At 31.5% G+C, this 144,179-nt stretch overlaps 4 protein-coding genes across 4 annotated transcripts; all 4 read right to left on the bottom strand.

Moving 5' to 3' along the window:
- Window positions 1-48,504: 48,504 nt before the first annotated feature.
- Window positions 48,505-55,650, bottom strand: LOC149584031 (uncharacterized). The gene is made up of 5 exons (XM_089863297.1): window positions 55,485-55,650; window positions 50,084-50,395; window positions 48,885-49,739; window positions 48,752-48,815; window positions 48,505-48,683 (listed from the first exon to the last, which is right to left on the bottom strand). The coding sequence occupies exons 2-5, from the start codon at window positions 50,393-50,395 to the stop codon at window positions 48,505-48,507; spliced, it is 1,410 nt and encodes a 469-aa protein (XP_089719423.1). The 5' UTR covers window positions 55,485-55,650.
- Window positions 51,303-53,108, bottom strand: LOC149584032 (uncharacterized). Its single transcript, XM_089863296.1, has one exon. The coding sequence runs from the start codon at window positions 53,106-53,108 to the stop codon at window positions 51,303-51,305; it is 1,806 nt and encodes a 601-aa protein (XP_089719422.1).
- Window positions 55,651-67,804: 12,154 nt separating the features above from the next.
- Window positions 67,805-75,065, bottom strand: LOC149584029 (uncharacterized; the record flags this gene model as incomplete). Its single annotated transcript, XM_089863295.1, has 6 exons — window positions 74,900-75,065; window positions 69,501-69,812; window positions 68,302-69,156; window positions 68,169-68,232; window positions 67,926-68,100; window positions 67,805-67,856 (listed from the first exon to the last, which is right to left on the bottom strand). Coding segments are annotated over exons 2-6 (1,458 nt in total), but the record flags the coding sequence as incomplete, so codon positions are not given.
- Window positions 70,720-72,525, bottom strand: LOC149584030 (uncharacterized). Its single transcript, XM_089863294.1, has one exon. The coding sequence runs from the start codon at window positions 72,523-72,525 to the stop codon at window positions 70,720-70,722; it is 1,806 nt and encodes a 601-aa protein (XP_089719420.1).
- Window positions 75,066-144,179: the final 69,114 nt, after the last annotated feature.

Below are 144,179 nucleotides of genomic sequence, written 5' to 3'. Positions count from 1 at the left end.
TTTAGTTAAAATATGTTAATAGCCGTATAAAACACTGTCAGAAACCATCTAGCGTATACCAGGAACGTCCTTTATAAATTTGTCATAAATGAAAGGAAACCTGAGTAGATTCTCGAAAATGATTTAAATTATTACATTGTTCATTTTAGCCTTGAAAGTTGAATATCTTAGATCTGGCACATACGATCTTCATTTACATTAAAAATGTTATTAGCCGTATAAAACATTATCAGAAACCATTAAGCGTATACCAGGAACGTCCTTTATAAATAGTCATAAATGAAACGAAACCTGAGAAACATCTCGAAAATGATTTCAATTATTACATTGTTCATTTTAACTTTCAAAGTTGAATTTCTTAAATCTGGCACATACCATCTTCTTTTACATTAAATATGTTATTAGCCGTATAAAACACTGTCAGAAACCATCTAGCGTATACCGGGAACGTCCATATAAATTTGTCATAAATGAAAGGAAACCTGAGTAGATTCTCGAAAATGATTTAAATTATTACATTGTTCATTTTAGCCTTGAAAGTTGAATATCTTAGATCTGGCACATACGATCTTCATTTACATTAAAAATGTTATTAGCCGTATAAAACATTATCAGAAACCATTTAGCGTATACCAGGAACGTCCTTATAAAATAGTCATAAATGAAAGGAAACCTGAGAAGAATCTCGAAAATGATTTCAATTATTACACTGTTCATTTTAGCCTTGAAAGTTGAATATCTTAATTCTGGCACAAACGATCTTCATTTAGTTAAAATATGTTAATAGCCGTATAAAACACTGTCAGAAACCATCTAGCGTATACCAGGAACGTCCTTTATAAATAGTCATAAATGAAACGAAACCTGAGAAACATCTCGAAAATGATTTCAATTATTACATTGTTCATTTTAGCTTTGAAAGTTGAATATCTTAATTCTGGCACATACGATCTTCATTTAGTTTATATATGTTATTATCCGTATAAAACACTGTCAGAAACCATCTAGCGTATACCAGGAACGTCCTTTATAAATAGTCATAAATGAAACGAAACCTGAGACAGATCTCGAAAATGATTTCAATTATTACACTGTTCATTTTAGCCTTGAAAGTTGAATATCTTAATTCTGGCACATACGATCTTCATTTAGTTTAAATATGTTATTATCCGTATAAAACACTGTCAGAAACCATCTAGCGTATACCAGGAACGTCCTTCATAAATTTGTCATAAATGAAAGGAAACCTGAGTAGATTCTCGAAAATGATTTAAATTATTACATTGTTCATTTTAGCATTGAAAGTTGAATATCTTAGATCTGGCACATACGATCTTCATTTACATTAAAAATGTTATTAGCCGTATAAAACATTATCAAAAACCATTTAGCATATACCAGGAACGTCCTTTATAAATAGTCATAAATGAAACGAAACCTGAGAAACATCTCGAAAATGATATCAATTATTACATTGTTCATTTTAGCTTTCAAAGTTGAATTTCTTAAATCTGGCACATACCATCTTCTTTTACATTAAATATGTTATTAGCCGTATAAAACACTGTCAGAAACCATCTAGCGTATACCGGGAACGTCCATATAAATTTGTCATAAATGAAAGGAAACCTGAGTAGATTCTCCAAAATGATTTAAATTATTACATTGTTCATTTTAGCCTTGAAAGTTGAATATCTTAGATCTGGCACATACGATCTTCATTTACATTAAAAATGTTATTAGCCGTATAAAACATTATCAGAAACCATTAAGCGTATACCAGGAACGTCCTTTATAAATAGTCATAAATGAAACGAAACCTGAGAAACATCTCGAAAATGATTTCAATTATTACATTGTTCATTTTAGCTTTCAAAGTTGAATTTCTTAAATCTGGCACATACCATCTTCTTTTACATTAAATATGTTATTAGCCGTATAAAACACTGTCAGAAACCATCTAGCGTATACCGGGAACGTCCATATAAATTTGTCATAAATGAAAGGAAACCTGAGTAGATTCTCGAAAATGATTTAAATTATTACATTGTTCATTTTAGCCTTGAAAGTTGAATATCTTAGATCTGGCACATACGATCTTCATTTACATTAAAAATGTTATTAGCCGTATAAAACATTATCAGAAACCATTTAGCGTATACCAGGAACGTCCTTATAAATTAGTCATAAATGAAAGGAAACCTGAGAAGAATCTCGAAAATGATTTCAATTATTACACTGTTCATTTTAGCCTTGAAAGTTGAATATCTTAATTCTGGCACATACGATCTTCATTTAGTTTAAATATGTTATTAGCCGTATAAAACACTATCAGAAACCATCTAGAGTATACTGGGAACGCCCTTTAGTTAGTCATAAATGAAATGAAACCTGAGACAGATCTTGAAAAGGATTTCAATTATTACACTGTTCATTTTAGCCTTGAAAGTTGAATATCTTAATTCTGGCACCAACGATCTTCATTTAGTTTAAATATGTTATTAGCCGTATAAAACACTGTCAGAAACCATCTAGCGTATACCAGGAACGTCCTTTATAAATAGTCATAAATGAAACGAAACCTGAGACAGATCTCGAAAATGATTTCAATTATTACACTGTTCATTTTAGCCTTGAAAGTTGAATATCTTAATTCTGGCACATACGATCTTCATTTAGTTTAAATATGTTATTATCCGTATAAAACACTGTCAGACACCATCTAGCGTATACCAGGAACGTCCTTTATAAATAGTCATAAATGAAACGAAACCTGAGACAGATCTCGAAAATGATTTCAATTATTACACTGTTCATTTTAGCCTTGAAAGTTGAATATCTTAATTCTGGCACAAACGATCTTCATTTAGTTAAAATATGTTAATAGCCGTATAAAACACTGTCAGAAACCATCTAGCGTATACCAGGAACGTCCTTTATAAATTTGTCATAAATGAAAGGAAACCTGAGTAGATTCTCGAAAATGATTTAAATTATTACATTGTTCATTTTAGCCTTGAAAGTTGAATATCTTAGATCTGGCACATACGATCTTCATTTACATTAAAAATGTTATTAGCCGTATAAAACATTATCAGAAACCATTAAGCGTATACCAGGAACGTCCTTTATAAATAGTCATAAATGAAACGAAACCTGAGAAACATCTCGAAAATGATTTCAATTATTACATTGTTCATTTTAGCTTTCAAAGTTGAATTTCTTAAATCTGGCACATACCATCTTCTTTTACATTAAATATGTTATTAGCCGTATAAAACACTGTCAGAAACCATCTAGCGTATACCGGGAACGTCCATATAAATTTGTCATAAATGAAAGGAAACCTGAGTAGATTCTCGAAAATGATTTAAATTATTACATTGTTCATTTTAGCCTTGAAAGTTGAATATCTTAGATCTGGCACATACGATCTTCATTTACATTAAAAATGTTATTAGCCGTATAAAACATTATCAGAAACCATTTAGCGTATACCAGGAACGTCCTTATAAAATAGTCATAAATGAAAGGAAACCTGAGAAGAATCTCGAAAATGATTTCAATTATTACACTGTTCATTTTAGCCTTGAAAGTTGAATATCTTAATTCTGGCACAAACGATCTTCATTTAGTTAAAATATGTTAATAGCCGTATAAAACACTGTCAGAAACCATCTAGCGTATACCAGGAACGTCCTTTATAAATAGTCATAAATGAAACGAAACCTGAGAAACATCTCGAAAATGATTTCAATTATTACATTGTTCATTTTAGCTTTGAAAGTTGAATATCTTAATTCTGGCACATACGATCTTCATTTAGTTTATATATGTTATTATCCGTATAAAACACTGTCAGAAACCATCTAGCGTATACCAGGAACGTCCTTTATAAATAGTCATAAATGAAACGAAACCTGAGACAGATCTCGAAAATGATTTCAATTATTACACTGTTCATTTTAGCCTTGAAAGTTGAATATCTTAATTCTGGCACATACGATCTTCATTTAGTTTAAATATGTTATTATCCGTATAAAACACTGTCAGAAACCATCTAGCGTATACCAGGAACGTCCTTCATAAATTAGTCATAAATGAAAGGAAACCTGAGTAGATTCTCGAAAATGATTTAAATTATTACATTGTTCATTTTAGCCTTGAAAGTTGAATATCTTAGATCTGGCACATACGATCTTCATTTACATTAAAAATGTTATTAGCCGTATAAAACATTATCAAAAACCATTTAGCATATACCAGGAACGTCCTTTATAAATAGTCATAAATGAAACGAAACCTGAGAAACATCTCGAAAATGATATCAATTATTACATTGTTCATTTTAGCTTTCAAAGTTGAATTTCTTAAATCTGGCACATACCATCTTCTTTTACATTAAATATGTTATTAGCCGTATAAAACACTGTCAGAAACCATCTAGCGTATACCGGGAACGTCCATATAAATTTGTCATAAATGAAAGGAAACCTGAGTAGATTCTCCAAAATGATTTAAATTATTACATTGTTCATTTTAGCCTTGAAAGTTGAATATCTTAGATCTGGCACATACGATCTTCATTTACATTAAAAATGTTATTAGCCGTATAAAACATTATCAGAAACCATTAAGCGTATACCAGGAACGTCCTTTATAAATAGTCATAAATGAAACGAAACCTGAGAAACATCTCGAAAATGATTTCAATTATTACATTGTTCATTTTAGCTTTCAAAGTTGAATTTCTTAAATCTGGCACATACCATCTTCTTTTACATTAAATATGTTATTAGCCGTATAAAACACTGTCAGAAACCATCTAGCGTATACCGGGAACGTCCATATAAATTTGTCATAAATGAAAGGAAACCTGAGTAGATTCTCGAAAATGATTTAAATTATTACATTGTTCATTTTAGCCTTGAAAGTTGAATATCTTAGATCTGGCACATACGATCTTCATTTACATTAAAAATGTTATTAGCCGTATAAAACATTATCAGAAACCATTTAGCGTATACCAGGAACGTCCTTATAAATTAGTCATAAATGAAAGGAAACCTGAGAAGAATCTCGAAAATGATTTCAATTATTACACTGTTCATTTTAGCCTTGAAAGTTGAATATCTTAATTCTGGCACATACGATCTTCATTTAGTTTAAATATGTTATTAGCCGTATAAAACACTATCAGAAACCATCTAGAGTATACTGGGAACGCCCTTTAGTTAGTCATAAATGAAATGAAACCTGAGACAGATCTTGAAAAGGATTTCAATTATTACACTGTTCATTTTAGCCTTGAAAGTTGAATATCTTAATTCTGGCACCAACGATCTTCATTTAGTTTAAATATGTTATTAGCCGTATAAAACACTGTCAGAAACCATCTAGCGTATACCAGGAACGTCCTTTATAAATAGTCATAAATGAAACGAAACCTGAGACAGATCTCGAAAATGATTTCAATTATTACACTGTTCATTTTAGCCTTGAAAGTTGAATATCTTAATTCTGGCACATACGATCTTCATTTAGTTTAAATATGTTATTATCCGTATAAAACACTGTCAGACACCATCTAGCGTATACCAGGAACGTCCTTTATAAATAGTCATAAATGAAACGAAACCTGAGACAGATCTCGAAAATGATTTCAATTATTACACTGTTCATTTTAGCCTTGAAAGTTGAATATCTTAATTCTGGCACAAACGATCTTCATTTAGTTAAAATATGTTAATAGCCGTATAAAACACTGTCAGAAACCATCTAGCGTATACCAGGAACGTCCTTTATAAATTTGTCATAAATGAAAGGAAACCTGAGTAGATTCTCGAAAATGATTTAAATTATTACATTGTTCATTTTAGCCTTGAAAGTTGAATATCTTAGATCTGGCACATACGATCTTCATTTACATTAAAAATGTTATTAGCCGTATAAAACATTATCAGAAACCATTAAACGTATACCAGGAACGTCCTTTATAAATAGTCATAAATGAAACGAAACCTGAGAAACATCTCGAAAATGATTTCAATTATTACATTGTTCATTTTAGCTTTCAAAGTTGAATTTCTTAAATCTGGCACATACCATCTTCTTTTACATTAAATATGTTATTAGCCGTATAAAACACTGTCAGAAACCATCTAGCGTATACCGGGAACGTCCATATAAATTTGTCATAAATGAAAGGAAACCTGAGTAGATTCTCGAAAATGATTTAAATTATTACATTGTTCATTTTAGCCTTGAAAGTTGAATATCTTAGATCTGGCACATACGATCTTCATTTACATTAAAAATGTTATTAGCCGTATAAAACATTATCAGAAACCATTTAGCGTATACCAGGAACGTCCTTATAAAATAGTCATAAATGAAAGGAAACCTGAGAAGAATCTCGAAAATGATTTCAATTATTACACTGTTCATTTTAGCCTTGAAAGTTGAATATCTTAATTCTGGCACAAACGATCTTCATTTAGTTAAAATATGTTAATAGCCGTATAAAACACTGTCAGAAACCATCTAGCGTATACCAGGAACGTCCTTTATAAATAGTCATAAATGAAACGAAACCTGAGAAACATCTCGAAAATGATTTCAATTATTACATTGTTCATTTTAGCTTTGATAGTTGAATATCTTAAATCTGGCACATACGATTTTCATTTACATTAAATATGTCATTAGCCGAATAAAACACTATCTGAAACCATCTAGCGTATACCAGGAACGTCCTTTATAAATTTGTCATAAATGAAAGGAAACCTGAGTAGATTCTCGAAAATGATTTAAATTATTACATTGTTCATTTTAGCCTTGAAAGTTGAATATCTTAGATCTGGCACATACGATCTTCATTTACATTAAAAATGTTATTAGCCGTATAAAACATTATCAGAAACCATTTAGCGTATACCAGGAACGTCCTTATAAAATAGTCATAAATGAAAGGAAACCTGAGAAGAATCTCGAAAATGATTTCAATTATTACACTGTTCATTTTAGCCTTGAAAGTTGAATATCTTAATTCTGGCACAAACGATCTTCATTTAGTTAAAATATGTTAATAGCCGTATAAAACACTGTCAGAAACCATCTAGCGTATACCAGGAACGTCCTTTATAAATAGTCATAAATGAAACGAAACCTGAGAAACATCTCGAAAATGATTTCAATTATTACATTGTTCATTTTAGCTTTGATAGTTGAATATCTTAAATCTGGCACATACGATTTTCATTTACATTAAATATGTCATTAGCTGAATAACACACTATCTGAAACCATCTTGCGTATACCTGGAACGTCCTTTATAAATTTGTCATAAATGAAAGGAAACCTGAGTAGATTCTCGAAAATGATTTAAATTATTACATTGTTCATTTTAGCCTTGAAAGTTGAATATCTTAGATCTGGCACATACGATCTTCATTTACATTAAAAATGTTATTAGCGGTATAAAACATTATCAGAAACCATTAAGCGTATACCAGGAACGTCCTTTATAAATAGTCATAAATGAAACGAAACCTGAGAAACATCTCGAAAATGATTTCAATTATTACATTGTTCATTTTAGCTTTCAAAGTTGAATTACTTAAATCTGGCACATACCATCTTCATTTAGTTAAAATATGTTAATAGCCGTATAAAACACTGTCAGAAACCATCTAGCGTATACCAGGAACGTCCTTTATAAATAGTCATAAATGAAACGAAACCTGAGACAGATCTCGAAAATGATTTCAATTATTACACTGTTCATTTTAGCCTTGAAAGTTGAATATCTTAATTCTGGCACATACGATCTTCATTTACATTAAAAATGTTATTAGCCGTATAAAAAATTATCAGAAACCATTTAGCGTATACCAGGAACGTCCTTATAAATTAGTCATAAATGAAAGGAAACCTGAGAAGAATCTCGAAAATGATTTCAATTATTACATTGTTCATTTTAGCCTTGAAAGTTGAATATCTTAATTCTGGCACATACGATCTTCATTTAGTTTAAATATGTTATTAGCCGTATAAAACACTGTCAGAAACCATCTAGCGTATACCAGGAACGTCCTTTATAAGTTTGTCATTAATGAAAGGAAACCTGAGTAGATTCTCGAAAATGATTTAAATTATTACATTGTTCATTTTAGCCTTGAAAGTTGAATATCTTAGATCTGGCACATACGATCTTCATTTACATTAAAAATGTTATTAGCCGTATAAAACATTATCAGAAACCATTTAGCGTATACCAGGAACGTCCTTATAAAATAGTCATAAATGAAAGGAAACCTGAGAAGAATCTCGAAAATGATTTCAATTATTACACTGTTCATTTTAGCCTTGAAAGTTGAATATCTTAATTCTGGCACAAACGATCTTCATTTAGTTAAAATATGTTAATAGCCGTATAAAACACTGTCAGAAACCATCTAGCGTATACCAGGAACGTCCTTTATAAATAGTCATAAATGAAACGAAACCTGAGAAACATCTCGAAAATGATTTCAATTATTACATTGTTCATTTTAGCTTTGATAGTTGAATATCTTAAATCTGGCACATACGATTTTCATTTACATTAAATATGTCATTAGCCGAATAAAACACTATCTGAAACCATCTAGCGTATACCAGGAACGTCCTTTATAAATTTGTCATAAATGAAAGGAAACCTGAGTAGATTCTCGAAAATGATTTAAATTATTACATTGTTCATTTTAGCCTTGAAAGTTGAATATCTTAGATCTGGCACATACGATCTTCATTTACATTAAAAATGTTATTAGCCGTATAAAACATTATCAGAAACCATTTAGCGTATACCAGGAACGTCCTTATAAAATAGTCATAAATGAAAGGAAACCTGAGAAGAATCTCGAAAATGATTTCAATTATTACACTGTTCATTTTAGCCTTGAAAGTTGAATATCTTAATTCTGGCACAAACGATCTTCATTTAGTTAAAATATGTTAATAGCCGTATAAAACACTGTCAGAAACCATCTAGCGTATACCAGGAACGTCCTTTATAAATAGTCATAAATGAAACGAAACCTGAGAAACATCTCGAAAATGATTTCAATTATTACATTGTTCATTTTAGCTTTGATAGTTGAATATCTTAAATCTGGCACATACGATTTTCATTTACATTAAATATGTCATTAGCTGAATAACACACTATCTGAAACCATCTTGCGTATACCTGGAACGTCCTTTATAAATTTGTCATAAATGAAAGGAAACCTGAGTAGATTCTCGAAAATGATTTAAATTATTACATTGTTCATTTTAGCCTTGAAAGTTGAATATCTTAGATCTGGCACATACGATCTTCATTTACATTAAAAATGTTATTAGCGGTATAAAACATTATCAGAAACCATTAAGCGTATACCAGGAACGTCCTTTATAAATAGTCATAAATGAAACGAAACCTGAGAAACATCTCGAAAATGATTTCAATTATTACATTGTTCATTTTAGCTTTCAAAGTTGAATTACTTAAATCTGGCACATACCATCTTCATTTAGTTAAAATATGTTAATAGCCGTATAAAACACTGTCAGAAACCATCTAGCGTATACCAGGAACGTCCTTTATAAATAGTCATAAATGAAACGAAACCTGAGACAGATCTCGAAAATGATTTCAATTATTACACTGTTCATTTTAGCCTTGAAAGTTGAATATCTTAATTCTGGCACATACGATCTTCATTTACATTAAAAATGTTATTAGCCGTATAAAAAATTATCAGAAACCATTTAGCGTATACCAGGAACGTCCTTATAAATTAGTCATAAATGAAAGGAAACCTGAGAAGAATCTCGAAAATGATTTCAATTATTACATTGTTCATTTTAGCCTTGAAAGTTGAATATCTTAATTCTGGCACATACGATCTTCATTTAGTTTAAATATGTTATTAGCCGTATAAAACACTGTCAGAAACCATCTAGCGTATACCAGGAACGTCCTTTATAAGTTTGTCATTAATGAAAGGAAACCTGAGTAGATTCTCGAAAATGATTTAAATTATTACATTGTTCATTTTAGCCTTGAAAGTTGAATATCTTAGATCTGGCACATACGATCTTCATTTACATTAAAAATGTTATTAGCCGTATAAAACATTATCAGAAACCATTAAGCGTATACCAGGAACGTCCTTTATAAATAGTCATAAATGAAACGAAACCTGATAAACATCTCGAAAATGATTTCAATTATTACATTGTTCATTTTAGCTTTCAAAGTTGAATTTCTTAAATCTGGCACATACCATCTTCTTTTACATTAAATATGTTATTAGCCGTATAAAACACTGTCAGAAACCATCTAGCGTATACCGGGAACGTCCATATAAATTTGTCATAAATGAAAGGAAACCTGAGTAGATTCTCGAAAATGATTTAAATTATTACATTGTTCATTTTAGCCTTGAAAGTTGAATATCTTAGATCTGGCACATACGATCTTCATTTACATTAAAAATGTTATTAGCCGTATAAAACATTATCAGAAACCATTTAGCGTATACCAGGAACGTCCTTATAAAATAGTCATAAATGAAAGGAAACCTGAGAAGAATCTCGAAAATGATTTCAATTATTACACTGTTCATTTTAGCTTTCAAAGTTGAATTTCTTAAATCTGGCACATACCATCTTCATTTAGTTAAAATATGTTAATAGCCGTATAAAACACTGTCAGAAACCATCTAGCGTATACCAGGAACGTCCTTTATAAATAGTCATAAATGAAACGAAACCTGAGAAACATCTCGAAAATGATTTCAATTATTACATTGTTCATTTTAGCTTTGATAGTTGAATATCTTAAATCTGGCACATACGATTTTCATTTACATTAAATATGTCATTAGCCGAATAACACACTATCTGAAACCATCTAGCGTATACCAGGAACGTCCTTTATAAATAGTCATAAATGAAACGAAACCTGAGACAGATCTCGAAAATGATTTCAATTATTACACTGTTCATTTTAGCCTTGAAAGTTGAATATCTTAATTCTGGCACATACGATCTTCATTTAGTTTAAATATGTTATTAGCCGTATAAAACACTGTCAGAAACTATCTAGCGTATACCGGGAACGTCCATATAAATTTGTTATAAATGAAAGGAAACCTGAGTAGATTCTCCAAAATGATTTAAATTATTACATTGTTCATTTTAGCCTTGAAAGTTGAATATCTTAGATCTGGCACATACGATCTTCATTTACATTAAAAATGTTATTAGCCGTATAAAACATTATCAGAAACCATTTAGCGTATACCAGGAACGTAATTATAAATCAGTCATAAATGAAAGGAAACCTGAGAAGAATCTCGAAAATGATTTCAATTATTACACTGTTCATTTTAGCCTTGAAAGTTGAATATCTTAATTCTGGCACATACGATCTTCATTTACATTAAAAATGTTATTAGCCGTATAAAAAATTATCAGAAACCATTTAGCGTATACCAGGAACGTCCTTATAAATTAGTCATAAATGAAAGGAAACCTGAGAAGAATCTCGAAAATGATTTCAATTATTACACTGTTCATTTTAGCCTTGAAAGTTGAATTTCTTAATTCTGGCACATACGATCTTCATTTACATTAAATATGTTATTAGCCGTATAAAACACTATCAGAAACCATCTAGCGTATACCAGGAACGTCCTTTATAAATAGTCATAAATGAAACGAAACCTGAGACAGATCTAGAAAATGATTTCAATTATTACACTGGTCATTTTAGCCTTGAAAGTTGAATATCTTAATTCTGGCACATACGATCTTCATTTAGTTTAAATATGTTATTATCCGTATAAAACACTGTCAGAAACCATCTAGCGTATACCAGGAACGTCCTTTATAAATAGTCATAAATGAAACGAAACCTGAGACAGATCTCGAAAATGATTTCAATTATTACACTGTTCATTTTAGCCTTGAAAGTTGAATATCTTAATTCTGGCACATACAATCTTCATTTAGTTTAAATATGTTATTATCCGTATAAAACACTGTCAGAAACCATCTAGCGTATACCAGGAACGTCCTTTATAAATAGTCATAAATGAAACGAAACCTGAGACAGAGATCGAAAATGATTTCAATTATTACACTGTTCATTTTAGCCTTGAAAGTTGAATATCTTAATTCTGGCACATACGATCTTCATTTAGTTTAAATATGTTATTATCCGTATAAAACACTGTCAGAAACCATCTAGCGTATACCAGGAACGTCCTTTATAAATTTGTCATAAATGAAAGGAAACCTGAGTAGATTCTCGAAAATGATTTAAATTATTACATTGTTCATTTTAGCCTTGAAAGTTGAATATCTTAGATCTGGCACAAACGATCTTCATTTACATTAAAAATGTTATTAGCCGTATAAAACATTATCAGAAACCATTAAGCGTATACCAGGAACGTCCTTTATAAATAGTCATAAATGAAACGAAACCTGAGAAACATCTCGAAAATGATTTCAATTATTACATTGTTCATTTTAGCTTTCAAAGTTGAATTTCTTAAATCTGGCACATACCATCTTCTTTTACATTAAATATGTTATTAGCCGTATAAAACACTGTCAGAAACCATCTAGCGTATACCGGGAACGTCCATATAAATTTGTCATAAATGAAAGGAAACCTGAGTAGATTCTCGAAAATGATTTAAATTATTACATTGTTCATTTTAGCCTTGAAAGTTGAATATCTTAGATCTGGCACATACGATCTTCATTTAGTTAAAATATGTTAATAGCCGTATAAAACACTGTCAGAAACCATCTAGCGTATACCAGGAACGTCCTTTATAAATAGTCATAAATGAAACGAAACCTGAGAAACATCTCGAAAATGATTTCAATTATTACATTGTTCATTTTAGCTTTGATAGTTGAATATCTTAAATCTGGCACATACGATTTTCATTTACATTAAATATGTCATTAGCCGAATAACACACTATCTGAAACCATCTAGCGTATACCAGGAACGTCCTTTATAAATAGTCATAAATGAAACGAAACCTGAGACAGATCTCGAAAATGATTTCAATTATTACACTGTTCATTTTAGCCATGAAAGTTGAATATCTTAATTCTGGCACATACGATCTTCATTTAGTTTAAATATGTTATTAGCCGTATAAAACACTGTCAGAAACCATCTAGCGTATACCAGGAACTTCCTTTATAAATTATTCATAAATGAAAGGAAACCTGAGAAGAATCTCGAAAATGATTTCAATTATTACACTGTTCATTTTAGCCTTGAAAGTTGAATATCTTAATTCTGGCACATACGATCTTCATTTAGTTTAAATATGTTATAAGCCGTATAAAACACTGTCAGAAACCATCTAGCGTATACCAGGAACGTCCTTTATAAATAGTCATAAATGAAACGAAACCTGAGACAGATCTCGAAAATGATTTCAATTATTACACTGTTCATTTTAGCCTTGAAAGTTGAATATCTTAATTCTGGCACATACGATCTTCATTTACATTAAAAATGTTATTAGCCGTATAAAACATTATCAGAAACCATTTAGCGTATACCAGGAACGTCCTTATAAATTAGTCATAAATGAAACGAAACCTGAGAAACATCTCGAAAATGATTTCAATTATTACATTGTTCATTTTAGCTTTCAAAGTTGAATTTCTTAAATCTGGCACATACCATCTTCTTTTACATTAAATATGTTATTAGCCGTATAAAACACTGTCAGAAACCATCTAGCGTATACCGGGAACGTCCATATAAATTTGTCATAAATGAAAGGAAACCTGAGTAGATTCTCGAAAATGATTTAAATTATTACATTGTTCATTTTAGCCTTGAAAGTTGAATATCTTAGATCTGGCACATACGATCTTCATTTAGTTAAAATATGTTAATAGCCGTATAAAACACTGTCAGAAACCATCTAGCGTATACCAGGAACGTCCTTTATAAATAGTCATAAATGAAACGAAACCTGAGAAACATCTCGAAAATGATTTCAATTATTACATTGTTCATTTTAGCTTTGATAGTTGAATATCTTAAATCTGGCACATACGATTTTCATTTACATTAAATATGTCATTAGCCGAATAACACACTATCTGAAACCATCTAGCGTATACCAGCAACTTCCTTTATAAATTATTCATAAATGAAAGGAAACCTGAGAAGAATCTCGAAAATGATTTCAATTATTACACTGTTCATTTTAGCTTTCAAAGTTGAATTTCTTAAATCTGGCACATACGATCTTCATTTACATTAAATATGTTATTAGCCGTATAAAACACTATCAGAAACCATCTAGCGTATACCAGGAACGTCCTTTATAAATAGTCATAAATGAAACGAAACCTGAGACAGATCTAGAAAATGATTTCAATTATTACGCTGGTCATTTTAGCCTTGAAAGTTGAATATCTTAATTCTGGCACATACGATCTTCATTTAGTTTAAATATGTTATTATCCGTATAAAACACTGTCAGAAACCATCTAGCGTATACCAGGAACGTCCTTTATAAATAGTCATAAATGAAACGAAACCTGAGACAGATCTCGAAAATGATTTCAATTATTACACTGTTCATTTTAGCCTTGAAAGTTGAATATCTTAATTCTGGCACATACAATCTTCATTTAGTTTAAATATGTTATTATCCGTATAAAACACTGTCAGAAACCATCTAGCGTATACCAGGAACGTCCTTTATAAATAGTCATAAATGAAACGAAACCTGAGACAGAGATCGAAAATGATTTCAATTATTACACTGTTCATTTTAGCCTTGAAAGTTGAATATCTTAATTCTGGCACATACGATCTTCATTTAGTTTAAATATGTTATTATCCGTATAAAACACTGTCAGAAACCATCTAGCGTATACCAGGAACGTCCTTTATAAATTTGTCATAAATGAAAGGAAACCTGAGTAGATTCTCGAAAATGATTTAAATTATTACATTGTTCATTTTAGCCTTGAAAGTTGAATATCTTAGATCTGGCACAAACGATCTTCATTTACATTAAAAATGTTATTAGCCGTATAAAACATTATCAGAAACCATTAAGCGTATACCAGGAACGTCCTTTATAAATAGTCATAAATGAAACGAAACCTGAGAAACATCTCGAAAATGATTTCAATTATTACATTGTTCATTTTAGCTTTCAAAGTTGAATTTCTTAAATCTGGCACATACCATCTTCTTTTACATTAAATATGTTATTAGCCGTATAAAACACTGTCAGAAACCATCTAGCGTATACCGGGAACGTCCATATAAATTTGTCATAAATGAAAGGAAACCTGAGTAGATTCTCGAAAATGATTTAAATTATTACATTGTTCATTTTAGCCTTGAAAGTTGAATATCTTAGATCTGGCACATACGATCTTCATTTACATTAAAAATGTTATTAGCCGTATAAAACATTATCAGAAACCATTTAGCGTATACCAGGAACGTCCTTATAAAATAGTCATAAATGAAAGGAAACCTGAGAAGAATCTCGAAAATGATTTCAATTATTACACTGTTCATTTTAGCCTTGAAAGTTGAATATCTTAATTCTGGCACAAACGATCTTCATTTAGTTAAAATATGTTAATAGCCGTATAAAACACTGTCAGAAACCATCTAGCGTATACCAGGAACGTCCTTTATAAATAGTCATAAATGAAACGAAACCTGAGAAACATCTCGAAAATGATTTCAATTATTACATTGTTCATTTTAGCTTTGATAGTTGAATATCTTAAATCTGGCACATACGATTTTCATTTACATTAAATATGTCATTAGCCGAATAACACACTATCTGAAACCATCTAGCGTATACCAGGAACGTCCTTTATAAATAGTCATAAATGAAACGAAACCTGAGACAGATCTCGAAAATGATTTCAATTATTACACTGTTCATTTTAGCCTTGAAAGTTGAATATCTTAATTCTGGCACATACGATCTTCATTTAGTTTAAATATGTTATTAGCCGTATAAAACACTGTCAGAAACCATCTAGCGTATACCAGGAACTTCCTTTATAAATTATTCATAAATGAAAGGAAACCTGAGAAGAATCTCGAAAATGATTTCAATTATTACACTGTTCATTTTAGCCTTGAAAGTTGAATATCTTAATTCTGGCACATACGATCTTCATTTAGTTTAAATATGTTATAAGCCGTATAAAACACTGTCAGAAACCATCAAGCGTATACCAGGAACGTCCTTTATAAATAGTCATAAATGAAACGAAACCTGAGAAACATCTCGAAAATGATTTCAATTATTACATTGTTCATTTTAGCTTTGAAAGTTGAATATCTTAATTCTGGCACATACGATCTTCATTTAGTTTAAATATGTTATTATCCGTATAAAACACTGCCAGAAACCATCTAGCGTATACCAGGAACGTCCTTTATAAATAGTCATAAATGAAACGAAACCTGAGACAGATCTCGAAAATGATTTCAATTATTACACTGTTCATTTTAGCCTTGAAAGTTGAATATCTTAATTCTGGCACATACGATCTTCATTTACATTAAAAATGTTATTAGCCGTATAAAACACTGTCAGAAACCATCTAGCGTATACCGGGAACGTCCATATAAATTTGTCATAAATGAAAGGAAACCTGAGTAGATTCTCCAAAATGATTTAAATTATTACATTGTTCATTTTAGCCTTGAAAGTTGAATTTCTTCAATCTGGCACATACGATCTTCATTTACATTAAATATGTTATTAGCCGTATAAAACACTATCAGAAACCATCTAGCGTAAACCAGGAACGTCCTTTATAAATAGTCATAAATGAAACGAAACCTGAGACAGATCTCGAAAATGATTTCAATTATTACACTGTTCATTTTAGCCTTGAAAGTTGAATATCTTAATTCTGGCACATACGATCTTCATTTAGTTTATATATGTTATTATCCGTATAAAACACTGTCAGAAACCATCTAGCGTATACCAGGAACGTCCTTTATAAATAGTCATAAATGAAACGAAACCTGAGACAGATCTCGAAAATGACTTCAATTATTACACTGTTCATTTTAGCCTTGAAAGTTGAATATCTTAATTCTGGCACATACGATCTTCATTTAGTTTAAATATGTTATTATCGTATAAAACATTGTCAGAAACCATCTAGCGTATACCAGGAACGTCCTTTATAAATTTGTCATAAATGAAAGGAAACCTGAGTAGATTCTCGAAAATGATTTAAATTATTACATTGTTCATTTTAGCCTTGAAAGTTGAATATCTTAGATCTGGCACAAACGATCTTCATTTACATTAAAAATGTTATTAGCCGTATAAAACATTATCAGAAACCATTAAGCGTATACCAGGAACGTCCTTTATAAATAGTCATAAATGAAACGAAACCTGAGAAACATCTCGAAAATGATTTCAATTATTACATTGTTCATTTTAGCTTTCAAAGTTGAATTTCTTAAATCTGGCACATACCATCTTCTTTTACATTAAATATGTTATTAGCCGTATAAAACACTGTCAGAAACCATCTAGCGTATACCGGGAACGTCCATATAAATTTGTCATAAATGAAAGGAAACCTGAGTAGATTCTCGAAAATGATTTAAATTATTACATTGTTCATTTTAGCCTTGAAAGTTGAATATCTTAGATCTGGCACAAACGATCTTCATTTACATTAAAAATGTTATTAGCCGTATAAAACATTATCAGAAACCATTTAGCGTATACCAGGAACGTCCTTATAAATTAGTCATAAATGAAAGGAAACCTGAGAAGAATCTCGAAAATGATTTCAATTATTACATTGTTCATTTTAGCTTTCAAAGTTGAATTTCTTAAATCTGGCACATACCATCTTCTTTTACATTAAATATGTTATTATCCGTATAAAACACTGTCAGAAACCATCTAGCGTATACCAGGAACGTCCTTTATAAATTTGTCATAAATGAAAGGAAACCTGAGTAGATTCTCGAAAATGATTTAAATTATTACATTGTTCATTTTAGCCTTGAAAGTTGAATATCTTAGATCTGGCACAAACGATCTTCATTTACATTAAAAATGTTATTAGCCGTATAAAACATTATCAGAAACCATTAAGCGTATACCAGGAACGTCCTTTATAAATAGTCATAAATGAAACGAAACCTGAGAAACATCTCGAAAATGATTTCAATTATTACATTGTTCATTTTAGCTTTCAAAGTTGAATTTCTTAAATCTGGCACATACCATCTTCTTTTACATTAAATATGTTATTAGCCGTATAAAACACTGTCAGAAACCATCTAGCGTATACCGGGAACGTCCATATAAATTTGTCATAAATGAAAGGAAACCTGAGTAGATTCTCGAAAATGATTTAAATTATTACATTGTTCATTTTAGCCTTGAAAGTTGAATATCTTAGATCTGGCACATACGATCTTCATTTACATTAAAAATGTTATTAGCCGTATAAAACATTATCAGAAACCATTTAGCGTATACCAGGAACGTCCTTATAAAATAGTCATAAATGAAAGGAAACCTGAGAAGAATCTCGAAAATGATTTCAATAATTACACTGTTCATTTTAGCCTTGAAAGTTGAATATCTTAATTCTGGCTCAAACGATCTTCATTTAGTTAAAATATGTTAATAGCCGTTTAAAACACTGTCAGAAACCATCTAGCGTATACCAGGAACGTCCTTTATAAATAGTCATAAATGAAACGAAACCTGAGAAACATCTCGAAAATGATTTCAATTATTACATTGTTCATTTTAGCTTTGATAGTTGAATATCTTAAATCTGGCACATACGATTTTCATTTACATTAAATATGTCATTAGCCGAATAACACACTATCTGAAACCATCTAGCGTATACCAGGAACGTCCTTTATAAATAGTCATAAATGAAACGAAACCTGAGACAGATCTCGAAAATGATTTCAATTATTACACTGTTCATTTTAGCCTTGAAAGTTGAATATCTTAATTCTGGCACATACGATCTTCATTTAGTTTAAATATGTTATTAGCCGTATAAAACACTGTCAGAAACCATCTAGCGTATACCAGGAACTTCCTTTATAAATTATTCATAAATGAAAGGAAACCTGAGAAGAATCTCGAAAATGATTTCAATTATTACACTGTTCATTTTAGCCTTGAAAGTTGAATATCTTAATTCTGGCACATACGATCTTCATTTAGTTTAAATATGTTATAAGCCGTATAAAACACTGTCAGAAACCATCAAGCGTATACCAGGAACGTCCTTTATAAATAGTCATAAATGAAACGAAACCTGAGAAACATCTCGAAAATGATTTCAATTATTACATTGTTCATTTTAGCTTTGAAAGTTGAATATCTTAATTCTGGCACATACGATCTTCATTTAGTTTAAATATGTTATTATCCGTATAAAACACTGCCAGAAACCATCTAGCGTATACCAGGAACGTCCTTTATAAATAGTCATAAATGAAACGAAACCTGAGACAGATCTCGAAAATGATTTCAATTATTACACTGTTCATTTTAGCCTTGAAAGTTGAATATCTTAATTCTGGCACATACGATCTTCATTTACATTAAAAATGTTATTAGCCGTATAAAACACTGTCAGAAACCATCTAGCGTATACCGGGAACGTCCATATAAATTTGTCATAAATGAAAGGAAACCTGAGTAGATTCTCCAAAATGATTTAAATTATTACATTGTTCATTTTAGCCTTGAAAGTTGAATTTCTTCAATCTGGCACATACGATCTTCATTTACATTAAATATGTTATTAGCCGTATAAAACACTATCAGAAACCATCTAGCGTAAACCAGGAACGTCCTTTATAAATAGTCATAAATGAAACGAAACCTGAGACAGATCTCGAAAATGATTTCAATTATTACACTGTTCATTTTAGCCTTGAAAGTTGAATATCTTAATTCTGGCACATACGATCTTCATTTAGTTTATATATGTTATTATCCGTATAAAACACTGTCAGAAACCATCTAGCGTATACCAGGAACGTCCTTTATAAATAGTCATAAATGAAACGAAACCTGAGACAGATCTCGAAAATGACTTCAATTATTACACTGTTCATTTTAGCCTTGAAAGTTGAATATCTTAATTCTGGCACATACGATCTTCATTTAGTTTAAATATGTTATTATCGTATAAAACATTGTCAGAAACCATCTAGCGTATACCAGGAACGTCCTTTATAAATTTGTCATAAATGAAAGGAAACCTGAGTAGATTCTCGAAAATGATTTAAATTATTACATTGTTCATTTTAGCCTTGAAAGTTGAATATCTTAGATCTGGCACAAACGATCTTCATTTACATTAAAAATGTTATTAGCCGTATAAAACATTATCAGAAACCATTAAGCGTATACCAGGAACGTCCTTTATAAATAGTCATAAATGAAACGAAACCTGAGAAACATCTCGAAAATGATTTCAATTATTACATTGTTCATTTTAGCTTTGAAAGTTGAATTTCTTAAATCTGGCACATACCATCTTCTTTTACATTAAATATGTTATTAGCCGTATAAAACACTGTCAGAAACCATCTAGCGTATACCGGGAACGTCCATATAAATTTGTCATAAATGAAAGGAAACCTGAGTAGATTCTCGAAAATGATTTAAATTATTACATTGTTCATTTTAGCCTTGAAAGTTGAATATCTTAGATCTGGCACAAACGATCTTCATTTACATTAAAAATGTTATTAGCCGTATAAAACATTATCAGAAACCATTTAGCGTATACCAGGAACGTCCTTATAAATTAGTCATAAATGAAAGGAAACCTGAGAAGAATCTCGAAAATGATTTCAATTATTACATTGTTCATTTTAGCTTTCAAAGTTGAATTTCTTAAATCTGGCACATACCATCTTCTTTTACATTAAATATGTTATTATCCGTATAAAACACTGTCAGAAACCATCTAGCGTATACCAGGAACGTCCTTTATAAATTTGTCATAAATGAAAGGAAACCTGAGTAGATTCTCGAAAATGATTTAAATTATTACATTGTTCATTTTAGCCTTGAAAGTTGAATATCTTAGATCTGGCACAAACGATCTTCATTTACATTAAAAATGTTATTAGCCGTATAAAACATTATCAGAAACCATTAAGCGTATACCAGGAACGTCCTTTATAAATAGTCATAAATGAAACGAAACCTGAGAAACATCTCGAAAATGATTTCAATTATTACATTGTTCATTTTAGCTTTCAAAGTTGAATTTCTTAAATCTGGCACATACCATCTTCTTTTACATTAAATATGTTATTAGCCGTATAAAACACTGTCAGAAACCATCTAGCGTATACCGGGAACGTCCATATAAATTTGTCATAAATGAAAGGAAACCTGAGTAGATTCTCGAAAATGATTTAAATTATTACATTGTTCATTTTAGCCTTGAAAGTTGAATATCTTAGATCTGGCACATACGATCTTCATTTACATTAAAAATGTTATTAGCCGTATAAAACATTATCAGAAACCATTTAGCGTATACCAGGAACGTCCTTATAAAATAGTCATAAATGAAAGGAAACCTGAGAAGAATCTCGAAAATGATTTCAATAATTACACTGTTCATTTTAGCCTTGAAAGTTGAATATCTTAATTCTGGCTCAAACGATCTTCATTTAGTTAAAATATGTTAATAGCCGTTTAAAACACTGTCAGAAACCATCTAGCGTATACCAGGAACGTCCTTTATAAATAGTCATAAATGAAACGAAACCTGAGAAACATCTCGAAAATGATTTCAATTATTACATTGTTCATTTTAGCTTTGATAGTTGAATATCTTAAATCTGGCACATACGATCTTCATTTAGTTTAAATATGTTATTAGCCGTATAAAACACTGTCAGAAACCATCTAGCGTATACCAGGAACTTCCTTTATAAATTATTCATAAATGAAAGGAAACCTGAGAAGAATCTCGAAAATGATTTCAATTATTACACTGTTCATTTTAGCCTTGAAAGTTGAATATCTTAATTCTGGCACATACGATCTTCATTTAGTTTAAATATGTTATAAGCCGTATAAAACACTGTCAGAAACCATCAAGCGTATACCAGGAACGTCCTTTATAAATAGTCATAAATGAAACGAAACCTGAGAAACATCTCGAAAATGACTTCAATTATTACACTGTTCATTTTAGCCTTGAAAGTTGAATATCTTAATTCTGGCACATACGATCTTCATTTAGTTTAAATATGTTATTATCGTATAAAACATTGTCAGAAACCATCTAGCGTATACCAGGAACGTCCTTTATAAATTTGTCATAAATGAAAGGAAACCTGAGTAGATTCTCGAAAATGATTTAAATTATTACATTGTTCATTTTAGCCTTGAAAGTTGAATATCTTAGATCTGGCACATACGATCTTCATTTACATTAAAAATGTTATTAGCCGTATAAAACATTATCAGAAACCATTAAGCGTATACCAGGAACGTCCATTATAAATAGTCATAAATGAAACGAAACCTGAGAAACATCTCGAAAATGATTTCAATTATTACATTGTTCATTTTAGCTTTGAAAGTTGAATATCTTAATTCTGGCACATACGATCTTCATTTAGTTTAAATATGTTATTATCCGTATAAAACACTGCCAGAAACCATCTAGCGTATACCAGGAACGTCCTTTATAAATAGTCATAAATGAAACGAAACCTGAGACAGATCTCGAAAATGATTTCAATTATTACACTGTTCATTTTAGCCTTGAAAGTTGAATATCTTAATTCTGGCACATACGATCTTCATTTACATTAAAAATGTTATTAGCCGTATAAAACACTGTCAGAAACCATCTAGCGTATACCGGGAACGTCCATATAAATTTGTCATAAATGAAAGGAAACCTGAGTAGATTCTCCAAAATGATTTAAATTATTACATTGTTCATTTTAGCCTTGAAAGTTGAATTTCTTCAATCTGGCACATACGATCTTCATTTACATTAAATATGTTATTAGCCGTATAAAACACTATCAGAAACCATCTAGCGTAAACCAGGAACGTCCTTTATAAATAGTCATAAATGAAACGAAACCTGAGACAGATCTCGAAAATGATTTCAATTATTACACTGTTCATTTTAGCCTTGAAAGTTGAATATCTTAATTCTGGCACATACGATCTTCATTTAGTTTATATATGTTATTATCCGTATAAAACACTGTCAGAAACCATCTAGCGTATACCAGGAACGTCCTTTATAAATAGTCATAAATGAAACGAAACCTGAGACAGATCTCGAAAATGACTTCAATTATTACACTGTTCATTTTAGCCTTGAAAGTTGAATATCTTAATTCTGGCACATACGATCTTCATTTAGTTTAAATATGTTATTATCGTATAAAACATTGTCAGAAACCATCTAGCGTATACCAGGAACGTCCTTTATAAATTTGTCATAAATGAAAGGAAACCTGAGTAGATTCTCGAAAATGATTTAAATTATTACATTGTTCATTTTAGCCTTGAAAGTTGAATATCTTAGATCTGGCACAAACGATCTTCATTTACATTAAAAATGTTATTAGCCGTATAAAACATTATCAGAAACCATTAAGCGTATACCAGGAACGTCCTTTATAAATAGTCATAAATGAAACGAAACCTGAGAAACATCTCGAAAATGATTTCAATTATTACATTGTTCATTTTAGCTTTCAAAGTTGAATTTCTTAAATCTGGCACATACCATCTTCTTTTACATTAAATATGTTATTAGCCGTATAAAACACTGTCAGAAACCATCTAGCGTATACCGGGAACGTCCATATAAATTTGTCATAAATGAAAGGAAACCTGAGTAGATTCTCGAAAATGATTTAAATTATTACATTGTTCATTTTAGCCTTGAAAGTTGAATATCTTAGATCTGGCACAAACGATCTTCATTTACATTAAAAATGTTATTAGCCGTATAAAACATTATCAGAAACCATTTAGCGTATACCAGGAACGTCCTTATAAATTAGTCATAAATGAAAGGAAACCTGAGAAGAATCTCGAAAATGATTTCAATTATTACATTGTTCATTTTAGCTTTCAAAGTTGAATTTCTTAAATCTGGCACATACCATCTTCTTTTACATTAAATATGTTATTATCCGTATAAAACACTGTCAGAAACCATCTAGCGTATACCAGGAACGTCCTTTATAAATTTGTCATAAATGAAAGGAAACCTGAGTAGATTCTCGAAAATGATTTAAATTATTACATTGTTCATTTTAGCCTTGAAAGTTGAATATCTTAGATCTGGCACAAACGATCTTCATTTACATTAAAAATGTTATTAGCCGTATAAAACATTATCAGAAACCATTAAGCGTATACCAGGAACGTCCTTTATAAATAGTCATAAATGAAACGAAACCTGAGAAACATCTCGAAAATGATTTCAATTATTACATTGTTCATTTTAGCTTTCAAAGTTGAATTTCTTAAATCTGGCACATACCATCTTCTTTTACATTAAATATGTTATTAGCCGTATAAAACACTGTCAGAAACCATCTAGCGTATACCGGGAACGTCCATATAAATTTGTCATAAATGAAAGGAAACCTGAGTAGATTCTCGAAAATGATTTAAATTATTACATTGTTCATTTTAGCCTTGAAAGTTGAATATCTTAGATCTGGCACATACGATCTTCATTTACATTAAAAATGTTATTAGCCGTATAAAACATTATCAGAAACCATTTAGCGTATACCAGGAACGTCCTTATAAAATAGTCATAAATGAAAGGAAACCTGAGAAGAATCTCGAAAATGATTTCAATAATTACACTGTTCATTTTAGCCTTGAAAGTTGAATATCTTAATTCTGGCTCAAACGATCTTCATTTAGTTAAAATATGTTAATAGCCGTTTAAAACACTGTCAGAAACCATCTAGCGTATACCAGGAACGTCCTTTATAAATAGTCATAAATGAAACGAAACCTGAGAAACATCTCGAAAATGATTTCAATTATTACATTGTTCATTTTAGCTTTGATAGTTGAATATCTTAAATCTGGCACATACGATCTTCATTTAGTTTAAATATGTTATTAGCCGTATAAAACACTGTCAGAAACCATCTAGCGTATACCAGGAACTTCCTTTATAAATTATTCATAAATGAAAGGAAACCTGAGAAGAATCTCGAAAATGATTTCAATTATTACACTGTTCATTTTAGCCTTGAAAGTTGAATATCTTAATTCTGGCACATACGATCTTCATTTAGTTTAAATATGTTATAAGCCGTATAAAACACTGTCAGAAACCATCAAGCGTATACCAGGAACGTCCTTTATAAATAGTCATAAATGAAACGAAACCTGAGAAACATCTCGAAAATGACTTCAATTATTACACTGTTCATTTTAGCCTTGAAAGTTGAATATCTTAATTCTGGCACATACGATCTTCATTTAGTTTAAATATGTTATTATCGTATAAAACATTGTCAGAAACCATCTAGCGTATACCAGGAACGTCCTTTATAAATTTGTCATAAATGAAAGGAAACCTGAGTAGATTCTCGAAAATGATTTAAATTATTACATTGTTCATTTTAGCCTTGAAAGTTGAATATCTTAGATCTGGCACATACGATCTTCATTTACATTAAAAATGTTATTAGCCGTATAAAACATTATCAGAAACCATTAAGCGTATACCAGGAACGTCCATTATAAATAGTCATAAATGAAACGAAACCTGAGAAACATCTCGAAAATGATTTCAATTATTACATTGTTCATTTTAGCTTTCAAAGTTGAATTTCTTAAATCTGGCACATACCATCTTCTTTTACATTAAATATGTTATTAGCCGTATAAATCACTGTCAGAAACCATCTAGCGTATACCGGGAACGTCCATATAAATTTGTCATAAATGAAAGGAAACCTGAGTAGATTCTCGAAAATGATTTAAATTACTACATTGTTCATTTTAGCCTTGAAAGTTGAATATCTTAGATCTGGCACATACGATCTTCATTTACATTAAAAATGTTATTAGCCGTATAAAACATTATCAGAAACCATTTAGCGTATACCAGGAACGTCCTTATAAAATAGTCATAAATGAAAGGAAACCTGAGAAGAATCTCGAAAATGATTTCAATTATTACACTGTTCATTTTAGCCTTCAAAGTTGAATATCTTAATTCTGGCACATACGATCTTCATTTAGTTTAAATATGTTATTATCGTATAAAACATTGTCAGAAACCATCTAGCGTATACCAGGAACGTCCTTTATAAATTTGTCATAAATGAAAGGAAACCTGAGTAGATTCTCGAAAATGATTTAAATTATTACATTGTTCATTTTAGCCTTGAAAGTTGAATATCTTAGATCTGGCACATACGATCTTCATTTACATTAAAAATGTTATTAGCCGTATAAAACATTATCAGAAACCATTTAGCGTATACCAGGAACGTCCTTTATAAATAGTCATAAATGAAACGAAACCTGAGACAGATCTCGAAAATGATTTCAATTATTACACTGTTCATTTTAGCCTTGAAAGTTGAATATCTTAATTCTGGCACATACGATCTTCATTTACATTAAATATGTTATTAGCCGTATAAAACACTATCAGAAACCATCTAGCGTATACCAGGAACGTCCTTTATAAATAGTCATAAATGAAACGAAACCTGAGACAGATCTCGAAAATGATTTCAATTATTACACTGTTCATTTTAGCCTTGAAAGTTGAATATCTTAATTCTGGCACATACGATCTTCATTTACATTAAAAATGTTATTAGCCGTATAAAACATTATCAGAAACCATTTAGCGTATACCAGGAACGTCCTTATAAATTAGTCATAAATGAAAGGAAACCTGAGAAGAATCTCGAAAATGATTTCAATTATTACATTGTTCATTTTAGCTTTCAAAGTTGAATTTCTTAAATCTGGCACATACCATCTTCTTTTACATTAAATATGTTATTAGCCGTATAAAACACTGTCAGAAACCATCTAGCGTATACCGGGAACGTCCATATAAATTTGTCATAAATGAAAGGAAACCTGAGTAGATTCTCGAAAATGATTTAAATTACTACATTGTTCATTTTAGCCTTGAAAGTTGAATATCTTAGATCTGGCACATACGATCTTCATTTACATTAAAAATGTTATTAGCCGTATAAAACATTATCAGAAACCATTTAGCGTATACCAGGAACGTCCTTATAAAATAGTCATAAATGAAAGGAAACCTGAGAAGAATCTCGAAAATGATTTCAATTATTACACTGTTCATTTTAGCCTTGAAAGTTGAATATCTTAATTCTGGCACATACGATCTTCATTTAGTTTAAATATGTTATTAGCCGTATAAAACACTGTCAGAAACCATCTAGCGTATACCAGGAACGTCCTTTATAAATAGTCATAAATGAAACGAAACCTGAGAAACATCTCGAAAATGATTTCAATTATTACATTGTTCATTTTAGCTTTGAAAGTTTAATATCTTAATTCTGGCACATACGATCTTCATTTAGTTTAAATATGTTACTATCCGTATAAAACACTGTCAGAAACCATCTAGCGTATACCAGGAACGTCCTTTATAAATAGTCATAAATGAAACGAAACCTGAGACAGATCTCGAAAATGATTTCAATTATTACACTGTTCATTTTAGCCTTGAAAGTTGAATATCTTAATTCTGGCACATACGATCTTCATTTACATTAAAAATGTTATTAGCCGTATAAAACACTGTCAGAAACCATCTAGCGTATACCGGGAACGTCCATATTAATTTGTCATAAATGAAAGGAAACCTGAGTAGATTCTCCAAAATGATTTAAATTATTACATTGTTCATTTTAGCCTTGAAAGTTGAATTTCTTCAATCTGGCACATACGATCTTCATTTACATTAAATATGTTATTAGCCGTATAAAACACTATCAGAAACCATCTAGCGTATACCAGGAACGTCCTTTATAAATAGTCATAAATGAAACGAAACCTGAGACAGATCTCGAAAATGATTTCAATTATTACACTGTTCATTTTAGCCTTGAAAGTTGAATATCTTAATTCTGGCACATACGATCTTCATTTACATTAAAAATGTTATTAGCCGTATAAAACATTATCAGAAACCATTTAGCGTATACCAGGAACGTCCTTATAAATTAGTCATAAATGAAAGGAAACCTGAGAAGAATCTCGAAAATGATTTCAATTATTACATTGTTCATTTTAGCTTTCAAAGTTGAATTTCTTAAATCTGGCACATACCATCTTCTTTTACATTAAATATGTTATTAGCCGTATAAAACACTGTCAGAAACCATCTAGCGTAAACCAGGAACGTCCTTTATAAATAGTCATAAATGAAACGAAACCTGAGACAGATCTCGAAAATGATTTCAATTATTACACTGTTCATTTTAGCCTTGAAAGTTGAATATCTTAATTCTGGCACATACGATCTTCATTTAGTTTATATATGTTATTATCCGTATAAAACACTGTCAGAAACCATCTAGCGTATACCAGGAACGTCCTTTATAAATAGTCATAAATGAAACGAAACCTGAGACAGATCTCGAAAATGATTTCAATTATTACACTGTTCATTTTAGCCTTGAAAGTTGAATATCTTAATTCTGGCACATACGATCTTCATTTAGTTTAAATATGTTATTATCGTATAAAACATTGTCAGAAACCATCTAGCGTATACCAGGAACGTCCTTTATAAATTTGTCATAAATGAAAGGAAACCTGAGTAGATTCTCGAAAATGATTTAAATTATTACATTGTTCATTTTAGCCTTGAAAGTTGAATATCTTAGATCTGGCACATACGATCTTCATTTACATTAAAAATGTTATTAGCCGTATAAAACATTATCAGAAACCATTTAGCGTATACCAGGAACGTCCTTTATAAATAGTCATAAATGAAACGAAACCTGAGACAGATCTCGAAAATGATTTCAATTATTACACTGTTCATTTTAGCCTTGAAAGTTGAATATCTTAATTCTGGCACATACGATCTTCATTTAGTTTAAATATGTTATTATCGTATAAAACATTGTCAGAAACCATCTAGCGTATACCAGGAACGTCCTTTTTAAATTTGTCATAAATGAAAGGAAACCTGAGTAGATTCTCGAAAATGATTTAAATTATTACATTGTTCATTTTAGCCTTGAAAGTTGAATATCTTAGATCTGGCACATACGATCTTCATTTACATTAAAAATGTTATTAGCCGTATAAAACATTATCAGAAACCATTAAGCGTATACCAGGAACGTCCATTATAAATAGTCATAAATGAAACGAAACCTGAGAAACATCTCGAAAATGATTTCAATTATTACATTGTTCATTTTAGCTTTCAAAGTTGAATTTCTTAAATCTGGCACATACCATCTTCTTTTACATTAAATATGTTATTAGCCGTATAAAACACTGTCAGAAACCATCTAGCGTATACCGGGAACGTCCATATAAATTTGTCATAAATGAAAGGAAACCTGAGTAGATTCTCGAAAATGATTTAAATTACTACATTGTTCATTTTAGCCTTGAAAGTTGAATATCTTAGATCTGGCACATACGATCTTCATTTACATTAAAAATGTTATTAGCCGTATAAAACATTATCAGAAACCATTTAGCGTATACCAGGAACGTCCTTATAAAATAGTCATAAATGAAAGGAAACCTGAGAAGAATCTCGAAAATGATTTCAATTATTACACTGTTCATTTTAGCCTTGAAAGTTGAATATCTTAATTCTGGCACATACGATCTTCATTTAGTTTAAATATGTTATTAGCCGTATAAAACACTGTCAGAAACCATCTAGCGTATACCAGGAACGTCCTTTATAAATAGTCATAAATGAAACGAAACCTGAGAAACATCTCGAAAATGATTTCAATTATTACATTGTTCATTTTAGCTTTGAAAGTTTAATATCTTAATTCTGGCACATACGATCTTCATTTAGTTTAAATATGTTACTATCCGTATAAAACACTGTCAGAAACCATTAAGCGTATACCAGGAACGTCCATTATAAATAGTCATAAATGAAACGAAACCTGAGAAACATCTCGAAAATGATTTCAATTATTACATTGTTCATTTTAGCTTTCAAAGTTGAATTTCTTAAATCTGGCACATACCATCTTCTTTTACATTAAATATGTTATTAGCCGTATAAAACACTGTCAGAAACCATCTAGCGTATACCGGGAACGTCCATATTAATTTGTCATAAATGAAAGGAAACCTGAGTAGATTCTCCAAAATGATTTAAATTATTACATTGTTCATTTTAGCCTTGAAAGTTGAATTTCTTCAATCTGGCACATACGATCTTCATTTACATTAAATATGTTATTAGCCGTATAAAACACTATCAGAAACCATCTAGCGTATACCAGGAACGTCCTTTATAAATAGTCATAAATGAAACGAAACCTGAGACAGATCTCGAAAATGATTTCAATTATTACACTGTTCATTTTAGCCTTGAAAGTTGAATATCTTAATTCTGGCACATACGATCTTCATTTACATTAAAAATGTTATTAGCCGTATAAAACATTATCAGAAACCATTTAGCGTATACCAGGAACGTCCTTATAAATTAGTCATAAATGAAAGGAAACCTGAGAAGAATCTCGAAAATGATTTCAATTATTACATTGTTCATTTTAGCTTTCAAAGTTGAATTTCTTAAATCTGGCACATACCATCTTCTTTTACATTAAATATGTTATTAGCCGTATAAAACACTGTCAGAAACCATCTAGCGTAAACCAGGAACGTCCTTTATAAATAGTCATAAATGAAACGAAACCTGAGACAGATCTCGAAAATGATTTCAATTATTACACTGTTCATTTTAGCCTTGAAAGTTGAATATCTTAATTCTGGCACATACGATCTTCATTTAGTTTATATATGTTATTATCCGTATAAAACACTGTCAGAAACCATCTAGCGTATACCAGGAACGTCCTTTATAAATAGTCATAAATGAAACGAAACCTGAGACAGATCTCGAAAATGATTTCAATTATTACACTGTTCATTTTAGCCTTGAAAGTTGAATATCTTAATTCTGGCACATACGATCTTCATTTAGTTTAAATATGTTATTATCGTATAAAACATTGTCAGAAACCATCTAGCGTATACCAGGAACGTCCTTTATAAATTTGTCATAAATGAAAGGAAACCTGAGTAGATTCTCGAAAATGATTTAAATTATTACATTGTTCATTTTAGCCTTGAAAGTTGAATATCTTAGATCTGGCACATACGATCTTCATTTACATTAAAAATGTTATTAGCCGTATAAAACATTATCAGAAACCATTAAGCGTATACCAGGAACGTCCATTATAAATAGTCATAAATGAAACGAAACCTGAGAAACATCTCGAAAATGATTTCAATTATTACATTGTTCATTTTAGCTTTCAAAGTTGAATTTCTTAAATCTGGCACATACCATCTTCTTTTACATTAAATGTGTTATTAGCCGTATAAAACACTGTCAGAAACCATCTAGCGTATACCGGGAACGTCCATATAAATTTGTCATAAATGAAAGGAAACCTGAGTAGATTCTCGAAAATGATTTAAATTACTACATTGTTCATTTTAGCCTTGAAAGTTGAATATCTTAGATCTGGCACATACGATCTTCATTTACATTAAAAATGTTATTAGCCGTATACAACATTATCAGAAACCATTTAGCGTATACCAGGAACGTCCTTATAAAATAGTCATAAATGAAAGGAAACCTGAGAAGAATCTCGAAAATGATTTCAATTATTACACTGTTCATTTTAGCCTTGAAAGTTGAATATCTTAATTCTGGCACAAACGATCTTCATTTAGTTAAAATATGTTAATAGCCGTATAAAACACTGTCAGAAACCATCTAGCGTATACCAGGAACGTCCTTTATAAATAGTCATAAATGAAACGAAACCTGAGAAACATCTCGAAAATGATTTCAATTATTACATTGTTCATTTTAGCTTTGATAGTTGAATATCTTAAATCTGGCACATACGAATTTCATTTACATTAAATATGTCATTAGCCGAATAACACACTATCTGAAACCATCTAGCGTATACCAGGAACGTCCTTTATAAATAGTCATAAATGAAACGAAACCTGAGACAGATCTCGAAAATGATTTCAATTATTACACTGTTCATTTTAGCCTTGAAAGTTGAATATCTTAATTCTGGCACATACGATCTTCATTTAGTTTAAATATGTTATTAGCCGTATAAAACACTGTCAGAAACCATCTAGCGTATACCAGGAACTTCCTTTATAAATTATTCATAAATGAAAGGAAACCTGAGAAGAATCTCGAAAATGATTTCAATTATTACACTGTTCATTTTAGCCTTGAAAGTTGAATATCTTAATTCTGGCACATACGATCTTCATTTAGTTTAAATATGTTATAAGCCGTATAAAACACTGTCAGAAACCATCTAGCGTATACCAGGAACGTCCTTTATAAATAGTCATAAATGAAACGAAACCTGAGACAGATCTCGAAAATAATTTCAATTATTACACTGTTCATTTTAGCCTTGAAAGTTGAATATCTTAATTCTGGCACATACGATCTTCATTTACATTAAAAATGTTATTAGCCGTATAAAACACTGTCAGAAACCATCTAGCGTATACCGGGAACGTCCATATAAATTTGTCATAAATGAAAGGAAACCTGAGTAGATTCTCCAAAATGATTTAAATTATTACATTGTTCATTTTAGCCTTGAAAGTTGAATTTCTTCAATCTGGCACATACGATCTTCATTTACATTAAATATGTTATTAGCCGTATAAAACACTATCAGAAACCATCTAGCGTATACCAGGAACGTCCTTTATAAATAGTCATAAATGAAACGAAACCTGAGACAGATCTCGAAAATGATTTCAATTATTACACTGTTCATTTTAGCCTTGAAAGTTGAATATCTTAATTCTGGCACATACGATCTTCATTTACATTAAAAATGTTATTAGCCGTATAAAACATTATCAGAAACCATTTAGCGTATACCAGGAACGTCCTTATAAATTAGTCATAAATGAAAGGAAACCTGAGAAGAATCTCGAAAATGATTTCAATTATTACATTGTTCATTTTAGCTTTCAAAGTTGAATTTCTTAAATCTGGCACATACCATCTTCTTTTACATTAAATATGTTATTAGCCGTATAAAACACTGTCAGAAACCATCTAGCGTATACCGGGAACGTCCATATAAATTTGTCATAAATGAAAGGAAACCTGAGTAGATTCTCCAAAATGATTTAAATTATTACATTGTTCATTTTAGCCTTGAAAGTTGAATTTCTTAAATCTGGCACATACGATCTTCATTTACATTAAATATGTTATTAGCCGTATAAAACACTATCAGAAACCATCTAGCGTATACCAGGAACGTCCTTTATAAATAGTCATAAATGAAACGAAACCTGAGACAGATCTAGAAAATGATTTCAATTATTACACTGTTCATTTTAGCCTTGAAAGTTGAATATCTTAATTCTGGCACATACGATCTTCATTTAGTTTAAATATGTTATTATCCGTATAAAACACTGTCAGAAACCATCTAGCGTATACCAGGAACGTCCTTTATAAATAGTCATAAATGAAACGAAACCTGAGACAGATCTCGAAAATGATTTCAATTATTACACTGTTCATTTTAGCCTTGAAAGTTGAATATCTTAATTCTGGCACATACGATCTTCATTTAGTTTAAATATGTTATTATCCGTATAAAACACTGTCAGAAACCATCTAGCGTATACCAGGAACGTCCTTTATAAATTTGTCATAAATGAAAGGAAACCTGAGTAGATTCTCGAAAATGATTTAAATTATTACATTGTTCATTTTAGCCTTGAAAGTTGAATATCTTAGATCTGGCACAAACGATCTTCATTTACATTAAAAATGTTATTAGCCGTATAAAACACTGTCAGAAACCATCTAGCGTATACCAGGAACGTCCTTTATAAATAGTCATAAATGAAACGAAACCTGAGAAACATCTCGAAAATGATTTCAATTATTACATTGTTCATTTTAGCTTTCAAAGTTGAATTTCTTAAATCTGGCACATACCATCTTCTTTTACATTAAATATGTTATTAGCCGTATAAAACACTGTCAGAAACCATCTAGCGTATACCGGGAACGTCCATATAAATTTGTCATAAATGAAAGGAAACCTGAGTAGATTCTCGAAAATGATTTAAATTATTACATTGTTCATTTTAGCCTTGAAAGTTGAATTTCTTAGATCTGGCACATACGATCTTCGTTTACATTAAAAATGTTATTAGCCGTATAAAACATTATCAGAAACCATTTAGCGTATACCAGGAACGTCCTTATAAAATAGTCATAAATGAAAGGAAACCTGAGAAGAATCTCGAAAATGATTTCAATTATTACACTGTTCATTTTAGCCTTGAAAGTTGAATATCTTAATTCTGGCACATACGATCTTCATTTACATTAAAAATGTTATTAGCCGTATAAAACATTATCAGAAACCATTTAGCGTATACCAGGAACGTCCTTATAAATTAGTCATAAATGAAAGGAAACCTGAGAAGAATCTCGAAAATGATTTCAATTATTACATTGTTCATTTTAGCTTTCAAAGTTGAATTTCTTAAATCTGGCACATACCATCTTCTTTTACATTAAATATGTTATTAGCCGTATAAAACACTGTCAGAAACCATCTAGCGTATACCGGGAACGTCCATATAAATTTGTCATAAATGAAAGGAAACCTGAGTAGATTCTCCAAAATGATTTAAATTATTACATTGTTCATTTTAGCCTTGAAAGTTGAATTTCTTAAATCTGGCACATACGATCTTCATTTACATTAAATATGTTATTATCCGTATAAAACACTATCAGAAACCATCTAGCGTATACCAGGAACGTCCTTTATAAATAGTCATAAATGAAACGAAACCTGAGACAGATCTAGAAAATGATTTCAATTATTACACTGTTCATTTTAGCCTTGAAAGTTGAATATCTTAATTCTGGCACATACGATCTTCATTTAGTTTAAATATGTTATTATCCGTATAAAACACTGTCAGAAACCATCTAGCGTATACCAGGAACGTCCTTTATAAATAGTCATAAATGAAACGAAACCTGAGACAGATCTCGAAAATGATTTCAATTATTACACTGTTCATTTTAGCCTTGAAAGTTGAATATCTTAATTCTGGCACATACGATCTTCATTTAGTTTAAATATGTTATAATCCGTATAAAACACTGTCAGAAACCATCTAGCGTATACCAGGAACGTCCTTTATAAATTTGTCATAAATGAAAGGAAACCTGAGTAGATTCTCGAAAATGATTTAAATTATTACATTGTTCATTTTAGCCTTGAAAGTTGAATATCTTAGATCTGGCACAAACGATCTTCATTTAGTTTAAATATGTTATTAGCCGTATAAAACACTGTCAGAAACCATCTAGCGTATACCAGGAACTTCCTTTATAAATTATTCATAAATGAAAGGAAACCTGAGAAGAATCTCGAAAATGATTTCAATTATTACACTGTTCATTTTAGCCTTGAAAGTTGAATATCTTAATTCTGGCACATACGATCTTCATTTAGTTTAAATATGTTATAAGCCGTACAAAACACTGTCAGAAACCATCAAGCGTATACCAGGAACGTCCTTTATAAATAGTCATAAATGAAACGAAACCTGAGAAACATCTCGAAAATGATTTCAATTATTACATTGTTCATTTTAGCTTTGAAAGTTGAATATCTTAATTCTGGCACATACGATCTTCATTTAGTTTAAATATGTTATTATCCGTATAAAACACTGTCAGAAACCATCTAGCGTATACCAGGAACGTCCTTTATAAATAGTCATAAATGAAACGAAACCTGAGACAGATCTCGAAAATGATTTCAATTATTACACTGTTCATTTTAGCCTTGAAAGTTGAATATCTTAATTCTGGCACATACGATCTTCATTTAGTTTAAATATGTTATAATCCGTATAAAACACTGTCAGAAACCATCTAGCGTATACCAGGAACGTCCTTTATAAATTTGTCATAAATGAAAGGAAACCTGAGTAGATTCTCGAAAATGATTTAAATTATTACATTGTTCATTTTAGCCTTGAAAGTTGAATATCTTAGATCTGGCACAAACGATCTTCATTTAGTTTAAATATGTTATTAGCCGTATAAAACACTGTCAGAAACCATCTAGCGTATACCAGGAACTTCCTTTATAAATTATTCATAAATGAAAGGAAACCTGAGAAGAATCTCGAAAATGATTTCAATTATTACACTGTTCATTTTAGCCTTGAAAGTTGAATATCTTAATTCTGGCACATACGATCTTCATTTAGTTTAAATATGTTATAAGCCGTACAAAACACTGTCAGAAACCATCAAGCGTATACCAGGAACGTCCTTTATAAATAGTCATAAATGAAACGAAACCTGAGAAACATCTCGAAAATGATTTCAATTATTACATTGTTCATTTTAGCTTTGAAAGTTGAATATCTTAATTCTGGCACATACGATCTTCATTTAGTTTAAATATGTTATTATCCGTATAAAACACTGTCAGAAACCATCTAGCGTATACCAGGAACGTCCTTTATAAATAGTCATAAATGAAACGAAACCTGAGACAGATCTCGAAAATGATTTCAATTATTACACTGTTCATTTTAGCCTTGAAAGTTGAATATCTTAATTCTGGCACATACGATCTTCATTTACATTAAAAATGTTATTAGCCGTATAAAACACTGTCAGAAACCATCTAGCGTATACCGGGAACGTCCATATAAATTTGTCATAAATGAAAGGAAACCTGAGTAGATTCTCCAAAATGATTTAAATTATTACATTGTTCATTTTAGCCTTGAAAGTTGAATTTCTTCAATCTGGCACATACGATCTTCATTTACATTAAATATGTTATTAGCCGTATAAAACACTATCAGAAACCATCTAGCGTATACCAGGAACGTCCTTTATAAATAGTCATAAATGAAACGAAACCTGAGACAGATCTCGAAAATGATTTCAATTATTACACTGTTCATTTTAGCCTTGAAAGTTGAATATCTTAATTCTGGCACATACGATCTTCATTTACATTAAAAATGTTATTAGACGTATAAAACATTATCAGAAACCATTTAGCGTATACCAGGAACGTCCTTATAAAATAGTCATAAATGAAAGGAAACCTGAGAAGAATCTCGAAAATGATTTCAATTATTACACTGTTCATTTTAGCCTTGAAAGTTGAATATCTTAATTCTGGCACATACGATCTTCATTTAGTTTAAATATGTTATTAGCCGTATAAAACACTGTCAGAAACCATCTAGCGTATACCAGGAACTTCCTTTATAAATTATTCATAAATGAAAGGAAACCTGAGAAGAATCTCGAAAATGATTTCAATTATTACACTGTTCATTTTAGCCTTGAAAGTTGAATATCTTAATTCTGGCACATACGATCTTCATTTAGTTTAAATATGTTATAAGCCGTATAAAACACTGTCAGAAACCATCAAGCGTATACCAGGAACGTCCTTTATAAATAGTCATAAATGAAACGAAACCTGAGAAACATCTCGAAAATGATTTCAATTATTACATTGTTCATTTTAGCTTTGAAAGTTGAATATCTTAATTCTGGCACATACGATCTTCATTTAGTTTAAATATGTTATTATCCGTATAAAACACTGTCAGAAACCATCTAGCGTATACCGGGAACGTCCATATAAATTTGTCATAAATGAAAGGAAACCTGAGTAGATTCTCCAAAATGATTTAAATTATTACATTGTTCATTTTAGCCTTGAAAGTTGAATTTCTTAAATCTGGCACATACGATCTTCATTTACATTAAATATGTTATTAGCCGTATAACACACTATCAGAAACCATCTAGCGTATACCAGGAACGTCCTTTATAAATAGTCATAAATGAAACGAAACCTGAGACAGATCTCGAAAATGATTTCAATTATTACACTGTTCATTTTAGCCTTGAAAGTTGAATATCTTAATTCTGGCACATACGATCTTCATTTAGTTTAAATATGTTATTAGCCGTATAAAACACTGTCAGAAACCATCTAGCGTATACCAGGAACTTCCTTTATAAATTATTCATAAATGAAAGGAAACCTGAGAAGAATCTCGAAAATGATTTCAATTATTACACTGTTCATTTTAGCCTTGAAAGTTGAATATCTTAATTCTGGCACATACGATCTTCATTTAGTTTAAATATGTTATAAGCCGTATAAAACACTGTCAGAAACCATCTAGCGTATACCAGGAACGTCCTTTATAAATAGTCATAAATGAAACGAAACCTGAGACAGATCTCGAAAATGATTTCAATTATTACACTGTTCATTTTAGCCTTGAAAGTTGAATATCTTAATTCTGGCACATACGATCTTCATTTACATTAAAAATGTTATTAGCCGTATAAAACACTGTCAGAAACCATCTAGCGTATACCGGGAACGTCCATATAAATTTGTCATAAATGAAAGGAAACCTGAGTAGATTCTCCAAAATGATTTAAATTATTACATTGTTCATTTTAGCCTTGAAAGTTGAATTTCTTCAATCTGGCACATACGATCTTCATTTACATTAAATATGTTATTAGCCGTATAAAACACTATCAGAAACCATCTAGCGTAAACCAGGAACGTCCTTTATAAATAGTCATAAATGAAACGAAACCTGAGACAGATCTCGAAAATGATTTCAATTATTACACTGTTCATTTTAGCCTTGAAAGTTGAATATCTTAATTCTGGCACATACGATCTTCATTTAGTTTATATATGTTATTATCCGTATAAAACACTGTCAGAAACCATCTAGCGTATACCAGGAACGTCCTTTATAAATAGTCATAAATGAAACGAAACCTGAGACAGATCTCGAAAATGACTTCAATTATTACACTGTTCATTTTAGCCTTGAAAGTTGAATATCTTAATTCTGGCACATACGATCTTCATTTAGTTTAAATATGTTATTATCGTATAAAACATTGTCAGAAACCATCTAGCGTATACCAGGAACGTCCTTTATAAATTTGTCATAAATGAAAGGAAACCTGAGTAGATTCTCGAAAATGATTTAAATTATTACATTGTTCATTTTAGCCTTGAAAGTTGAATATCTTAGATCTGGCACATACGATCTTCATTTACATTAAAAATGTTATTAGCCGTATAAAACATTATCAGAAACCATTAAGCGTATACCAGGAACGTCCATTATAAATAGTCATAAATGAAACGAAACCTGAGAAACATCTCGAAAATGATTTCAATTATTACATTGTTCATTTTAGCTTTCAAAGTTGAATTTCTTAAATCTGGCACATACCATCTTCTTTTACATTAAATATGTTATTAGCCGTATAAATCACTGTCAGAAACCATCTAGCGTATACCGGGAACGTCCATATAAATTTGTCATAAATGAAAGGAAACCTGAGTAGATTCTCGAAAATGATTTAAATTACTACATTGTTCATTTTAGCCTTGAAAGTTGAATATCTTAGATCTGGCACATACGATCTTCATTTACATTAAAAATGTTATTAGCCGTATAAAACATTATCAGAAACCATTTAGCGTATACCAGGAACGTCCTTATAAAATAGTCATAAATGAAAGGAAACCTGAGAAGAATCTCGAAAATGATTTCAATTATTACACTGTTCATTTTAGCCTTGAAAGTTGAATATCTTAATTCTGGCACATACGATCTTCATTTAGTTTAAATATGTTATTAGCCGTATAAAACACTGTCAGAAACCATCTAGCGTATACCAGGAACGTCCTTTATAAATAGTCATAAATGAAACGAAACCTGAGAAACATCTCGAAAATGATTTCAATTATTACATTGTTCATTTTAGCTTTGAAAGTTTAATATCTTAATTCTGGCACATACGATCTTCATTTAGTTTAAATATGTTACTATCCGTATAAAACACTGTCAGAAACCATCTAGCGTATACCAGGAACGTCCTTTATAAATAGTCATAAATGAAACGAAACCTGAGACAGATCTCGAAAATGATTTCAATTATTACACTGTTCATTTTAGCCTTGAAAGTTGAATATCTTAATTCTGGCACATACGATCTTCATTTACATTAAAAATGTTATTAGCCGTATAAAACACTGTCAGAAACCATCTAGCGTATACCGGGAACGTCCATATAAATTTGTCATAAATGAAAGGAAACCTGAGTAGATTCTCCAAAATGATTTAAATTATTACATTGTTCATTTTAGCCTTGAAAGTTGAATTTCTTCAATCTGGCACATACGATCTTCATTTACATTAAATATGTTATTAGCCGTATAAAACACTATCAGAAACCATCTAGCGTATACCAGGAGCGTCCTTTATAAATAGTCATAAATGAAACGAAACCTGAGACAGATCTCGAAAATGATTTCAATTATTACACTGTTCATTTTAGCCTTGAAAGTTGAATATCTTAATTCTGGCACATACGATCTTCATTTACATTAAAAATGTTATTAGCCGTATAAAACATTATCAGAAACCATTTAGCGTATACCAGGAACGTCCTTTATAAATAGTCATAAATGAAACGAAACCTGAGACAGATCTCGAAAATGATTTCAATTATTACATTGTTCATTTTAGCTTTCAAAGTTGAATTTCTTAAATCTGGCACATACCATCTTCTTTTACATTAAATATGTTATTAGCCGTATAAAACACTGTCAGAAACCATCTAGCGTATACCGGGAACGTCCATATAAATTTGTCATAAATGAAAGGAAACCTGAGTAGATTCTCGAAAATGATTTAAATTACTACATTGTTCATTTTAGCCTTGAAAGTTGAATATCTTAGATCTGGCACATACGATCTTCATTTACATTAAAAATGTTATTAGCCGTATAAAACATTATCAGAAACCATTTAGCGTATACCAGGAACGTCCTTATAAAATAGTCATAAATGAAAGGAAACCTGAGAAGAATCTCGAAAATGATTTCAATTATTACACTGTTCATTTTAGCCTTGAAAGTTGAATATCTTAATTCTGGCACATACGATCTTCATTTAGTTTAAATATGTTATTAGCCGTATAAAACACTGTCAGAAACCATCTAGCGTATACCAGGAACGTCCTTTATAAATAGTCATAAATGAAACGAAACCTGAGACAGATCTCGAAAATGATTTCAATTATTACACTGTTCATTTTAGCCTTGAAAGTTGAATATCTTAATTCTGGCACATACGATCTTCATTTACATTAAAAATGTTATTAGCCGTATAAAACATTATCAGAAACCATTTAGCGTATACCAGGAACGTCCTTATAAAATAGTCATAAATGAAAGGAAACCTGAGAAGAATCTCGAAAATGATTTCAATTATTACACTGTTCATTTTAGCCTTGAAAGTTGAATATCTTAATTCTGGCACATACGATCTTCATTTAGTTTAAATATGTTATTAGCCGTATAAAACACTGTCAGAAACCATCTAGCGTATACCAGGAACGTCCTTTATAAATAGTCATAAATGAAACGAAACCTGAGAAACATCTCGAAAATGATTTCAATTATTACATTGTTCATTTTAGCTTTGAAAGTTTAATATCTTAATTCTGGCACATACGATCTTCATTTAGTTTAAATATGTTACTATCCGTATAAAACACTGTCAGAAACCATCTAGCGTATACCAGGAACGTCCTTTATAAATAGTCATAAATGAAACGAAACCTGAGACAGATCTCGAAAATGATTTCAATTATTACACTGTTCATTTTAGCCTTGAAAGTTGAATATCTTAATTCTGGCACATACGATCTTCATTTACATTAAAAATGTTATTAGCCGTATAAAACACTGTCAGAAACCATCTAGCGTATACCGGGAACGTCCATATAAATTTGTCATAAATGAAAGGAAACCTGAGTAGATTCTCCAAAATGATTTAAATTATTACATTGTTCATTTTAGCCTTGAAAGTTGAATTTCTTCAATCTGGCACATACGATCTTCATTTACATTAAATATGTTATTAGCCGTATAAAACACTATCAGAAACCATCTAGCGTATACCAGGAGCGTCCTTTATAAATAGTCATAAATGAAACGAAACCTGAGACAGATCTCGAAAATGATTTCAATTATTACACTGTTCATTTTAGCCTTGAAAGTTGAATATCTTAATTCTGGCACATACGATCTTCATTTACATTAAAAATGTTATTAGCCGTATAAAACATTATCAGAAACCATTTAGCGTATACCAGGAACGTCCTTTATAAATAGTCATAAATGAAACGAAACCTGAGACAGATCTCGAAAATGATTTCAATTATTACACTGTTCATTTTAGCCTTGAAAGTTGAATATCTTAATTCTGGCACATACGATCTTCATTTAGTTTAAATATGTTATTATCGTATAAAACATTGTCAGAAACCATCTAGCGTATACCAGGAACGTCCTTTATAAATTTGTCATAAATGAAAGGAAACCTGAGTAGATTCTCGAAAATGATTTAAATTATTACATTGTTCATTTTAGCCTTGAAAGTTGAATATCTTAGATCTGGCACATACGATCTTCATTTACATTAAAAATGTTATTAGCCGTATAAAACATTATCAGAAACCATTAAGCGTATACCAGGAACGTCCATTATAAATAGTCATAAATGAAACGAAACCTGAGAAACATCTCGAAAATGATTTCAATTATTACATTGTTCATTTTAGCTTTCAAAGTTGAATTTCTTAAATCTGGCACATACCATCTTCTTTTACATTAAATATGTTATTAGCCGTATAAAACACTGTCAGAAACCATCTAGCGTATACCGGGAACGTCCATATAAATTTGTCATAAATGAAAGGAAACCTGAGTAGATTCTCGAAAATGATTTAAATTACTACATTGTTCATTTTAGCCTTGAAAGTTGAATATCTTAGATCTGGCACATACGATCTTCATTTACATTAAAAATGTTATTAGCCGTATAAAACATTATCAGAAACCATTTAGCGTATACCAGGAACGTCCTTATAAAATAGTCATAAATGAAAGGAAACCTGAGAAGAATCTCGAAAATGATTTCAATTATTACACTGTTCATTTTAGCCTTGAAAGTTGAATATCTTAATTCTGGCACATACGATCTTCATTTAGTTTAAATATGTTATTAGCCGTATAAAACACTGTCAGAAACCATCTAGCGTATACCAGGAACGTCCTTTATAAATAGTCATAAATGAAACGAAACCTGAGAAACATCTCGAAAATGATTTCAATTATTACATTGTTCATTTTAGCTTTGAAAGTTTAATATCTTAATTCTGGCACATACGATCTTCATTTAGTTTAAATATGTTACTATCCGTATAAAACACTGTCAGAAACCATCTAGCGTATACCAGGAACGTCCTTTATAAATAGTCATAAATGAAACGAAACCTGAGACAGATCTCGAAAATGATTTCAATTATTACACTGTTCATTTTAGCATTGAAAGTTGAATATCTTAATTCTGGCACATACGATCTTCATTTACATTAAAAATGTTATTAGCCGTATAAAACACTGTCAGAAACCATCTAGCGTATACCGGGAACGTCCATATAAATTTGTCATAAATGAAAGGAAACCTGAGTAGATTCTCCAAAATGATTTAAATTATTACATTGTTCATTTTAGCCTTGAAAGTTGAATTTCTTCAATCTGGCACATACGATCTTCATTTACATTAAATATGTTATTAGCCGTATAAAACACTATCAGAAACCATCTAGCGTATACCAGGAGCGTCCTTTATAAATAGTCATAAATGAAACGAAACCTGAGACAGATCTCGAAAATGATTTCAATTATTACACTGTTCATTTTAGCCTTGAAAGTTGAATATCTTAATTCTGGCACATACGATCTTCATTTACATTAAAAATGTTATTAGCCGTATAAAACATTATCAGAAACCATTTAGCGTATACCAGGAACGTCCTTATAAATTAGTCATAAATGAAAGGAAACCTGAGAAGAATCTCGAAAATGATTTCAATTATTACATTGTTCATTTTAGCTTTCAAAGTTGAATATCTTAATTCTGGCACATACGATCTTCATTTAGTTTAAATATATTATTATCCGTATAAACCACTGTCAGAAACCATCTAGCGTATACCGGGAACGTCCATATAAATTTGTCATAAATGAAAGGAAACCTGAGTAGATTCTCCAAAATGATTTAAATTATTACATTGTTCATTTTAGCCTTGAAAGTTGAATTTCTTAAATCTGGCACATACCATCTTCTTTTACATTAAATATGTTATTAGCCGTATAAAACACTGTCAGAAACCATCTAGCGTAAACCAGGAACGTCCTTTATAAATAGTCATAAATGAAACGAAACCTGAGACAGATCTCGAAAATGATTTCAATTATTACACTGTTCATTTTAGCCTTGAAAGTTGAATATCTTAATTCTGGCACATACGATCTTCATTTAGTTTATATATGTTATTATCCGTATAAAACACTGTCAGAAACCATCTAGCGTATACCAGGAACGTCCTTTATAAATAGTTATAAATGAAACGAAACCTGAGACAGATCTCGAAAATGATTTCAATTATTACACTGTTCATTTTAGCCTTGAAAGTTGAATATCTTAATTCTGGCACATACGATCTTCATTTAGTTTAAATATGTTATTATCGTATAAAACATTGTCAGAAACCATCTAGCGTATACCAGGAACGTCCTTTATAAATTTGTCATAAATGAAAGGAAACCTGAGTAGATTCTCGAAAATGATTTAAATTATTACATTGTTCATTTTAGCCTTGAAAGTTGAATATCTTAGATCTGGCACATACGATCTTCATTTACATTAAAAATGTTATTAGCCGTATAAAACATTATCAGAAACCATTAAGCGTATACCAGGAACGTCCATTATAAATAGTCATAAATGAAACGAAACCTGAGAAACATCTCGAAAATGATTTCAATTATTACATTGTTCATTTTAGCTTTCAAAGTTGAATTTCTTAAATCTGGCACATACCATCTTCTTTTACATTAAATGTGTTATTAGCCGTATAAAACACTGTCAGAAACCATCTAGCGTATACCGGGAACGTCCATATAAATTTGTCATAAATGAAAGGAAACCTGAGTAGATTCTCGAAAATGATTTAAATTACTACATTGTTCATTTTAGCCTTGAAAGTTGAATATCTTAGATCTGGCACATACGATCTTCATTTACATTAAAAATGTTATTAGCCGTATACAACATTATCAGAAACCATTTAGCGTATACCAGGAACGTCCTTATAAAATAGTCATAAATGAAAGGAAACCTGAGAAGAATCTCGAAAATGATTTCAATTATTACACTGTTCATTTTAGCCTTGAAAGTTGAATATCTTAATTCTGGCACAAACGATCTTCATTTAGTTAAAATATGTTAATAGCCGTATAAAACACTGTCAGAAACCATCTAGCGTATACCAGGAACGTCCTTTATAAATAGTCATAAATGAAACGAAACCTGAGAAACATCTCGAAAATGATTTCAATTATTACACTGTTCATTTTAGCCTTGAAAGTTGAATATCTTAATTCTGGCACATACGATCTTCATTTAGTTTAAATATGTTATTAGCCGTATAAAACACTGTCAGAAACCATCTAGCGTATACCAGGAACGTCCTTTATAAATAGTCATAAATGAAACGAAACCTGAGAAACATCTCGAAAATGATTTCAATTATTACATTGTTCATTTTAGCTTTCAAAGTTGAATTTCTTAAATCTGGCACATACCATCTTCTTTTACATTAAATGTGTTATTAGCCGTATAAAACACTGTCAGAAACCATCTAGCGTATACCGGGAACGTCCATATAAATTTGTCATAAATGAAAGGAAACCTGAGTAGATTCTCGAAAATGATTTAAATTACTACATTGTTCATTTTAGCCTTGAAAGTTGAATATCTTAGATCTGGCACATACGATCTTCATTTACATTAAAAATGTTATTAGCCGTATACAACATTATCAGAAACCATTTAGCGTATACCAGGAACGTCCTTATAAAATAGTCATAAATGAAAGGAAACCTGAGAAGAATCTCGAAAATGATTTCAATTATTACACTGTTCATTTTAGCCTTGAAAGTTGAATATCTTAATTCTGGCACAAACGATCTTCATTTAGTTAAAATATGTTAATAGCCGTATAAAACACTGTCAGAAACCATCTAGCGTATACCAGGAACGTCCTTTATAAATAGTCATAAATGAAACGAAACCTGAGAAACATCTCGAAAATGATTTCAATTATTACACTGTTCATTTTAGCCTTGAAAGTTGAATATCTTAATTCTGGCACATACGATCTTCATTTAGTTTAAATATGTTATTAGCCGTATAAAACACTGTCAGAAACCATCTAGCGTATACCAGGAACGTCCGTTATAAATAGTCATAAATGAAACGAAACCTGAGAAACATCTCGAAAATGATTTCAATTATTACATTGTTCATTTTAGCTTTGATAGTTGAATATCTTAAATCTGGCACATACGATTTTCATTTACATTAAATATGTCATTAGCCGAATAACACACTATCTGAAACCATCTAGCGTATACCAGGAACGTCCTTTATAAATAGTCATAAATGAAACGAAACCTGAGACAGATCTCGAAAATGATTTCAATTATTACACTGCACACACAGAAAAATCTTGCTTTCAAAATTACAGCAACCTACTGGCAGCACCTGATGCCAGCAGGTTGCTGTTAATTTAACTAAGTACACTGGCAGTTTTTTTCACTGCGTAGTAAATGTTTATTTAAGTGTTTAGTTAACTATCACTATTACAGTTATGCTAGCAGTAAAAATAATAGCACTTAAGGTTTAAAAAACCACAGAAGCCACTGTAAAAAAAACATTAATAGGCAATGTTATTAGTGTTGTTGTTGTGGTTTTGGCAGCAACCAAAACGTAAATTTCAAAATTGCTTGCTGTTTTTAAAACACCACTTAAACTGTAAATTATATTATTGGTTGCTGTTAAAAAGATGGCGCTTAAACCATAAATTTTAATATTAATTGATGTACATAAGACATCAATTTTAACCGTATATTTTAACAAAGCTTACTGTTTTTGTTACAAATTGTTGGGTTTTCTGTAAGACAACCTCAACTCTTTATTTAACAAACGTTGCTGTTATCTTGAACGTTTTACCATGTTAATTTTATGAAGTTTGCTGTTTTGTTCACACCAAGCTCTTATAATATTTCTTTTCGTTGCAGTTTTTTATATTAGCTTGAACAATATATTTTACAATAATTGTAGTTTTTATTACCCCATACCCTTCCTTCATTTCCCTAAAGCCCGCTGTTTTCTTGGGAGTAACTTGTAAATTTGAAAATAGTAGGGCCTTTAATTTTCGAGATTTTACCATAATTTAAACAGTTGTTTTGTATAAGTCAGGAAGAAATTTGAAAAGCAATTGAATAACAAATGGTTTATTTTGAATTTTAAAAGTTATTAAACGTATTAAAAATCGGCGAGGGTTAGTCTTCCTCCAAATTATCAATTATGTTGATATCACTAAAATGATAAAATAAAAGTTAGATCAAGTATTAAAACATTTTCCTAATTATTTCTCTTAAGTTGTGAGACGTCAAATAGGACATAATTCAAAATTATTTTATTTCAAATAAATAGTGTATTTCGAAAATGCATGGTGAAAATGTTTCTTCAGTTTTATATTATATAAACCCTTTCATAAATATTTAAAACTCTCTAAATTTGTAAAAAGCGATTAACAATTATAAAAAAAACATTTTTGAATTAGTCGTAATTTGGCGCTCAGTTTTGGAAATACATATTACCTTTCGCTTGACCATTCATAGTTTCCTAGCTTGTTGATTAGAGCCAAAACCTTTTGGTTTATTGGTGGAGGTTTTTTTCTTGCCTGCGCCTCTTGTGGGTTAATTTTGGCCGCACAACTATTTTCAAAAACAAAAATATTTTTGTAAATAAGGGGTATTATTTTTCGGTAGAGTATAGGACATTACCGTTGAAAAAACTCCAAAAAGCAAGCGCAGTCAGGTGGATAGCTAACATTAACCATGTAATACGTCCCTAAGAGCGCTCCCAAAGCATCCATCAGATGTTCTCCTTTCACATGGTCATTCACAATATGGTTATCTAATGCAACCATGAAGTTGTCAGCCGTAAATATGTCTCTCCCTGTAAAAAAAACAATTAATATGTTGAACGAGGAAAAAACCATTAAAAAACATGGAGTTAAAACGAACCAGATATCACCAGACATGGATGGGCTTTAATTTTCTTTTGAATAGAATTCAGATCAGTTCCTGGCTATAAAATATGAAAACAATATACAGAAAAGTGTCTACAATCATTTCCGACAATAAGATAAAATAGTACCTCGTAGCAAGGAAAAAGGCATTGCTGGTCTTCTTTAAAATGTGTCAGAAGTAATTGGATGATGCAGGCTACAGAATTTTGACTATCGAATGAAAATTTGCTATCATATTTTTTCATGATTTCTCTGATTTCCTTGGTTTTTATTCGAGAAAAAAAACCCAATATCTTCTTTCCATTTTCCATGAAAAATTTCGCGAAGAGACTTCCTATATCTTTCTGGAGCAATAACTGGTTATGCAAGTAAATGCCATAGATTTCAAATAGAAAAGGCCAATTTTCATGAAGTTGTTTCCCATGGGGCTCGTTGTTTAAATCAGCCCTTTGTAAAACATAACTCTCATGAAGCTTCTTTTTCACTACTTCTGTGTCTGGATTGAGTTCGTTAGAAAGGGCCTTAAGGTCGGTTTGAGCCGCTAATGCACTCTCTTTTTCGCATAGTTCAACTTGAGGGTGAGAATTGATGCAGTCTGCTCTTTTAACATACTTGGATTTTTGCGATTTTCTAACATTTGGTATGTTGTTATCCTTATCCCTGGTCATATTTTCTATCCGGGTTTTTAATTGATAACCAAATCTTGAGTATCCACAACCTAAAATTGCTCCATCGTATTTGTCGCATATTGCTTCCGGGTATGCACAATATAACATCTTAGCAATTTCCATAAGCTGGCTTGTCAATGGTCTTGGGCAAACTTTTAAAATATCGTTCAAGAGATCCTGTACAGCATTTTTTCGGGTTTTTTTATTGAGATTTTTCCCACTTAATAACGCACATTTGACACTTTTGCGAAACATTTCTGGATCAATCTTATACATTTCGACCCAATTAGATTTTGGTGCTCTGGTTTGACAAACCTGAAAAAAAAATCCATTTAATGAAGATTAAAAACAATAATGTTTAAATTTAATCTAAGAAATTTTCCACTTTTGAGAAAGTAAAAATTAAAAACTCTAAATGAAGTGATTCTTGCAAATGGCCCTTATTTGTTTACTGTTTTTAAAGGTTATGTGCAGTTGCGCTTGATATAAATTTGATAATTTTAAAGTTAGCGGCAGGGAACAAGATATGGTAGTCAATGCTGTATCTTTATTTTTAAATTATATTCAACTGCCTTTATAAAATTGATTGGAGTATAAGAGTTTTGCTAATTAATGGTGGAAAACACTTAGGGAAGTTAATTAGAAAAGGTTATTTTTACTTTTTTGGCTGAGCCACTGGCTTGATCGTCAGAAATCTTCGATATAGTTTCATCACTTGTCCCAGTGTCTTTTTCTACGTACTGCTGAATTTTTCTAATTTGAATAGGCTTCAAAATTGATTTGTCGATATCATCTTGGTTGATAAGGTGAAATTCTGACGGTTTTTCAACTCCTAGCGCTAATATACAATCGAGTACCTTGGCTAGACTAGTTTGATTTTTTGACAGTTGCGGCAATGCGAGTAACAAATGTTTTTCAATGAGAGTCTTAGTTTCCTCTTCACCCGTTTCCATAGCTTCATTACTGGCCATCTGTAAATAAATTTTTACTTCCTATACAAGTTTTAAAACTGTTAAATGTTCTAATTATCCTTTTTACATTGACTCTAATAGCAATTAAATAGTTTTCATTAAAAAAGACGTTAATTACACATTTAATGCATTTATTAAAATATTAAAACCGTTAAGAACGTTAGACGACTTGTTTTGCCATACTGCATTCAGAGGCATGCTTAAAATCTATGTTATTTTCATTTAAATTGTTTCCTTATACACAAGTACCTAACCCTAATGATATTATTATTAAATATTATTGTAATTCCACAATACTTCATAAATGTCTGTCTTACATTTTACAACGAGACATCTCTAAGACTGTGATGTACTCGGTGCTTTAATGAGACGTGTTCTTTCCCATTAAATCGGTACCCTCGTAAAGGGTAGTAGTCATTGGCATCTTTAATCGGTATTATGGTCGATTCATTCAGTTCAGACAATTCATAAACGAAGAGAGTGAGATTTAACACTGACGAAAATTTCCGCATTAGGAAAAATATCTCATTGTTCTTTACTATTAAAGTCTCAAGTTTCCCGAAATCAATGCCATCTTCGGTACTGCGAATGACAATGAAATGGCCTACTTCGTACTCTGTCCCCAAATAAGAGAGCTTGGGGATAGATATACTATTTATTTCATTTAGATGAAACCTTCCCGCTGCTTCTTTAACACACTCATCGTCAAAATATTTTCTTGAAAATTTTGTACCCCCGTGAAAATTAAAATCCAAATTTGGGCCAAAATATGATCCGCTTGATAAATAGGCTTGGAGTTTTTGGTGCTTGACTGCGAGAGATTTCGTTGGATTTACAAAATTCTTTGTTTGCCTAGCGAATTTTTTAAAAAAACCGTTTTTGCTTTCGAATCTTAGAGTGAAAACCCTTATATTAACGGACCAAATTGCAATATTAACTCTGGATAATGTGCAAAGACGTAATGATGTTTAGGTTTAAGTCTATAGTTAGGAAAATACTCTAATAAATCTGATTTGTATTGGTCTAGCAGCCCAATTAGAATAGATACATCGTCTTTCGATATTTTTGGGCCACAAATGAATTCGACAATTAACTTCAATTGTAAATAAAGAGACCACACTGGATCGGATGCATCTTTAACGTAATCCCGCAAAATCATGGAAAGCATCCTAAGCATGCACCAATTTTGAGAGGCATTTCCTGTTAGCTTTGTTGATGTATCTATTTGGGGGCACGGCTTGCTATTAGCGTCACTTCCAAGGTATTTAAAGTGGGTAATTAGAAAATTTAGGTGTGGTAATGTAATCCATTTTTTAACTTTAATCAAGTTATTTAGAAAAAGACGTAGATCGTAAGCCACGATTCCCTCAAAGAGGTCATGGGCTAAACAGGGTGGTAATCCGGGATTACAAACGTGAAAGACTTTCAAAATATGAAATGGGGAATTGAATTTAATTCCTCTTACAGAGTCATTCTCACCCGTGTTTAACTCTAGTACAGCAGATTGGTAATTTTCAACAGATCTTTTTGGGGCTTCAACATCATTTTCAATATCTACATGGTCAATTTCACAAAAACGACAGATTTTCCCATTGGCAAACGCGAGTTGGAAACCCCCTACTTCGTGAGAACCAAGATTATCCCCTACTAGGCAGAAAAGCTTGACATTTGCAAGTTTTCCGTTAGACAACTCGATTCCATTTGTTTCGAGATCTTTAAGATCATCCACCAGCTTACTAAAGAATTTCGTCACACCCTTTTTTTTCATGTCCGATTCCTTGCAAAGAGATATTAATTGAATATGGTCGATATTGGACCTCTTTTCTGGGGGAAGATTTAAGACCGTATAATACACCCCAATTAGTTTATTTTTGGTTTTTGCTGAGCCAAGTGGATTAACTATCTGAAACCCATCTTGAAACACTATTAAGTAGATTGTATTTAATTCCGAAGACCCAAAAATATCGCTATAAACTTTACCATCTGTTACGTCTTTTAGAACATAATTGGAGCCCTTTTCGTAAGTGGGCTTTGGAAATTGAAGAGTTTTTGCTACTTCGGGGTTAGATATGAATGTTTTAAGCGAAGATTTAATAGGGACATAGTGGTAAAATAGTTTTTTCCCTTCGTGGTACCCAAGTGAAACGCTAACTGGAGATACAAAGTTCAGATGTGATTCGTTAAATGCGTCACGGCGATATGCAGTTTTAAAATTGTAGTCATTTGTTGTTTTTAGTAAATCGCTTTCTTTTACTGCTCTCAAAATTTCCGAAACAACGTTTTCGTCAAGTGCCATATCATTAAGTTTAACTCTTAATTTTTTTTCATTGTAATCATTTTCAATATCTCTTAAAAATTGAAACTCTTCGATTATGGTCTGTATGGTTGATACCGGAATTAGCCTTTTCGTTTCAAGTTTTAAATAAAAAAGCCCTAAATTTCTAGCAAAGTGGGTTTCAGGATCAGTACAGTCGGTTTCTTCATTATAATTTATTTTTGAAACATTATTATCACTGTTGTCGAAATTAAACTCAGTGGAGTTTTGGGCAATTTTTTCCGGGGAAGATAAAGATCTTTTTGTGAGATCACGCTTTTCGGGGGGTTCTATTTCCCCTTTGTGATATCGTGATATATGTGCCGTAAAGGAAGATATTAGTGTGAAGTATTTTAGTTCTTTGCATTTGTAAGGACAGGCCACGCCAATGCCTTGCATTATGTGAGATTTTAGATGTCTCATTAGACCCTTAAAATTCATAAAACCTTCACTGCAATCCCCAACATAACACTGGATAGAATGCGCTAAATTTGTGCCAGGTATATTTCTTGTGTCGTTTTCAACGTGTGGTCTTTTTCTATGCTGTCTTTGACAATGGCTTTTTAGAGAGTTATAATTTGAAAATGTTTGCTCGCATGAATCAAAGCCGCAAGGATATTGAACATTGGGCACATTCTGGTGGAGTTTGTAATGTTTCATGTAATTTTCGATTGTCTCGAAAGATGAAAAGCAAACAGCGCAGTTTCTCGTGGGCTTCATTTTATCAGAAACCTTTTAAAACTGGGCGGTGGGAGGGGTGGAAGTCTATAGAAAATAAGAGATGTAAAATTTCTATCTAAATATTTTGCTATGGTTGAAGTATACTACTTATAGATTTATCAGTTATAAATATGATACTTTAAAATCCGAGGGGCCAGTCACTTAGAGTAATCGGTGTACACACTGTACCTGTGACTGGTGATTACGCGTAATCTTTAAAATCCCTGCATTTCACAGTGCTAAAATTATTACGAGTAATCCGAAATTGGTGTACAGGGAATCCGAGAGTGATTAGCCCCTCGACGAAATCTAATGTGAAAGAAATAGGTACGTTGCACTAGTTGTAAATTCCCATATAGGCATGGAGAAGAAGCGCGAGGGGCTAATCACTCTCAAATTACCTGTACACCGATTACGGATTACGCGTAATTATTTTAGCACTGTTAAGGGCGGGACGTTTAAAGATTACGAGTAATCGATTTAGTACAGTCAAAGGTACATGCTTCTACACCGATTACGCTGAGTGACTGGCCCCTCGGAGAAGCGTCAAACAACAAGATTCAGTCGAAGCTTTCACAAAGCGAAAAAGCTAGAATAGATAGTTTTCACACATGGAGGATTCATACCATTTACACCAGGAAGCCGGGCTATCTGGAGGACAAAAGCAGACCGGTTTTTGTCCGCCAGATAGCCCGGCCTCCTGGTGTAAATGGTATGAATCCTCCATGTGTGAAAACTATCTATAATTAATCTATTTGGTAATGATTTCGATGGATGGAGAACTTGGTTCTACACTATACTAGGATCCGTCCTTGAAAGGGTAAAAATTATGATGTAAAAATCCCAACTTATTTTTGCCCGAGAGAAAGGCTCGCCTTTTCAGGTAGAGGCAGCGTGAATAGGTGGGTTTCCAAATTCTTCAATCTTCAGTGAAGTATTGAGATAGGCTAAAAGGGGTTAAGAAGACGGGTTTAATGCTAAAACATCTCGCGAGTTGGTCCCAAGGAGCGGTTCTATGGAAATTTTACATTGCTATTGTACAGCCACCTGCAGGGAAATTTTGGCGATCTATTTGTCTTCTTTGCACCTGCGAGTTCAGCTCTTACGTAGTGAATATGGAAACCCACATATAGCGCCAAAGAATATAAATATAAAGAATTCGTGACGTCACTTTGGGCATGGTGAATTATCCTCCAGGTGTCGAGAGGAACATAATAATTTCGTACCCCCGTTTTCTACCCCTTCCCGCTAGATTAGAGTTATGTTAGCATAGGCGACCTCTTCCTCTCCCTGCTTTTGTAGGAACAGAGAGGAGAGAAAGAGCGAGAGAGAATCAGTATAGGCAGCCGTGATCCATGCGTGGTGAAAACGGGGGTAAATCTAGGGAACCCCGCGGTGCCTATGCGCTGCTTTCTTGCCCACAGTTGATGTAGGGGATCACAGAGATAACACGAGGAGGTCAATGCCCCATGCGAAAAGGACTAAAACTAAACGACGAAATGTACCGAAAATTGTTTTTACTACCCCCCCCCCCCTATTTTCCCGTTTTTCAGCGGATTTTATAAAGCTCTGGTAGGAATTCCATTCCATAACTTTGTTTTCTGTGAAGACAGCTATTTTGGGTGAATGAATGGAACTGGTTCTCCCGAGGGGCCAGTCACTCAGCGTAATTCGTAATTGGTGTACAAAGAATCTGAGAGTGATTAGACCTTCGGGTTCTCAATCCATCTATGTATTCAAATTAATATTAAGGATTTTTAACTTTTTTCTCAATAATTATAATTCCCTTACTTTTACTACTTTCCGTTTTTTATGAATTTACTAGAGCAGCTATGAATATTTGCATTTTTTTCGGGAAAAATAAGTTTAGGGAACATACATAACGAGCTAGAGTTAAGCCTAAAGTTTCTATTAATTTTCGTTTCCCCGTTCAAACAACGTACGCAGCACAAAAGTGAACCTTTATGGACCATTTACCTAAAGCGTTTAACCATGAGAGCCTAAATGTTGAAAGAATCATGCACTCTTACAAATGATTACAAAAATCAAACTTACACTTAATGTTTCACCTCCAAATGTGCAGACGTTCCACACTTCCTATTTCAATGTCAAAACTTCACAAGTCCAATTAAATCGAGCGTAATCGGTAATCACGATTTAAAAAACCAAAAAATTGCGGCCTCCCGATAACCGCGATTGCAAAAAAAAAAGTAAACTGATCGAATTCGAGTGACCGTACTGACGAGTGACGAAGGAACTCAATAGAGGTTAGGCCCCAGGTAGAAGTTTTGAAGCAGGAACGTTTAGGGGGCGCGGGAGAGAGGGAGAGGCTGCCTAATGCAAACAAAGAAGTTAAAAGCAAGCAATGGAAACTTTCCATTCCTTACATTTAAATTCTTTGGCGCTATTCACGCTGCCTCTCCCTGACGAAAGCGAAACTCTCTATTTCAAAAATATGTTGGGAATTTTTGCAAATTCAGTAAATTTGATAATAAAACGACTATGAATCTACTTAAAACATTACGATAGACTTACCACTTTAGTTCAGTTAGTAACGTTCAACAGTTGTAATGCTGGAACCTCAATTTATAGTGATTAGTGACGTCTTACATAATAACCGTTCTCGAACTCATCAGTTTCTACATGCATTTCGAATGAGCAGTTAAACATCTAAAATATTAAATCTTGTTTTATATCAGCGTAAAAGACAATAATTTGTAAACTATCGTTACCATCCTTAGTTTAAAATATTTAATATATACATATAGTTTTACCGTAACTTTATTATTATTATGATAACGTTGATATTCGATACTAAATAGTATCGTACTTAGTATTGAAGCACAACAAATCTTTTTAGTACTAAGATCCGAGGGGATATCCACTCTCATATTCCCTGTACACAGCCCTTCTTCCTCCATGCTGTACACCGATTACGGATTACGCGTAATCATTTTAGAACTCTCAAAGGCAGGGCCTTTAAAGTTTACGCGTAATCAATTTAGTACAATCAAGGGTACAAGCGTGTACAACAATTACGCTGAGTGACTGGCCCCTCGCTAAGATCTTTAAAAATACGAAAATTTAAAGCTCGTTTTCTCTAAAGTAAATTTAAACAAAGGTAACGAAACAATATATTATAGGGATAAAAGACGGCAACCTTATCCCCCGTTAAAGCAAAGCTAACAGAACCAAACCTAAACTATATAGCTTAACAAAATCTAACACACCATGAGTACTATGTGGGTCAGGTTGCCTTCTCATCCCCTAATATATGTACCTAATACACCAATATAAAAAGGATGATCTCACATATCTTTTGTCATCAAAGTTTTTAGTTTCGTCAATTCTTAAATCTTCCAAGAATGTAGTGTAAGTACTATCTTTAATTTTATCCCCTTTTTTGTCCAAGCGCAGTAGTAAAACATAACCGCCCAAATTCATAATTTAAAAGTAGATGAAACGGTAAACATACCTAACAAATACGGGCACACGTTATATAATACGACCTGAAAAAACTTGTTCATTAGGTCACGTTACTCGAAAGGGAATTTGACAAGGGGCTAATCACTCTCAAATTACACCGATTACGGATTTTTGACAGTGCAAGCCAACGCGGTAACAACTCTATTGCGTCAGGTTGCACTTGGAAACAATAGGCGATTTTAAAAATGACGTTTCATAGATGCGCGCGCAGAAATTAGGGAGGGAAAAATGCCTTCCATCTCTGCTTTTTCCCCCGGCTACATATTTTGTATAGGGGACTTTTTGAAAAGGCCTATTAAGGGAAAGAGTTTTATTCTGAAATGAATAAAATAACTGCTAAATGTTTTCTTGTGCGACTGTATTGTCACGTTGACGGTATGGTTAGATGTTTATTTCACAGCTAATGCTGTTTAGAAATAAAACATCTATGTGTGGTTCATTTTACATTTTCCTGCTGTTAAACACCACAAAATGTATATTACTGTTTTTTTACGGTAGTAAATTAAAATAACGGCAAATTACGCTGTATTTTTACAGCATGGGCTGTAAACTAATAAAAAACAGCAAACTATTGTAAATTCTACAGTGTTGAGCTGTTTATCATAATTACGGCAACTTTCTGTATAAAAAATTGTGAACGTACGGTTAGATTTACAGTTAGTTTTGAGTGTGTGTTCATTTTAGCCTTGAAAGTTGAATATCTTAATTCTGGCACATACGATCTTCATTTAGTTTAAATATGTTATTAGCCGTATAAAACACTGTCAGAAACCATCTAGCGTATACCAGGAACTTCCTTTATAAATTATTCATAAATGAAAGGAAACCTGAGAAGAATCTCGAAAATGATTTCAATTATTACACTGTTCATTTTAGCCTTGAAAGTTGAATATCTTAATTCTGGCACATACGATCTTCATTTAGTTTAAATATGTTATAAGCCGTATAAAACACTGTCAGAAACCATCTAGCGTATACCAGGAACGTCCTTTATAAATAGTCATAAATGAAACGAAACCTGAGACAGATCTCGAAAATGATTTCAATTATTACACTGTTCATTTTAGCCTTGAAAGTTGAATATCTTAATTCTGGCACATACGATCTTCATTTACATTAAAAATGTTATTAGCCGTATAAAACACTGTCAGAAACCATCTAGCGTATACCGGGAACGTCCATATAAATTTGTCATAAATGAAAGGAAACCTGAGTAGATTCTCCAAAATGATTTAAATTATTACATTGTTCATTTTAGCCTTGAAAGTTGAATTTCTTCAATCTGGCACATACGATCTTCATTTACATTAAATATGTTATTAGCCGTATAAAACACTATCAGAAACCATCTAGCGTATACCAGGAACGTCCTTTATAAATAGTCATAAATGAAACGAAACCTGAGACAGATCTCGAAAATGATTTCAATTATTACACTGTTCATTTTAGCCTTGAAAGTTTAATATCTTAATTCTGGCACATACGATCTTCATTTAGTTTAAATATGTTACTATCCGTATAAAACACTGTCAGAAACCATCTAGCGTATACCAGGAACGTCCTTTATAAATAGTCATAAATGAAACGAAACCTGAGACAGATCTCGAAAATGATTTCAATTATTACACTGTTCATTTTAGCCTTGAAAGTTGAATATCTTAATTCTGGCACATACGATCTTCATTTACATTAAAAATGTTATTAGCCGTATAAAACACTGTCAGAAACCATCTAGCGTATACCGGGAACGTCCATATAAATTTGTCATAAATGAAAGGAAACCTGAGTAGATTCTCCAAAATGATTTAAATTATTACATTGTTCATTTTAGCCTTGAAAGTTGAATTTCTTCAATCTGGCACATACGATCTTCATTTACATTAAATATGTTATTAGCCGTATAAAACACTATCAGAAACCATCTAGCGTATACCAGGAGCGTCCTTTATAAATAGTCATAAATGAAACGAAACCTGAGACAGATCTCGAAAATGATTTCAATTATTACACTGTTCATTTTAGCCTTGAAAGTTGAATATCTTAATTCTGGCACATACGATCTTCATTTACATTAAAAATGTTATTAGCCGTATAAAACATTATCAGAAACCATTTAGCGTATACCAGGAACGTCCTTTATAAATAGTCATAAATGAAACGAAACCTGAGACAGATCTCGAAAATGATTTCAATTATTACATTGTTCATTTTAGCTTTCAAAGTTGAATTTCTTAAATCTGGCACATACCATCTTCTTTTACATTAAATATGTTATTAGCCGTATAAAACACTGTCAGAAACCATCTAGCGTATACCGGGAACGTCCATATAAATTTGTCATAAATGAAAGGAAACCTGAGTAGATTCTCGAAAATGATTTAAATTACTACATTGTTCATTTTAGCCTTGAAAGTTGAATATCTTAGATCTGGCACATACGATCTTCATTTACATTAAAAATGTTATTAGCCGTATAAAACATTATCAGAAACCATTTAGCGTATACCAGGAACGTCCTTATAAAATAGTCATAAATGAAAGGAAACCTGAGAAGAATCTCGAAAATGATTTCAATTATTACACTGTTCATTTTAGCCTTGAAAGTTGAATATCTTAATTCTGGCACATACGATCTTCATTTAGTTTAAATATGTTATTAGCCGTATAAAACACTGTCAGAAACCATCTAGCGTATACCAGGAACGTCCTTTATAAATAGTCATAAATGAAACGAAACCTGAGAAACATCTCGAAAATGATTTCAATTATTACATTGTTCATTTTAGCTTTGAAAGTTTAATATCTTAATTCTGGCACATACGATCTTCATTTAGTTTAAATATGTTACTATCCGTATAAAACACTGTCAGAAACCATCTAGCGTATACCAGGAACGTCCTTTATAAATAGTCATAAATGAAACGAAACCTGAGACAGATCTCGAAAATGATTTCAATTATTACACTGTTCATTTTAGCCTTGAAAGTTGAATATCTTAATTCTGGCACATACGATCTTCATTTACATTAAAAATGTTATTAGCCGTATAAAACACTGTCAGAAACCATCTAGCGTATACCGGGAACGTCCATATAAATTTGTCATAAATGAAAGGAAACCTGAGTAGATTCTCCAAAATGATTTAAATTATTACATTGTTCATTTTAGCCTTGAAAGTTGAATTTCTTCAATCTGGCACATACGATCTTCATTTACATTAAATATGTTATTAGCCGTATAAAACACTATCAGAAACCATCTAGCGTATACCAGGAGCGTCCTTTATAAATAGTCATAAATGAAACGAAACCTGAGACAGATCTCGAAAATGATTTCAATTATTACACTGTTCATTTTAGCCTTGAAAGTTGAATATCTTAATTCTGGCACATACGATCTTCATTTACATTAAAAATGTTATTAGCCGTATAAAACATTATCAGAAACCATTTAGCGTATACCAGGAACGTCCTTTATAAATAGTCATAAATGAAACGAAACCTGAGACAGATCTCGAAAATGATTTCAATTATTACACTGTTCATTTTAGCCTTGAAAGTTGAATATCTTAATTCTGGCACATACGATCTTCATTTAGTTTAAATATGTTATTATCGTATAAAACATTGTCAGAAACCATCTAGCGTATACCAGGAACGTCCTTTATAAATTTGTCATAAATGAAAGGAAACCTGAGTAGATTCTCGAAAATGATTTAAATTATTACATTGTTCATTTTAGCCTTGAAAGTTGAATATCTTAGATCTGGCACATACGATCTTCATTTACATTAAAAATGTTATTAGCCGTATAAAACATTATCAGAAACCATTAAGCGTATACCAGGAACGTCCATTATAAATAGTCATAAATGAAACGAAACCTGAGAAACATCTCGAAAATGATTTCAATTATTACATTGTTCATTTTAGCTTTCAAAGTTGAATTTCTTAAATCTGGCACATACCATCTTCTTTTACATTAAATATGTTATTAGCCGTATAAAACACTGTCAGAAACCATCTAGCGTATACCGGGAACGTCCATATAAATTTGTCATAAATGAAAGGAAACCTGAGTAGATTCTCGAAAATGATTTAAATTACTACATTGTTCATTTTAGCCTTGAAAGTTGAATATCTTAGATCTGGCACATACGATCTTCATTTACATTAAAAATGTTATTAGCCGTATAAAACATTATCAGAAACCATTTAGCGTATACCAGGAACGTCCTTATAAAATAGTCATAAATGAAAGGAAACCTGAGAAGAATCTCGAAAATGATTTCAATTATTACACTGTTCATTTTAGCCTTGAAAGTTGAATATCTTAATTCTGGCACATACGATCTTCATTTAGTTTAAATATGTTATTAGCCGTATAAAACACTGTCAGAAACCATCTAGCGTATACCAGGAACGTCCTTTATAAATAGTCATAAATGAAACGAAACCTGAGAAACATCTCGAAAATGATTTCAATTATTACATTGTTCATTTTAGCTTTGAAAGTTTAATATCTTAATTCTGGCACATACGATCTTCATTTAGTTTAAATATGTTACTATCCGTATAAAACACTGTCAGAAACCATCTAGCGTATACCAGGAACGTCCTTTATAAATAGTCATAAATGAAACGAAACCTGAGACAGATCTCGAAAATGATTTCAATTATTACACTGTTCATTTTAGCATTGAAAGTTGAATATCTTAATTCTGGCACATACGATCTTCATTTACATTAAAAATGTTATTAGCCGTATAAAACACTGTCAGAAACCATCTAGCGTATACCGGGAACGTCCATATAAATTTGTCATAAATGAAAGGAAACCTGAGTAGATTCTCCAAAATGATTTAAATTATTACATTGTTCATTTTAGCCTTGAAAGTTGAATTTCTTCAATCTGGCACATACGATCTTCATTTACATTAAATATGTTATTAGCCGTATAAAACACTATCAGAAACCATCTAGCGTATACCAGGAGCGTCCTTTATAAATAGTCATAAATGAAACGAAACCTGAGACAGATCTCGAAAATGATTTCAATTATTACACTGTTCATTTTAGCCTTGAAAGTTGAATATCTTAATTCTGGCACATACGATCTTCATTTACATTAAAAATGTTATTAGCCGTATAAAACATTATCAGAAACCATTTAGCGTATACCAGGAACGTCCTTTATAAATAGTCATAAATGAAACGAAACCTGAGACAGATCTCGAAAATGATTTCAATTATTACACTGTTCATTTTAGCCTTGAAAGTTGAATATCTTAATTCTGGCACATACGATCTTCATTTAGTTTAAATATGTTATTATCGTATAAAACATTGTCAGAAACCATCTAGCGTATACCAGGAACGTCCTTTATAAATTTGTCATAAATGAAAGGAAACCTGAGTAGATTCTCGAAAATGATTTAAATTATTACATTGTTCATTTTAGCCTTGAAAGTTGAATATCTTAGATCTGGCACATACGATCTTCATTTACATTAAAAATGTTATTAGCCGTATAAAACATTATCAGAAACCATTAAGCGTATACCAGGAACGTCCATTATAAATAGTCATAAATGAAACGAAACCTGAGAAACATCTCGAAAATGATTTCAATTATTACATTGTTCATTTTAGCTTTCAAAGTTGAATTTCTTAAATCTGGCACATACCATCTTCTTTTACATTAAATATGTTATTAGCCGTATAAAACACTGTCAGAAACCATCTAGCGTATACCGGGAACGTCCATATAAATTTGTCATAAATGAAAGGAAACCTGAGTAGATTCTCGAAAATGATTTAAATTACTACATTGTTCATTTTAGCCTTGAAAGTTGAATATCTTAGATCTGGCACATACGATCTTCATTTACATTAAAAATGTTATTAGCCGTATAAAACATTATCAGAAACCATTTAGCGTATACCAGGAACGTCCTTATAAAATAGTCATAAATGAAAGGAAACCTGAGAAGAATCTCGAAAATGATTTCAATTATTACACTGTTCATTTTAGCCTTGAAAGTTGAATATCTTAATTCTGGCACATACGATCTTCATTTAGTTTAAATATGTTATTAGCCGTATAAAACACTGTCAGAAACCATCTAGCGTATACCAGGAACGTCCTTTATAAATAGTCATAAATGAAACGAAACCTGAGAAACATCTCGAAAATGATTTCAATTATTACATTGTTCATTTTAGCTTTGAAAGTTTAATATCTTAATTCTGGCACATACGATCTTCATTTAGTTTAAATATGTTACTATCCGTATAAAACACTGTCAGAAACCATCTAGCGTATACCAGGAACGTCCTTTATAAATAGTCATAAATGAAACGAAACCTGAGACAGATCTCGAAAATGATTTCAATTATTACACTGTTCATTTTAGCATTGAAAGTTGAATATCTTAATTCTGGCACATACGATCTTCATTTACATTAAAAATGTTATTAGCCGTATAAAACACTGTCAGAAACCATCTAGCGTATACCGGGAACGTCCATATAAATTTGTCATAAATGAAAGGAAACCTGAGTAGATTCTCCAAAATGATTTAAATTATTACATTGTTCATTTTAGCCTTGAAAGTTGAATTTCTTCAATCTGGCACATACGATCTTCATTTACATTAAATATGTTATTAGCCGTATAAAACACTATCAGAAACCATCTAGCGTATACCAGGAGCGTCCTTTATAAATAGTCATAAATGAAACGAAACCTGAGACAGATCTCGAAAATGATTTCAATTATTACACTGTTCATTTTAGCCTTGAAAGTTGAATATCTTAATTCTGGCACATACGATCTTCATTTACATTAAAAATGTTATTAGCCGTATAAAACATTATCAGAAACCATTTAGCGTATACCAGGAACGTCCTTATAAATTAGTCATAAATGAAAGGAAACCTGAGAAGAATCTCGAAAATGATTTCAATTATTACATTGTTCATTTTAGCTTTCAAAGTTGAATATCTTAATTCTGGCACATACGATCTTCATTTAGTTTAAATATATTATTATCCGTATAAACCACTGTCAGAAACCATCTAGCGTATACCGGGAACGTCCATATAAATTTGTCATAAATGAAAGGAAACCTGAGTAGATTCTCCAAAATGATTTAAATTATTACATTGTTCATTTTAGCCTTGAAAGTTGAATTTCTTAAATCTGGCACATACCATCTTCTTTTACATTAAATATGTTATTAGCCGTATAAAACACTGTCAGAAACCATCTAGCGTAAACCAGGAACGTCCTTTATAAATAGTCATAAATGAAACGAAACCTGAGACAGATCTCGAAAATGATTTCAATTATTACACTGTTCATTTTAGCCTTGAAAGTTGAATATCTTAATTCTGGCACATACGATCTTCATTTAGTTTATATATGTTATTATCCGTATAAAACACTGTCAGAAACCATCTAGCGTATACCAGGAACGTCCTTTATAAATAGTTATAAATGAAACGAAACCTGAGACAGATCTCGAAAATGATTTCAATTATTACACTGTTCATTTTAGCCTTGAAAGTTGAATATCTTAATTCTGGCACATACGATCTTCATTTAGTTTAAATATGTTATTATCGTATAAAACATTGTCAGAAACCATCTAGCGTATACCAGGAACGTCCTTTATAAATTTGTCATAAATGAAAGGAAACCTGAGTAGATTCTCGAAAATGATTTAAATTATTACATTGTTCATTTTAGCCTTGAAAGTTGAATATCTTAGATCTGGCACATACGATCTTCATTTACATTAAAAATGTTATTAGCCGTATAAAACATTATCAGAAACCATTAAGCGTATACCAGGAACGTCCATTATAAATAGTCATAAATGAAACGAAACCTGAGAAACATCTCGAAAATGATTTCAATTATTACATTGTTCATTTTAGCTTTCAAAGTTGAATTTCTTAAATCTGGCACATACCATCTTCTTTTACATTAAATGTGTTATTAGCCGTATAAAACACTGTCAGAAACCATCTAGCGTATACCGGGAACGTCCATATAAATTTGTCATAAATGAAAGGAAACCTGAGTAGATTCTCGAAAATGATTTAAATTACTACATTGTTCATTTTAGCCTTGAAAGTTGAATATCTTAGATCTGGCACATACGATCTTCATTTACATTAAAAATGTTATTAGCCGTATACAACATTATCAGAAACCATTTAGCGTATACCAGGAACGTCCTTATAAAATAGTCATAAATGAAAGGAAACCTGAGAAGAATCTCGAAAATGATTTCAATTATTACACTGTTCATTTTAGCCTTGAAAGTTGAATATCTTAATTCTGGCACAAACGATCTTCATTTAGTTAAAATATGTTAATAGCCGTATAAAACACTGTCAGAAACCATCTAGCGTATACCAGGAACGTCCTTTATAAATAGTCATAAATGAAACGAAACCTGAGAAACATCTCGAAAATGATTTCAATTATTACACTGTTCATTTTAGCCTTGAAAGTTGAATATCTTAATTCTGGCACATACGATCTTCATTTAGTTTAAATATGTTATTAGCCGTATAAAACACTGTCAGAAACCATCTAGCGTATACCAGGAACGTCCTTTATAAATAGTCATAAATGAAACGAAACCTGAGAAACATCTCGAAAATGATTTCAATTATTACATTGTTCATTTTAGCTTTCAAAGTTGAATTTCTTAAATCTGGCACATACCATCTTCTTTTACATTAAATGTGTTATTAGCCGTATAAAACACTGTCAGAAACCATCTAGCGTATACCGGGAACGTCCATATAAATTTGTCATAAATGAAAGGAAACCTGAGTAGATTCTCGAAAATGATTTAAATTACTACATTGTTCATTTTAGCCTTGAAAGTTGAATATCTTAGATCTGGCACATACGATCTTCATTTACATTAAAAATGTTATTAGCCGTATACAACATTATCAGAAACCATTTAGCGTATACCAGGAACGTCCTTATAAAATAGTCATAAATGAAAGGAAACCTGAGAAGAATCTCGAAAATGATTTCAATTATTACACTGTTCATTTTAGCCTTGAAAGTTGAATATCTTAATTCTGGCACAAACGATCTTCATTTAGTTAAAATATGTTAATAGCCGTATAAAACACTGTCAGAAACCATCTAGCGTATACCAGGAACGTCCTTTATAAATAGTCATAAATGAAACGAAACCTGAGAAACATCTCGAAAATGATTTCAATTATTACACTGTTCATTTTAGCCTTGAAAGTTGAATATCTTAATTCTGGCACATACGATCTTCATTTAGTTTAAATATGTTATTAGCCGTATAAAACACTGTCAGAAACCATCTAGCGTATACCAGGAACGTCCGTTATAAATAGTCATAAATGAAACGAAACCTGAGAAACATCTCGAAAATGATTTCAATTATTACATTGTTCATTTTAGCTTTGATAGTTGAATATCTTAAATCTGGCACATACGATTTTCATTTACATTAAATATGTCATTAGCCGAATAACACACTATCTGAAACCATCTAGCGTATACCAGGAACGTCCTTTATAAATAGTCATAAATGAAACGAAACCTGAGACAGATCTCGAAAATGATTTCAATTATTACACTGCACACACAGAAAAATCTTGCTTTCAAAATTACAGCAACCTACTGGCAGCACCTGATGCCAGCAGGTTGCTGTTAATTTAACTAAGTACACTGGCAGTTTTTTTCACTGCGTAGTAAATGTTTATTTAAGTGTTTAGTTAACTATCACTATTACAGTTATGCTAGCAGTAAAAATAATAGCACTTAAGGTTTAAAAAACCACAGAAGCCACTGTAAAAAAAACATTAATAGGCAATGTTATTAGTGTTGTTGTTGTGGTTTTGGCAGCAACCAAAACGTAAATTTCAAAATTGCTTGCTGTTTTTAAAACACCACTTAAACTGTAAATTATATTATTGGTTGCTGTTAAAAAGATGGCGCTTAAACCATAAATTTTAATATTAATTGATGTACATAAGACATCAATTTTAACCGTATATTTTAACAAAGCTTACTGTTTTTGTTACAAATTGTTGGGTTTTCTGTAAGACAACCTCAACTCTTTATTTAACAAACGTTGCTGTTATCTTGAACGTTTTACCATGTTAATTTTATGAAGTTTGCTGTTTTGTTCACACCAAGCTCTTATAATATTTCTTTTCGTTGCAGTTTTTTATATTAGCTTGAACAATATATTTTACAATAATTGTAGTTTTTATTACCCCATACCCTTCCTTCATTTCCCTAAAGCCCGCTGTTTTCTTGGGAGTAACTTGTAAATTTGAAAATAGTAGGGCCTTTAATTTTCGAGATTTTACCATAATTTAAACAGTTGTTTTGTATAAGTCAGGAAGAAATTTGAAAAGCAATTGAATAACAAATGGTTTATTTTGAATTTTAAAAGTTATTAAACGTATTAAAAATCGGCGAGGGTTAGTCTTCCTCCAAATTATCAATTATGTTGATATCACTAAAATGATAAAATAAAAGTTAGATCAAGTATTAAAACATTTTCCTAATTATTTCTCTTAAGTTGTGAGACGTCAAATAGGACATAATTCAAAATTATTTTATTTCAAATAAATAGTGTATTTCGAAAATGCATGGTGAAAATGTTTCTTCAGTTTTATATTATATAAACCCTTTCATAAATATTTAAAACTCTCTAAATTTGTAAAAAGCGATTAACAATTATAAAAAAAACATTTTTGAATTAGTCGTAATTTGGCGCTCAGTTTTGGAAATACATATTACCTTTCGCTTGACCATTCATAGTTTCCTAGCTTGTTGATTAGAGCCAAAACCTTTTGGTTTATTGGTGGAGGTTTTTTTCTTGCCTGCGCCTCTTGTGGGTTAATTTTGGCCGCACAACTATTTTCAAAAACAAAAATATTTTTGTAAATAAGGGGTATTATTTTTCGGTAGAGTATAGGACATTACCGTTGAAAAAACTCCAAAAAGCAAGCGCAGTCAGGTGGATAGCTAACATTAACCATGTAATACGTCCCTAAGAGCGCTCCCAAAGCATCCATCAGATGTTCTCCTTTCACATGGTCATTCACAATATGGTTATCTAATGCAACCATGAAGTTGTCAGCCGTAAATATGTCTCTCCCTGTAAAAAAAACAATTAATATGTTGAACGAGGAAAAAACCATTAAAAAACATGGAGTTAAAACGAACCAGATATCACCAGACATGGATGGGCTTTAATTTTCTTTTGAATAGAATTCAGATCAGTTCCTGGCTATAAAATATGAAAACAATATACAGAAAAGTGTCTACAATCATTTCCGACAATAAGATAAAATAGTACCTCGTAGCAAGGAAAAAGGCATTGCTGGTCTTCTTTAAAATGTGTCAGAAGTAATTGGATGATGCAGGCTACAGAATTTTGACTATCGAATGAAAATTTGCTATCATATTTTTTCATGATTTCTCTGATTTCCTTGGTTTTTATTCGAGAAAAAAAACCCAATATCTTCTTTCCATTTTCCATGAAAAATTTCGCGAAGAGACTTCCTATATCTTTCTGGAGCAATAACTGGTTATGCAAGTAAATGCCATAGATTTCAAATAGAAAAGGCCAATTTTCATGAAGTTGTTTCCCATGGGGCTCGTTGTTTAAATCAGCCCTTTGTAAAACATAACTCTCATGAAGCTTCTTTTTCACTACTTCTGTGTCTGGATTGAGTTCGTTAGAAAGGGCCTTAAGGTCGGTTTGAGCCGCTAATGCACTCTCTTTTTCGCATAGTTCAACTTGAGGGTGAGAATTGATGCAGTCTGCTCTTTTAACATACTTGGATTTTTGCGATTTTCTAACATTTGGTATGTTGTTATCCTTATCCCTGGTCATATTTTCTATCCGGGTTTTTAATTGATAACCAAATCTTGAGTATCCACAACCTAAAATTGCTCCATCGTATTTGTCGCATATTGCTTCCGGGTATGCACAATATAACATCTTAGCAATTTCCATAAGCTGGCTTGTCAATGGTCTTGGGCAAACTTTTAAAATATCGTTCAAGAGATCCTGTACAGCATTTTTTCGGGTTTTTTTATTGAGATTTTTCCCACTTAATAACGCACATTTGACACTTTTGCGAAACATTTCTGGATCAATCTTATACATTTCGACCCAATTAGATTTTGGTGCTCTGGTTTGACAAACCTGAAAAAAAAATCCATTTAATGAAGATTAAAAACAATAATGTTTAAATTTAATCTAAGAAATTTTCCACTTTTGAGAAAGTAAAAATTAAAAACTCTAAATGAAGTGATTCTTGCAAATGGCCCTTATTTGTTTACTGTTTTTAAAGGTTATGTGCAGTTGCGCTTGATATAAATTTGATAATTTTAAAGTTAGCGGCAGGGAACAAGATATGGTAGTCAATGCTGTATCTTTATTTTTAAATTATATTCAACTGCCTTTATAAAATTGATTGGAGTATAAGAGTTTTGCTAATTAATGGTGGAAAACACTTAGGGAAGTTAATTAGAAAAGGTTATTTTTACTTTTTTGGCTGAGCCACTGGCTTGATCGTCAGAAATCTTCGATATAGTTTCATCACTTGTCCCAGTGTCTTTTTCTACGTACTGCTGAATTTTTCTAATTTGAATAGGCTTCAAAATTGATTTGTCGATATCATCTTGGTTGATAAGGTGAAATTCTGACGGTTTTTCAACTCCTAGCGCTAATATACAATCGAGTACCTTGGCTAGACTAGTTTGATTTTTTGACAGTTGCGGCAATGCGAGTAACAAATGTTTTTCAATGAGAGTCTTAGTTTCCTCTTCACCCGTTTCCATAGCTTCATTACTGGCCATCTGTAAATAAATTTTTACTTCCTATACAAGTTTTAAAACTGTTAAATGTTCTAATTATCCTTTTTACATTGACTCTAATAGCAATTAAATAGTTTTCATTAAAAAAGACGTTAATTACACATTTAATGCATTTATTAAAATATTAAAACCGTTAAGAACGTTAGACGACTTGTTTTGCCATACTGCATTCAGAGGCATGCTTAAAATCTATGTTATTTTCATTTAAATTGTTTCCTTATACACAAGTACCTAACCCTAATGATATTATTATTAAATATTATTGTAATTCCACAATACTTCATAAATGTCTGTCTTACATTTTACAACGAGACATCTCTAAGACTGTGATGTACTCGGTGCTTTAATGAGACGTGTTCTTTCCCATTAAATCGGTACCCTCGTAAAGGGTAGTAGTCATTGGCATCTTTAATCGGTATTATGGTCGATTCATTCAGTTCAGACAATTCATAAACGAAGAGAGTGAGATTTAACACTGACGAAAATTTCCGCATTAGGAAAAATATCTCATTGTTCTTTACTATTAAAGTCTCAAGTTTCCCGAAATCAATGCCATCTTCGGTACTGCGAATGACAATGAAATGGCCTACTTCGTACTCTGTCCCCAAATAAGAGAGCTTGGGGATAGATATACTATTTATTTCATTTAGATGAAACCTTCCCGCTGCTTCTTTAACACACTCATCGTCAAAATATTTTCTTGAAAATTTTGTACCCCCGTGAAAATTAAAATCCAAATTTGGGCCAAAATATGATCCGCTTGATAAATAGGCTTGGAGTTTTTGGTGCTTGACTGCGAGAGATTTCGTTGGATTTACAAAATTCTTTGTTTGCCTAGCGAATTTTTGAAAAAAACCGTTTTTGCTTTCGAATCTTAGAGTGAAAACCCTTATATTAACGGACCAAATTGCAATATTAACTCTGGATAATGTGCAAAGACGTAATGATGTTTAGGTTTAAGTCTATAGTTAGGAAAATACTCTAATAAATCTGATTTGTATTGGTCTAGCAGCCCAATTAGAATAGATACATCGTCTTTCGATATTTTTGGGCCACAAATGAATTCGACAATTAACTTCAATTGTAAATAAAGAGACCACACTGGATCGGATGCATCTTTAACGTAATCCCGCAAAATCATGGAAAGCATCCTAAGCATGCACCAATTTTGAGAGGCATTTCCTGTTAGCTTTGTTGATGTATCTATTTGGGGGCACGGCTTGCTATTAGCGTCACTTCCAAGGTATTTAAAGTGGGTAATTAGAAAATTTAGGTGTGGTAATGTAATCCATTTTTTAACTTTAATCAAGTTATTTAGAAAAAGACGTAGATCGTAAGCCACGATTCCCTCAAAGAGGTCATGGGCTAAACAGGGTGGTAATCCGGGATTACAAACGTGAAAGACTTTCAAAATATGAAATGGGGAATTGAATTTAATTCCTCTTACAGAGTCATTCTCACCCGTGTTTAACTCTAGTACAGCAGATTGGTAATTTTCAACAGATCTTTTTGGGGCTTCAACATCATTTTCAATATCTACATGGTCAATTTCACAAAAACGACAGATTTTCCCATTGGCAAACGCGAGTTGGAAACCCCCTACTTCGTGAGAACCAAGATTATCCCCTACTAGGCAGAAAAGCTTGACATTTGCAAGTTTTCCGTTAGACAACTCGATTCCATTTGTTTCGAGATCTTTAAGATCATCCACCAGCTTACTAAAGAATTTCGTCACACCCTTTTTTTTCATGTCCGATTCCTTGCAAAGAGATATTAATTGAATATGGTCGATATTGGACCTCTTTTCTGGGGGAAGATTTAAGACCGTATAATACACCCCAATTAGTTTATTTTTGGTTTTTGCTGAGCCAAGTGGATTAACTATCTGAAACCCATCTTGAAACACTATTAAGTAGATTGTATTTAATTCCGAAGACCCAAAAATATCGCTATAAACTTTACCATCTGTTACGTCTTTTAGAACATAATTGGAGCCCTTTTCGTAAGTGGGCTTTGGAAATTGAAGAGTTTTTGCTACTTCGGGGTTAGATATGAATGTTTTAAGCGAAGATTTAATAGGGACATAGTGGTAAAATAGTTTTTTCCCTTCGTGGTACCCAAGTGAAACGCTAACTGGAGATACAAAGTTCAGATGTGATTCGTTAAATGCGTCACGGCGATATGCAGTTTTAAAATTGTAGTCATTTGTTGTTTTTAGTAAATCGCTTTCTTTTACTGCTCTCAAAATTTCCGAAACAACGTTTTCGTCAAGTGCCATATCATTAAGTTTAACTCTTAATTTTTTTTCATTGTAATCATTTTCAATATCTCTTAAAAATTGAAACTCTTCGATTATGGTCTGTATGGTTGATACCGGAATTAGACTTTTCGTTTCAAGTTTTAAATAAAAAAGCCCTAAATTTCTAGCAAAGTGGGTTTCAGGATCAGTACAGTCGGTTTCTTCATTATAATTTATTTTTGAAACATTATTATCACTGTTGTCGAAATTAAACTCAGTGGAGTTTTGGGCAATTTTTTCCGGGGAAGATAAAGATCTTTTTGTGAGATCACGCTTTTTGGGGGGTTCTATTTCCCCTTTGTGATATCGTGATATATGTGCCGTAAAGGAAGATATTAGTGTGAAGTATTTTAGTTCTTTGCATTTGTAAGGACAGGCCACGCCAATGCCTTGCATTATGTGAGATTTTAGATGTCTCATTAGACCCTTAAAATTCATAAAACCTTCACTGCAATCCCCAACATAACACTGGATAGAATGCGCTAAATTTGTGCCAGGTATATTTCTTGTGTCGTTTTCAACGTGTGGTCTTTTTCTATGCTGTCTTTGACAATGGCTTTTTAGAGAGTTATAATTTGAAAATGTTTGCTCGCATGAATCAAAGCCGCAAGGATATTGAACATTGGGCACATTCTGGTGGAGTTTGTAATGTTTCATGTAATTTTCGATTGTCTCGAAAGATGAAAAGCAAACAGCGCAGTTTCTCGTGGGCTTCATTTTATCAGAAACCTTTTAAAACTGGGCGGTGGGAGGGGTGGAAGTCTATAGAAAATAAGAGATGTAAAATTTCTATCTAAATATTTTGCTATGGTTGAAGTATACTACTTATAGATTTATCAGTTATAAATATGATACTTTAAAATCCGAGGGGCCAGTCACTTAGAGTAATCGGTGTACACACTGTACCTGTGACTGGTGATTACGCGTAATCTTTAAAATCCCTGCATTTCACAGTGCTAAAATTATTACGAGTAATCCGAAATTGGTGTACAGGGAATCCGAGAGTGATTAGCCCCTCGACGAAATCTAATGTGAAAGAAATAGGTACGTTGCACTAGTTGTAAATTCCCATATAGGCATGGAGAAGAAGCGCGAGGGGCTAATCACTCTCAAATTACCTGTACACCGATTACGGATTACGCGTAATTATTTTAGCACTGTTAAGGGCGGGACGTTTAAAGATTACGAGTAATCGATTTAGTACAGTCAAAGGTACATGCTTCTACACCGATTACGCTGAGTGACTGGCCCCTCGGAGAAGCGTCAAACAACAAGATTCAGTCGAAGCTTTCACAAAGCGAAAAAGCTAGAATAGATAGTTTTCACACATGGAGGATTCATACCATTTACACCAGGAAGCCGGGCTATCTGGAGGACAAAAGCAGACCGGTTTTTGTCCGCCAGATAGCCCGGCCTCCTGGTGTAAATGGTATGAATCCTCCATGTGTGAAAACTATCTATAATTAATCTATTTGGTAATGATTTCGATGGATGGAGAACTTGGTTCTACACTATACTAGGATCCGTCCTTGAAAGGGTAAAAATTATGATGTAAAAATCCCAACTTATTTTTGCCCGAGAGAAAGGCTCGCCTTTTCAGGTAGAGGCAGCGTGAATAGGTGGGTTTCCAAATTCTTCAATCTTCAGTGAAGTATTGAGATAGGCTAAAAGGGGTTAAGAAGACGGGTTTAATGCTAAAACATCTCGCGAGTTGGTCCCAAGGAGCGGTTCTATGGAAATTTTACATTGCTATTGTACAGCCACCTGCAGGGAAATTTTGGCGATCTATTTGTCTTCTTTGCACCTGCGAGTTCAGCTCTTACGTAGTGAATATGGAAACCCACATATAGCGCCAAAGAATATAAATATAAAGAATTCGTGACGTCACTTTGGGCATGGTGAATTATCCTCCAGGTGTCGAGAGGAACATAATAATTTCGTACCCCCGTTTTCTACCCCTTCCCGCTAGATTAGAGTTATGTTAGCATAGGCGACCTCTTCCTCTCCCTGCTTTTGTAGGAACAGAGAGGAGAGAAAGAGCGAGAGAGAATCAGTATAGGCAGCCGTGATCCATGCGTGGTGAAAACGGGGGTAAATCTAGGGAACCCCGCGGTGCCTATGCGCTGCTTTCTTGCCCACAGTTGATGTAGGGGATCACAGAGATAACACGAGGAGGTCAATGCCCCATGCGAAAAGGACTAAAACTAAACGACGAAATGTACCGAAAATTGTTTTTACTACCCCCCCCCCTATTTTCCCGTTTTTCAGCGGATTTTATAAAGCTCTGGTAGGAATTCCATTCCATAACTTTGTTTTCTGTGAAGACAGCTATTTTGGGTGAATGAATGGAACTGGTTCTCCCGAGGGGCCAGTCACTCAGCGTAATTCGTAATTGGTGTACAAAGAATCTGAGAGTGATTAGACCTTCGGGTTCTCCCTCCATCTATGTATTCAAATTAATATTAAGGATTTTTAACTTTTTTCTCAATAATTATAATTCCCTTACTTTTACTACTTTCCGTTTTTTATGAATTTACTAGAGCAGCTATGAATATTTGCATTTTTTTCGGGAAAAATAAGTTTAGGGAACATACATAACGAGCTAGAGTTAAGCCTAAAGTTTCTATTAATTTTCGTTTCCCTGTTCAAACAACGTACGCAGCACAAAAGTGAACCTTTATGGACCATTTACCTAAAGCGTTTAACCATGAGAGCCTAAATGTTGAAAGAATCATGCACTCTTACAAATGATTACAAAAATCAAACTTACACTTAATGTTTCACCTCCAAATGTGCAGACGTTCCACACTTCCTATTTCAATGTCAAAACTTCACAAGTCCAATTAAATCGAGCGTAATCGGTAATCACGATTTAAAAAACCAAAAAATTGCGGCCTCCCGATAACCGCGATTGCAAAAAAAAAAGTAAACTGATCGAATTCGAGTGACCGTACTGACGAGTGACGAAGGAACTCAATAGAGGTTAGGCCCCAGGTAGAAGTTTTGAAGCAGGAACGTTTAGGGGGCGCGGGAGAGAGGGAGAGGCTGCCTAATGCAAACAAAGAAGTTAAAAGCAAGCAATGGAAACTTTCCATTCCTTACATTTAAATTCTTTGGCGCTATTCACGCTGCCTCTCCCTGACGAAAGCGAAACTCTCTATTTCAAAAATATGTTGGGAATTTTTGCAAATTCAGTAAATTTGATAATAAAACGACTATGAATCTACTTAAAACATTACGATAGACTTACCACTTTAGTTCAGTTAGTAACGTTCAACAGTTGTAATGCTGGAACCTCAATTTATAGTGATTAGTGACGTCTTACATAATAACCGTTCTCGAACTCATCAGTTTCTACATGCATTTCGAATGAGCAGTTAAACATCTAAAATATTAAATCTTGTTTTATATCAGCGTAAAAGACAATAATTTGTAAACTATCGTTACCATCCTTAGTTTAAAATATTTAATATATACATATAGTTTTACCGTAACTTTATTATTATTATGATAACGTTGATATTCGATACTAAATAGTATCGTACTTAGTATTGAAGCACAACAAATCTTTTTAGTACTAAGATCCGAGGGGATATCCACTCTCATATTCCCTGTACACAGCCCTTCTTCCTCCATGCTGTACACCGATTACGGATTACGCGTAATCATTTTAGAACTCTCAAAGGCAGGGCCTTTAAAGTTTACGCGTAATCAATTTAGTACAATCAAGGGTACAAGCGTGTACAACAATTACGCTGAGTGACTGGCCCCTCGCTAAGATCTTTAAAAATACGAAAATTTAAAGCTCGTTTTCTCTAAAGTAAATTTAAACAAAGGTAACGAAACAATATATTATAGGGATAAAAGACGGCAACCTTATCCCCCGTTAAAGCAAAGCTAACAGAACCAAACCTAAACTATATAGCTTAACAAAATCTAACACACCATGAGTACTATGTGGGTCAGGTTGCCTTCTCATCCCCTAATATATGTACCTAATACACCAATATAAAAAGGATGATCTCACATATCTTTTGTCATCAAAGTTTTTAGTTTCGTCAATTCTTAAATCTTCCAAGAATGTAGTGTAAGTACTATCTTTAATTTTATCCCCTTTTTTGTCCAAGCGCAGTAGTAAAACATAACCGCCCAAATTCATAATTTAAAAGTAGATGAAACGGTAAACATACCTAACAAATACGGGCACACGTTATATAATACGACCTGAAAAAACTTGTTCATTAGGTCACGTTACTCGAAAGGGAATTTGACAAGGGGCTAATCACTCTCAAATTACACCGATTACGGATTTTTGACAGTGCAAGCCAACGCGGTAACAACTCTATTGCGTCAGGTTGCACTTGGAAACAATAGGCGATTTTAAAAATGACGTTTCATAGATGCGCGCGCAGAAATTAGGGAGGGAAAAATGCCTTCCATCTCTGCTTTTTCCCCCGGCTACATATTTTGTATAGGGGACTTTTTGAAAAGGCCTATTAAGGGAAAGAGTTTTATTCTGAAATGAATAAAATAACTGCTAAATGTTTTCTTGTGCGACTGTATTGTCACGTTGACGGTATGGTTAGATGTTTATTTCACAGCTAATGCTGTTTAGAAATAAAACATCTATGTGTGGTTCATTTTACATTTTCCTGCTGTTAAACACCACAAAATGTATATTACTGTTTTTTTACGGTAGTAAATTAAAATAACGGCAAATTACGCTGTATTTTTACAGCATGGGCTGTAAACTAATAAAAAACAGCAAACTATTGTAAATTCTACAGTGTTGAGCTGTTTATCATAATTACGGCAACTTTCTGTATAAAAAATTGTGAACGTACGGTTAGATTTACAGTTAGTTTTGAGTGTGTGTTCATTTTAGCCTTGAAAGTTGAATATCTTAATTCTGGCACATACGATCTTCATTTAGTTTAAATATGTTATTAGCCGTATAAAACACTGTCAGAAACCATCTAGCGTATACCAGGAACTTCCTTTATAAATTATTCATAAATGAAAGGAAACCTGAGAAGAATCTCGAAAATGATTTCAATTATTACACTGTTCATTTTAGCCTTGAAAGTTGAATATCTTAATTCTGGCACATACGATCTTCATTTAGTTTAAATATGTTATAAGCCGTATAAAACACTGTCAGAAACCATCTAGCGTATACCAGGAACGTCCTTTATAAATAGTCATAAATGAAACGAAACCTGAGACAGATCTCGAAAATGATTTCAATTATTACACTGTTCATTTTAGCCTTGAAAGTTGAATATCTTAATTCTGGCACATACGATCTTCATTTACATTAAAAATGTTATTAGCCGTATAAAACACTGTCAGAAACCATCTAGCGTATACCGGGAACGTCCATATAAATTTGTCATAAATGAAAGGAAACCTGAGTAGATTCTCCAAAATGATTTAAATTATTACATTGTTCATTTTAGCCTTGAAAGTTGAATTTCTTCAATCTGGCACATACGATCTTCATTTACATTAAATATGTTATTAGCCGTATAAAACACTATCAGAAACCATCTAGCGTATACCAGGAACGTCCTTTATAAATAGTCATAAATGAAACGAAACCTGAGACAGATCTCGAAAATGATTTCAATTATTACACTGTTCATTTTAGCCTTGAAAGTTGAATATCTTAATTCTGGCACATACGATCTTCATTTACATTAAAAATGTTATTAGCCGTATAAAACATTATCAGAAACCATTTAGCGTATACCAGGAACGTCCTTTATAAATAGTCATAAATGAAACGAAACCTGAGACAGATCTCGAAAATGATTTCAATTATTACACTGTTCATTTTAGCCTTGAAAGTTGAATATCTTAATTCTGGCACATACGATCTTCATTTAGTTTAAATATGTTATTATCGTATAAAACATTGTCAGAAACCATCTAGCGTATACCAGGAACGTCCTTTATAAATTTGTCATAAATGAAAGGAAACCTGAGTAGATTCTCGAAAATGATTTAAATTATTACATTGTTCATTTTAGCCTTGAAAGTTGAATATCTTAGATCTGGCACATACGATCTTCATTTACATTAAAAATGTTATTAGCCGTATAAAACATTATCAGAAACCATTTAGCGTATACCAGGAACGTCCTTTATAAATAGTCATAAATGAAACGAAACCTGAGACAGATCTCGAAAATGATTTCAATTATTACACTGTTCATTTTAGCCTTGAAAGTTGAATATCTTAATTCTGGCACATACGATCTTCATTTAGTTTAAATATGTTATTATCGTATAAAACATTGTCAGAAACCATCTAGCGTATACCAGGAACGTCCTTTATAAATTTGTCATAAATGAAAGGAAACCTGAGTAGATTCTCGAAAATGATTTAAATTATTACATTGTTCATTTTAGCCTTGAAAGTTGAATATCTTAGATCTGGCACATACGATCTTCATTTACATTAAAAATGTTATTAGCCGTATAAAACATTATCAGAAACCATTAAGCGTATACCAGGAACGTCCATTATAAATAGTCATAAATGAAACGAAACCTGAGAAACATCTCGAAAATGATTTCAATTATTACATTGTTCATTTTAGCTTTCAAAGTTGAATTTCTTAAATCTGGCACATACCATCTTCTTTTACATTAAATATGTTATTAGCCGTATAAAACACTGTCAGAAACCATCTAGCGTATACCGGGAACGTCCATATAAATTTGTCATAAATGAAAGGAAACCTGAGTAGATTCTCGAAAATGATTTAAATTACTACATTGTTCATTTTAGCCTTGAAAGTTGAATATCTTAGATCTGGCACATACGATCTTCATTTACATTAAAAATGTTATTAGCCGTATAAAACATTATCAGAAACCATTAAGCGTATACCAGGAACGTCCTTATAAAATAGTCATAAATGAAAGGAAACCTGAGAAGAATCTCGAAAATGATTTCAATTATTACACTGTTCATTTTAGCCTTGAAAGTTGAATATCTTAATTCTGGCACATACGATCTTCATTTAGTTTAAATATGTTATTAGCCGTATAAAACACTGTCAGAAACCATCTAGCGTATACCAGGAACGTCCTTTATAAATAGTCATAAATGAAACGAAACCTGAGAAACATCTCGAAAATGATTTCAATTATTACATTGTTCATTTTAGCTTTGAAAGTTTAATATCTTAATTCTGGCACATACGATCTTCATTTAGTTTAAATATGTTACTATCCGTATAAAACACTGTCAGAAACCATCTAGCGTATACCAGGAACGTCCTTTATAAATAGTCATAAATGAAACGAAACCTGAGACAGATCTCGAAAATGATTTCAATTATTACACTGTTCATTTTAGCCTTGAAAGTTGAATATCTTAATTCTGGCACATACGATCTTCATTTACATTAAAAATGTTATTAGCCGTATAAAACATTATCAGAAACCATTTAGCGTATACCAGGAACGTCCTTTATAAATAGTCATAAATGAAACGAAACCTGAGACAGATCTCGAAAATGATTTCAATTATTACACTGTTCATTTTAGCCTTGAAAGTTGAATATCTTAATTCTGGCACATACGATCTTCATTTAGTTTAAATATGTTATTATCGTATAAAACATTGTCAGAAACCATCTAGCGTATACCAGGAACGTCCTTTATAAATTTGTCATAAATGAAAGGAAACCTGAGTAGATTCTCGAAAATGATTTAAATTATTACATTGTTCATTTTAGCCTTGAAAGTTGAATATCTTAGATCTGGCACATACGATCTTCATTTACATTAAAAATGTTATTAGCCGTATAAAACATTATCAGAAACCATTTAGCGTATACCAGGAACGTCCTTTATAAATAGTCATAAATGAAACGAAACCTGAGACAGATCTCGAAAATGATTTCAATTATTACACTGTTCATTTTAGCCTTGAAAGTTGAATATCTTAATTCTGGCACATACGATCTTCATTTAGTTTAAATATGTTATTATCGTATAAAACATTGTCAGAAACCATCTAGCGTATACCAGGAACGTCCTTTATAAATTTGTCATAAATGAAAGGAAACCTGAGTAGATTCTCGAAAATGATTTAAATTATTACATTGTTCATTTTAGCCTTGAAAGTTGAATATCTTAGATCTGGCACATACGATCTTCATTTACATTAAAAATGTTATTAGCCGTATAAAACATTATCAGAAAACATTAAGCGTATACCAGGAACGTCCATTATAAATAGTCATAAATGAAACGAAACCTGAGAAACATCTCGAAAATGATTTCAATTATTACATTGTTCATTTTAGCTTTCAAAGTTGAATTTCTTAAATCTGGCACATACCATCTTCTTTTACATTAAATATGTTATTAGCCGTATAAAACACTGTCAGAAACCATCTAGCGTATACCGGGAACGTCCATATAAATTTGTCATAAATGAAAGGAAACCTGAGTAGATTCTCGAAAATGATTTAAATTACTACATTGTTCATTTTAGCCTTGAAAGTTGAATATCTTAGATCTGGCACATACGATCTTCATTTACATTAAAAATGTTATTAGCCGTATAAAACATTATCAGAAACCATTTAGCGTATACCAGGAACGTCCTTTATAAATAGTCATAAATGAAACGAAACCTGAGAAACATCTCGAAAATGATTTCAATTATTACATTGTTCATTTTAGCTTTGAAAGTTTAATATCTTAATTCTGGCACATACGATCTTCATTTAGTTTAAATATGTTACTATCCGTATAAAACACTGTCAGAAACCATCTAGCGTATACCAGGAACGTCCTTTATAAATAGTCATAAATGAAACGAAACCTGAGACAGATCTCGAAAATGATTTCAATTATTACACTGTTCATTTTAGCCTTGAAAGTTGAATATCTTAATTCTGGCACATACGATCTTCATTTACATTAAAAATGTTATTAGCCGTATAAAACACTGTCAGAAACCATCTAGCGTATACCGGGAACGTCCATATAAATTTGTCATAAATGAAAGGAAACCTGAGTAGATTCTCCAAAATGATTTAAATTATTACATAGTTCATTTTAGCCTTGAAAGTTGAATTTCTTCAATCTGGCACATACGATCTTCATTTACATTAAATATGTTATTAGCCGTATAAAACACTATCAGAAACCATCTAGCGTATACCAGGAACGTCCTTTATAAATAGTCATAAATGAAACGAAACCTGAGACAGATCTCGAAAATGATTTCAATTATTACACTGTTCATTTTAGCCTTGAAAGTTGAATATCTTAATTCTGGCACATACGATCTTCATTTACATTAAAAATGTTATTAGCCGTATAAAACATTATCAGAAACCATTTAGCGTATACCAGGAACGTCCTTATAAATTAGTCATAAATGAAAGGAAACCTGAGAAGAATCTCGAAAATGATTTCAATTATTACATTGTTCATTTTAGCTTTCAAAGTTGAATTTCTTAAATCTGGCACATACCATCTTCTTTTACATTAAATATGTTATTAGCCGTATAAAACACTGTCAGAAACCATCTAGCGTAAACCAGGAACGTCCTTTATAAATAGTCATAAATGAAACGAAACCTGAGACAGATCTCGAAAATGATTTCAATTATTACACTGTTCATTTTAGCCTTGAAAGTTGAATATCTTAATTCTGGCACATACGATCTTCATTTAGTTTATATATGTTATTATCCGTATAAAACACTGTCAGAAACCATCTAGCGTATACCAGGAACGTCCTTTATAAATAGTCATAAATGAAACGAAACCTGAGACAGATCTCGAAAATGATTTCAATTATTACACTGTTCATTTTAGCCTTGAAAGTTGAATATCTTAATTCTGGCACATACGATCTTCATTTAGTTTAAATATGTTATTATCGTATAAAACATTGTCAGAAACCATCTAGCGTATACCAGGAACGTCCTTTATAAATTTGTCATAAATGAAAGGAAACCTGAGTAGATTCTCGAAAATGATTTAAATTATTACATTGTTCATTTTAGCCTTGAAAGTTGAATATCTTAGATCTGGCACATACGATCTTCATTTACATTAAAAATGTTATTAGCCGTATAAAACATTATCAGAAACCATTAAGCGTATACCAGGAACGTCCATTATAAATAGTCATAAATGAAACGAAACCTGAGAAACATCTCGAAAATGATTTCAATTATTACATTGTTCATTTTAGCTTTCAAAGTTGAATTTCTTAAATCTGGCACATACCATCTTCTTTTACATTAAATGTGTTATTAGCCGTATAAAACACTGTCAGAAACCATCTAGCGTATACCGGGAACGTCCATATAAATTTGTCATAAATGAAAGGAAACCTGAGTAGATTCTCGAAAATGATTTAAATTACTACATTGTTCATTTTAGCCTTGAAAGTTGAATATCTTAGATCTGGCACATACGATCTTCATTTACATTAAAAATGTTATTAGCCGTATACAACATTATCAGAAACCATTTAGCGTATACCAGGAACGTCCTTATAAAATAGTCATAAATGAAAGGAAACCTGAGAAGAATCTCGAAAATGATTTCAATTATTACACTGTTCATTTTAGCCTTGAAAGTTGAATATCATAATTCTGGCACAAACGATCTTCATTTAGTTAAAATATGTTAATAGCCGTATAAAACACTGTCAGAAACCATCTAGCGTATACCAGGAACGTCCTTTATAAATAGTCATAAATGAAACGAAACCTGAGAAACATCTCGAAAATGATTTCAATTATTACACTGTTCATTTTAGCCTTGAAAGTTGAATATCTTAATTCTGGCACATACGATCTTCATTTAGTTTAAATATGTTATTAGCCGTATAAAACACTGTCAGAAACCATCTAGCGTATACCAGGAACGTCCTTTATAAATAGTCATAAATGAAACGAAACCTGAGAAACATCTCGAAAATGATTTCAATTATTACATTGTTCATTTTAGCTTTGATAGTTGAATATCTTGAATCTGGCACATACGATTTTCATTTACATTAAATATGTCATTAGCCGAATAACACACTATCTGAAACCATCTAGCGTATACCAGGAACGTCCTTTATAAATAGTCATAAATGAAACGAAACCTGAGACAGATCTCGAAAATGATTTCAATTATTACACTGTTCATTTTAGCCTTGAAAGTTGAATATCTTAATTCTGGCACATACGATCTTCATTTAGTTTAAATATGTTATTAGCCGTATAAAACACTGTCAGAAACCATCTAGCGTATACCAGGAACTTCCTTTATAAATTATTCATAAATGAAAGGAAACCTGAGAAGAATCTCGAAAATGATTTCAATTATTACACTGTTCATTTTAGCCTTGAAAGTTGAATATCTTAATTCTGGCACATACGATCTTCATTTAGTTTAAATATGTTATAAGCCGTATAAAACACTGTCAGAAACCATCTAGCGTATACCAGGAACGTCCTTTATAAATAGTCATAAATGAAACGAAACCTGAGACAGATCTCGAAAATGATTTCAATTATTACACTGTTCATTTTAGCCTTGAAAGTTGAATATCTTAATTCTGGCACATACGATCTTCATTTACATTAAAAATGTTATTAGCCGTATAAAACACTGTCAGAAACCATCTAGCGTATACCGGGAACGTCCATATAAATTTGTCATAAATGAAAGGAAACCTGAGTAGATTCTCCAAAATGATTTAAATTATTACATTGTTCATTTTAGCCTTGAAAGTTGAATTTCTTCAATCTGGCACATACGATCTTCATTTACATTAAATATGTTATTAGCCGTATAAAACACTATCAGAAACCATCTAGCGTATACCAGGAACGTCCTTTATAAATAGTCATAAATGAAACGAAACCTGAGACAGATCTCGAAAATGATTTCAATTATTACACTGTTCATTTTAGCCTTGAAAGTTGAATATCTTAATTCTGGCACATACGATCTTCATTTACATTAAAAATGTTATTAGCCGTATAAAACATTATCAGAAACCATTTAGCGTATACCAGGAACGTCCTTATAAATTAGTCATAAATGAAAGGAAACCTGAGACAGATCTCGAAAATGATTTCAATTATTACATTGTTCATTTTAGCTTTCAAAGTTGAATTTCTTAAATCTGGCACATACGATCTTCATTTACATTAAAAATGTTATTAGCCGTATAAAACACTGTCAGAAACCATCTAGCGTATACCGGGAACGTCCATATAAATTTGTCATAAATGAAATGAAACCTGAGTAGATTCTCCAAAATGATTTAAATTATTACATTGTTCATTTTAGCCTTGAAAGTTGAATTTCTTCAATCTGGCACATACGATCTTCATTTACATTAAATATGTTATTAGCCGTATAAAACACTATCAGAAACCATCTAGCGTATACCAGGAACGTCCTTTATAAATAGTCATAAATGAAACGAAACCTGAGACAGATCTCGAAAATGATTTCAATTATTACACTGTTCATTTTAGCCTTGAAAGTTGAATATCTTAATTCTGGCACATACGATCTTCATTTACATTAAAAATGTTATTAGCCGTATAAAACATTATCAGAAACCATTTAGCGTATACCAGGAACGTCCTTATAAATTAGTCATAAATGAAAGGAAACCTGAGAAGAATCTCGAAAATGATTTCAATTATTACATTGTTCATTTTAGCTTTCAAAGTTGAATTTCTTAAATCTGGCACATACCATCTTCTTTTACATTAAATATGTTATTAGCCGTATAAAACACTGTCAGAAACCATCTAGCGTAAACCAGGAACGTCCTTTATAAATAGTCATAAATGAAACGAAACCTGAGACAGATCTCGAAAATGATTTCAAGTATTACACTGTTCATTTTAGCCTTGAAAGTTGAATATCTTAATTCTGGCACATACGATCTTCATTTAGTTTATATATGTTATTATCCGTATAAAACACTGTCAGAAACCATCTAGCGTATACCAGGAACGTCCTTTATAAATAGTCATAAATGAAACGAAACCTGAGACAGATCTCGAAAATGATTTCAATTATTACACTGTTCATTTTAGCCTTGAAAGTTGAATATCTTAATTCTGGCACATACGATCTTCATTTAGTTTAAATATGTTATTATCGTATAAAACATTGTCAGAAACCATCTAGCGTATACCAGGAACGTCCTTTATAAATTTGTCATAAATGAAAGGAAACCTGAGTAGATTCTCGAAAATGATTTAAATTATTACATTGTTCATTTTAGCCTTGAAAGTTGAATATCTTAGATCTGGCACATACGATCTTCATTTACATTAAAAATGTTATTAGCCGTATAAAACATTATCAGAAACCATTAAGCGTATACCAGGAACGTCCATTATAAATAGTCATAAATGAAACGAAACCTGAGAAACATCTCGAAAATGATTTCAATTATTACATTGTTCATTTTAGCTTTCAAAGTTGAATTTCTTAAATCTGGCACATACCATCTTCTTTTACATTAAATGTGTTATTAGCCGTATAAAACACTGTCAGAAACCATCTAGCGTATACCGGGAACGTCCATATAAATTTGTCATAAATGAAAGGAAACCTGAGTAGATTCTCGAAAATGATTTAAATTACTACATTGTTCATTTTAGCCTTGAAAGTTGAATATCTTAGATCTGGCACATACGATCTTCATTTACATTAAAAATGTTATTAGCCGTATACAACATTATCAGAAACCATTTAGCGTATACCAGGAACGTCCTTATAAAATAGTCATAAATGAAAGGAAACCTGAGAAGAATCTCGAAAATGATTTCAATTATTACACTGTTCATTTTAGCCTTGAAAGTTGAATATCTTAATTCTGGCACAAACGATCTTCATTTAGTTAAAATATGTTAATAGCCGTATAAAACACTGTCAGAAACCATCTAGCGTATACCAGGAACGTCCTTTATAAATAGTCATAAATGAAACGAAACCTGAGAAACATCTCGAAAATGATTTCAATTATTACATTGTTCATTTTAGCTTTGAAAGTTTAATATCTTAATTCTGGCACATACGATCTTCATTTAGTTTAAATATGTTACTATCCGTATAAAACACTGTCAGAAACCATCTAGCGTATACCAGGAACGTCCTTTATAAATAGTCATAAATGAAACGAAACCTGAGACAGATCTCGAAAATGATTTCAATTATTACACTGTTCATTTTAGCCTTGAAAGTTGAATATCTTAATTCTGGCACATACGATCTTCATTTACATTAAAAATGTTATTAGCCGTATAAAACACTGTCAGAAACCATCTAGCGTATACCGGGAACGTCCATATAAATTTGTCATAAATGAAAGGAAACCTGAGTAGATTCTCCAAAATGATTTAAATTATTACATTGTTCATTTTAGCCTTGAAAGTTGAATTTCTTCAATCTGGCACATACGATCTTCATTTACATTAAATATGTTATTAGCCGTATAAAACACTATCAGAAACCATCTAGCGTATACCAGGAACGTCCTTTTTAAATAGTCATAAATGAAACGAAACCTGAGACAGATCTCGAAAATGATTTCAATTATTACACTGTTCATTTTAGCCTTGAAAGTTGAATATCTTAATTCTGGCACATACGATCTTCATTTACATTAAAAATGTTATTAGCCGTATAAAACATTATCAGAAACCATTTAGCGTATACCAGGAACGTCCTTATAAATTAGTCATAAATGAAAGGAAACCTGAGAAGAATCTCGAAAATGATTTCAATTATTACATTGTTCATTTTAGCTTTCAAAGTTGAATTTCTTAAATCTGGCACATACCATCTTCTTTTACATTAAATATGTTATTAGCCGTATAAAACACTGTCAGAAACCATCTAGCGTAAACCAGGAACGTCCTTTATAAATAGTCATAAATGAAACGAAACCTGAGACAGATCTCGAAAATGATTTCAATTATTACACTGTTCATTTTAGCCTTGAAAGTTGAATATCTTAATTCTGGCACATACGATCTTCATTTAGTTTATATATGTTATTATCCGTATAAAACACTGTCAGAAACCATCTAGCGTATACCAGGAACGTCCTTTATAAATAGTCATAAATGAAACGAAACCTGAGACAGATCTCGAAAATGATTTCAATTATTACACTGTTCATTTTAGCCTTGAAAGTTGAATATCTTAATTCTGGCACATACGATCTTCATTTAGTTTAAATATGTTATTATCGTATAAAACATTGTCAGAAACCATCTAGCGTATACCAGGAACGTCCTTTATAAATTTGTCATAAATGAAAGGAAACCTGAGTAGATTCTCGAAAATGATTTAAATTATTACATTGTTCATTTTAGCCTTGAAAGTTGAATATCTTAGATCTGGCACATACGATCTTCATTTACATTAAAAATGTTATTAGCCGTATAAAACATTATCAGAAACCATTAAGCGTATACCAGGAACGTCCATTATAAATAGTCATAAATGAAACGAAACCTGAGAAACATCTCGAAAATGATTTCAATTATTACATTGTTCATTTTAGCTTTCAAAGTTGAATTTCTTAAATCTGGCACATACCATCTTCTTTTACATTAAATGTGTTATTAGCCGTATAAAACACTGTCAGAAACCATCTAGCGTATACCGGGAACGTCCATATAAATTTGTCATAAATGAAAGGAAACCTGAGTAGATTCTCGAAAATGATTTAAATTACTACATTGTTCATTTTAGCCTTGAAAGTTGAATATCTTAGATCTGGCACATACGATCTTCATTTACATTAAAAATGTTATTAGCCGTATACAACATTATCAGAAACCATTTAGCGTATACCAGGAACGTCCTTATAAAATAGTCATAAATGAAAGGAAACCTGAGAAGAATCTCGAAAATGATTTCAATTATTACACTGTTCATTTTAGCCTTGAAAGTTGAATATCTTAATTCTGGCACAAACGATCTTCATTTAGTTAAAATATGTTAATAGCCGTATAAAACACTGTCAGAAACCATCTAGCGTATACCAGGAACGTCCTTTATAAATAGTCATAAATGAAACGAAACCTGAGAAACATCTCGAAAATGATTTCAATTATTACACTGTTCATTTTAGCCTTGAAAGTTGAATATCTTAATTCTGGCACATACGATCTTCATTTAGTTTAAATATGTTATTAGCCGTATAAAACACTGTCAGAAACCATCTAGCGTATACCAGGAACGTCCTTTATAAATAGTCATAAATGAAACGAAACCTGAGAAACATCTCGAAAATGATTTCAATTATTACATTGTTCATTTTAGCTTTGATAGTTGAATATCTTAAATCTGGCACATACGATTTTCATTTACATTAAATATGTCATTAGCCGAATAACACACTATCTGAAACCATCTAGCGTATACCAGGAACGTCCTTTATAAATAGTCATAAATGAAACGAAACCTGAGACAGATCTCGAAAATGATTTCAATTATTACACTGTTCATTTTAGCCTTGAAAGTTGAATATCTTAATTCTGGCACATACGATCTTCATTTAGTTTAAATATGTTATTAGCCGTATAAAACACTGTCAGAAACCATCTAGCGTATACCAGGAACTTCCTTTATAAATTATTCATAAATAAAAGGAAACCTGAGAAGAATCTCGAAAATGATTTCAATTATTACACTGTTCATTTTAGCCTTGAAAGTTGAATATCTTAATTCTGGCACATACGATCTTCATTTAGTTTAAATATGTTATAAGCCGTATAAAACACTGTCAGAAACCATCTAGCGTATACCAGGAACGTCCTTTATAAATAGTCATAAATGAAACGAAACCTGAGACAGATCTCGAAAATGATTTCAATTATTACACTGTTCATTTTAGCCTTGAAAGTTGAATATCTTAATTCTGGCACATACGATCTTCATTTACATTAAAAATGTTATTAGCCGTATAAAACACTGTCAGAAACCATCTAGCGTATACCGGGAACGTCCATATAAATTTGTCATAAATGAAAGGAAACCTGAGTAGATTCTCCAAAATGATTTAAATTATTACATTGTTCATTTTAGCCTTGAAAGTTGAATTTCTTCAATCTGGCACATACGATCTTCATTTACATTAAATATGTTATTAGCCGTATAAAACACTATCAGAAACCATCTAGCGTATACCAGGAACGTCCTTTATAAATAGTCATAAATGAAACGAAACCTGAGACAGATCTCGAAAATGATTTCAATTATTACACTGTTCATTTTAGCCTTGAAAGTTGAATATCTTAATTCTGGCACATACGATCTTCATTTACATTAAAAATGTTATTAGCCGTATAAAACACTGTCAGAAACCATCTAGCGTATACCAGGAACGTCCTTTATAAATTTGTCATAAATGAAAGGAAACCTGAGTAGATTCTCGAAAATGATTTAAATTATTACATTGTTCATTTTAGCCTTGAAAGTTGAATTTCTTAAATCTGGCACATACGATCTTCATTTACATTAAATATGTTATTAGCCGTATAAAACACTGTCAGAAACCATCTAGCGTATACCAGGAACGTCCTTTATAAATTTGTCATAAATGAAAGGAAACCTGAGTAGATTCTCGAAAATGATTTAAATTATTACATTGTTCATTTTAGCCTTGAAAGTTGAATATCTTAGATCTGGCACATACGATCTTCATTTACATTAAAAATGTTATTAGCCGTATAAAACATTATCAGAAACCATTTAGCGTATACCAGGAACGTCCTTTATAAATAGTCATAAATGAAACGAAACCTGAGACAGATCTCGAAAATGATTTCAATTATTACACTGTTCATTTTAGCCTTGAAAGTTGAATATCTTAATTCTGGCACATACGATCTTCATTTAGTTTAAATATGTTATTATCCGTATAAAACACTGTCAGAAACCATCTAGCGTATACCAGGAACGTCCTTTATAAATTTGTCATAAATGAAAGGAAACCTGAGTAGATTCTCGAAAATGATTTAAATTATTACATTGTTCATTTTAGCCTTGAAAGTTGAATATCTTAGATCTGGCACAAACGATCTTCATTTACATTAAAAATGTTATTAGCCGTATAAAACATTATCAGCAACCATTAAGCGTATACCAGGAACGTCCTTTATAAATAGTCATAAATGAAACGAAACCTGAGAAACATCTCGAAAATGATTTCAATTATTACATTGTTCATTTTAGCTTTCAAAGTTGAATTTCTTAAATCTGGCACATACCATCTTCTTTTACATTAAATATGTTATTAGCCGTATAAAACACTGTCAGAAACCATCTAGCGTATACCGGGAACGTCCATATAAATTTGTCATAAATGAAAGGAAACCTGAGTAGATTCTCGAAAATGATTTAAATTATTACATTGTTCATTTTAGCCTTGAAAGTTGAATATCTTAGATCTGGCACATACGATCTTCGTTTACATTAAAAATGTTATTAGCCGTATAAAACATTATCAGAAACCATTTAGCGTATACCAGGAACGTCCTTATAAAATAGTCATAAATGAAAGGAAACCTGAGAAGAATCTCGAAAATGATTTCAATTATTACACTGTTCATTTTAGCCTTGAAAGTTGAATATCTTAATTCTGGCACAAACGATCTTCATTTAGTTAAAATATGTTAATAGCCGTATAAAACACTGTCAGAAACCATCTAGCGTATACCAGGAACGTCCTTTATAAATAGTCATAAATGAAACGAAACCTGAGAAACATCTCGAAAATGATTTCAATTATTACATTGTTCATTTTAGCTTTGATAGTTGAATATCTTAAATCTGGCACATACGATTTTCATTTACATTAAATATGTCATTAGCCGAATAACACACTATCTGAAACCATCTAGCGTATACCAGGAACGTCCTTTATAAATAGTCATAAATGAAACGAAACCTGAGACAGATCTCGAAAATGATTTCAATTATTACACTGTTCATTTTAGCCTTGAAAGTTGAATATCTTAATTCTGGCACATACGATCTTCATTTAGTTTATATATGTTATTATCCGTATAAAACACTGTCAGAAACCATCTAGCGTATACCAGGAACGTCCTTTATAAATAGTCATAAATGAAACGAAACCTGAGACAGATCTCGAAAATGATTTCAATTATTACACTGTTCATTTTAGCCTTGAAAGTTGAATATCTTAATTCTGGCACATACGATCTTCATTTAGTTTATATATGTTATTATCCGTATAAAACACTGTCAGAAACCATCTAGCGTATACCAGGAACGTCCTTTATAAATAGTCATAAATGAAACGAAACCTGAGACAGATCTCGAAAATGATTTCAATTATTACACTGTTCATTTTAGCCTTGAAAGTTGAATATCTTAATTCTGGCACATACGATCTTCATTTAGTTTAAATATGTTATTATCGTATAAAACATTGTCAGAAACCATCTAGCGTATACCAGGAACGTCCTTTATAAATTTGTCATAAATGAAAGGAAACCTGAGTAGATTCTCGAAAATGATTTAAATTATTACATTGTTCATTTTAGCCTTGAAAGTTGAATATCTTAGATCTGGCACATACGATCTTCATTTACATTAAAAATGTTATTAGCCGTATAAAACATTATCAGAAACCATTAAGCGTATACCAGGAACGTCCATTATAAATAGTCATAAATGAAACGAAACCTGAGAAACATCTCGAAAATGATTTCAATTATTACATTGTTCATTTTAGCTTTCAAAGTTGAATTTCTTAAATCTGGCACATACCATCTTCTTTTACATTAAATGTGTTATTAGCCGTATAAAACACTGTCAGAAACCATCTAGCGTATACCGGGAACGTCCATATAAATTTGTCATAAATGAAAGGAAACCTGAGTAGATTCTCGAAAATGATTTAAATTACTACATTGTTCATTTTAGCCTTGAAAGTTGAATATCTTAGATCTGGCACATACGATCTTCATTTACATTAAAAATGTTATTAGCCGTATACAACATTATCAGAAACCATTTAGCGTATACCAGGAACGTCCTTATAAAATAGTCATAAATGAAAGGAAACCTGAGAAGAATCTCGAAAATGATTTCAATTATTACACTGTTCATTTTAGCCTTGAAAGTTGAATATCTTAATTCTGGCACAAACGATCTTCATTTAGTTAAAATATGTTAATAGCCGTATAAAACACTGTCAGAAACCATCTAGCGTATACCAGGAACGTCCTTTATAAATAGTCATAAATGAAACGAAACCTGAGAAACATCTCGAAAATGATTTCAATTATTACACTGTTCATTTTAGCCTTGAAAGTTGAATATCTTAATTCTGGCACATACGATCTTCATTTAGTTTAAATATGTTATTAGCCGTATAAAACACTGTCAGAAACCATCTAGCGTATACCAGGAACGTCCTTTATAAATAGTCATAAATGAAACGAAACCTGAGAAACATCTCGAAAATGATTTCAATTATTACATTGTTCATTTTAGCTTTGATAGTTGAATATCTTAAATCTGGCACATACGATTTTCATTTACATTAAATATGTCATTAGCCGAATAACACACTATCTGAAACCATCTAGCGTATACCAGGAACGTCCTTTATAAATAGTCATAAATGAAACGAAACCTGAGACAGATCTCGAAAATGATTTCAATTATTACACTGTTCATTTTAGCCTTGAAAGTTGAATATCTTAATTCTGGCACATACGATCTTCATTTAGTTTAAATATGTTATTAGCCGTATAAAACACTGTCAGAAACCATCTAGCGTATACCAGGAACTTCCTTTATAAATTATTCATAAATAAAAGGAAACCTGAGAAGAATCTCGAAAATGATTTCAATTATTACACTGTTCATTTTAGCCTTGAAAGTTGAATATCTTAATTCTGGCACATACGATCTTCATTTAGTTTAAATATGTTATAAGCCGTATAAAACACTGTCAGAAACCATCTAGCGTATACCAGGAACGTCCTTTATAAATAGTCATAAATGAAACGAAACCTGAGACAGATCTCGAAAATGATTTCAATTATTACACTGTTCATTTTAGCCTTGAAAGTTGAATATCTTAATTCTGGCACATACGATCTTCATTTACATTAAAAATGTTATTAGCCGTATAAAACACTGTCAGAAACCATCTAGCGTATACCGGGAACGTCCATATAAATTTGTCATAAATGAAAGGAAACCTGAGTAGATTCTCCAAAATGATTTAAATTATTACATTGTTCATTTTAGCCTTGAAAGTTGAATTTCTTCAATCTGGCACATACGATCTTCATTTACATTAAATATGTTATTAGCCGTATAAAACACTATCAGAAACCATCTAGCGTATACCAGGAACGTCCTTTATAAATAGTCATAAATGAAACGAAACCTGAGACAGATCTCGAAAATGATTTCAATTATTACACTGTTCATTTTAGCCTTGAAAGTTGAATATCTTAATTCTGGCACATACGATCTTCATTTACATTAAAAATGTTATTAGCCGTATAAAACACTGTCAGAAACCATCTAGCGTATACCAGGAACGTCCTTTATAAATTTGTCATAAATGAAAGGAAACCTGAGTAGATTCTCGAAAATGATTTAAATTATTACATTGTTCATTTTAGCCTTGAAAGTTGAATTTCTTAAATCTGGCACATACGATCTTCATTTACATTAAATATGTTATTAGCCGTATAAAACACTGTCAGAAACCATCTAGCGTATACCAGGAACGTCCTTTATAAATTTGTCATAAATGAAAGGAAACCTGAGTAGATTCTCGAAAATGATTTAAATTATTACATTGTTCATTTTAGCCTTGAAAGTTGAATATCTTAGATCTGGCACATACGATCTTCATTTACATTAAAAATGTTATTAGCCGTATAAAACATTATCAGAAACCATTTAGCGTATACCAGGAACGTCCTTTATAAATAGTCATAAATGAAACGAAACCTGAGACAGATCTCGAAAATGATTTCAATTATTACACTGTTCATTTTAGCCTTGAAAGTTGAATATCTTAATTCTGGCACATACGATCTTCATTTAGTTTAAATATGTTATTATCCGTATAAAACACTGTCAGAAACCATCTAGCGTATACCAGGAACGTCCTTTATAAATTTGTCATAAATGAAAGGAAACCTGAGTAGATTCTCGAAAATGATTTAAATTATTACATTGTTCATTTTAGCCTTGAAAGTTGAATATCTTAGATCTGGCACAAACGATCTTCATTTACATTAAAAATGTTATTAGCCGTATAAAACATTATCAGCAACCATTAAGCGTATACCAGGAACGTCCTTTATAAATAGTCATAAATGAAACGAAACCTGAGAAACATCTCGAAAATGATTTCAATTATTACATTGTTCATTTTAGCTTTCAAAGTTGAATTTCTTAAATCTGGCACATACCATCTTCTTTTACATTAAATATGTTATTAGCCGTATAAAACACTGTCAGAAACCATCTAGCGTATACCGGGAACGTCCATATAAATTTGTCATAAATGAAAGGAAACCTGAGTAGATTCTCGAAAATGATTTAAATTATTACATTGTTCATTTTAGCCTTGAAAGTTGAATATCTTAGATCTGGCACATACGATCTTCGTTTACATTAAAAATGTTATTAGCCGTATAAAACATTATCAGAAACCATTTAGCGTATACCAGGAACGTCCTTATAAAATAGTCATAAATGAAAGGAAACCTGAGAAGAATCTCGAAAATGATTTCAATTATTACACTGTTCATTTTAGCCTTGAAAGTTGAATATCTTAATTCTGGCACAAACGATCTTCATTTAGTTAAAATATGTTAATAGCCGTATAAAACACTGTCAGAAACCATCTAGCGTATACCAGGAACGTCCTTTATAAATAGTCATAAATGAAACGAAACCTGAGAAACATCTCGAAAATGATTTCAATTATTACATTGTTCATTTTAGCTTTGATAGTTGAATATCTTAAATCTGGCACATACGATTTTCATTTACATTAAATATGTCATTAGCCGAATAACACACTATCTGAAACCATCTAGCGTATACCAGGAACGTCCTTTATAAATAGTCATAAATGAAACGAAACCTGAGACAGATCTCGAAAATGATTTCAATTATTACACTGTTCATTTTAGCCTTGAAAGTTGAATATCTTAATTCTGGCACATACGATCTTCATTTAGTTTATATATGTTATTATCCGTATAAAACACTGTCAGAAACCATCTAGCGTATACCAGGAACGTCCTTTATAAATAGTCATAAATGAAACGAAACCTGAGACAGATCTCGAAAATGATTTCAATTATTACACTGTTCATTTTAGCCTTGAAAGTTGAATATCTTAATTCTGGCACATACGATCTTCATTTAGTTTATATATGTTATTATCCGTATAAAACACTGTCAGAAACCATCTAGCGTATACCAGGAACGTCCTTTATAAATAGTCATAAATGAAACGAAACCTGAGACAGATCTCGAAAATGATTTCAATTATTACACTGTTCATTTTAGCCTTGAAAGTTGAATATCTTAATTCTGGCACATACGATCTTCATTTAGTTTAAATATGTTATTATCGTATAAAACATTGTCAGAAACCATCTAGCGTATACCAGGAACGTCCTTTATAAATTTGTCATAAATGAAAGGAAACCTGAGTAGATTCTCGAAAATGATTTAAATTATTACATTGTTCATTTTAGCCTTGAAAGTTGAATATCTTAGATCTGGCACATACGATCTTCATTTACATTAAAAATGTTATTAGCCGTATAAAACATTATCAGAAACCATTAAGCGTATACCAGGAACGTCCATTATAAATAGTCATAAATGAAACGAAACCTGAGAAACATCTCGAAAATGATTTCAATTATTACATTGTTCATTTTAGCTTTCAAAGTTGAATTTCTTAAATCTGGCACATACCATCTTCTTTTACATTAAATGTGTTATTAGCCGTATAAAACACTGTCAGAAACCATCTAGCGTATACCGGGAACGTCCATATAAATTTGTCATAAATGAAAGGAAACCTGAGTAGATTCTCGAAAATGATTTAAATTACTACATTGTTCATTTTAGCCTTGAAAGTTGAATATCTTAGATCTGGCACATACGATCTTCATTTACATTAAAAATGTTATTAGCCGTATACAACATTATCAGAAACCATTTAGCGTATACCAGGAACGTCCTTATAAAATAGTCATAAATGAAAGGAAACCTGAGAAGAATCTCGAAAATGATTTCAATTATTACACTGTTCATTTTAGCCTTGAAAGTTGAATATCTTAATTCTGGCACAAACGATCTTCATTTAGTTAAAATATGTTAATAGCCGTATAAAACACTGTCAGAAACCATCTAGCGTATACCAGGAACGTCCTTTATAAATAGTCATAAATGAAACGAAACCTGAGAAACATCTCGAAAATGATTTCAATTATTACACTGTTCATTTTAGCCTTGAAAGTTGAATATCTTAATTCTGGCACATACGATCTTCATTTAGTTTAAATATGTTATTAGCCGTATAAAACACTGTCAGAAACCATCTAGCGTATACCAGGAACGTCCTTTATAAATAGTCATAAATGAAACGAAACCTGAGAAACATCTCGAAAATGATTTCAATTATTACATTGTTCATTTTAGCTTTGATAGTTGAATATCTTAAATCTGGCACATACGATTTTCATTTACATTAAATATGTCATTAGCCGAATAACACACTATCTGAAACCATCTAGCGTATACCAGGAACGTCCTTTATAAATAGTCATAAATGAAACGAAACCTGAGACAGATCTCGAAAATGATTTCAATTATTACACTGTTCATTTTAGCCTTGAAAGTTGAATATCTTAATTCTGGCACATACGATCTTCATTTAGTTTAAATATGTTATTAGCCGTATAAAACACTGTCAGAAACCATCTAGCGTATACCAGGAACTTCCTTTATAAATTATTCATAAATAAAAGGAAACCTGAGAAGAATCTCGAAAATGATTTCAATTATTACACTGTTCATTTTAGCCTTGAAAGTTGAATATCTTAATTCTGGCACATACGATCTTCATTTAGTTTAAATATGTTATAAGCCGTATAAAACACTGTCAGAAACCATCTAGCGTATACCAGGAACGTCCTTTATAAATAGTCATAAATGAAACGAAACCTGAGACAGATCTCGAAAATGATTTCAATTATTACACTGTTCATTTTAGCCTTGAAAGTTGAATATCTTAATTCTGGCACATACGATCTTCATTTACATTAAAAATGTTATTAGCCGTATAAAACACTGTCAGAAACCATCTAGCGTATACCGGGAACGTCCATATAAATTTGTCATAAATGAAAGGAAACCTGAGTAGATTCTCCAAAATGATTTAAATTATTACATTGTTCATTTTAGCCTTGAAAGTTGAATTTCTTCAATCTGGCACATACGATCTTCATTTACATTAAATATGTTATTAGCCGTATAAAACACTATCAGAAACCATCTAGCGTATACCAGGAACGTCCTTTATAAATAGTCATAAATGAAACGAAACCTGAGACAGATCTCGAAAATGATTTCAATTATTACACTGTTCATTTTAGCCTTGAAAGTTGAATATCTTAATTCTGGCACATACGATCTTCATTTACATTAAAAATGTTATTAGCCGTATAAAACACTGTCAGAAACCATCTAGCGTATACCAGGAACGTCCTTTATAAATTTGTCATAAATGAAAGGAAACCTGAGTAGATTCTCGAAAATGATTTAAATTATTACATTGTTCATTTTAGCCTTGAAAGTTGAATTTCTTAAATCTGGCACATACGATCTTCATTTACATTAAATATGTTATTAGCCGTATAAAACACTGTCAGAAACCATCTAGCGTATACCAGGAACGTCCTTTATAAATTTGTCATAAATGAAAGGAAACCTGAGTAGATTCTCGAAAATGATTTAAATTATTACATTGTTCATTTTAGCCTTGAAAGTTGAATATCTTAGATCTGGCACATACGATCTTCATTTACATTAAAAATGTTATTAGCCGTATAAAACATTATCAGAAACCATTTAGCGTATACCAGGAACGTCCTTTATAAATAGTCATAAATGAAACGAAACCTGAGACAGATCTCGAAAATGATTTCAATTATTACACTGTTCATTTTAGCCTTGAAAGTTGAATATCTTAATTCTGGCACATACGATCTTCATTTAGTTTAAATATGTTATTATCCGTATAAAACACTGTCAGAAACCATCTAGCGTATACCAGGAACGTCCTTTATAAATTTGTCATAAATGAAAGGAAACCTGAGTAGATTCTCGAAAATGATTTAAATTATTACATTGTTCATTTTAGCCTTGAAAGTTGAATATCTTAGATCTGGCACAAACGATCTTCATTTACATTAAAAATGTTATTAGCCGTATAAAACATTATCAGAAACCATTAAGCGTATACCAGGAACGTCCTTTATAAATAGTCATAAATGAAACGAAACCTGAGAAACATCTCGAAAATGATTTCAATTATTACATTGTTCATTTTAGCTTTCAAAGTTGAATTTCTTAAATCTGGCACATACCATCTTCTTTTACATTAAATATGTTATTAGCCGTATAAAACACTGTCAGAAACCATCTAGCGTATACCGGGAACGTCCATATAAATTTGTCATAAATGAAAGGAAACCTGAGTAGATTCTCGAAAATGATTTAAATTATTACATTGTTCATTTTAGCCTTGAAAGTTGAATATCTTAGATCTGGCACATACGATCTTCGTTTACATTAAAAATGTTATTAGCCGTATAAAACATTATCAGAAACCATTTAGCGTATACCAGGAACGTCCTTATAAAATAGTCATAAATGAAAGGAAACCTGAGAAGAATCTCGAAAATGATTTCAATTATTACACTGTTCATTTTAGCCTTGAAAGTTGAATATCTTAATTCTGGCACAAACGATCTTCATTTAGTTAAAATATGTTAATAGCCGTATAAAACACTGTCAGAAACCATCTAGCGTATACCAGGAACGTCCTTTATAAATAGTCATAAATGAAACGAAACCTGAGAAACATCTCGAAAATGATTTCAATTATTACATTGTTCATTTTAGCTTTGATAGTTGAATATCTTAAATCTGGCACATACGATTTTCATTTACATTAAATATGTCATTAGCCGAATAACACACTATCTGAAACCATCTAGCGTATACCAGGAACGTCCTTTATAAATAGTCATAAATGAAACGAAACCTGAGACAGATCTCGAAAATGATTTCAATTATTACACTGTTCATTTTAGCCTTGAAAGTTGAATATCTTAATTCTGGCACATACGATCTTCATTTAGTTTAAATATGTTATTAGCCGTATAAAACACTGTCAGAAACCATCTAGCGTATACCAGGAACTTCCTTTATAAATTATTCATAAATGAAAGGAAACCTGAGAAGAATCTCGAAAATGATTTCAATTATTACACTGTTCATTTTAGCCTTGAAAGTTGAATATCTTAATTCTGGCACATACGATCTTCATTTAGTTTAAATATGTTATAAGCCGTACAAAACACTGTCAGAAACCATCAAGCGTATACCAGGAACGTCCTTTATAAATAGTCATAAATGAAACGAAACCTGAGAAACATCTCGAAAATGATTTCAATTATTACATTGTTCATTTTAGCTTTGAAAGTTGAATATCTTAATTCTGGCACATACGATCTTCATTTAGTTTAAATATGTTATTATCCGTATAAAACACTGTCAGAAACCATCTAGCGTATACCGGGAACGTCCATATAAATTTGTCATAAATGAAAGGAAACCTGAGTAGATTCTCCAAAATGATTTAAATTATTACATTGTTCATTTTAGCCTTGAAAGTTGAATTTCTTCAATCTGGCACATACGATCTTCATTTACATTAAATATGTTATTAGCCGTATAAAACACTATCAGAAACCATCTAGCGTATACCAGGAACGTCCTTTATAAATAGTCATAAATGAAACGAAACCTGAGACAGATCTCGAAAATGATTTCAATTATTACACTGTTCATTTTAGCCTTGAAAGTTGAATATCTTAATTCTGGCACATACGATCTTCATTTACATTAAAAATGTTATTAGCCGTATAAAACACTGTCAGAAACCATCTAGCGTATACCGGGAACGTCCATATAAATTTGTCATAAATGAAAGGAAACCTGAGTAGATTCTCCAAAATGATTTAAATTATTACATTGTTCATTTTAGCCTTGAAAGTTGAATTTCTTCAATCTGGCACATACGATCTTCATTTACATTAAATATGTTATTAGCCGTATAAAACACTATCAGAAACCATCTAGCGTATACCAGGAACGTCCTTTATAAATAGTCATAAATGAAACGAAACCTGAGACAGATCTCGAAAATGATTTCAATTATTACACTGTTCATTTTAGCCTTGAAAGTTGAATATCTTAATTCTGGCACATACGATCTTCATTTACATTAAAAATGTTATTAGCCGTATAAAACATTATCAGAAACCATTTAGCGTATACCAGGAACGTCCTTATAAAATAGTCATAAATGAAAGGAAACCTGAGAAGAATCTCGAAAATGATTTCAATTATTACACTGTTCATTTTAGCCTTGAAAGTTGAATATCTTAATTCTGGCACATACGATCTTCATTTAGTTTAAATATGTTATTAGCCGTATAAAACACTGTCAGAAACCATCTAGCGTATACCAGGAACTTCCTTTATAAATTATTCATAAATGAAAGGAAACCTGAGAAGAATCTCGAAAATGATTTCAATTATTACACTGTTCATTTTAGCCTTGAAAGTTGAATATCTTAATTCTGGCACATACGATCTTCATTTAGTTTAAATATGTTATAAGCCGTATAAAACACTGTCAGAAACCATCAAGCGTATACCAGGAACGTCCTTTATAAATAGTCATAAATGAAACGAAACCTGAGAAACATCTCGAAAATGATTTCAATTATTACATTGTTCATTTTAGCTTTGAAAGTTGAATATCTTAATTCTGGCACATACGATCTTCATTTAGTTTAAATATGTTATTATCCGTATAAAACACTGTCAGAAACCATCTAGCGTATACCAGGAACTTCCTTTATAAATTATTCATAAATGAAAGGAAACCTGAGACAGATCTCGAAAATGATTTCAATTATTACACTGTTCATTTTAGCCTTGAAAGTTGAATATCTTAATTCTGGCACATACGATCTTCATTTACATTAAATATGTTATTAGCCGTATAAAACACTATCAGAAACCATCTAGCGTATACCAGGAACGTCCTTTATAAATAGTCATAAATGAAACGAAACCTGAGACAGATCTCGAAAATGATTTCAATTATTACACTGTTCATTTTAGCCTTGAAAGTTGAATATCTTAATTCTGGCACATACGATCTTCATTTAGTTTAAATATGTTATTAGCCGTATAAAACACTGTCAGAAACCATCTAGCGTATACCAGGAACTTCCTTTATAAATTATTCATAAATGAAAGGAAACCTGAGAAGAATCTCGAAAATGATTTCAATTATTACACTGTTCATTTTAGCCTTGAAAGTTGAATATCTTAATTCTGGCACATACGATCTTCATTTAGTTTAAATATGTTATAAGCCGTATAAAACACTGTCAGAAACCATCTAGCGTATACCAGGAACGTCCTTTATAAATAGTCATAAATGAAACGAAACCTGAGAAACATCTCGAAAATGATTTCAATTATTACATTGTTCATTTTAGCTTTGAAAGTTGAATATCTTAATTCTGGCACATACGATCTTCATTTAGTTTAAATATGTTATTATCCGTATAAAACACTGTCAGAAACCATCTAGCGTATACCAGGAACTTCCTTTATAAATTATTCATAAATGAAAGGAAACCTGAGACAGATCTCGAAAATGATTTCAATTATTACACTGTTCATTTTAGCCTTGAAAGTTGAATATCTTAATTCTGGCACATACGATCTTCATTTACATTAAATATGTTATTAGCCGTATAAAACACTATCAGAAACCATCTAGCGTATACCAGGAACGTCCTTTATAAATAGTCATAAATGAAACGAAACCTGAGACAGATCTCGAAAATGATTTCAATTATTACACTGTTCATTTTAGCCTTGAAAGTTGAATATCTTAATTCTGGCACATACGATCTTCATTTAGTTTAAATATGTTATTAGCCGTATAAAACACTGTCAGAAACCATCTAGCGTATACCAGGAACTTCCTTTATAAATTATTCATAAATGAAAGGAAACCTGAGAAGAATCTCGAAAATGATTTCAATTATTACACTGTTCATTTTAGCCTTGAAAGTTGAATATCTTAATTCTGGCACATACGATCTTCATTTAGTTTAAATATGTTATAAGCCGTATAAAACACTGTCAGAAACCATCTAGCGTATACCAGGAACGTCCTTTATAAATAGTCATAAATGAAACGAAACCTGAGACAGATCTCGAAAATGATTTCAATTATTACACTGTTCATTTTAGCCTTGAAAGTTGAATATCTTAATTCTGGCACATACGATCTTCATTTACATTAAAAATGTTATTAGCCGTATAAAACACTGTCAGAAACCATCTAGCGTATACCGGGAACGTCCATATAAATTTGTCATAAATGAAAGGAAACCTGAGTAGATTCTCCAAAATGATTTAAATTATTACATTGTTCATTTTAGCCTTGAAAGTTGAATTTCTTCAATCTGGCACATACGATCTTCATTTACATTAAATATGTTATTAGCCGTATAAAACACTATCAGAAACCATCTAGCGTATACCAGGAACGTCCTTTATAAATAGTCATAAATGAAACGAAACCTGAGACAGATCTCGAAAATGATTTCAATTATTACACTGTTCATTTTAGCCTTGAAAGTTGAATATCTTAATTCTGGCACATACGATCTTCATTTAGTTTAAATATGTTATAAGCCGTATAAAACACTGTCAGAAACCATCTAGCGTATACCAGGAACGTCCTTTATAAATAGTCATAAATGAAACGAAACCTGAGACAGATCTCGAAAATGATTTCAATTATTACACTGTTCATTTTAGCCTTGAAAGTTGAATATCTTAATTCTGGCACATACGATCTTCATTTACATTAAAAATGTTATTAGCCGTATAAAACACTGTCAGAAACCATCTAGCGTATACCGGGAACGTCCATATAAATTTGTCATAAATGAAAGGAAACCTGAGTAGATTCTCCAAAATGATTTAAATTATTACATTGTTCATTTTAGCCTTGAAAGTTGAATATCTTAATTCTGGCACATACGATCTTCATTTACATTAAAAATGTTATTAGCCGTATAAAACACTGTCAGAAACCATCTAGCGTATACCGGGAATGTCCATATAAATTTGTCATAAATGAAAGGAAACCTGAGTAGATTCTCCAAAATGATTTAAATTATTACATTGTTCATTTTAGCCTTGAAAGTTGAATATCTTAATTCTGGCACATACGATCTTCATTTAGTTTAAATATGTTATTATCCGTATAAAACACTGTCAGAAACCATCTAGCGTATACCAGGAACGTCCTTTATAAATAGTCATAAATGAAACGAAACCTGAGACAGATCTCGAAAATGATTTCAATTATTACACTGTTCATTTTAGCCTTGAAAGTTGAATATCTTAATTCTGGCACATACGATCTTCATTTAGTTTAAATATGTTATTATCCGTATAAAACACTGTCAGAAACCATCTAGCGTATACCGGGAACGTCCATATAAATTTGTCATAAATGAAAGGAAACCTGAGTAGATTCTCCAAAATGATTTAAATTATTACATTGTTCATTTTAGCCTTGAAAGTTGAATTTCTTAAATCTGGCACATACGATCTTCATTTACATTAAATATGTTATTAGCCGTATAAAACACTATCAGAAACCATCTAGCGTATACCAGGAACGTCCTTTATAAATAGTCATAAATGAAACGAAACCTGAGACAGATCTCGAAAAGGATTTCAATTATTACACTGTTCATTTTAGCCTTGAAAGTTGAATATCTTAATTCTGGCACATACGATCTTCATTTAGTTTAAATATATTATTATCCGTATAAAACACTGTCAGAAACCATCTAGCGTATACCGGGAACGTCCATATAAATTTGTCATAAATGAAAGGAAACCTGAGTAGATTCTCCAAAATGATTTAAATTATTACATTGTTCATTTTAGCCTTGAAAGTTGAATTTCTTAAATCTGGCACATACGATCTTCATTTACATTAAATATGTTCTTAGCCGTATAAAACACTATCAGAAACCATCTAGCGTATACCAGGAACGTCCTTTATAAATAGTCATAAATGAAACGAAACCTGAGACAGATCTCGAAAATGATTTCAATTATTACACTGTTCATTTTAGCCTTGAAAGTTGAATATCTTAATTCTGGCACATACGATCTTCATTTACATTAAAAATGTTATTAGCCGTATAAAACACTGTCAGAAACCATCTAGCGTATACCGGGAATGTCCATATAAATTTGTCATAAATGAAAGGAAACCTGAGTAGATTCTCCAAAATGATTTAAATTATTACATTGTTCATTTTAGCCTTGAAAGTTGAATTTCTTCAATCTGGCACATACGATCTTCATTTACATTAAATATGTTATTAGCCGTATAAAACACTATCAGAAACCATCTAGCGTATACCAGGAACTTCCTTTATAAATTATTCATAAATGAAAGGAAACCTGAGAAGAATCTCGAAAATGATTTCAATTATTACACTGTTCATTTTAGCCTTGAAAGTTGAATATCTTAATTCTGGCACATACGATCTTCATTTAGTTTAAATATGTTATAAGCCGTATAAAACACTGTCAGAAACCATCAAGCGTATACCAGGAACGTCCTTTATAAATAGTCATAAATGAAACGAAACCTGAGAAACATCTCGAAAATGATTTCAATTATTACATTGTTCATTTTAGCTTTGAAAGTTGAATATCTTAATTCTGGCACATACGATCTTCATTTAGTTTAAATATGTTATTATCCGTATAAAACACTGTCAGAAACCATCTAGCGTATACCAGGAACTTCCTTTATAAATTATTCATAAATGAAAGGAAACCTGAGAAGAATCTCGAAAATGATTTCAATTATTACACTGTTCATTTTAGCCTTGAAAGTTGAATATCTTAATTCTGGCACATACGATCTTCATTTAGTTTAAATATGTTATAAGCCGTATAAAACACTGTCAGAAACCATCTAGCGTATACCAGGAACGTCCTTTATAAATAGTCATAAATGAAACGAAACCTGAGACAGATCTCGAAAATGATTTCAATTATTACACTGTTCATTTTAGCCTTGAAAGTTGAATATCTTAATTCTGGCACATACGATCTTCATTTACATTAAAAATGTTATTAGCCGTATAAAACACTGTCAGAAACCATCTAGCGTATACCGGGAACGTCCATATAAATTTGTCATAAATGAAAGGAAACCTGAGTAGATTCTCCAAAATGATTTAAATTATTACATTGTTCATTTTAGCCTTGAAAGTTGAATTTCTTCAATCTGGCACATACGATCTTCATTTACATTAAATATGTTATTAGCCGTATAAAAGACTATCAGAAACCATCTAGCGTATACCAGGAACGTCCTTTATAAATAGTCATAAATGAAACGAAACCTGAGACAGATCTAGAAAATGATTTCAATTATTACACTGTTCATTTTAGCCTTGAAAGTTGAATATCTTAATTCTGGCACATACGATCTTCATTTAGTTTAAATATGTTATTATCCGTATAAAACACTGTCAGAAACCATCTAGCGTATACCAGGAACGTCCTTTATAAATAGTCATAAATGAAACGAAACCTGAGACAGATCTCGAAAATGATTTCAATTATTACACTGTTCATTTTAGCCTTGAAAGTTGAATATCTTAATTCTGGCACATACGATCTTCATTTAGTTTAAATATGTTATTATCCGTATAAAACACTGTCAGAAACCATCTAGCGTATACCGGGAACGTCCATATAAATTTGTCATAAATGAAAGGAAACCTGAGTAGATTCTCCAAAATGATTTAAATTATTACATTGTTCATTTTAGCCTTGAAAGTTGAATTTCTTAAATCTGGCACATACGATCTTCATTTACATTAAATATGTTATTAGCCGTATAAAACACTATCAGAAACCATCTAGCGTATACCAGGAACGTCCTTTATAAATAGTCATAAATGAAACGAAACCTGAGACAGATCTCGAAAATGATTTCAATTATTACACTGTTCATTTTAGCCTTGAAAGTTGAATATCTTAATTCTGGCACATACGATCTTCATTTAGTTTAAATATATTATTATCCGTATAAAACACTGTCAGAAACCATCTAGCGTATACCGGGAACGTCCATATAAATTTGTCATAAATGAAAGGAAACCTGAGTAGATTCTCCAAAATGATTTAAATTATTACATTGTTCATTTTAGCCTTGAAAGTTGAATTTCTTAAATCTGGCACATACGATCTTCATTTACATTAAATATGTTCTTAGCCGTATAAAACACTATCAGAAACCATCTAGCGTATACCAGGAACGTCCTTTATAAATAGTCATAAATGAAACGAAACCTGAGACAGATCTCGAAAATGATTTCAATTATTACACTGTTCATTTTAGCCTTGAAAGTTGAATATCTTAATTCTGGCACATACGATCTTCATTTACATTAAAAATGTTATTAGCCGTATAAAACACTGTCAGAAACCATCTAGCGTATACCGGGAACGTCCATATAAATTTGTCATAAATGAAAGGAAACCTGAGTAGATTCTCCAAAATGATTTAAATTATTACATTGTTCATTTTAGCCTTGAAAGTTGAATTTCTTCAATCTGGCACATACGATCTTCATTTACATTAAATATGTTATTAGCCGTATAAAACACTATCAGAAACCATCTAGCGTATACCAGGAACTTCCTTTATAAATTATTCATAAATGAAAGGAAACCTGAGAAGAATCTCGAAAATGATTTCAATTATTACACTGTTCATTTTAGCCTTGAAAGTTGAATATCTTAATTCTGGCACATACGATCTTCATTTAGTTTAAATATGTTATAAGCCGTATAAAACACTGTCAGAAACCATCAAGCGTATACCAGGAACGTCCTTTATAAATAGTCATAAATGAAACGAAACCTGAGAAACATCTCGAAAATGATTTCAATTATTACATTGTTCATTTTAGCTTTGAAAGTTGAATATCTTAATTCTGGCACATACGATCTTCATTTAGTTTAAATATGTTATTATCCGTATAAAACACTGTCAGAAACCATCTAGCGTATACCAGGAACTTCCTTTATAAATTATTCATAAATGAAAGGAAACCTGAGAAGAATCTCGAAAATGATTTCAATTATTACACTGTTCATTTTAGCCTTGAAAGTTGAATATCTTAATTCTGGCACATACGATCTTCATTTAGTTTAAATATGTTATAAGCCGTATAAAACACTGTCAGAAACCATCTAGCGTATACCAGGAACGTCCTTTATAAATAGTCATAAATGAAACGAAACCTGAGACAGATCTCGAAAATGATTTCAATTATTACACTGTTCATTTTAGCCTTGAAAGTTGAATATCTTAATTCTGGCACATACGATCTTCATTTAGTTTAAATATGTTATTATCCGTATAAAACACTGTCAGAAACCATCTAGCGTATACCGGGAACGTCCATATAAATTTGTCATAAATGAAAGGAAACCTGAGTAGATTCTCCAAAATGATTTAAATTATTACATTGTTCATTTTAGCCTTGAAAGTTGAATTTCTTAAATCTGGCACATACGATCTTCATTTACATTAAATATGTTATTAGCCGTATAAAACACTATCAGAAACCATCTAGCGTATACCAGGAACGTCCTTTATAAATAGTCATAAATGAAACGAAACCTGAGACAGATCTCGAAAATGATTTCAATTATTACACTGTTCATTTTAGCCTTGAAAGTTGAATATCTTAATTCTGGCACATACGATCTTCATTTAGTTTAAATATATTATTATCCGTATAAAACACTGTCAGAAACCATCTAGCGTATACCGGGAACGTCCATATAAATTTGTCATAAATGAAAGGAAACCTGAGTAGATTCTCCAAAATGATTTAAATTATTACATTGTTCATTTTAGCCTTGAAAGTTGAATTTCTTAAATCTGGCACATACGATCTTCATTTACATTAAATATGTTATTAGCCGTATAAAACACTATCAGAAACCATCTAGCGTATACCAGGAACGTCCTTTATAAATAGTCATAAATGAAACGAAACCTGAGACAGATCTCGAAAATGATTTCAATTATTACACTGTTCATTTTAGCCTTGAAAGTTGAATATCTTAATTCTGGCACATACGATCTTCATTTACATTAAAAATGTTATTAGCCGTATAAAACACTGTCAGAAACCATCTAGCGTATACCGGGAACGTCCATATAAATTTGTCATAAATGAAAGGAAACCTGAGTAGATTCTCCAAAATGATTTAAATTATTACATTGTTCATTTTAGCCTTGAAAGTTGAATTTCTTCAATCTGGCACATACGATCTTCATTTACATTAAATATGTTATTAGCCGTATAAAACACTATCAGAAACCATCTAGCGTATACCAGGAACTTCCTTTATAAATTATTCATAAATGAAAGGAAACCTGAGAAGAATCTCGAAAATGATTTCAATTATTACACTGTTCATTTTAGCCTTGAAAGTTGAATATCTTAATTCTGGCACATACGATCTTCATTTAGTTTAAATATGTTATAAGCCGTATAAAACACTGTCAGAAACCATCAAGCTTATACCAGGAACGTCCTTTATAAATAGTCATAAATGAAACGAAACCTGAGAAACATCTCGAAAATGATTTCAATTATTAAATTGTTCATTTTAGCTTTGAAAGTTGAATATCTTAATTTTGGCACATACGATCTTCATTTAGTTTAAATATGTTATTATCCGTATAAAACACTGTCAGAAACCATCTAGCGTATACCAGGAACTTCCTTTATAAATTTTTCATAAATGAAAGGAAACCTGAGAAGAATCTCGAAAATGATTTCAATTATTACACTGTTCATTTTAGCCTTGAAAGTTGAATATCTTAATTCTGGCACATACGATCTTCATTTAGTTTAAATATGTTATAAGCCGTATAAAACACTGTCAGAAACCATCTAGCGTATACCAGGAACGTCCTTTATAAATAGTCATAAATGAAACGAAACCTGAGACAGATCTCGAAAATGATTTCAATTATTACACTGTTCATTTTAGCCTTGAAAGTTGAATATCTTAATTCTGGCACATACGATCTTCATTTACATTAAAAATGTTATTAGCCGTATAAAACACTGTCAGAAACCATCTAGCGTATACCGGGAACGTCCATATAAATTTGTCATAAATGAAAGGAAACCTGAGTAGATTCTCCAAAATGATTTAAATTATTACATTGTTCATTTTAGCCTTGAAAGTTGAATTTCTTCAATCTGGCACATACGATCTTCATTTACATTAAATATGTTATTAGCCGTATAAAAGACTATCAGAAACCATCTAGCGTATACCAGGAACGTCCTTTATAAATAGTCATAAATGAAACGAAACCTGAGACAGATCTAGAAAATGATTTCAATTATTACACTGTTCATTTTAGCCTTGAAAGTTGAATATCTTAATTCTGGCACATACGATCTTCATTTAGTTTAAATATGTTATTATCCGTATAAAACACTGTCAGAAACCATCTAGCGTATACCAGGAACGTCCTTTATAAATAGTCATAAATGAAACGAAACCTGAGACAGATCTCGAAAATGATTTCAATTATTACACTGTTCATTTTAGCCTTGAAAGTTGAATATCTTAATTCTGGCACATACGATCTTCATTTAGTTTAAATATGTTATTATCCGTATAAAACACTGTCAGAAACCATCTAGCGTATACCGGGAACGTCCATATAAATTTGTCATAAATGAAAGGAAACCTGAGTAGATTCTCCAAAATGATTTAAATTATTACATTGTTCATTTTAGCCTTGAAAGTTGAATTTCTTAAATCTGGCACATACGATCTTCATTTACATTAAATATGTTATTAGCCGTATAAAACACTATCAGAAACCATCTAGCGTATACCAGGAACGTCCTTTATAAATAGTCATAAATGAAACGAAACCTGAGACAGATCTCGAAAATGATTTCAATTATTACACTGTTCATTTTAGCCTTGAAAGTTGAATATCTTAATTCTGGCACATACGATCTTCATTTAGTTTAAATATATTATTATCCGTATAAAACACTGTCAGAAACCATCTAGCGTATACCGGGAACGTCCATATAAATTTGTCATAAATGAAAGGAAACCTGAGTAGATTCTCCAAAATGATTTAAATTATTACATTGTTCATTTTAGCCTTGAAAGTTGAATTTCTTAAATCTGGCACATACGATCTTCATTTACATTAAATATGTTATTAGCCGTATAAAACACTATCAGAAACCATCTAGCGTATACCAGGAACGTCCTTTATAAATAGTCATAAATGAAACGAAACCTGAGACAGATCTCGAAAATGATTTCAATTATTACACTGTTCATTTTAGCCTTGAAAGTTGAATATCTTAATTCTGGCACATACGATCTTCATTTACATTAAAAATGTTATTAGCCGTATAAAACACTGTCAGAAACCATCTAGCGTATACCGGGAACGTCCATATAAATTTGTCATAAATGAAAGGAAACCTGAGTAGATTCTCCAAAATGATTTAAATTATTACATTGTTCATTTTAGCCTTGAAAGTTGAATTTCTTCAATCTGGCACATACGATCTTCATTTACATTAAATATGTTATTAGCCGTATAAAACACTATCAGAAACCATCTAGCGTATACCAGGAACGTCCTTTATAAATAGTCATAAATGAAACGAAACCTGAGACAGATCTCGAAAATGATTTCAATTATTACACTGTTCATTTTAGCCTTGAAAGTTGAATATCTTAATTCTGGCACATACGATCTTCATTTACATTAAAAATGTTATTAGCCGTATAAAACATTATCAGAATCCATCTAGCGTATACCAGGAACGTCCTTTATAAATAGTCATAAATGAAACGAAACCTGAGAAACATCTCGAAAATGATTTCAATTATTACATTGTTCATTTTAGCTTTGAAAGTTGAATATCTTAATTCTGGCACATACGATCTTCATTTAGTTTAAATATGTTATTATCCGTATAAAACACTGTCAGAAACCATCTAGCGTATACCAGGAACTTCCTTTATAAATTTTTCATAAATGAAAGGAAACCTGAGAAGAATCTCGAAAATGATTTCAATTATTACACTGTTCATTTTAGCCTTGAAAGTTGAATATCTTAATTCTGGCACATACGATCTTCATTTAGTTTAAATATGTTATAAGCCGTATAAAACACTGTCAGAAACCATCTAGCGTATACCAGGAACGTCCTTTATAAATAGTCATAAATGAAACGAAACCTGAGACAGATCTCGAAAATGATTTCAATTATTACACTGTTCATTTTAGCCTTGAAAGTTGAATATCTTAATTCTGGCACATACGATCTTCATTTACATTAAAAATGTTATTAGCCGTATAAAACACTGTCAGAAACCATCTAGCGTATACCGGGAACGTCCATATAAATTTGTCATAAATGAAAGGAAACCTGAGTAGATTCTCCAAAATGATTTAAATTATTACATTGTTCATTTTAGCCTTGAAAGTTGAATTTCTTCAATCTGGCACATACGATCTTCATTTACATTAAATATGTTATTAGCCGTATAAAAGACTATCAGAAACCATCTAGCGTATACCAGGAACGTCCTTTATAAATAGTCATAAATGAAACGAAACCTGAGACAGATCTAGAAAATGATTTCAATTATTACACTGTTCATTTTAGCCTTGAAAGTTGAATATCTTAATTCTGGCACATACGATCTTCATTTAGTTTAAATATGTTATTATCCGTATAAAACACTGTCAGAAACCATCTAGCGTATACCAGGAACGTCCTTTATAAATAGTCATAAATGAAACGAAACCTGAGACAGATCTCGAAAATGATTTCAATTATTACACTGTTCATTTTAGCCTTGAAAGTTGAATATCTTAATTCTGGCACATACGATCTTCATTTAGTTTAAATATGTTATTATCCGTATAAAACACTGTCAGAAACCATCTAGCGTATACCGGGAACGTCCATATAAATTTGTCATAAATGAAAGGAAACCTGAGTAGATTCTCCAAAATGATTTAAATTATTACATTGTTCATTTTAGCCTTGAAAGTTGAATTTCTTAAATCTGGCACATACGATCTTCATTTACTTTAAATATGTTATTAGCCGTATAAAACACTATCAGAAACCATCTAGCGTATACCAGGAACGTCCTTTATAAATAGTCATAAATGAAACGAAACCTGAGACAGATCTCGAAAATGATTTCAATTATTACACTGTTCATTTTAGCCTTGAAAGTTGAATATCTTAATTCTGGCACATACGATCTTCATTTAGTTTAAATATATTATTATCCGTATAAAACACTGTCAGAAACCATCTAGCGTATACCGGGAACGTCCATATAAATTTGTCATAAATGAAAGGAAACCTGAGTAGATTCTCCAAAATGATTTAAATTATTACATTGTTCATTTTAGCCTTGAAAGTTGAATTTCTTAAATCTGGCACATACGATCTTCATTTACATTAAATATGTTATTAGCCGTATAAAACACTATCAGAAACCATCTAGCGTATACCAGGAACGTCCTTTATAAATAGTCATAAATGAAACGAAACCTGAGACAGATCTCGAAAATGATTTCAATTATTACACTGTTCATTTTAGCCTTGAAAGTTGAATATCTTAATTCTGGCACATACGATCTTCATTTACATTAAAAATGTTATTAGCCGTATAAAACACTGTCAGAAACCATCTAGCGTATACCGGGAACGTCCATATAAATTTGTCATAAATGAAAGGAAACCTGAGTAGATTCTCCAAAATGATTTAAATTATTACATTGTTCATTTTAGCCTTGAAAGTTGAATTTCTTCAATCTGGCACATACGATCTTCATTTACATTAAATATGTTATTAGCCGTATAAAACACTATCAGAAACCATCTAGCGTATACCAGGAACGTCCTTTATAAATAGTCATAAATGAAACGAAACCTGAGACAGATCTCGAAAATGATTTCAATTATTACACTGTTCATTTTAGCCTTGAAAGTTGAATATCTTAATTCTGGCACATACGATCTTCATTTACATTAAAAATGTTATTAGCCGTATAAAACATTATCAGAAACCATCTAGCGTATACCAGGAACGTCCTTTATAAATAGTCATAAATGAAACGAAACCTGAGACAGATCTCGAAAATGATTTCAATTATTACACTGTTCATTTTAGCCTTGAAAGTTGAATATCTTAATTCTGGCACATACGATCTTCATTTACATTAAAAATGTTATTAGCCGTATAAAACACTGTCAGAAACCATCTAGCGTATACCGGGAACGTCCATATAAATTTGTCATAAATGAAAGGAAACCTGAGTAGATTCTCCAAAATGATTTAAATTATTACATTGTTCATTTTAGCCTTGAAAGTTGAATTTCTTCAATCTGGCACATACGATCTTCATTTACATTAAATATGTTATTAGCCGTATAAAACACTATCAGAAACCATCTAGCGTATACCAGGAACGTCCTTTATAAATAGTCATAAATGAAACGAAACCTGAGACAGATCTCGAAAATGATTTCAATTATTACACTGTTCATTTTAGCCTTGAAAGTTGAATATCTTAATTCTGGCACATACGATCTTCATTTAGTTTAAATATATTATTATCCGTATAAAAAACTGTCAGAAACCATCTAGCGTATACCGGGAACGTCCATATAAATTTGTCATAAATGAAAGGAAACCTGAGTAGATTCTCCAAAATGATTTAAATTATTACATTGTTCATTTTAGCCTTGAAAGTTGAATTTCTTAAATCTGGCACATACGATCTTCATTTACATTAAATATGTTATTAGCCGTATAAAACACTATCAGAAACCATCTAGCGTATACCAGGAACGTCCTTTATAAATAGTCATAAATGAAACGAAACCTGAGACAGATCTAGAAAATGATTTCAATTATTACACTGTTCATTTTAGCCTTGAAAGTTGAATATCTTAATTCTGGCACATACGATCTTCATTTAGTTTAAATATGTTATTATCCGTATAAAACACTGTCAGAAACCATCTAGCGTATACCAGGAACGTCCTTTATAAATAGTCATAAATGAAACGAAACCTGAGACAGATCTCGAAAATGATTTCAATTATTACACTGTTCATTTTAGCCTTGAAAGTTGAATATCTTAATTCTGGCACATACGATCTTCATTTAGTTTAAATATGTTATTATCCGTATAAAACACTGTCAGAAACCATCTAGCGTATACCGGGAACGTCCATATAAATTTGTCATAAATGAAAGGAAACCTGAGTAGATTCTCCAAAATGATTTAAATTATTACATTGTTCATTTTAGCCTTGAAAGTTGAATTTCTTAAATCTGGCACATACGATCTTCATTTACTTTAAATATGTTATTAGCCGTATAAAACACTATCAGAAACCATCTAGCGTATACCAGGAACGTCCTTTATAAATAGTCATAAATGAAACGAAACCTGAGACAGATCTCGAAAATGATTTCAATTATTACACTGTTCATTTTAGCCTTGAAAGTTGAATATCTTAATTCTGGCACATACGATCTTCATTTAGTTTAAATATATTATTATCCGTATAAAACACTGTCAGAAACCATCTAGCGTATACCGGGAACGTCCATATAAATTTGTCATAAATGAAAGGAAACCTGAGTAGATTCTCCAAAATGATTTAAATTATTACATTGTTCATTTTAGCCTTGAAAGTTGAATTTCTTAAATCTGGCACATACGATCTTCATTTACATTAAATATGTTATTAGCCGTATAAAACACTATCAGAAACCATCTAGCGTATACCAGGAACGTCCTTTATAAATAGTCATAAATGAAACGAAACCTGAGACAGATCTCGAAAATGATTTCAATTATTACACTGTTCATTTTAGCCTTGAAAGTTGAATATCTTAATTCTGGCACATACGATCTTCATTTACATTAAAAATGTTATTAGCCGTATAAAACACTGTCAGAAACCATCTAGCGTATACCGGGAACGTCCATATAAATTTGTCATAAATGAAAGGAAACCTGAGTAGATTCTCCAAAATGATTTAAATTATTACATTGTTCATTTTAGCCTTGAAAGTTGAATTTCTTCAATCTGGCACATACGATCTTCATTTACATTAAATATGTTATTAGCCGTATAAAACACTATCAGAAACCATCTAGCGTATACCAGGAACGTCCTTTATAAATAGTCATAAATGAAACGAAACCTGAGACAGATCTCGAAAATGATTTCAATTATTACACTGTTCATTTTAGCCTTGAAAGTTGAATATCTTAATTCTGGCACATACGATCTTCATTTACATTAAAAATGTTATTAGCCGTATAAAACATTATCAGAAACCATCTAGCGTATACCAGGAACGTCCTTTATAAATAGTCATAAATGAAACGAAACCTGAGACAGATCTCGAAAATGATTTCAATTATTACACTGTTCATTTTAGCCTTGAAAGTTGAATATCTTAATTCTGGCACATACGATCTTCATTTACATTAAAAATGTTATTAGCCGTATAAAACACTGTCAGAAACCATCTAGCGTATACCGGGAACGTCCATATAAATTTGTCATAAATGAAAGGAAACCTGAGTAGATTCTCCAAAATGATTTAAATTATTACATTGTTCATTTTAGCCTTGAAAGTTGAATTTCTTCAATCTGGCACATACGATCTTCATTTACATTAAATATGTTATTAGCCGTATAAAACACTATCAGAAACCATCTAGCGTATACCAGGAACGTCCTTTATAAATAGTCATAAATGAAACGAAACCTGAGACAGATCTCGAAAATGATTTCAATTATTACACTGTTCATTTTAGCCTTGAAAGTTGAATATCTTAATTCTGGCACATACGATCTTCATTTAGTTTAAATATATTATTATCCGTATAAACCACTGTCAGAAACCATCTAGCGTATACCGGGAACGTCCATATAAATTTGTCATAAATGAAAGGAAACCTGAGTAGATTCTCCAAAATGATTTAAATTATTACATTGTTCATTTTAGCCTTGAAAGTTGAATTTCTTAAATCTGGCACATACGATCTTCATTTACATTAAATATGTTATTAGCCGTATAAAACACTATCAGAAACCATCTAGCGTATACCAGGAACGTCCTTTATAAATAGTCATAAATGAAACGAAACCTGAGACAGATCTCGAAAATGATTTCAATTATTACACTGTTCATTTTAGCCTTGAAAGTTGAATATCTTAATTCTGGCACATACGATCTTCATTTACATTAAAAATGTTATTAGCCGTATAAAACATTATCAGAAACCATCTAGCGTATACCAGGAACGTCCTTTATAAATAGTCATAAATGAAACGAAACCTGAGACAGATCTCGAAAATGATTTCAATTATTACACTGTTCATTTTAGCCTTGAAAGTTGAATATCTTAATTCTGGCACATACGATCTTCATTTACATTAAAAATGTTATTAGCCGTATAAAACACTGTCAGAAACCATCTAGCGTATACCGGGAACGTCCATATAAATTTGTCATAAATGAAAGGAAACCTGAGTAGATTCTCCAAAATGATTTAAATTATTACATTGTTCATTTTAGCCTTGAAAGTTGAATTTCTTCAATCTGGCACATACGATCTTCATTTACATTAAATATGTTATTAGCCGTATAAAACACTATCAGAAACCATCTAGCGTATACCAGGAACGTCCTTTATAAATAGTCATAAATGAAACGAAACCTGAGACAGATCTCGAAAATGATTTCAATTATTACACTGTTCATTTTAGCCTTGAAAGTTGAATATCTTAATTCTGGCACATACGATCTTCATTTACATTAAAAATGTTATTAGCCGTATAAAACACTGTCAGAAACCATCTAGCGTATACCGGGAACGTCCATATAAATTTGTCATAAATGAAAGGAAACCTGAGTAGATTCTCCAAAATGATTTAAATTATTACATTGTTCATTTTAGCCTTGAAAGTTGAATTTCTTCAATCTGGCACATACGATCTTCATTTACATTAAATATGTTATTAGCCGTATAAAACACTATCAGAAACCATCTAGCGTATACCAGGAACGTCCTTTATAAATAGTCATAAATGAAACGAAACCTGAGACAGATCTCGAAAATGATTTCAATTATTACACTGTTCATTTTAGCCTTGAAAGTTGAATATCTTAATTCTGGCACATACGATCTTCATTTACATTAAAAATGTTATTAGCCGTATAAAACATTATCAGAAACCATCTAGCGTATACCAGGAACGTCCTTTATAAATAGTCATAAATGAAACGAAACCTGAGACAGATCTCGAAAATGATTTCAATTATTACACTGTTCATTTTAGCCTTGAAAGTTGAATATCTTAATTCTGGCACATACGATCTTCATTTACATTAAAAATGTTATTAGCCGTATAAAACATTATCAGAAACCATCTAGCGTATACCAGGAACGTCCTTTATAAATAGTCATAAATGAAACGAAACCTGAGACAGATCTCGAAAATGATTTCAATTATTACACTGTTCATTTTAGCCTTGAAAGTTGAATATCTTAATTCTGGCACATACGATCTTCATTTACATTAAAAATGTTATTAGCCGTATAAAACACTGTCAGAAACCATCTAGCGTATACCGGGAACGTCCATATAAATTTGTCATAAATGAAAGGAAACCTGAGTAGATTCTCCAAAATGATTTAAATTATTACATTGTTCATTTTAGCCTTGAAAGTTGAATTTCTTCAATCTGGCACATACGATCTTCATTTACATTAAATATGTTATTAGCCGTATAAAACACTATCAGAAACCATCTAGCGTATACCAGGAACGTCCTTTATAAATAGTCATAAATGAAACGAAACCTGAGACAGATCTCGAAAATGATTTCAATTATTACACTGTTCATTTTAGCCTTGAAAGTTGAATATCTTAATTCTGGCACATACGATCTTCATTTAGTTTAAATATATTATTATCCGTATAAAAAACTGTCAGAAACCATCTAGCGTATACCGGGAACGTCCATATAAATTTGTCATAAATGAAAGGAAACCTGAGTAGATTCTCCAAAATGATTTAAATTATTACATTGTTCATTTTAGCCTTGAAAGTTGAATTTCTTAAATCTGGCACATACGATCTTCATTTAGTTTAAATATGTTATAAGCCGTATAAAACACTGTCAGAAACCATCTAGCGTATACCAGGAACGTCCTTTATAAATAGTCATAAATGAAACGAAACCTGAGACAGATCTCGAAAATGATTTCAATTATTACACTGTTCATTTTAGCCTTGAAAGTTGAATATCTTAATTCTGGCACATACGATCTTCATTTACATTAAAAATGTTATTAGCCGTATAAAACACTGTCAGAAACCATCTAGCGTATACCGGGAACGTCCATATAAATTTGTCATAAATGAAAGGAAACCTGAGTAGATTCTCCAAAATGATTTAAATTATTACATTGTTCATTTTAGCCTTGAAAGTTGAATTTCTTCAATCTGGCACATACGATCTTCATTTACATTAAATATGTTATTAGCCGTATAAAAGACTATCAGAAACCATCTAGCGTATACCAGGAACGTCCTTTATAAATAGTCATAAATGAAACGAAACCTGAGACAGATCTAGAAAATGATTTCAATTATTACACTGTTCATTTTAGCCTTGAAAGTTGAATATCTTAATTCTGGCACATACGATCTTCATTTAGTTTAAATATGTTATTATCCGTATAAAACACTGTCAGAAACCATCTAGCGTATACCAGGAACGTCCTTTATAAATAGTCATAAATGAAACGAAACCTGAGACAGATCTCGAAAATGATTTCAATTATTACACTGTTCATTTTAGCCTTGAAAGTTGAATATCTTAATTCTGGCACATACGATCTTCATTTAGTTTAAATATGTTATTATCCGTATAAAACACTGTCAGAAACCATCTAGCGTATACCGGGAACGTCCATATAAATTTGTCATAAATGAAAGGAAACCTGAGTAGATTCTCCAAAATGATTTAAATTATTACATTGTTCATTTTAGCCTTGAAAGTTGAATTTCTTAAATCTGGCACATACGATCTTCATTTACTTTAAATATGTTATTAGCCGTATAAAACACTATCAGAAACCATCTAGCGTATACCAGGAACGTCCTTTATAAATAGTCATAAATGAAACGAAACCTGAGACAGATCTCGAAAATGATTTCAATTATTACACTGTTCATTTTAGCCTTGAAAGTTGAATATCTTAATTCTGGCACATACGATCTTCATTTAGTTTAAATATATTATTATCCGTATAAAACACTGTCAGAAACCATCTAGCGTATACCGGGAACGTCCATATAAATTTGTCATAAATGAAAGGAAACCTGAGTAGATTCTCCAAAATGATTTAAATTATTACATTGTTCATTTTAGCCTTGAAAGTTGAATTTCTTAAATCTGGCACATACGATCTTCATTTACATTAAATATGTTATTAGCCGTATAAAACACTATCAGAAACCATCTAGCGTATACCAGGAACGTCCTTTATAAATAGTCATAAATGAAACGAAACCTGAGACAGATCTCGAAAATGATTTCAATTATTACACTGTTCATTTTAGCCTTGAAAGTTGAATATCTTAATTCTGGCACATACGATCTTCATTTACATTAAAAATGTTATTAGCCGTATAAAACACTGTCAGAAACCATCTAGCGTATACCGGGAACGTCCATATAAATTTGTCATAAATGAAAGGAAACCTGAGTAGATTCTCCAAAATGATTTAAATTATTACATTGTTCATTTTAGCCTTGAAAGTTGAATTTCTTCAATCTGGCACATACGATCTTCATTTACATTAAATATGTTATTAGCCGTATAAAACACTATCAGAAACCATCTAGCGTATACCAGGAACGTCCTTTATAAATAGTCATAAATGAAACGAAACCTGAGACAGATCTCGAAAATGATTTCAATTATTACACTGTTCATTTTAGCCTTGAAAGTTGAATATCTTAATTCTGGCACATACGATCTTCATTTACATTAAAAATGTTATTAGCCGTATAAAACATTATCAGAAACCATCTAGCGTATACCAGGAACGTCCTTTATAAATAGTCATAAATGAAACGAAACCTGAGACAGATCTCGAAAATGATTTCAATTATTACACTGTTCATTTTAGCCTTGAAAGTTGAATATCTTAATTCTGGCACATACGATCTTCATTTACATTAAAAATGTTATTAGCCGTATAAAACACTGTCAGAAACCATCTAGCGTATACCGGGAACGTCCATATAAATTTGTCATAAATGAAAGGAAACCTGAGTAGATTCTCCAAAATGATTTAAATTATTACATTGTTCATTTTAGCCTTGAAAGTTGAATTTCTTCAATCTGGCACATACGATCTTCATTTACATTAAATATGTTATTAGCCGTATAAAACACTATCAGAAACCATCTAGCGTATACCAGGAACGTCCTTTATAAATAGTCATAAATGAAACGAAACCTGAGACAGATCTCGAAAATGATTTCAATTATTACACTGTTCATTTTAGCCTTGAAAGTTGAATATCTTAATTCTGGCACATACGATCTTCATTTAGTTTAAATATATTATTATCCGTATAAACCACTGTCAGAAACCATCTAGCGTATACCGGGAACGTCCATATAAATTTGTCATAAATGAAAGGAAACCTGAGTAGATTCTCCAAAATGATTTAAATTATTACATTGTTCATTTTAGCCTTGAAAGTTGAATTTCTTAAATCTGGCACATACGATCTTCATTTACATTAAATATGTTATTAGCCGTATAAAACACTATCAGAAACCATCTAGCGTATACCAGGAACGTCCTTTATAAATAGTCATAAATGAAACGAAACCTGAGACAGATCTCGAAAATGATTTCAATTATTACACTGTTCATTTTAGCCTTGAAAGTTGAATATCTTAATTCTGGCACATACGATCTTCATTTACATTAAAAATGTTATTAGCCGTATAAAACATTATCAGAAACCATCTAGCGTATACCAGGAACGTCCTTTATAAATAGTCATAAATGAAACGAAACCTGAGACAGATCTCGAAAATGATTTCAATTATTACACTGTTCATTTTAGCCTTGAAAGTTGAATATCTTAATTCTGGCACATACGATCTTCATTTACATTAAAAATGTTATTAGCCGTATAAAACACTGTCAGAAACCATCTAGCGTATACCGGGAACGTCCATATAAATTTGTCATAAATGAAAGGAAACCTGAGTAGATTCTCCAAAATGATTTAAATTATTACATTGTTCATTTTAGCCTTGAAAGTTGAATTTCTTCAATCTGGCACATACGATCTTCATTTACATTAAATATGTTATTAGCCGTATAAAACACTATCAGAAACCATCTAGCGTATACCAGGAACGTCCTTTATAAATAGTCATAAATGAAACGAAACCTGAGACAGATCTCGAAAATGATTTCAATTATTACACTGTTCATTTTAGCCTTGAAAGTTGAATATCTTAATTCTGGCACATACGATCTTCATTTACATTAAAAATGTTATTAGCCGTATAAAACATTATCAGAAACCATCTAGCGTATACCAGGAACGTCCTTTATAAATAGTCATAAATGAAACGAAACCTGAGACAGATCTCGAAAATGATTTCAATTATTACACTGTTCATTTTAGCCTTGAAAGTTGAATATCTTAATTCTGGCACATACGATCTTCATTTACATTAAAAATGTTATTAGCCGTATAAAACATTATCAGAAACCATCTAGCGTATACCAGGAACGTCCTTTATAAATAGTCATAAATGAAACGAAACCTGAGACAGATCTCGAAAATGATTTCAATTATTACACTGTTCATTTTAGCCTTGAAAGTTGAATATCTTAATTCTGGCACATACGATCTTCATTTACATTAAAAATGTTATTAGCCGTATAAAACACTGTCAGAAACCATCTAGCGTATACCGGGAACGTCCATATAAATTTGTCATAAATGAAAGGAAACCTGAGTAGATTCTCCAAAATGATTTAAATTATTACATTGTTCATTTTAGCCTTGAAAGTTGAATTTCTTCAATCTGGCACATACGATCTTCATTTACATTAAATATGTTATTAGCCGTATAAAACACTATCAGAAACCATCTAGCGTATACCAGGAACGTCCTTTATAAATAGTCATAAATGAAACGAAACCTGAGACAGATCTCGAAAATGATTTCAATTATTACACTGTTCATTTTAGCCTTGAAAGTTGAATATCTTAATTCTGGCACATACGATCTTCATTTAGTTTAAATATATTATTATCCGTATAAAAAACTGTCAGAAACCATCTAGCGTATACCGGGAACGTCCATATAAATTTGTCATAAATGAAAGGAAACCTGAGTAGATTCTCCAAAATGATTTAAATTATTACATTGTTCATTTTAGCCTTGAAAGTTGAATTTCTTAAATCTGGCACATACGATCTTCATTTAGTTTAAATATGTTATAAGCCGTATAAAACACTGTCAGAAACCATCTAGCGTATACCAGGAACGTCCTTTATAAATAGTCATAAATGAAACGAAACCTGAGACAGATCTCGAAAATGATTTCAATTATTACACTGTTCATTTTAGCCTTGAAAGTTGAATATCTTAATTCTGGCACATACGATCTTCATTTACATTAAAAATGTTATTAGCCGTATAAAACACTGTCAGAAACCATCTAGCGTATACCGGGAACGTCCATATAAATTTGTCATAAATGAAAGGAAACCTGAGTAGATTCTCCAAAATGATTTAAATTATTACATTGTTCATTTTAGCCTTGAAAGTTGAATTTCTTCAATCTGGCACATACGATCTTCATTTACATTAAATATGTTATTAGCCGTATAAAAGACTATCAGAAACCATCTAGCGTATACCAGGAACGTCCTTTATAAATAGTCATAAATGAAACGAAACCTGAGACAGATCTAGAAAATGATTTCAATTATTACACTGTTCATTTTAGCCTTGAAAGTTGAATATCTTAATTCTGGCACATACGATCTTCATTTAGTTTAAATATGTTATTATCCGTATAAAACACTGTCAGAAACCATCTAGCGTATACCAGGAACGTCCTTTATAAATAGTCATAAATGAAACGAAACCTGAGACAGATCTCGAAAATGATTTCAATTATTACACTGTTCATTTTAGCCTTGAAAGTTGAATATCTTAATTCTGGCACATACGATCTTCATTTAGTTTAAATATGTTATTATCCGTATAAAACACTGTCAGAAACCATCTAGCGTATACCGGGAACGTCCATATAAATTTGTCATAAATGAAAGGAAACCTGAGTAGATTCTCCAAAATGATTTAAATTATTACATTGTTCATTTTAGCCTTGAAAGTTGAATTTCTTAAATCTGGCACATACGATCTTCATTTACTTTAAATATGTTATTAGCCGTATAAAACACTATCAGAAACCATCTAGCGTATACCAGGAACGTCCTTTATAAATAGTCATAAATGAAACGAAACCTGAGACAGATCTCGAAAATGATTTCAATTATTACACTGTTCATTTTAGCCTTGAAAGTTGAATATCTTAATTCTGGCACATACGATCTTCATTTAGTTTAAATATATTATTATCCGTATAAAACACTGTCAGAAACCATCTAGCGTATACCGGGAACGTCCATATAAATTTGTCATAAATGAAAGGAAACCTGAGTAGATTCTCCAAAATGATTTAAATTATTACATTGTTCATTTTAGCCTTGAAAGTTGAATTTCTTAAATCTGGCACATACGATCTTCATTTACATTAAATATGTTATTAGCCGTATAAAACACTATCAGAAACCATCTAGCGTATACCAGGAACGTCCTTTATAAATAGTCATAAATGAAACGAAACCTGAGACAGATCTCGAAAATGATTTCAATTATTACACTGTTCATTTTAGCCTTGAAAGTTGAATATCTTAATTCTGGCACATACGATCTTCATTTACATTAAAAATGTTATTAGCCGTATAAAACACTGTCAGAAACCATCTAGCGTATACCGGGAACGTCCATATAAATTTGTCATAAATGAAAGGAAACCTGAGTAGATTCTCCAAAATGATTTAAATTATTACATTGTTCATTTTAGCCTTGAAAGTTGAATTTCTTCAATCTGGCACATACGATCTTCATTTACATTAAATATGTTATTAGCCGTATAAAACACTATCAGAAACCATCTAGCGTATACCAGGAACGTCCTTTATAAATAGTCATAAATGAAACGAAACCTGAGACAGATCTCGAAAATGATTTCAATTATTACACTGTTCATTTTAGCCTTGAAAGTTGAATATCTTAATTCTGGCACATACGATCTTCATTTACATTAAAAATGTTATTAGCCGTATAAAACATTATCAGAAACCATCTAGCGTATACCAGGAACGTCCTTTATAAATAGTCATAAATGAAACGAAACCTGAGACAGATCTCGAAAATGATTTCAATTATTACACTGTTCATTTTAGCCTTGAAAGTTGAATATCTTAATTCTGGCACATACGATCTTCATTTACATTAAAAATGTTATTAGCCGTATAAAACACTGTCAGAAACCATCTAGCGTATACCGGGAACGTCCATATAAATTTGTCATAAATGAAAGGAAACCTGAGTAGATTCTCCAAAATGATTTAAATTATTACATTGTTCATTTTAGCCTTGAAAGTTGAATTTCTTCAATCTGGCACATACGATCTTCATTTACATTAAATATGTTATTAGCCGTATAAAACACTATCAGAAACCATCTAGCGTATACCAGGAACGTCCTTTATAAATAGTCATAAATGAAACGAAACCTGAGACAGATCTCGAAAATGATTTCAATTATTACACTGTTCATTTTAGCCTTGAAAGTTGAATATCTTAATTCTGGCACATACGATCTTCATTTAGTTTAAATATATTATTATCCGTATAAAAAACTGTCAGAAACCATCTAGCGTATACCGGGAACGTCCATATAAATTTGTCATAAATGAAAGGAAACCTGAGTAGATTCTCCAAAATGATTTAAATTATTACATTGTTCATTTTAGCCTTGAAAGTTGAATTTCTTAAATCTGGCACATACGATCTTCATTTACATTAAATATGTTATTAGCCGTATAAAACACTATCAGAAACCATCTAGCGTATACCAGGAACGTCCTTTATAAATAGTCATAAATGAAACGAAACCTGAGACAGATCTAGAAAATGATTTCAATTATTACACTGTTCATTTTAGCCTTGAAAGTTGAATATCTTAATTCTGGCACATACGATCTTCATTTAGTTTAAATATGTTATTATCCGTATAAAACACTGTCAGAAACCATCTAGCGTATACCAGGAACGTCCTTTATAAATAGTCATAAATGAAACGAAACCTGAGACAGATCTCGAAAATGATTTCAATTATTACACTGTTCATTTTAGCCTTGAAAGTTGAATATCTTAATTCTGGCACATACGATCTTCATTTAGTTTAAATATGTTATTATCCGTATAAAACACTGTCAGAAACCATCTAGCGTATACCGGGAACGTCCATATAAATTTGTCATAAATGAAAGGAAACCTGAGTAGATTCTCCAAAATGATTTAAATTATTACATTGTTCATTTTAGCCTTGAAAGTTGAATTTCTTAAATCTGGCACATACGATCTTCATTTACTTTAAATATGTTATTAGCCGTATAAAACACTATCAGAAACCATCTAGCGTATACCAGGAACGTCCTTTATAAATAGTCATAAATGAAACGAAACCTGAGACAGATCTCGAAAATGATTTCAATTATTACACTGTTCATTTTAGCCTTGAAAGTTGAATATCTTAATTCTGGCACATACGATCTTCATTTAGTTTAAATATATTATTATCCGTATAAAACACTGTCAGAAACCATCTAGCGTATACCGGGAACGTCCATATAAATTTGTCATAAATGAAAGGAAACCTGAGTAGATTCTCCAAAATGATTTAAATTATTACATTGTTCATTTTAGCCTTGAAAGTTGAATTTCTTAAATCTGGCACATACGATCTTCATTTACATTAAATATGTTATTAGCCGTATAAAACACTATCAGAAACCATCTAGCGTATACCAGGAACGTCCTTTATAAATAGTCATAAATGAAACGAAACCTGAGACAGATCTCGAAAATGATTTCAATTATTACACTGTTCATTTTAGCCTTGAAAGTTGAATATCTTAATTCTGGCACATACGATCTTCATTTACATTAAAAATGTTATTAGCCGTATAAAACACTGTCAGAAACCATCTAGCGTATACCGGGAACGTCCATATAAATTTGTCATAAATGAAAGGAAACCTGAGTAGATTCTCCAAAATGATTTAAATTATTACATTGTTCATTTTAGCCTTGAAAGTTGAATTTCTTCAATCTGGCACATACGATCTTCATTTACATTAAATATGTTATTAGCCGTATAAAACACTATCAGAAACCATCTAGCGTATACCAGGAACGTCCTTTATAAATAGTCATAAATGAAACGAAACCTGAGACAGATCTCGAAAATGATTTCAATTATTACACTGTTCATTTTAGCCTTGAAAGTTGAATATCTTAATTCTGGCACATACGATCTTCATTTACATTAAAAATGTTATTAGCCGTATAAAACATTATCAGAAACCATCTAGCGTATACCAGGAACGTCCTTTATAAATAGTCATAAATGAAACGAAACCTGAGACAGATCTCGAAAATGATTTCAATTATTACACTGTTCATTTTAGCCTTGAAAGTTGAATATCTTAATTCTGGCACATACGATCTTCATTTACATTAAAAATGTTATTAGCCGTATAAAACACTGTCAGAAACCATCTAGCGTATACCGGGAACGTCCATATAAATTTGTCATAAATGAAAGGAAACCTGAGTAGATTCTCCAAAATGATTTAAATTATTACATTGTTCATTTTAGCCTTGAAAGTTGAATTTCTTCAATCTGGCACATACGATCTTCATTTACATTAAATATGTTATTAGCCGTATAAAACACTATCAGAAACCATCTAGCGTATACCAGGAACGTCCTTTATAAATAGTCATAAATGAAACGAAACCTGAGACAGATCTCGAAAATGATTTCAATTATTACACTGTTCATTTTAGCCTTGAAAGTTGAATATCTTAATTCTGGCACATACGATCTTCATTTAGTTTAAATATATTATTATCCGTATAAACCACTGTCAGAAACCATCTAGCGTATACCGGGAACGTCCATATAAATTTGTCATAAATGAAAGGAAACCTGAGTAGATTCTCCAAAATGATTTAAATTATTACATTGTTCATTTTAGCCTTGAAAGTTGAATTTCTTAAATCTGGCACATACGATCTTCATTTACATTAAATATGTTATTAGCCGTATAAAACACTATCAGAAACCATCTAGCGTATACCAGGAACGTCCTTTATAAATAGTCATAAATGAAACGAAACCTGAGACAGATCTCGAAAATGATTTCAATTATTACACTGTTCATTTTAGCCTTGAAAGTTGAATATCTTAATTCTGGCACATACGATCTTCATTTACATTAAAAATGTTATTAGCCGTATAAAACACTGTCAGAAACCATCTAGCGTATACCGGGAACGTCCATATAAATTTGTCATAAATGAAAGGAAACCTGAGTAGATTCTCCAAAATGATTTAAATTATTACATTGTTCATTTTAGCCTTGAAAGTTGAATTTCTTCAATCTGGCACATACGATCTTCATTTACATTAAATATGTTATTAGCCGTATAAAACACTATCAGAAACCATCTAGCGTATACCAGGAACGTCCTTTATAAATAGTCATAAATGAAACGAAACCTGAGACAGATCTCGAAAATGATTTCAATTATTACACTGTTCATTTTAGCCTTGAAAGTTGAATATCTTAATTCTGGCACATACGATCTTCATTTACATTAAAAATGTTATTAGCCGTATAAAACACTGTCAGAAACCATCTAGCGTATACCGGGAACGTCCATATAAATTTGTCATAAATGAAAGGAAACCTGAGTAGATTCTCCAAAATGATTTAAATTATTACATTGTTCATTTTAGCCTTGAAAGTTGAATTTCTTCAATCTGGCACATACGATCTTCATTTACATTAAATATGTTATTAGCCGTATAAAACACTATCAGAAACCATCTAGCGTATACCAGGAACGTCCTTTATAAATAGTCATAAATGAAACGAAACCTGAGACAGATCTCGAAAATGATTTCAATTATTACACTGTTCATTTTAGCCTTGAAAGTTGAATATCTTAATTCTGGCACATACGATCTTCATTTACATTAAAAATGTTATTAGCCGTATAAAACATTATCAGAAACCATCTAGCGTATACCAGGAACGTCCTTTATAAATAGTCATAAATGAAACGAAACCTGAGACAGATCTCGAAAATGATTTCAATTATTACACTGTTCATTTTAGCCTTGAAAGTTGAATATCTTAATTCTGGCACATACGATCTTCATTTACATTAAAAATGTTATTAGCCGTATAAAACACTGTCAGAAACCATCTAGCGTATACCGGGAACGTCCATATAAATTTGTCATAAATGAAAGGAAACCTGAGTAGATTCTCCAAAATGATTTAAATTATTACATTGTTCATTTTAGCCTTGAAAGTTGAATTTCTTCAATCTGGCACATACGATCTTCATTTACATTAAATATGTTATTAGCCGTATAAAACACTATCAGAAACCATCTAGCGTATACCAGGAACGTCCTTTATAAATAGTCATAAATGAAACGAAACCTGAGACAGATCTCGAAAATGATTTCAATTATTACACTGTTCATTTTAGCCTTGAAAGTTGAATATCTTAATTCTGGCACATACGATCTTCATTTAGTTTAAATATATTATTATCCGTATAAAACACTGTCAGAAACCATCTAGCGTATACCGGGAACGTCCATATAAATTTGTCATAAATGAAAGGAAACCTGAGTAGATTCTCCAAAATGATTTAAATTATTACATTGTTCATTTTAGCCTTGAAAGTTGAATTTCTTCAATCTGGCACATACGATCTTCATTTACATTAAATATGTTATTAGCCGTATAAAACACTATCAGAAACCATCTAGCGTATACCAGGAACGTCCTTTATAAATAGTCATAAATGAAACGAAACCTGAGACAGATCTCGAAAATGATTTCAATTATTACACTGTTCATTTTAGCCTTGAAAGTTGAATATCTTAATTCTGGCACATACGATCTTCATTTACATTAAAAATGTTATTAGCCGTATAAAACATTATCAGAAACCATCTAGCGTATACCAGGAACGTCCTTTATAAATAGTCATAAATGAAACGAAACCTGAGACAGATCTCGAAAATGATTTCAATTATTACACTGTTCATTTTAGCCTTGAAAGTTGAATATCTTAATTCTGGCACATACGATCTTCATTTACATTAAAAATGTTATTAGCCGTATAAAACACTGTCAGAAACCATCTAGCGTATACCGGGAACGTCCATATAAATTTGTCATAAATGAAAGGAAACCTGAGTAGATTCTCCAAAATGATTTAAATTATTACATTGTTCATTTTAGCCTTGAAAGTTGAATTTCTTCAATCTGGCACATACGATCTTCATTTACATTAAATATGTTATTAGCCGTATAAAACACTATCAGAAACCATCTAGCGTATACCAGGAACGTCCTTTATAAATAGTCATAAATGAAACGAAACCTGAGACAGATCTCGAAAATGATTTCAATTATTACACTGTTCATTTTAGCCTTGAAAGTTGAATATCTTAATTCTGGCACATACGATCTTCATTTACATTAAAAATGTTATTATCCGTATAAAACATTATCAGAAACCATTTAGCGTATACCAGGAACGTCCTTATAAATTAGTCATAAATGAAAGGAAACCTGAGAAGAATCTCGAAAATGATTTCAATTATTACATTGTTCATTTTAGCTTTCAAAGTTGAATTTCTTAAATCTGGCACATACGATCTTCATTTAGTTTAAATATGTTATTATCCGTATAAAACACTGTCAGAAACCATCTAGCGTATACCAGGAACGTCCTTTATAAATAGTCATAAATGAAACGAAACCTGAGACAGATCTCGAAAATGATTTCAATTATTACACTGTTCATTTTAGCCTTGAAAGTTGAATATCTTAATTCTGGCACATACGATCTTCATTTAGTTTAAATATGTTATTAGCCGTAATAAACACTGTCTGAAACCATCTAGCGTATACCGGGAACGTCCATATAAATAGTCATAAATGAAACGAAACCTGAGACAGATCTCGAAAATGATTTCAATTATTACACTGTTCATTTTAGCCTTGAAAGTTGAATATCTTAATTCTGGCACATACGATCTTCATTTAGTTTAAATATGTTATTAGCCGTAAAAAACACTGTCAGAAACCATCTAGCGTATACCAGGAACGTCCTTTATAAATAGTCATAAATGAAACGAAACCTGAGACAGATCTCGAAAATGATTTCAATTATTACACTCTTCATTTTAGCCTTGAAAGTTGAATATCTTAATTCTGGCACATACGATCTTCATTTAGTTTAAATATGTTATTAGCCGTATAAAACACTGTCTGAAACCATCTAGCGTATACCGGGAACGTCCATATAAATAGTCATAAATGAAACGAAACCTGAGACAGATCTCGAAAATGATTTCAATTATTACACTGTTCATTTTAGCCTTGAAAGTTGAATATCTTAATTCTGGCACATACGATCTTCATTTAGTTTAAATATGTTATTAGCCGTAAAAAACACTGTCAGAAACCATCTAGCGTATACCAGGAGCGTCCTTTATAAATAGTCATAAATGAAACGAAACCTGAGACAGATCTCGAAAATGATTTCAATTATTACACTCTTCATTTTAGCCTTGAAAGTTGAATATCTTAATTCTGGCACATACGATCTTCATTTAGTTTAAATATGTTATTATCCGTATAAAACACTGTCAGAAACCATCTAGCGTATACCAGGAACGTCCTTTATAAATAGTCATAAATGAAACGAAACCTGAGACAGATCTCGAAAATGATTTCAATTATTACACTGTTCATTTTAGCCTTGAAAGTTGAATATCTTAATTCTGGCACATACGATCTTCATTTAGTTTAAATATGTTATTAGCCGTAATAAACACTGTCAGAAACCATCTAGCGTATACCAGGAACGTCCTTTATAAATAGTCATAAATGAAACGAAACCTAAGACAGATCTCGAAAATGATTTCAATTATTACACTCTTCATTTTAGCCTTGAAAGTTGAATATCTTAATTCTGGCACATACGATCTTCATTTAGTTTAAATATGTTATTATCCGTATAAAACACTGTCAGAAACCATCTAGCGTATACCAGGAACGTCCTTTATAAATAGTCATAAATGAAACGAAACCTGAGACAGATCTCGAAAATGATTTCAATTATTACACTGTTCATTTTAGCCTTGAAAGTTGAATATCTTAATTCTGGCACATACGATCTTCATTTAGTTTAAATATGTTATTAGCCGTAATAAACACTGTCAGAAACCATCTAGCGTATACCAGGAACGTCCTTTATAAATAGTCATAAATGAAACGAAACCTGAGACAGATCTCGAAAATGATTTCAATTATTACACTCTTCATTTTAGCCTTGAAAGTTGAATATCTTAATTCTGGCACATACGATCTTCATTTAGTTTAAATATGTTATTATCCGTATAAAACACTGTCAGAAACCATCTAGCGTATACCAGGAACGTCCTTTATAAATAGTCATAAATGAAACGAAACCTGAGACAGATCTCGAAAATGATTTCAATTATTACACTGTTCATTTTAGCCTTGAAAGTTGAATATCTTAATTCTGGCACATACGATCTTCATTTAGTTTAAATATGTTATTAGCCGTAAAAAACACTGTCAGAAGCCATCTAGCGTATACCAGGAACGTCCTTTATAAATAGTCATAAATGAAACGAAACCTGAGACAGATCTCGAAAATGATTTCAATTATTACACTGTTCATTTTAGCCTTGAAAGTTGAATATCTTAATTCTGGCACATACGATCTTCATTTAGTTTAAATATGTTATTATCCGTATAAAACACTGTCAGAAACCATCTAGCGTATACCAGGAACTTCCTTTATAAATAGTCATAAATGAAACGAAACCTGAGACAGATCTCGAAAATGATTTCAATTATTACACTGTTCATTTTAGCCTTGAAAGTTGAATATCTTAATTCTGGCACATACGATCTTCATTTAGTTTAAATATGTTATTAGCCGTATAAAACACTGTCAGAAACCATCTAGCGTATACCAGGAACGTCCTTTATAAATAGTCATAAATGAAACGAAACCTGAGACAGATCTCGAAAATGATTTCAATTATTACACTGTTCGTTTTAGCCTTGAAAGTTGAATATCTTAATTCTGGCACATACGATCTTCATTTAGTTTAAATATGTTATTAGCCGTATAAAACACTGTCTGAAACCATCTAGCGTATACCGGGAACGTCCATATAAATAGTCATAAATGAAACGAAACCTGAGACAGATCTCGAAAATGATTTCAATTATTACACTGTTCATTTTAGCCTTGAAAGTTGAATATCTTAATTCTGGCACATACGATCTTCATTTAGTTTAAATATGTTATTAGCCGTAAAAAACACTGTCAGAAACCATCTAGCGTATACCAGGAACGTCCTTTATAAATAGTCATAAATGAAACGAAACCTGAGACAGATCTCGAAAATGATTTCAATTATTACACTCTTCATTTTAGCCTTGAAAGTTGAATATCTTAATTCTGGCACATACGATCTTCATTTAGTTTAAATATGTTATTAGCCGTATAAAACACTGTCTGAAACCATCTAGCGTATACCGGGAACGTCCATATAAATAGTCATAAATGAAACGAAACCTGAGACAGATCTCGAAAATGATTTCAATTATTACACTGTTCATTTTAGCTTTGAAAGTTGAATATCTTAATTCTGGCACATACGATCTTCATTTAGTTTAAATATGTTATTATCCGTATAAAACACTGTCAGAAACCATCTAGCGTATACCAGGAACTTCCTTTATAAATAGTCATAAATGAAACGAAACCTGAGACAGATCTCGAAAATGATTTCAATTATTACACTGTTCATTTTAGCCTTGAAAGTTGAATATCTTAATTCTGGCACATACGATCTTCATTTAGTTTAAATATGTTATTAGCCGTATAAAACACTGTCAGAAACCATCTAGCGTATACCAGGAACGTCCTTTATAAATAGTCATAAATGAAACGAAACCTGAGACAGATCTCGAAAATGATTTCAATTATTACACTGTTCATTTTAGCCTTGAAAGTTGAATATCTTAATTCTGGCACATACGATCTTCATTTAGTTTAAATATGTTATTAGCCGTAATAAACACTGTCAGAAACCATCTAGCGTATACCAGGAACGTCCTTTATAAATAGTCATAAATGAAACGAAACCTGAGACAGATCTCGAAAATGATTTCAATTATTACACTGTTCATTTTAGCCTTGAAAGTTGAATATCTTAATTCTGGCACATACGATCTTCATTTAGTTTAAATATGTTATTAGCCGTAAAAAACACTGTCAGAAGCCATCTAGCGTATACCAGGAACGTCCTTTATAAATAGTCATAAATGAAACGAAACCTGAGACAGATCTCGAAAATGATTTCAATTATTACACTGTTCATTTTAGCCTTGAAAGTTGAATATCTTAATTCTGGCACATACGATCTTCATTTAGTTTAAATATGTTATTATCCGTATAAAACACTGTCAGAAACCATCTAGCGTATACCAGGAACGTCCTTTATAAATAGTCATAAATGAAACGAAACCTGAGACAGATCTCGAAAATGATTTCAATTATTACACTCTTCATTTTAGCCTTGAAAGTTGAATATCTTAATTCTGGCACATACGATCTTCATTTAGTTTAAATATGTTATTAGCCGTATAAAACACTGTCTGAAACCATCTAGCGTATACCGGGAACGTCCATATAAATAGTCATAAATGAAACGAAACCTGAGACAGATCTCGAAAATGATTTCAATTATTACACTGTTCATTTTAGCCTTGAAAGTTGAATATCTTAATTCTGGCACATACGATCTTCATTTAGTTTAAATATGTTATTAGCCGTAAAAAACACTGTCAGAAACCATCTAGCGTATACCAGGAACGTCCTTTATAAATAGTCATAAATGAAACGAAACCTGAGACAGATCTCGAAAATGATTTCAATTATTACACTCTTCATTTTAGCCTTGAAAGTTGAATATCTTAATTCTGGCACATACGATCTTCATTTAGTTTAAATATGTTATTAGCCGTATAAAACACTGTCTGAAACCATCTAGCGTATACCGGGAACGTCCATATAAATAGTCATAAATGAAACGAAACCTGAGACAGATCTCGAAAATGATTTCAATTATTACACTGTTCATTTTAGCCTTGAAAGTTGAATATCTTAATTCTGGCACATACGATCTTCATTTAGTTTAAATATGTTATTAGCCGTAAAAAACACTGTCAGAAACCATCTAGCGTATACCAGGAGCGTCCTTTATAAATAGTCATAAATGAAACGAAACCTGAGACAGATCTCGAAAATGATTTCAATTATTACACTCTTCATTTTAGCCTTGAAAGTTGAATATCTTAATTCTGGCACATACGATCTTCATTTAGTTTAAATATGTTATTATCCGTATAAAACACTGTCAGAAACCATCTAGCGTATACCAGGAACGTCCTTTATAAATAGTCATAAATGAAACGAAACCTGAGACAGATCTCGAAAATGATTTCAATTATTACACTGTTCATTTTAGCCTTGAAAGTTGAATATCTTAATTCTGGCACATACGATCTTCATTTAGTTTAAATATGTTATTAGCCGTAATAAACACTGTCAGAAACCATCTAGCGTATACCAGGAACGTCCTTTATAAATAGTCATAAATGAAACGAAACCTGAGACAGATCTCGAAAATGATTTCAATTATTACACTCTTCATTTTAGCCTTGAAAGTTGAATATCTTAATTCTGGCACATACGATCTTCATTTAGTTTAAATATGTTATTATCCGTATAAAACACTGTCAGAAACCATCTAGCGTATACCAGGAACGTCCTTTATAAATAGTCATAAATGAAACGAAACCTGAGACAGATCTCGAAAATGATTTCAATTATTACACTGTTCATTTTAGCCTTGAAAGTTGAATATCTTAATTCTGGCACATACGATCTTCATTTAGTTTAAATATGTTATTAGCCGTAATAAACACTGTCAGAAACCATCTAGCGTATACCAGGAACGTCCTTTATAAATAGTCATAAATGAAACGAAACCTGAGACAGATCTCGAAAATGATTTCAATTATTACACTGTTCATTTTAGCCTTGAAAGTTGAATATCTTAATTCTGGCACATACGATCTTCATTTAGTTTAAATATGTTATTAGCCGTAAAAAACACTGTCAGAAGCCATCTAGCGTATACCAGGAACGTCCTTTATAAATAGTCATAAATGAAACGAAACCTGAGACAGATCTCGAAAATGATTTCAATTATTACACTGTTCATTTTAGCCTTGAAAGTTGAATATCTTAATTCTGGCACATACGATCTTCATTTAGTTTAAATATGTTATTATCCGTATAAAACACTGTCAGAAACCATCTAGCGTATACCAGGAACGTCCTTTATAAATAGTCATAAATGAAACGAAACCTGAGACAGATCTCGAAAATGATTTCAATTATTACACTCTTCATTTTAGCCTTGAAAGTTGAATATCTTAATTCTGGCACATACGATCTTCATTTAGTTTAAATATGTTATTAGCCGTATAAAACACTGTCTGAAACCATCTAGCGTATACCGGGAACGTCCATATAAATAGTCATAAATGAAACGAAACCTGAGACAGATCTCGAAAATGATTTCAATTATTACACTGTTCATTTTAGCCTTGAAAGTTGAATATCTTAATTCTGGCACATACGATCTTCATTTACATTAAATATGTTATTAGCCGTATAAAACACTATCAGAAACCATCTAGCGTATACCAGGAACGTCCTTTATAAATAGTCATAAATGAAACGAAACCTGAGACAGATCTAGAAAATGATTTCAATTATTACACTGTTCATTTTAGCCTTGAAAGTTGAATATCTTAATTCTGGCACATACGATCTTCATTTAGTTTAAATATGTTATTATCCGTATAAAACACTGTCCGAAACCATCTAGCGTATACCGGGAACGTCCATATAAATTTGTCATAAATGAAAGGAAACCTGAGTAGATTCTCCAAAATGATTTAAATTATTACATTGTTCATTTTAGCCTTGAAAGTTGAATTTCTTAAATCTGGCACATACGATCTTCATTTACATTAAATATGTTATTAGCCGTATAAAACACTATCAGAAACCATCTAGCGTATACCAGGAACGTCCTTTATAAATAGTCATAAATGAAACGAAACCTGAGACAGATCTCGAAAATGATTTCAATTATTACACTGTTCATTTTAGCCTTGAAAGTTGAATATCTTAATTCTGGCACATACGATCTTCATTTAGTTTAAATATGTTATAAGCCGTATAAAACACTGTCAGAAACCATCTAGCGTATACCAGGAACGTCCTTTATAAATAGTCATAAATGAAACGAAACCTGAGACAGATCTCGAAAATGATTTCAATTATTACACTGTTCATTTTAGCCTTGAAAGTTGAATATCTTAATTCTGGCACATACGATCTTCATTTAGTTTAAATATGTTATTATCCGTATAAAACACTGTCAGAAACCATCTAGCGTATACCAGGAACGTCCTTTATAAATAGTCATAAATGAAACGAAACCTGAGACAGATCTCGAAAATGATTTCAATTATTACACTGTTCATTTTAGCCTTGAAAGTTGAATATCTTAATTCTGGCACATACGATCTTCATTTAGTTTAAATATGTTATTAGCCGTATAAAACACTGTCTGAAACCATCTAGCGTATACCGGGAACGTCCATATAAATAGTCATAAATGAAACGAAACCTGAGACAGATCTCGAAAATGATTTCAATTATTACACTGTTCATTTTAGCCTTGAAAGTTGAATATCTTAATTCTGGCACATACGATCTTCATTTAGTTTAAATATGTTATTAGCCGTAAAAAACACTGTCAGAAACCATCTAGCGTATACCAGGAACGTCCTTTATAAATAGTCATAAATGAAACGAAACCTGAGACAGATCTCGAAAATGATTTCAATTATTACACTCTTCATTTTAGCCTTGAAAGTTGAATATCTTAATTCTGGCACATACGATCTTCATTTAGTTTAAATATGTTATTAGCCGTATAAAACACTGTCTGAAACCATCTAGCGTATACCGGGAACGTCCATATAAATAGTCATAAATGAAACGAAACCTGAGACAGATCTCGAAAATGATTTCAATTATTACACTGTTCATTTTAGCCTTGAAAGTTGAATATCTTAATTCTGGCACATACGATCTTCATTTAGTTTAAATATGTTATTAGCCGTAAAAAACACTGTCAGAAACCATCTAGCGTATACCAGGAGCGTCCTTTATAAATAGTCATAAATGAAACGAAACCTGAGACAGATCTCGAAAATGATTTCAATTATTACACTCTTCATTTTAGCCTTGAAAGTTGAATATCTTAGTTCTGGCACATACGATCTTCATTTAGTTTAAATATGTTATTATCCGTATAAAACACTGTCAGAAACCATCTAGCGTATACCAGGAACGTCCTTTATAAATAGTCATAAATGAAACGAAACCTGAGACAGATCTCGAAAATGATTTCAATTATTACACTGTTCATTTTAGCCTTGAAAGTTGAATATCTTAATTCTGGCACATACGATCTTCATTTAGTTTAAATATGTTATTAGCCGTAATAAACACTGTCAGAAACCATCTAGCGTATACCAGGAACGTCCTTTATAAATAGTCATAAATGAAACGAAACCTAAGACAGATCTCGAAAATGATTTCAATTATTACACTCTTCATTTTAGCCTTGAAAGTTGAATATCTTAATTCTGGCACATACGATCTTCATTTAGTTTAAATATGTTATTATCCGTATAAAACACTGTCAGAAACCATCTAGCGTATACCAGGAACGTCCTTTATAAATAGTCATAAATGAAACGAAACCTGAGACAGATCTCGAAAATGATTTCAATTATTACACTGTTCATTTTAGCCTTGAAAGTTGAATATCTTAATTCTGGCACATACGATCTTCATTTAGTTTAAATATGTTATTAGCCGTAATAAACACTGTCAGAAACCATCTAGCGTATACCAGGAACGTCCTTTATAAATAGTCATAAATGAAACGAAACCTGAGACAGATCTCGAAAATGATTTCAATTATTACACTCTTCATTTTAGCCTTGAAAGTTGAATATCTTAATTCTGGCACATACGATCTTCATTTAGTTTAAATATGTTATTATCCGTATAAAACACTGTCAGAAACCATCTAGCGTATACCAGGAACATCCTTTATAAATAGTCATAAATGAAACGAAACCTGAGACAGATCTCGAAAATGATTTCAATTATTACACTGTTCATTTTAGCCTTGAAAGTTGAATATCTTAATTCTGGCACATACGATCTTCATTTAGTTTAAATATGTTATTAGCCGTAAAAAACACTGTCAGAAACCATCTAGCGTATACCAGGAACGTCCTTTATAAATAGTCATAAATGAAACGAAACCTGAGACAGATCTCGAAAATGATTTCAATTATTACACTCTTCATTTTAGCCTTGAAAGTTGAATATCTTAATTCTGGCACATACGATCTTCATTTAGTTTAAATATGTTATTAGCCGTATAAAACACTGTCTGAAACCATCTAGCGTATACCGGGAACGTCCATATAAATAGTCATAAATGAAACGAAACCTGAGACAGATCTCGAAAATGATTTCAATTATTACACTGTTCATTTTAGCCTTGAAAGTTGAATATCTTAATTCTGGCACATACGATCTTCATTTAGTTTAAATATGTTATTAGCCGTAAAAAACACTGTCAGAAACCATCTAGCGTATACCAGGAGCGTCCTTTATAAATAGTCATAAATGAAACGAAACCTGAGACAGATCTCGAAAATGATTTCAATTATTACACTCTTCATTTTAGCCTTGAAAGTTGAATATCTTAATTCTGGCACATACGATCTTCATTTAGTTTAAATATGTTATTATCCGTATAAAACACTGTCAGAAACCATCTAGCGTATACCAGGAACGTCCTTTATAAATAGTCATAAATGAAACGAAACCTGAGACAGATCTCGAAAATGATTTCAATTATTACACTGTTCATTTTAGCCTTGAAAGTTGAATATCTTAATTCTGGCACATACGATCTTCATTTAGTTTAAATATGTTATTAGCCGTAATAAACACTGTCAGAAACCATCTAGCGTATACCAGGAACGTCCTTTATAAATAGTCATAAATGAAACGAAACCTAAGACAGATCTCGAAAATGATTTCAATTATTACACTCTTCATTTTAGCCTTGAAAGTTGAATATCTTAATTCTGGCACATACGATCTTCATTTAGTTTAAATATGTTATTATCCGTATAAAACACTGTCAGAAACCATCTAGCGTATACCAGGAACGTCCTTTATAAATAGTCATAAATGAAACGAAACCTGAGACAGATCTCGAAAATGATTTCAATTATTACACTGTTCATTTTAGCCTTGAAAGTTGAATATCTTAATTCTGGCACATACGATCTTCATTTAGTTTAAATATGTTATTAGCCGTAATAAACACTGTCAGAAACCATCTAGCGTATACCAGGAACGTCCTTTATAAATAGTCATAAATGAAACGAAACCTGAGACAGATCTCGAAAATGATTTCAATTATTACACTCTTCATTTTAGCCTTGAAAGTTGAATATCTTAATTCTGGCACATACGATCTTCATTTAGTTTAAATATGTTATTATCCGTATAAAACACTGTCAGAAACCATCTAGCGTATACCAGGAACATCCTTTATAAATAGTCATAAATGAAACGAAACCTGAGACAGATCTCGAAAATGATTTCAATTATTACACTGTTCATTTTAGCCTTGAAAGTTGAATATCTTAATTCTGGCACATACGATCTTCATTTAGTTTAAATATGTTATTAGCCGTAAAAAACACTGTCAGAAGCCATCTAGCGTATACCAGGAACGTCCTTTATAAATAGTCATAAATGAAACGAAACCTGAGACAGATCTCGAAAATGATTTCAATTATTACACTGTTCATTTTAGCCTTGAAAGTTGAATATCTTAATTCTGGCACATACGATCTTCATTTAGTTTAAATATGTTATTATCCGTATAAAACACTGTCAGAAACCATCTAGCGTATAACAGGAACTTCCTTTATAAATAGTCATAAATGAAACGAAACCTGAGACAGATCTCGAAAATGATTTCAATTATTACACTGTTCATTTTAGCCTTGAAAGTTGAATATCTTAATTCTGGCACATACGATCTTCATTTAGTTTAAATATGTTATTAGCCGTATAAAACACTGTCAGAAACCATCTAGCGTATACCAGGAACGTCCTTTATAAATAGTCATAAATGAAACGAAACCTGAGACAGATCTCGAAAATGATTTCAATTATTACACTGTTCGTTTTAGCCTTGAAAGTTGAATATCTTAATTCTGGCACATACGATCTTCATTTAGTTTAAATATGTTATTAGCCGTATAAAACACTGTCTGAAACCATCTAGCGTATACCGGGAACGTCCATATAAATAGTCATAAATGAAACGAAACCTGAGACAGATCTCGAAAATGATTTCAATTATTACACTGTTCATTTTAGCCTTGAAAGTTGAATATCTTAATTCTGGCACATACGATCTTCATTTAGTTTAAATATGTTATTAGCCGTAAAAAACACTGTCAGAAACCATCTAGCGTATACCAGGAACGTCCTTTATAAATAGTCATAAATGAAACGAAACCTGAGACAGATCTCGAAAATGATTTCAATTATTACACTCTTCATTTTAGCCTTGAAAGTTGAATATCTTAATTCTGGCACATACGATCTTCATTTAGTTTAAATATGTTATTAGCCGTATAAAACACTGTCTGAAACCATCTAGCGTATACCGGGAACGTCCATATAAATAGTCATAAATGAAACGAAACCTGAGACAGATCTCGAAAATGATTTCAATTATTACACTGTTCATTTTAGCCTTGAAAGTTGAATATCTTAATTCTGGCACATACGATCTTCATTTAGTTTAAATATGTTATTAGCCGTAAAAAACACTGTCAGAAACCATCTAGCGTATACCAGGAGCGTCCTTTATAAATAGTCATAAATGAAACGAAACCTGAGACAGATCTCGAAAATGATTTCAATTATTACACTCTTCATTTTAGCCTTGAAAGTTGAATATCTTAATTCTGGCACATACGATCTTCATTTAGTTTAAATATGTTATTATCCGTATAAAACACTGTCAGAAACCATCTAGCGTATACCAGGAACGTCCTTTATAAATAGTCATAAATGAAACGAAACCTGAGACAGATCTCGAAAATGATTTCAATTATTACACTGTTCATTTTAGCCTTGAAAGTTGAATATCTTAATTCTGGCACATACGATCTTCATTTAGTTTAAATATGTTATTAGCCGTAATAAACACTGTCAGAAACCATCTAGCGTATACCAGGAACGTCCTTTATAAATAGTCATAAATGAAACGAAACCTGAGACAGATCTCGAAAATGATTTCAATTATTACACTGTTCATTTTAGCCTTGAAAGTTGAATATCTTAATTCTGGCACATACGATCTTCATTTAGTTTAAATATGTTATTAGCCGTAAAAAACACTGTCAGAAGCCATCTAGCGTATACCAGGAACGTCCTTTATAAATAGTCATAAATGAAACGAAACCTGAGACAGATCTCGAAAATGATTTCAATTATTACACTGTTCATTTTAGCCTTGAAAGTTGAATATCTTAATTCTGGCACATACGATCTTCATTTAGTTTAAATATGTTATTATCCGTATAAAACACTGTCAGAAACCATCTAGCGTATACCAGGAACGTCCTTTATAAATAGTCATAAATGAAACGAAACCTGAGACAGATCTCGAAAATGATTTCAATTATTACACTCTTCATTTTAGCCTTGAAAGTTGAATATCTTAATTCTGGCACATACGATCTTCATTTAGTTTAAATATGTTATTATCCGTATAAAACACTGTCAGAAACCATCTAGCGTATACCAGGAACGTCCTTTATAAATAGTCATAAATGAAACGAAACCTGAGACAGATCTCGAAAATGATTTCAATTATTACACTGTTCATTTTAGCCTTGAAAGTTGAATATCTTAATTCTGGCACATACGATCTTCATTTAGTTTAAATATGTTATTAGCCGTAATAAACACTGTCAGAAACCATCTAGCGTATACCAGGAACGTCCTTTATAAATAGTCATAAATGAAACGAAACCTGAGACAGATCTCGAAAATGATTTCAATTATTACACTCTTCATTTTAGCCTTGAAAGTTGAATATCTTAATTCTGGCACATACGATCTTCATTTAGTTTAAATATGTTATTATCCGTATAAAACACTGTCAGAAACCATCTAGCGTATACCAGGAACGTCCTTTATAAATAGTCATAAATGAAACGAAACCTGAGACAGATCTCGAAAATGATTTCAATTATTACACTGTTCATTTTAGCCTTGAAAGTTGAATATCTTAATTCTGGCACATACGATCTTCATTTAGTTTAAATATGTTATTATCCGTATAAAAACACTGTCAGAAGCCATCTAGCGTATACCAGGAACGTCCTTTATAAATAGTCATAAATGAAACGAAACCTGAGACAGATCTCGAAAATGATTTCAATTATTACACTGTTCATTTTAGCCTTGAAAGTTGAATATCTTAATTCTGGCACATACGATCTTCATTTAGTTTAAATATGTTATTATCCGTATAAAACACTGTCAGAAACCATCTAGCGTATACCAGGAA

Source organism: Phalangium opilio, unplaced genomic scaffold (genome assembly GCF_054372755.1).
Source record: "Phalangium opilio isolate 3A_F unplaced genomic scaffold, DU_Popi_V2 ptg001170l_1, whole genome shotgun sequence".
In the NCBI taxonomy this organism is placed as follows: Eukaryota; Metazoa; Arthropoda; class Arachnida; order Opiliones; family Phalangiidae; genus Phalangium; species Phalangium opilio.
The sequence above is the reverse complement of the archived record's forward strand: the minus strand, read 5'-3'. Positions and strand labels throughout refer to the sequence as shown.

What these genes read in the sequence shown, in the direction of transcription:
- LOC149584031 (XM_089863297.1), bottom strand. Translation starts at nt 50,395, where the DNA reads ATGGCCAGTAATGAAGCTATGGAAACGGGTGAAGAGGAAACTAAGACT. An exon ending in CCAGTGGCTCAGCCAAAAAA is followed by an intron (nt 49,740 to 50,083) that starts GTAAAAATAACC and finishes TTTTTTTTTCAG; the next exon opens with GTTTGTCAAACCAGAGCACC. An exon ending in TCCATGTCTGGTGATATCTG is followed by an intron (nt 48,684 to 48,751) that starts GTTCGTTTTAAC and finishes TTTTTTTTACAG; the next exon opens with GGAGAGACATATTTACGGCT.
- LOC149584030 (XM_089863294.1), bottom strand. Translation starts at nt 72,525, where the DNA reads ATGCAAGGCATTGGCGTGGCCTGTCCTTACAAATGCAAAGAACTAAAA.
- LOC149584032 (XM_089863296.1), bottom strand. Translation starts at nt 53,108, where the DNA reads ATGCAAGGCATTGGCGTGGCCTGTCCTTACAAATGCAAAGAACTAAAA.